Consider the following 141616-nt stretch of genomic DNA (forward strand, 5'->3'; position numbering starts at 1 on the left):
CGGCGTTATGCGGGCTCCCTTCTTAACACAGTGACTAGCACGGTCTGGCAGCAGGTCTGACACCCACGATAATTTCAAAGTACTGATGAGCTTCGATGATATTTTGAGACAATCCGAGAGGCGGTGTGAACACAGCTAATGCTGCTGTGGGTTTGCTGCCTGTGTGAATAAGGAAAGGAAACTCTACAACTCCATTAGGTTAGTAACGAACAAAAGATGTCGGTCTTGCGCATCCCTAGGCACAGATCCCCTCATTTCTGCCCTGGGACGCAGAGCCTCTAGCCCTGCCCAAGCTCCCCCTCCCCCTCAGGGACTCTCTCCGTCCGCGCCTGCGCGGCCGCCTGCAGTCCCGCTCAGCAACGCCAGGTGTCGCCGCATACACGCTCAGCGGGCGGCAGCCTCCGCAAGCCCAGACCTCGCTTCAACCTGGGGCGGGATCTGTGAGGCTGGAGGGAAGGGCACCCAAGAGTCCACCCGCCCGCCTCTGGGGAGTTACCGCTGCGTCTCCACTCCGCGCCTGAGAACTTCCGATGCTTCCCCAAACCTCTCACTTCGGTGCCAGCGGGTTCCCCTCCCTGGAATGCCCGCCCTGCTTCTCCACCCGGGAAACTGGGCAAAACCCACTGGAGGCAGCACGTCCTCCAGGAAGCCTTCTCTGATGCCAGTGTAATAGCCCCTCTAAGAGTCCACAGCCCCCTGCGGCTTCCTTCTCATCGCAGTGACTGTGCAAATGGTCGTACCTGTTTCTATGTCTAACTCCCCAGCAGACTGTGAGCTTCTGGAGTCTGGGTGGGGCAATACAATGAGGTTTTTCTTTTGTTGTGTTTCTAAGAGACCGTTTTTCAGGGTGGTTGTAGGCTCGCGGCAACACTGTGTGTAAAGTGCAGAGCTCCCATGTACCCCTTTCCCTACACATGCACAGTCTCCCCTACCATCAACACCCATCCATGAATCTACGTCAACACATCATCATCTCCCAAGTCCACAGTAGACAGGACCACTCTGTGGTGTACATGCTTTGAAGACATATGATGATATGTGTCACCATTAAAAGTATCATACAGAGTAGTTCCACTGCCCTAAAAACTCTCCGGGCTCCCCTCCTAGGCATCCCTCCCTCACTCCTAATACCTGGTGACCGCTGATCTTTTTACTGTTTCCCTAGTGTTGCCTTTTCCAGAATGTCATATTGTTGGAATCATACACTACGTGGCCTTTTCAGACTGGCTCCTTTCACTTAAATATGTATCTTAGGTTCCTCCGTGTCTTTTGTGGCTGGATTGCTCATTTCCTTTTAGCACTAAATAATTCCATTGTCTGGATGGACCACTGTTTATATACCCATTCACCTACTGAGGGACAGCCTGGCTGCCTCCACGTTGGGGCAAAATTATGAATAAAGCACAACATCCATGTGCAAGTTTCTGTGTGGACATAAGTTTTCAACTCCTTTGGGTAAATACCAAGGAGGGTGAATGCTGAATTACACGGTTAAGAGTATGTTTGGTATGGTTAAGAAATTGCCAAGCTGTCGTCCAAAGTGGCTGCACCACTTTGCAATCCCTCCGACAACGAATGGGAGTTTTCACTGTTGCGCATCCTCACCAGCATTTGGTATTGTCGATGTTCTAGATTTCAGCCATTCTACTACATGTGTAGCGCTATCTCATTTTAATTCACACTTCCCTAATAACATATGATGTTGAGCATCTTTTCTCATACTTGTTTGCCATCTGTAGATCTTTTTTGGTGAGGTGTCTGTTCAGGTCTTTTGCCCGTTTTTAAATCAGTTTATTCATTTTCTTACTGTTGAGTTTTAAGAGCCCTTTGTATTTTCTGGATAACAGTCCTTTATCAGTGATATCTTTAGCAAATATAATCTCCCGGTCTGTCACTTGTCTTCTCGTTCTCCTGAGCCCTGAGCTTTTGCAGTCAGAAATGCCTGGGCCTGAATCTATGCAACCTTAGGCAAGTCACATGCTCTAAGCCTCAGTTTCCACTTCTGTAAAATAGGAACAGAAGCCCTCCCTTCTGGTTGTAGAGGGGTAGAGTGAAATCTTAGCAATGCAGAGCTTCTAAGCACAGAGGCTGAAACCTGGCAGGGGTTGCCGGGTAGATGCTGGTGGAACCGAGGCATGTCCGTTCTCTGGGTGGTGCACTTTGCCCACAGTTCCACCATTACGGCAACTGGCCATCAATAGTGGCCCCGTCCACGGCAGTCCAGGCCCGGCCAGGTCAATAAGTCCATTTGCCAGGAAAATTCTTATGGGTGGGAATTCTTGGTCCCACAGGTGAGGCAAAAGGGCAGACCCCAGGGCGACCACAGCCTTGGGGCGAGGGACACACCTGCTGTTCAAAGGGAGGGTTGACCACTCTGCCGAAGTCAGGGCGCCATCCAGGCCATGTCCCCTTGAGGACCATTCCTCACTCAGCATCCAAAGCTCTTCCCATCTGGCCTCCCCCAGACCTCGAGCCACTACTCCTGGCATGCCCTTCCCCCCAGCCACATTGGGCCATGGGCAGAGCCTCTAGTGTGTCCCATGTGGTATCATGGTCCTCCTTACCATCAAAAACACCTTTCCCTCATGCCCACTGGTCCCCATCCATCCCTCTCCATTGGAGGTAGAGCGTGGGCTGAGGCCGAAGCCACCAGGGGGCGCCATTGCTCCACAGATATGCCAGAACTCAGCTGAAAACTTTGGAAGGAGCCGCCTTTATCCCACTGGCTGCACAGCAGCAGGGAGGTGAGGACAAGGGACCTAACAAAACCATGGGATCTGGCAAGACAGAACTTCAAGGCTCCATCCTGTGTCCTGACACTCCAGGCCCACCTTGCATGCCTCCTGTGACGGGGCACTTAGTACCTCTAGCCAGGCTGCCTGGCCATCACAGGCTGGCTCTTGTGAGAAAAGCGGACTTTGATCTTTACGGACACCATGAGGTTTTAAGGGACCACAGGGGCTGCCTCATCAAGATATTTTAAGAGAACAGCTTTACCCTGGGAAACTACAAGCTGATGTGAAATACTGGCTCAACCAAGCAATGGAGCACATGGGTCCAGGCTCACCAGACGGGGCCCTGGTTTGTGGTGTGGCTCAGGGACTCGGATAAAGCAGGCCTTGGATGCCCGGTGGGGTGCTCAGACACCCCCACCCCCACAGGGGCCACGGCACTGCTCACCCTGTAGCTTGGCCTGTGTCGGACAGTGAGGTCATCCATGGGGACAGAGGCTGACGTGCTGCCTTTCTGGAAGGCAGCGTGACAAAATGTGGCCAAAATAGGGGTGCAGGCGTCCCGTGACCTGCAGTTCACTCCTGGTTTCCTGTCCTGAGAAGTCCCGAAAGAGGCCCAGAGGCATGAGGACATGGATGTTCACGGTGGCAGAGTCTGGGGCGTCGGTACCCAGGGGCAGCCTGGGTGTTGTCACAGGGTAAACTGTGGGGTGTAGGGGGTGCCCCCGGAGGGCTCTGCAGCAACAGGCCAGACGCACGCAGCAACAACAGTAACAGTTTAAAGCGGGACGAGTGCAAAGCGATTAAGCAACTGAAGCCCATCTGTAACACGAGACCGTCAAAGAATTAAAAATATGCACACAAAAGAAGGCAGCAGGGGAAGAGGGAAAAGGTAACTTTACGTGGGCGAGACCGACAGACACGACCTCAGCCAGGTGGCCAAGGTCAACACCAACAGTGATGTGTCATCTTAACAGCACGCACCCTTGATATGCTGTGACATCCGGAGTCTTCCTCCCCCCAAACCACAGTCCCTGTGGAATCGTAAGGAAAACAGCAGACGAGTTCCGGGGGGCGGCATCTTACAATGGACCTGATCAGCACTCCTCCAATGTCAACGTCATCTCAGACAAGGAAAGTCTGACAAGCCATCAGGGCCAAGAGGAGCCATGACTAATGGTAATGTGGTACCCTGGGTGGCGTCCGGGGACAAAGAAGGGCACTGATTAACAACCCAGGAGATCTGAATGAGAGGCAGACCAGTTCATAAAAGCGTATCAGTGTTGGCTCACTCATTATGACGAATGTGTGGAATAGCGTAAGACGCTAACAATAAAGAAAACTGGGCGGGGAGGTGTGCGGGAACTGTCTGCACTGTCTTTGCACTTTTTCTGTAAATCTAAAACTACTCTAAAATAAAGGGTTTGGGGCGCCTGGGTAGCTCAGTCGGTTGAGCATCTGACCTCGGCTCAGGTCGTGATCTGGCGTTCGTGGGTTAGAGCCCCGGGTCTGGCTCTGGGCTGACAGCTCAGAGCCTGGAGCCTGCTTTGGGTTCTGTGTCTCCCTCTCTCTCTGCCCCTTCCCGCCGGGAAGGGCAGGATGGGGATGCAGACCCAGACCCAAGGGACACGCGTGTGGGCGAGTGCCAGCCCTCCCTCCAAGGTCTGAAAATCAGTGCAACAGAAAGGCCAGTGGCCCCGGCGCTCCCCGCACGGCCCTCTGTGCACAGACACACCGGCCATCCCTCATGGGTCCCAGGAGGGAGGTAAGTATTGTGACGGCACATCAGCACAGACACCCCTCCCAACCCCACCGTGTGGGTGCCTCTGTCTCTAGTTGGCTCTGCCCAGAGAGGGCAGGCAGGTTGAGCACAGCTGGGCCCCAGAGGCACCAGGAAGCCTCAGAAGGGAGGTCAGGGGGCAGGCGGGGGGCCTGCTGGAAGGTGTGTGTGTGTGTGTGTGTGTTTGCAGGGTGGCTGGCCTCCACCTGACACACCTCCGTGAACTGCCTATCCCCAGGGTCTGGGGGGGGGGGGGGGGGCAAAGTGCATGCAGAAGAGCAGAAAACAAAAACAGAAGCTTGAATGTCACCAGTTTTGGCTAAGATAGTTCCAGCAGGCTTGTCTAGTGTGGTGAGTGAGTCACTGGCTTGTCCCGGAGGTAAGGAAGACAGGGGCCTGGGCTTGAGATAAGGCTGGAGTGATAAAACCAGGTCCAGAGGCCTTAACCCACCAAGGTGCTTATCTCCCCAGAGGGATCGACCCCTCTAAGGACCTGCCTTCAGCCCTGTAATCCATTCTCCAGACTGCAGCCAAGGGGATGTTTGTACAACACAAATCTGGCCCTGTCCCCGCCCACAGGGGCTCCACAGCACCCCATGCCACCTGGATGAGATCAGAGCCCTAGCCGAGGCCTCCCTGTCCAGCCTTCGGTCACTCCCCGCACTCCTCACCCAGTCTCCAGGTGTGTCAGCCTTTGTGCCCATCTCGGGAGTTTGCATGTGCTGTTCCCCTCACCTGGCACACCCTTCGCCACTTTTTACAGCATCCCGTTGGATTTTCCTGTTGCATTTGACAGACGACTCAACCAAACTAGTTTATTCAGAAAAGAAAGTAATGACAGGAAAATTTAAAGGCCATTGGGACCGCAGGGCTGGTGGGGCTCGGGGCTCAGGTGCTGCCGTGGGGACTGTTGGTGGCCTTTAGCAGGGCTGGCTCCTGCCTCAGCATTCACCTGCAGCAACATTGGGGGCAGCAGCTCCAGGCCTGATGGCCCCTCAGGTTCAAGGTCAGCCTGGTATTCCCAGGAAAGGTCTCACGGCTCCTCCCTGCCTCTCGGACTGCATCAGGGGCCCACCCTGGAACCAATCACCGTAGCAGGAACACGGGTGCTAATCGGTCGAGGCCAAGCACAGACGGACTCCAAGTTCGGGCAGGAAGTCCCAAACAGAAAGTGAGGCACTGGGCTCAGAGCCGGGGGCTGGCAAACGCAGATGCCCTGAAAAGCCCACCCCTTTGGCCTCCCAGCTTTATACACACTTTCCTCCCTCTGCAAACTCCCAAACATGCTCACACATCAATCGAAAGCATCAAAGCCAAGCATCACTGAGCCCAAGCCTCGGCTCTTTGGTGGCCGTGAAATGTGGGTATAACTCCTCATGCCGTAAGTCACTCTCCATACCTAATGTCCACGGTAGAAAGAGGCAGAGAACAGCCACAATAATCCCCATCGCATTCGTACCCTTGGGTGCTTTCTGATGAGATCAACTTCAGGTTCAGCTTGTCTCTTGCTGTGGGATCGCAAGGACAGCAGAAAGAGGTGCCCGCTGCTGTCCGAACTCCTTATTTTTCCTTCTAAGACCTTGGATGATATGGCAGGCGGACCGTCCAGCGTCTTCACCACCACCAGACGGCAAGAAGTACCATCTCTGGGCCACGGCAGGGGCACCCCCACCTCTCCCCATCACTCAGCCAGCTCCACATTCGGGGCTTCCCCTTTCTAACACCACACTCCCGGCCCCGGTTTCTGCACAGGCCATTAAGTGGTGAGTGAGAGAAACCCCAACCTAAACCAGTTTATGCAGAAAGGGGTTCACAGACTCACATAACCCAAAAACCCCAGCGTAAGCCTAGTGCCTCTCTCCCCTGGTCCCTTGAACCTTTTGGCTAGGATCGGTTTGCGACAGAGATGACATCACAGAGTAACTATCGCCTCTTCAGCGGCATCCATCCGTGTGTGTGCACGAATTCAGCTCTAAAATCAATGCCTAGACAGGATTAAACGTGCCAGGACTTCGTTAGGGGAAGTGCCTGGGATAGAGAATGGGGAGAGGTCTGGGCAAGAACCCGGGGGCAGGAGAGGGAGAGGGAAGTGCTGAGTGGAAGCATCCCTGACGCCATCAGTCTGAGGAAGCTGAGCAGCACTGTTGGGGACCCTCTGTCCGGTCGGCCATCCATCAGAGGACATCAGGAAGGCGCCTGCCTCAGTATCCCTGCAAAGCCCAGCCCCTACTGGGAGCATCCTTTGGGAAGTGTGTGTTCTTGTAACATGGCAACGGCTTGCAAAGCTTGGCAGCTCCGGGTAGGGGTGGGGCGCCTGGGTGGCTCTGTCCGTTGAGCATCCGACTTCGGCTCAGGTCACGATCTCGCGGTTCGTGGGTTCGAGCCCCACATCAGGCTCTGCGCTGACGGCTTGGAGCCTGGAGCCTGCTTCGGATTCTGTGTCTCCCTCTCTCTCTGCCCCTCCCCCACTTGTGTTCACTCTCTCTCTCTCAAAAATAATTAAAAACTACATTTTTTAAAAAGCTTGGCAGCTGGGGTCTTGGGTCACTTACACACCCATACTTGGAGGTCTGCAAGGCGTATCCTCGTGGCGCCCTCCCTCTCCACACAGAGGGTCTGGTGAACCCATCTGTGTGGCAGGAAAACTCAGAAAAGGGAGGTAAAGAGGGTGACCACAGCTCCTGTCACTGGGGCTGGCCCACAGGTGACCGCCGATACTCGTCCCCTCCTCCCTCTGCCATCAGAAAGTCCCCTCACACCTTTTTCAGGAGTTGGGGGCTCAGCTGGTGGTTTGACCCAAACCACATCCCGAGATAGCTTTTGCTATTTCGCACCTTGACCGTCATGCCTGTCACTGTCTGGGGTTGCTGCGTGCGTCTGTTCACAGGCGCAGGGGCGCAAGGGCTCCTGAGGCAGTCGGGGCTCCTCACATACCCTCCCCGCCCCGCTGTGTCAAAGCGGCCCTGCCCCCTCTGCTAACCAGGGTCAACAACACCATCAGGGTGGAGGCCCCACTCATCACCTACTCGTCCTGGGCAAATGAGGAGACCAACGCACCTGGACAGCGGCTGTCACGGGTAGGCCGATGGGACCTTTGCCGTTCCCCCTGGGAAAAGTGTGCTCCCCTTTAGGGACCAGGACCTCCAACCCTGGGGGCCCCGAGTCGCAAGGACAGGAAGACAAAACCACTCAGTGGCAGGCAAGGCCTCTTCTGCTGCCTCGGATCCCAGACGGCTTACCCTTCCTTGGGGACACAGCATCATAGGGGGTCTCGGATTTAACGGGGTGCCCCCGCCCCCGTCGTGTTAGCCTGCTTCCCTCCAGCTGGCACTCCGCTTGCACCTTCAGAAAGCCGTTCCCACACTCTGTGAGGCTGGCGGCCTCCGGGTCCATGACCCGTGGGTCCCCTGGTCCTGGGCCGGTGTCTCAGCTCTTCCCCTGCACCATGTGCCGGAGGGCCACATACTCTGTAAGCCTCCAGACGATGCTTCTTGCTGAGTCGCCATCTATCCCAGAATGGAGGGGGGACGACAGAGTCACCTCACTACCAAGTGGTCCGTCGGTCTCCTCGCGGAAGAGAGACGAACGGGGGCTCCGTGTTCACGCTTGCTGCACTCAGAGGCACATGACCTCAAAATTCGTGTGCTCATGTGGGGTGGCCAGTCGTGAAGACCGGCTAACGCCGCCCGGATGAACCATTTTGTTCTCCTGGCCGGCCGTCATCCTTCCCCGGCGGACGCGCACTCGTCGGCATTAACGTGTCATGCAGAAATCCTCACGCTTGTGCCCGCTCCCACCTCTCTACCCACAGGCCTCCACCCAGAACCCCTGTCTCCAGTCATCCCGCCCTTTCGTGTCTAGACCTCTGGCCAGATGGCCCGTCAACGGCCACCACCCACACTGCCTCACCTCAGGTCACTTCTCCTTCCACACAAAGTGGCTGGCTGGGACGCTGCCCACAGCACCACCCACTGGGAAGATGCTCCCTGTCCGCTGTCTTCCCAGGTCACTTCTGCATGCGGCTGTTAGGCAGGTGCATCCATTTCCAATTCGCACCTGTACTGAGCTGACCGTTCCTTTAACCAAGCTCTGGCATTTTCTTCCTCTTCCAGCTGGTTGTAGAGAAACTTCCACAAGGCAAAGGGGAGAGGCTTGGAACACGGGTGACATGGGGGTCTGAACCGCCTGCTCATGGAGCCCGCTCACGCCTCTGGTCCTGCTCAGGCTTACCCGTGGATATGTTTCCACCTGACGGCGGACTGTGATGGGCTCATCCAACTTTACGACTTGGTGGGTCTGACAGACCCAGCATGGAGTGAGTGGCTCCAGACGCACAGCCACGTGGTGCCTGTGGTCGATTGTGTGGCCTCCACTAGGGCCCAGATGAACACACATCTGGCCCAAGTGGGAAGGCCGCCTGCATGTCTATCTGGACCCACTGCAGACCCCTTTCCCGCTGCAGCCCCGCCCAAAGCTGGCAGCTTCTGCCACGGCTCGGAATCAGCCATCAGTTTAGTCCAGGCCACGAAGAGACACTCTGGCAGTGAGTATGCCCTATCCCCCGGGTTCCTTGCCCAGGTGTCCCACAAAAGTGCCCCGAGCTCAGTGAAGTCCTGCTTATCCAGCCTCTCATTCTGGCTCTGCTGGTCAAGCGCCCTCAAAATCCATCTCAGGATGGCTCTTCTCAGCACCTGCTGGAGTTTTTACAATTCCTGGGTGTGCAGTCTCTTTCCTTCTTTATCAAGTCCAGCACATCTCCTGCCAGGTTATGCTGGGATTTAACCCGAGTTATTGGCCCGGCAGCCAGGAGAGGTGAGGGTGGCTCCCAAGGGGGCACGGGCTGCCTCGCAGGGTAGCGGCAACCCCCCCCCCCCCCGCATCTCCAGAGGGTCAAACGCCCAGATGTTTCCCTCCATTTTCAAGGCCTTGGGTTTCTCACCCTGGGGCCCGTGGGTTCCCATGACTGATCTTGGCTGAGCAGCAAATGTCCCTGGAGCTCCGTGACTCCCACAATCAACCAGGTCTGCAGCCTGCCACTCAGGGGTGTCTGTCCTTCCCCTGCAGCAGGCAGGTGCCTCTTCGTAAACTGCCTTTGAAGGGCTCTGCCTCACCATCAGCCATTACCTGTTAACAGCCCCAGATTTCTCCTTGTCCCTCTGCAGGCCAATACAATCTAGCAGTAACCGGCCAGTTCTGCTGTCTCTATGAGCATGGCTCCCTCATGTTTTTCAAATGCGTGCATCATCGCACCTGCTGCAGCATCCCCTCCGCTGGGACCACACGCTCCGGGTGACGTCATTAGCAATGGTGCTGCCACCTTGTGCCGGGGACTTTGCACGCCCCAACCACCCATCAGCCCCAATACAAACTCCGGACTCCAAAGGTTCCTGTGAGCGTCCCTGTTGGGTGATGGTCTGTGGGGACTATCACACATTGAGCCCAGGAGGAGGTAATGCCATCCGGGAGGCCACAGTGACAGTGTAACCAGAAACCCCATACTCCAAGGCTCCTGGATTCTGCCTTGTGCGTCTCTTCCATTGGCTCACTTTGATTTGTATCCTTTTGCTGCATTAAAGCTGTGAAGATAAGCAAGACACTTTCTTGAGTTCTCTGAGTCATTCCAGAGAGTTACCGAAACTGAGGGTGGTCACAGGACCTCTGAGTTTGCAGCCGGCTGATCTGAAGTGTGCCCGCAGCGGAGACCAGCACGGTGGCCGAACCCGCCGTCCCTTCCAAAGGTGGAAGAAGTGGCATACACACGGAGAGAAAGGGCGTTGTAGCTGAGGGGGAAGAAAGGAATGGGTTATGCGGTGAGGGAACCCTAGCATTCCACTTATCCAGCGTTACGTTAATATCTCAGGAGAGGCTTGGAGGGAGTGGTATGGTCTCTTAGCTTGATTATACCCGATGGGCAAAGCCAAGCCCTCTCCTGCCTCTGGAACCTGCCAAGGTGGAACGGAAGCTGCCAACCCGAGTGGGCCAACCTGGGAGACGTTTAGTCCTGCAACACACAATGGGCTGGGCAAGGTGTCAGTGACAGCGTGGGACCCAGCCTTATCAGCCGGGCCTCACCCACCCGCTGGACACGCTGTAGCACCCGCACCGTGGGTGGGTTTCCACGTGGCATCGACGGCCCTGCGGGTGGCAATGCTGAGTTACAGCCTCCTCGGGATGGAGGAAAACAGCCGGGCTGAGCAACAGCTGAATCTGGCTAACCGCTAGCTCATTTCTGTGCTTCACAGCTCTGCACAAGCGTATCTTGAGGTACAAACGGCGGCAGATCAGGGGGTGAGAGAAGTAAGTCTACACGCAGATGCCCAAACATGACTGCTCCGGGGGCTAGAATTCGGCTTACCTAAGGGCAGAGCCCTCAGCGCCTGGGAAGTGAGCTCTAGGCCCCTGGAATGTCCTGACAGGACTGGCTTGGCCTGGGGACGTGGGGCACTGGACAGTCTAACAATGTGACTCATAATGGGAGCTTTGGGGCAGGCCAGATGGCTCTGACCTCCAGGAAGGACTGGACACCAAAGGTCAGCCGTGCTGTCAGTATGACCAAGCTCCAAAAAAGTGCTGGACGCCAATGGCTTCCTGGTTGGGAACACCTTGTGTGCGAACTGTCACCCATCACACCAGGAGAGGCACCCCTCCTGGGGATACGGACCCCTCCTACCCTATGCATCATTCCCCTTGGATGATTCTACCTCGTTCCCCTTTTTCATAACAAGGCTATCATCCTGGACTTGGCACTTCCCTGAGTTGTTCAGGTGAATTAACGAACCTGAGGGTGGTCACGGGAACCCCCAAGTCTGTGTCTGACATCCTAAGCGAGAGCAGTCTTGTAGAGACAGTCCCTCCAACTACGGCTTGCTCCTCGCACTTGCTCCTTAAACTCCTCGCAGACGTGGAATTCTAGAATCGCTGAACCTTAAAACCTCTAAAGTCAGAAGGAAATCTTGCTCTCCGAGACCCTCCAGGGGAGCCAGGCACCAAGTCAGATCCTGTGGGCGGGTCGCACAGCAGCCCCACGAGGGAAAAAGTGCGGCACTCCCGTCCACTGATGACGCAACTGCAGCCCAGAGGGGTGATGTCACTTCGAGGGTGCACAGGGAGTCTCCCTTGAGCTGGGGGAAGAAGACATAACCGTGTAGGACAGGGCCAGCAGCCACCAGCCAGATGCTGCCCTAGCCCCTGCTGGTGTCCCTGACCTGCCTGTTGAGTGGGGGCCTGGCACCTGCTGGTCCCCACCTGCTAAGTGACTATGCCTGACACGGCCACTAGCCCTGGTTTCCCTTGAGGACGGAGCCAGTGAGGGGGGCAGGGAGGGGAGGAAAGGCCATGAGACAATGAGGCCTCCCTGGCAGGCTTACAGCAACAAGCTTTGAGGCCGGCTCATGCCACTGTTGAAAACGTTTAAATAATCACCACATCCTACATTGGAAGATTTTACATCAAAATGTGGTCTGGGAGCTTGTCTTGAAGAATGAGGACATCTGGCCGTGCGGTGGGGGTTCCCAGGTGGCAGCATGGCTGGAGCCGTGTGGCACACGTGTTCGCACGCACACACACACACACACACACACGTGCACTGCTGTTCCGTGGCACAAGCCTTCCTTCCACTGCCAGGCACAGAGCACTGTGATTCTGTCTCTGCTGTTTCAATGCCGGCTGCCACCCACCTGCCACCCACCACATCTCGTTCAAGGCCCCTGGAGTCACACACTGCCTCCATGTGAAATCCGCTGGCTTAGAGAAAGAGCCAAGGGGGGCAGCAAAGGTGCATGTGGGGGACTCAGACCTAGGCCCAGACGCCCGGGTGGCCTTGGGCCTGTCTCTTCCCTTCTCAGCCCTCCTCCTCTGCCCCAGCCTCAAGGCCCCAGAAACCTACATGGGAGAAAAAAGATGAATTCTCATCTTGGGGTTCCTGTCCACATCCTCTGTCTGACCTGATGCTTTCAGGCCCCCGTGACCAGGACCAGTCCTGGAGTCTCTAGACGATATCCTGAGTGACAAACCAGCAGAGGTCCACATTTGGGGAAGGAGGAGGAAGAAAAGGAAGAGTAGAAAAATAAGAAGGATCCCAAAGCTGGCATGCATTTATACTGCGATCCCTTCATCCCCAAGGGAGCTCCTGGTTCGGGGCAAACCCCCTGAGTGAGGCCTCGAGGAAGGTCCTGATCAACAGACGCATGGGTCAGGCTGGGGAACCCTGAGACACGCAGATACAGTCGTCAAACGCAAACACTTTACAAAATAAGTAAACGTTTTTCTTTTTTCACTTTATAACCCTTTGTTACTATTTGAATATATTTTTTTTGCAATGTGCACGTACTACAATTCAACAAAACACTTAACATGGTTTTTTTTTTTTTTTTTAAAGTAAAGAGCAAATCACAGTGGAATATGAAATGGAATATCAACTTTGGGGACAGGTCACCCAGCGAAGTCCAAACACCCCGTCGTGGCCACTGTGTTTCCTCTTCAGTCACTGTTCGGCCTTTGGCCCTCTGACTCCACCCACAGAGCACCTACAGTGACCCTGAACTGCCCTCAAAGCTTCCTCTCTCGGGTTGGGGCACGGGAGAGGCCCAGGAATCCAGTAGGAATCGAGTCAGCAAAATTAAGTTAATTTACAGAGTTATAGTAAAAACACCACCGTCACCCCGGCCCCGCGCAGGCGGTGTTCAGCAACCACGGAAAGGTGTGCACCAGCAGGGGGCGCACGGGTTGGTGCAGGGACACAGCAGGAGGATCCTGGGGTTCCGTGGCCCCCGCGGGGCGCTCAGGCGGGCACAGGCGGGCAGGCGTCTCACAGGGCAAAGGTGGTAAAGAAGATGTGCATCTTGGCCAGGAAGGTGGTGACGGAGCCCTGACGCCAGAGCTTCATCTCCACGTCCAGGGCGAAGTCCCGGGGCTCACGCACCAAGCGCTGCAGGTAGACCACGCCCGTGAAAGCGTTGAGCGGGCGCGTGCCAAAGTAGCCCTCCTCGTTGCCCTTGGTGATGGTCAGGGAGATGGTGTCGCCCGCGAAGACGGGCACCGGGCTGATGCGGAAGATGTGTGCCGGCACGAGCAGGCCCGTCTGGAAGTTGAGCTGGTAGTACGTGATGCGTGCCGGCGAGTTCTGGCACTCCAGGAAGTCACGGCATGTGGTGCGCTCGCACTTCCTGTGGGATGCACGGGGGCTCGGTCAGTGGGCCCGGGGGCTCGTGTGTGTCCGCGCCTTCCCGCCCCTGACGTCCGACCGTCCGCGACACGGCGTAGGCCTCAGACGCAGGCTTGAGGGCCGGCCAGCCCCCGGCGTACCGAGTCACCTTACCTCTCTGGGCCTCAGTTTCCTCATCTGTAAGACGGGCTACTAGCCCGTGGTCTTGCCAGCTGGCTGGGCTGAGTTAATAAACGCGCAGGGCTTCGCGATCAGCCTGGCACCGTGTGTTAGCAGCCCTCGGTCATGCGTGTGTCCCCCACTCGCCTTCTTCCTCCCTCCCTTCATTCTTACCCACCTTCGTCCGCCTTGTTTGCACTCGCACGCTTGCCATTTGCACAGATTCCCCGGGCACAGCGTTTTGATGGTTTTAATCATTTTCCAAATTCCTTTTCTTCTGTAACTGACTCTCTGTTGGAGCCATTTCCTCTCCTCACTCGGAACGGCCTGCCCTTTTCCAGGGGAAGCCTCTCAGCAGACCGGGGCCAACGGCCCTCGTGGGGCTCCACCTCACCCCCGCCTGAGGAAGCCTGGAGGCTCGGCCAAGCCACGAAACAGTGACAATGGGGGGGTGAGCCTCCACCAAAGCCACCAGGGGCCTCGATTTCTGAGCACAGCACCCCTCTGTCCCTTCCTGACTCTCGGAGCCACTAAATCACTGTCTACAAGCTCACTGCTTCCAAAACGGACACTGCTCAGGCGCCAGGCCCCAGCAAGCAGCTGTACAGGATCCTTTGAGCAGAGGTCCCCAACCGGTGAAGTGCGACAGGCACCACGACAACCACCACGTCACCAGCCACAAGTGACTGAGGCTGCAACTCACCGCTGTCTTTCCTCATCTCATACGCGTGCCTGCCCCCAGGTGGCGCTGCTCTCATCCCCACGTTGCAGACGGGGCCACCAAGACCCACAGAAGGGAGGCTACCTGTCCAGGCCGCCCCAGCCACACTCTCCTAAATGTCCCAGCGCGCATGCACGTGGATGCTACGGTGTATGTGGTGCTGAAAAACGGCAAACTGCCAGCAGGGCAGCCAGGAATCATGAACGCATCCATACTGCTCGTGGCGTGCCACACGCACAGACGTGAGACAGCTAAGAGGGAGAAACTTGTGCCAGGCTAAGAGGGAAGGTGGACACGCTCAGCAGCCATGAGATTTGGCTGCAAGGCGGGGGGGAGGGGCAAGAACTTTGGCCTTGCCCACTTGTTGTTGACCTACTTTTTTTAAATGTGTATTCATTTTTGAGAGAGCAAGCACAAACAGAGAAGGCGCGGGGGGGGGGGGGGCAGGGAGAGAGGATCTGAAGTGGACTCTGAGCCTGTCAACATGGGGCTTGAACCCACAGACTGTGAGATCATGACCTGAGCCGAAGTTGGACACTCAACCAACTGAGCCACCCAGGCACCCCTGTTGTTAAGATAGTTTTAAAAGCGGATGTCACATTTGCAATTCTAAAAATGTACATCTGGAAAATACCTTACAAAGTAAAATAAAGTGGGAAACAACTGAATTTTAGGAAAAACAAAAGCACTGTATGAGAACGTATGTTTAGTAAAGAAAGGACAAGAAAGGGGAGCCTGGGTGGCTCAGGCGGTTAAGCATCCAACTTCAGCTCAGGTCATGATCTCGCAGTTTATGAGTTCGAGCCCCATGTCAGGCTCTGTACTGACAGCTCAGAGCCTGAAGCTGCTTCAGATCTATGTCTCCCTCACTCTCTGCCCCTTCCCTGCTCATACACACTCTCTCTCTCTCTCAAATATAAGTAAAACGTTAAAATTTAAAAAAAAAAAAGGGGGGGGACAGGAAGTATGGCAAAATGCCAAGAAGTTATCAACAAGAAGTGTGGTCACTGGTCCGTAAGATGGTCCCGGGTGTCCCGCCTCCTGATGGTCATGCCTTGCGTGGTCCCTCCTCAGGGTACCCCACCTCTCGCAGTGGCGAGCTGTGTGGCCAGCGGCAGAAGGGATGGTATGTCACTTCTAACATTAGATTAGGTTACAAAGGGCTGTCACCTGCTCTCCTGATGACCCGTGCCAAGGGAGGCCACATCACAAGCAGCCTCATGGAGAGGCCCACGCAGGGAGGAGCTGAGGCTGCTGCCCACAGCCATGTGAGTGAGCAGCAGGGTCCTGCAGCCCCAGTCAAGCCTTCAGATGACGCGGCTCCACGAGACTTTGAGCTGCAACCACCCAGCTAAGCTGCTGCCGGCTTCCTGACCCTAACAGCCATTTGTCTGTAAAGAGGCTGAGTGTTGGGATAATGCATTACACAATAGCAACTCGTGTGTGTGTGTGTGTGTGTGTGTGTGTGTGTGTGTGTGTGCGCGCGCGCGCGCGCACGCACGCAGGAGCAGAGATTTTCCGTGAGTTTTCTTCCCTTTGCTCTCCACACCCTGAGCAAGGTGCTTCTAACTTGTACCACGTGTGGTCAGTTAGACCACAGACCCCAGTGGCCGGGGCCTGTGAGGAGCAGGAGGGGTGGAGGCAGGCACCACGGCCTCTCCCCCGGACAGCACGAGACGGGTGCGGGGGTCCCGGGCCTGGGGCCGGGGGAGGGGGTGCACTCACGTTTCGGAGACACGGACGTAGTTCGGAGGGCACTCGAAGCGCAGGCAGCGGAAGCCGCCCCGGATGTTATAGCAGGTCTCGGCCTCAGAGCAGTTGTGGGTGCCCAGCGCACACTCGTCCAGGTCTGGGGGGTGGGGGAGAGGAGGGTGAAGAGTGGGGTCCCCCGGCCGGGGGCAGGAGTCCACACCACCCTGGCCCACGCTGCAGGCCCGGGTCTCAGGGCAGCTCGTCCCAACGGTAAGCACACAGCTCCCAGACCACCCTATGCCACACGTACCCGCCCAGGGGCCGAGGACCCTGCTCTAAAAACAATCATTTGTGTCTCCTGAGGGCTTCCCATACTCCCAGAATAAGAACCTAGTCCCTTCATGGACACCACAGGCCCCTCTGGCCCTTCTGCGTCAGAGCTTCTCTCCTTCTCCTTAGGCTGCAGCCCTATGGGACTAGTCTGGGCCGCTCCAACACCCTGACCCCTATCCCACCGCAGGGGCTTTGCATATGCCGTTCCCACTACTGGAACTTTCCCCACATCTTCCCATGGCTGGCTCCTTCTCATCTCTTGGGTCTCAGCTCAGGGCCACCCCCTGCAGGATACCCTCCCCGTCCACCCTATAGTGGTCCCCTCCCATTTCATTCTCCTTCTACTTCCTGTCCTGCTCTGAAACACACTACTTAGTATGTCCTGTGTCCAGCCTTCCCCTCCTCAGTGTGAGCTCCAGAAGGCCAGGGGTGTGTGTCCCTCTTGGTCCTGTGGTGTCCCCAGCATCCAGCAGGGTGCCTGGCACACAGCAGGTGCTCCACACACACGGCCAGATGGAAGTGAGGGACCCATCCCTTGTAAATACAGACTCAAAGATGCACGGTGACGAATGCCCCCCGCACACCGCACAGACGTGCTCACACTCCCTGCGTGCACACACACAAACAGGCAGATGGCTGAGCACACCCATATGCTCACGCATACCCACACAGATACACAGAATCACAGCCACAGGCATACGAGGAGGGCCCTTTCTGGATGCTGAAATACACACACGCACACACACACGCACACACGTATGGATACGTATCTGACAAACGCTCAGAGAAGCACCCATGGGTGTGTGTGTGCACGCATGTTGCACAGGCAACCTGTAAGTCAAGTAGGATAAAATAAATGGGTTCCAGAGACCCCGTCCGTGAAGACCAGCTGCTCAGCTCAGACAGCGTGGCCCCCGGGGGCCCCACAAGGGCTGCCCCTGGGGTGAGGGGAGCAGAGTTCCTGTCAGGAGCTTCCCTGGGAAGCTTCTGGTTTCTTTCTCCAATCCTCCACACTGATCCAGTTTAGGGGTTTCTCCTCACTCAATCCTCATGCCAGGCCTGTGGGGTGAGGGTCGTGGGCCTCCCCAGACACAGGAGGGGCACAGCCTTGCTCAAGGTCGCACAGCAGTCAGCAGGCAGCTGGGGCTGGAAGCCAGGGGTCCAATTGCGATGCCACGCGGTGGCAGTTGCAACAGCAGCCAAGCTGCATCCTGAGTCTGCCGCCTGGCATCCATCCGATGCGTGAGGCCCTGCTGCACTCACTCACTTGTCCCCACAACCCCACGAGGCAGGAACGGTGTCACTTCCCACCCTCACGTGTGCTCAGGGTTCAGGGCTCAAACCCCCAACCTGTCTGTGGGCCACCACCCCCTGTGGCGACAGATCAGGTGACATTCATTCACCTCTCCAAGCCTCCCTCCCTTTCCTCCTATGCAAACTGGGTCACGATCCCCATTTCCCAGGGTGGCGCAAAGGCGAGTGGGAGAAAACAGGGCCGGAGTCAGTGGGACCAGGATGGGCGCGGTTGTCGTCCTGATGGTTCATTAACTGAATCCACATGAAAGGAGGGCCTTCTGCTCTTCCCCCTTTGGCCCCAGCTATGCTTGGGCGGCCCACAATGGGAGCAGGAAGTCCTGACCCGAGCTTGGGCAGGGGTGTGGCGGGGAAGCAGGAGGGAGCTGCTTCTTGCTGTCTGCCCACCCAGTGCTGATGGAGATGCCTAGAAGTGAGCAGGAGGAGCGCCAAGGGTCAGCACCACTGCAGCCTGGCCTCACCACGCTCACAGGAAGCTACCAAGGACTTCCCTGTGAGCCTGGGGTCGCCACCCCTCAGTGCTTCCAGGCCCCTCGTATCTGCGGGGCCCTTGACCCTGGAGCCTCTCTCGGAGAGGTCAGGCCAAAGGGAGAGCTGGACAAGGCCATATACCCAGGGGGTGTATGTACACACACACACACACACACACACGTATCTATACTGGCATAACGAGACTGGAAAAAATGCATCTAAGTATCAGGAGTAGTTGCCTCTCCATTCAGGTGAGTGGTTGAACGTTCAGTAAACACCTACTGTGTGCCGGGCACTGCCCTACATGCCAATGAACGAGTCACGGCCCTTCCTTCACGGAGCACGTTTCTAAAACACGCTGCCAAGTCTCAATTCCTTCACATTTTTCTGTCCTTTTTTTTTTTTTTTTTTTGACCACTGAAGAGAGGCAGGATTTACTGTGACATATTAACCAGCAGGTTCTGTTCTCCGCTGGCTGTGCTCCCATCCTCCCGCTGGAGCCGTGAGACCTCGGTGGTTGGCCTGAGACACAACAGGACCAGGGAGCACAAAGAGGGTCACCCCTTAGATCTGAAGGTCAGCGGGCTATAGACGTGGATACCACTGGTGATTCAGGAAGTGGGACATAACCAGGCAGAACCACCAACCCATGCTCTGTCCCTGTCCAGACTGTGACAGCACGGAGACTTTTCCAGCAAGAGAATCTGGAGGGGAAGCAAAGGCTATCACATGTGCAGCGGGGCCCCCGTCTCACCTGACCTCCTGATGGAGGCTACAGATGTAGCAGGGACAGAAGAGAGGTGACCCGTGCCCTCCACCTTGCCCAGGTGGCTTGCCAGGCCTAGCTTTGGTGGCTTCAGGAAGTCCCAATGGAACCGAACTTATAATCGTGACTTCCCAACTTAGAAGGAAGATTAGAGGTCACAGAACCTGGTCCCCATCCACGGAAGTAGCTGCAAACTGCAAAAGCAGGTGACTGCCCACCTAGCCTGTACATCCCCAGTGACGGGAAGTCCCCCCCCTCCCCAGTTCCGTGTGGCCCTACCCAGCTCTGCATAGCTCCGGCTGGGACAGTGTCTTTCTGCATGCAAGCTTAGTAGACGCAGCTGCCTGCGGATGGACATTACAACCCCTGAGCTACAACCCTGAGGCTCTCTCCAGGTTCCTCACCCGCCTTTTAGGACCACCACTCAGGATGCCTGTCCCTGCCCCAGGAGAGGGCCCAGAGCTCAGCCCAAGCCTGGAAGACTAGCCCGAGCTGAGTCGAACAGAAGAAGACTGTCTCCTTCCTCATCCCGGGCACAGACCTCAGTTAACGTGGCCACCAGCGGCATTGGCCATTCCCGTTTATGCACTAGGTGTCGTAGCTCCAATTGCACAGCAAGCTGTGTAAGGCTTTCTGGGCCTGCTCAGAGCCTGCCCGAGGCACTGGTGGGGCAGGGACCCCTTGCTTACCCTTGCAGGACCTCCCATTGGCCGTCATGGCGTAGCCGTGCTCCGGGCATGCGCACTGGTAGCTCCCTGGCACGTTGATACAGCGGAAGGTACAGAGGATGCCGGCTCCCTGAGCACACTCGTCAATGTCTGTCAGAGAGAGGGTCAGCCCCTCGTGAAGCCCCTGTACCCCGCAGGGCCCAGCCACTGACAGTCATTCTGGTCCTGCCACAGCCCCGGAGCCCAGGGGCCCATTTTACCAATGAGGACAACAGGGCACAGAGAGGGGAAAGAGTTGCCAAAACCCACACCGCAAAACGGGACTCCCATTCCAGTGCTCACTCCCTGGGGCTGCCCCGTTGTTGCTGCTATCGGCGCAGGGCCGAGAAGTTACGAGGCACAGGCCTGGACAAGGTCTGTTAGCGCAGCCTCCGTCTCGCCGAGGCCAGGACCCGTCGCCGCCACTTTACGGCGAAGAAGCCCGAGGTCAGGGCTGGGGAGCTCCCGCCCCAGGTCACGCAGCCGAGCAGATGGCAGGGCTCAGAGTCCAGCTCTGATGTGACACTAAAAGCCTGTGTATGTCCCGCGTGTCCCTGCCCGACACGGAGCCTCTGGGGGCCGCAGGAGGGAAGGTGTGCCAGTGGGTCAGGGCACCCCCGGGCAGGGGAGGGGTACCTGTGCAGGTGTGCCCATCCTCGGCCAGCTGGTAGCCTTGACGACAATAGCACTGGTAGGAGCCATAGGTGTTGGTGCACTCCTGGCTGCAGCGCCGGGTCTCACACTCGTTCACGTCTGCAGGGGAGACCGGCCTGTGGTCGAGGCACAGTCCTCCCGCCCAGCAGTGCGGGCCAGGGCCCCAGCTGACCTGGAGCCTTAGCTTGGGAAGCCACTCGTTCCAGCCCCTCTCAGGGGCCAGTGGGGAACCAGAGACCCCGGAAAGGGCAAGGAGCCCACCAAGGGAATGCAGCCGAGGCAGGGGCGGGGCCGGGGCTTGCTGGCAGAGTCTCAGCCTGCTGCCTGGAGGAGGCAGCTACAGAAAGATGGGGCTCAGGTCTCCCGGGCGGGGAGTTAGATGCCGCCCTATGGAGAGCCCGTAGCGCCTGGGAGAGACGGCTCTGGGAAGTATCATCTACGCGCCAACCCCTAGAGGGCTGGGGCCTCGCCTGCCTGCCCTGATCCCCAGGCCTGCCCCTGCATGGGGCTGGGGGGAAGGGTAAGAGCTGCACGTATGGGCGTATGGGCCAAACGACGTGGCAGCCGACGAACGAGAGGTCAATTCGTGGCTCCGCTTGAACATCTGCACCCTGAGCTCCTTGAGGGCAGGGACGCGGCTTTCCCTCATCCAACCAGGAACTGCTGAGCTCCTACAACATCCCGGGTCTGTGCTGAACTTGGGGACTTAGCCGGGAACAAGATGGACAAAACCTCCACTTTGCGGAGCTCATGCTCACACATGTGCTGGTAAAGAAAGGGGAGGGGTCAACTAAATGAGTAAAATAACCAGTATGTCAGGAGAGGCAAATGCTGCGGGGAAAGAGCAGAGAAAGGGACAGGGAGTGTGTCTGGGAGGGCTGAAGCTCTGCAGGCGTGTGGGCATCTGGGGGAAGGTGTTCCAGGTAGAAGGCACAGTAAGAGCAAAGACCCGGGGGTGAGCGTTCTGCCTGGTGCCCTCAAGGGACAGCAGCAAGGAAGCCAGCGTGGTCAGAGCAGAGTGAGCCAAGGGAGGGGAGCAGGAGAAGTCAGTCATGTGGAGCCTGGTCACACTTCCCTGCCCCTGGGTTGGCCCTGTCCCCACGGGAGGGCCAGCCCAGGGGTCTCAAAAGGCTCTCCTGCCCAGGAGGGAGGTAAGAGCCCCTAAAATGGGAAGGGCTGGGGAAGACGGTGCCAGTTAACCATGGATGGAGACCCACATCCCCTTCCCTCGCCGACCCCCTCACCCCTCCACTGAGCCACCTCGGGACTTCCCTCCGTCCCAGTCCTGCCAGGCCTGGTCCGACCATGCCGCAAACACACACTGGGAACAGCCTGACAGTCCACACATGTAAGAACTTGGCCCTCAGATACCAGCCCATGGGCAGGGTCCAGCCCGTTCACATGCTGGCTTAACTCACAGTGTGTCTTTTGGAAGTTTAAATCCGGGGCGGCCTGGCTGGCTGAGTCGGTTAAGTGTCTGACTTCAGCTCAGGTCATGATCTCATAGCTTGTGGGTTTGAGTCCCACATCGGGCTCTGTGCTGACAGCTCAGAGCCTGGAGCCTGCTTCAGATTCTATGTCTCCCCCTCTCTCTGCCCCTCCCCTGCTCGTTCTCTCTCTTTCTCAAAAATAAACATTAAAAAAATAATAATAAATTTAAAAAATAAGTTTAAATCCATTGTAACATGTAAAAACCCAGCAGATTTTACACAGATACCTAAATGTCTAGCATCTGGAAAACCAGGAAGATTGGGTCGCCCTGGACTGGTGCTGCTGGGTGGCACTGTCCACAGGTGCTGTGCGGCTGCTGCTATTTGGCGGCCGCTGGGCTCTCCGGGTGGCCAGGAACCCTACCTCATGTTTCACTCACTTCTGTTCCTTGCCTGGACCCCCAGGCTGTGCGGTCACGACCAGGATCAGAACCCACGAAGGGGCAGAGGCTGGGCTGCCACCCGGGTCTGAAAGGAGCTGCCGTCCGGGGGTACGGATGCCTCAGAAACCCACCCCTCTGGTCCAAGATGGCCGGGCCCTGGGCCCTCCAGGAGGGCCCATGGCAGGAAAGAGCCGGACCAGCTGAGGCCAGGGTGCGTTTGCAGAAGTAGGGAAGTGGCATGAGGTAGGGACGGGGTCTGTGAAGCTATGAGGCCAGGGCCCGGGCAAGATGGCTTTCCATGGTGGCTGTACATCTGTGCGGGGTCGGAGGTCGGGGCCAGTGGTACCTTCACAGCGCTTGCCATCGGCAGCCAGCAGGAAACCGGAGGCGCAGGAACAGCGGTAGGAGCCCAGGGTGTTCTCACACGTGTGCTGGCACAGGCGGCCGGGTGAGGTCCAGCACTCATTCACGTCTGCAAGCGAGCGGCGGGCAGGGGGTGGGTGCCCCGTGGCGACGGCAGGGGTGGCCCGGAGCCCGCTCCCCCCACCCCCAGGTAGAAGAGGGGGCTGGGTGAGGACAGGGACACAGACACCCAGGAGGGACAGGGAGGAACCAGGACAGGGAACGGGAGAAGCAAAAAGACCGGGGCAGACGAGAAAGGCAGCAAGGGTGTCGGAAGGAGGCTGCAGGCAGAGACAGGGATGGAGACGGACACAGCAAGGGGCGAGAAAGGAGGGTGGCAGCGACCAAGACCGAGAGAAGCAGGGAGGACAGCAGCAAGGAGGCACCGCCGGGCAGGATGGCAGCAGGCGGTCCAGCCGAGGCCGCCCAGTGTGCCGGCAGAGCAGGGAGGAGGGAGGAGAAGGCCTGAGGGCCGGGCGGGGGCAGCCGGACCCCACGCGGGGGCTCCCGGCCACCAGCGCCCACCTACCGACGCAGGCCCGGCCAAAGGCGTCCCGCTGGAAGCCAACTTTGCAGTCACAGCGGTAGGAGCCGGGGAGGTTGTGACACACCTGCCCCTCGCTGCACTGGTGCACGCCGGTCTCACACTCGTTCACGTCTGCCAGGGGAGGCGAGCAGGGCACCCTGAGGCCTCGGCTCTCCCTCTGCGAGGGCCTCCCACAGGCAGAGGAGCCCGGGAAGGCCCAGGCCGGATGGGAGGCAGGGAGGGAGGAGGTTGGCCTCACCCACACACTTGGTCCCGTCCTGGCTGGCGTGGTAGCCTCGCCCACAGAGCAGCGGGTTCCTCTGGCACGTGTAGGAGCCCACAGTGTTGACGCAGCTAAAGCCTGGCCGACAGGGCTCGGACAGCGACGTACATTCGTTGATGTCTGCAGAAGCGGTGCGGGTGACGGGGGGCCTGGCACAGCTGAGTCCAGGGTCACACCGGGAGGTGGCCGGTGTGGGGCTCCAGACCAGCCCTGGATAGGGCTGCAGGGTCACACCGTCCCAGTCCCGTGTCCTATGACCCCAGGGCCTTTTCCTCCAAGAACCTCGCCCGCTGGGCGCTTCCTACATTCTCACAGTTGCCCTGGTGAAGCAGCTGAAGGCAGAGGTCCGCCTATGACTTCGAGCTGAGTCCTAGGCTACCTACAGTAAGTTGTGCCCCTGCTCTGCATTTTCCCACCAAACCATCAAGTTCATTGTCCATCTCTCCCTCACACTCTGCCCTAGCCTCACTGTTTCCTCATCATCCCATGATGCCCCGGCCCACCACAGGGCCTTGGCACATGCTGTCCCCCCTCCCCCCCCCCCCCCCCCCCCCCACTCTCTGGCCAACACTGCCCTCAGATATTTTCAGGGCTGGCTTCCTCTCTTCCTCAGGTCCCTACCCCAATGCCACCTCCAACCATTCTAGGTAGATGAGCCCGCCCCCCTTTTTAAGACTGTTTTCTCTACTTGCTTTATTATTTATCAAAGCACCTTTGAATAACTGCCACTTCTATAAATATGTTTGCCTATTCAGTCCCTCCTTCTCCAAAATGTCTCATTAAAGTGCCAGAACTCCCTGGGGCACCTGGGCAGCCCAGTCAGTTAAGTGTCTGACTCTTGATTTCGGCTCATGATCTTGCAGTTGTGGGATCGAACCCTGCGTTGGGCTCCGTGCTGAGCGTGGAGCTTGCTTGGGATTCTCTTTCTCTCTCTCTCCACACCCCCAACCCCTCTCCTGCTCATTCTCTCTCTCTCTCAAAATAAAATAAACTTAAAAGGAGTGCCAGAACTCCCTGACATCTAGAACCAGGCACATTTTCAGTGCTCCAAAAATGTTGTCAACAAACGAATCAGTGAAGAACTGTTGGCCATCGGGCAGACGCCTCGTATCCCAGGGCAGATCGCAGGGACCTTCTTGTGCCCACGACCCTGCAGTGACCCCGTGACATTGCTAGGGTCACACAGTGAGGAGCTGTAAAGGCGGTGCCCCAGAAAGGCGTGTGACAGAGCCACACTCTCACACACCCCCGGTTTCTGTCCACACCCAGTGGCCGGCCTTGCACACCTGCCCGCCTTCCCACCTCTCTGTCTGCATCTTTCACCCCGCCCCACCCCCCACAGGGTTGAGCACAGCCTTGGCCATGCCCGCACCAGACGCCGTCAGTCCCGCGGGGGCTCTGGCGCCCTGCCTCTGGGCCAGACGTGCTCAGGAGCCCTGGGGGAGGCGAGGCTGCCGGCCAGCAGCTGTGCGGACGGAGTCGGAGAGTGTGAGATCTCAGACCCACGCAAGGACAACCAGGCCACCATATGCAGGCCTTAACCCAGGAGTGCGGCACGAAATCAACCCGTCCTTTCGCCTCATCCGCCTCACTAGCATTCTCTACAAATAGAAACTGTAGCGAGTATCACATATAGCAGAGAGATTAACATTTTGTGGCATCTGTGTTCCGGCCGCATGTAAATGTGTCTTTACCAAGTCAAGACATAAAAATATTCCCTGCGGCTAGCTAGGCTAAAAGAATCAGAGACGCACTCATGCCCACAGATGGGTAAGCAGAGGCCACAAGAGAAGGAGCTTAGCCAAGGTCAGACAGCTCGGGATAGTAAACGTTCCGATTCCCAAGTGCCTCCTGGGGCACGGACATGTCTATTCACGGGTAGGGACTAGGAACGCTGAGGCTGGGAGAGGGGACCAGCAGCCAGCAGGGAGGCCCCAACACCCCCCTCCCAGAGACCGCCCTCCCCCCCGCCCCGCCCCTGGGCCCTGCTCACCCACGCAGTTGCCCTCGGGGTCCTGAAGGAAGCCATCCATGCAGCGCGGCCGTGCCTGGCAGTAGAAGGAGCCCTTGGTGTTCTGGCACGTGAAGCCCGCCTGGCAATTGTGTTTGCCCAGCTCACACTCGTCCACATCTGCCACGCAGAGGCGGGGTGTCAGGGCTCGGCGGGGCGGGGGCAGGGGGGGGCTGGCAGGCCCCTGCCCGTACTCCCCACCATGACCTTGACGACGACATCGCCACACTGACCGAGCTCCTCTGCAGTACCAGGCACTGTCCCAAGTACTCCGAGATGGATTTATTTACGCGACGCTCGCGACAAGCCTAGGAAGCAGGTGCTGTGACAAACCCCATCCTCGACAGGGGGGACTGAGGCACACACACGGTTGGAGCGCTCGGCAGCACTGGGCTGGGCCCTGCTGCACACTTCCCGGGGGCCGCAGAAAGGAGCGTGAGCGCTCATGCTCAAGGGCCTGCGTCCAGGCCTCTCAGGAGGCAGTGCGGCCGATTGAGCCACACCCGGACAGCTCCGAGCGGGTCACCGAGGGCTCCTCACCTCTGCACGGCACTCCACTGTTTACAAAGTGCTGGCACTGCCCTTTCCCTCACGCTCCCTGCAGCAGTCACACCAGGCCTCCTTCACAGACAAGGAAACGGAGACGGGACGCGGGAGGGCCACACACATGCTCAGCCGCGGGGCGGACCCTCGCTCAGGTTTGCCGCTGACTGCCAGACCAGTGCCTGCATATGTGTCTGTCTGTGCTCCTGCCACCTGTCCGTCCTTGCCTCCATCCACCCCCTGTCTGGTTTCCAAGGCCTCCGCCACCTTGTCACAGCAGCCCAGTCTCTGGGAGGCCCTGCATGGGGTTCCAGGCACCCGGATGTGAACCAGGCACGGCCGCCTTTCAGGGACCACCACATGCCTGCAGAGGCAGCCCCTCCACAGACCAGAGTGGCTAAGAAGGAGGTGGCCAGCACCCCGAGGCGACAGAGCGGCAGCGGGCGTGGGACACGTCCAGGGGGGCGGTGCCCCTTGCCAGGCGTCGGCGTTCTCGGGTTGGGGGTGCTGGCCCTGGATCCATGTGTGCACACATGTGTGCCGAGGGGACAGGGCTCATCTCTCATCCCCCCTCCCAGCTGCCCCCACCCCCAGCTCAGGGCCGGACATGGAGCTTGCTAAGCCCCCCCTCCCCCGCCCCCCCCCCCTCCCGAGCTCACGCCCGACTCTGGGCCACTCCTCGTCCACAGTTTCCAGGGTTTGCAACAATTACGTACCTCTGTAGGTCTTACCTCTTTGGTGACATCCTCCTGGACATTTTTAGTTAGAAAAAAAACCATGCTTCCCATCACCTGTGAAACAGGCTCTCAACCCCCTCCCTAATGGGGCCTGCCAACCCCACCCCCAGCCTTCCACACTCCCAGCCTGCCTGTAACCCCGAGACTTTCCGTTCTTTGACCATGCCAAGATCTCCCCTGTCCCCAAAGGCCTCACACTCGCTGTTCCCTCTGCCTGGAGCCCCATGACTCCACGTCTGGGTTCCTTGGACATCACCTCCGTGGGAGGCCTCTCTGGACCCCCACCGAAGGGAGCACCCAGCCCACAGACACTCCTGCCCCCCCATTTGCTTGTGCAGCCTCTGTCTCCCTCATCAGGGGGTGACAGAGAAGGACACCGTGCCCCAGCAGCTCAGGATGTATCTGTTCAAATGGTTCAAGGAAAATTCTCCCTCTTCTTAGGAGACTAGAATTTTCCAGTGGAAGGCACACAAGTGAGCCTTCTGTGGAGCTCTACCCCAACGTACAAACAGGGGAACAACTCCACACCAAGACACCAGCAAAGGTCACAAGCCCAGAAGCACACTCTGGCTCCCCACTACCAGCCTCAGATGCCCCCACCCTGCCCCAAACACTGGTCATCTGTGGGGGCTTCCCACAGGCAAGAAACCCAAGTGCTTGGGGCCTGCCAGAGGGAGAAGGCTCTGGGCAGGGTGAGGGTGGGGCCAGGGGCAGGGCACGGCAGGGGTGGGGTGTCCAGCCTGCCCTCCTCACCTGCGCACCTCGCCGTCCTGGAAGGCGTAGCCGGGCTCACAGGTGAGAGCCTTGTAGCAGTGGAAGGAGCCCACGGTGTTCACGCAGTGCTCTCCCCGGCTGCACGTGTGCAGGTCTGCCACACACTCGTTGATGTCTGCGGGGGGAGGGGCCGTCAGGGGCCATGGGGTGGTGGCAGGACCTTGCCCTGGCTCGGCCAGCCCTGCCCTCGAGGCCTCAAGGTGCTCACCACCCAGAGACTCACATGTGGTTGGTGTCCACCTGTCTGTGCATCTGTTCATTCAACAAAGATTTATCAAGCATCTGCTGTGCCAACAAGCATTGTTCCTGGCACCAGATCACATCCATCAGTGACTAAGACAGACACAGCCCTGGCGGAGGCCCAACAGATAAATACACAAAGTAGGGAGGGGGGTGGTCACAAGTGCTGTGGAAAAGACAGAGCAGGGCCAAGGAAATAAGGAGTGCGTAGGGGCAGCAGGGAGGTCAAGGAGGGATCGTCCGACAAGAGGGCCTTGGAGCAAGCGTCTGAAGGGGTGACAGAATGAGCCAAGCAGACATTCCTGGCAGAGAGGACAATGGACGCCAGGGCCCCGAGGAGGGAGCCTGCCAGGCAGATTGAAGGACCGGCCAGGAGGGGGTGTGGCTGCAGGGGAAAGAAAAGAAGAGAGTGTTCAGAAATGGCAGAGCAAAGTGGGAGCCATGGAGGGTTCCGGCAGAGGACTGAAATGGCCTCGCTCATTTGTAACAGGGTCCCCTGGCTGGGTGGGAATGCTCCGGGGGGCGGGGGGGGGGGGAGTGTGGAGGCTGTTAGGACAGAAGATGGATGCTGGGGTTCAGACCACCACCCACGGAGGTGAGGAGAAGCCAGCCGTTTCTGGAAATGCAGTGAAGGTAGAACCAACTGGATCCACTGATGGATGAGACGGAGGTGAGCAAGAAAGAGGAGCTGAGAGGTGTGCAGAGCTTTCTGGCTGAGCAGCCAGACAGGCAGGGGTGCCAGGCCTGGGGATGGGGACAGCTTTGAGAACCAGGCTGGCAGGGAAGGTCAGAGCCTGTGGACACATTGCATTCGAGTGTCAAGAGGCAGCCAGGCACACACGTGAGTTCACTGAAGGGGTCTGAGCGGAGACACTAACCGGGGAGTGGTCAGTCGCTGAGGTCACCCAGGGCACAGGACACAGAAGAGGCCAAGAACCCACTTGGGATGAGCAAGTGGGAAGGGGAGAAGCCGGTGACGGTGTGCAAAGGGAGGGCAGGACACTGGAGAGTCAGCCAGAAACTGCCCCAGGCCTGGCGCTCTGGATGACGGCCGGCCGGCCCAGTGCCTGCTGCCTCCACTCTCCAGCAGGCAGGGAGGTGCCCCAGTCATTCACTGATGTGTTCCTCCCTTCACACACAGTAACCAGCACCTATCCTGTGCCAGGTGGCCAAGCGGGGGCGTTGGCCACAGCGCCTGCCCTCAAGGGAACTGCCAGCCTGCCGTGGGGACGGGACAGGGAGGAGAGATGCTGGGGAGAAAAGCCATAGGCTCGGAGCCCTGGCCTGTCAGAGTCACTTCTCGGGGGCAGCGACAGGTGAGCTAATTCCACGAGGATGCTGGAGACCAGGTGGAAGGGGGCAGAGCAGGGCAGTGAGGGAAGAGACTCCCCCAGCCTCGCAGGTGAGCCAAATGGCACATGGGCCAGGCTGACCGTGAGACTTCAGTGGGGGTGGGGAGGTGGGAAAGGGAGAGTTTGGGGCCAGCAGTTTCCAAGGAAGGCTTGGCTGGGCAAGATGAAGACTTCCGATTCACAGGATGGATGGACAGGGGAGGTATGTTCCCACGACCCCAGAAACGCCAGAGCCCCAACAGCCTGGGAGGAATCATGGTAACAAATAAAAGCAGCCGGCACTCAGTGAGGTTCACCAGGGGCCTGGCGGTTTACAGATGCAGCTTCACAAACGAGGAAATAGGTCTCCCAGAGGGGCTGTGACCGGACCAAAGTCACACAGCCTGCACATGGGAGCAGCAAAAAGGGAACCCAGAGCACCCGGCCTAGAGCTGCGCCCTTTCCACGCTGCTGTGGGAGAGGCCCCAGAACCCTCCCATCATCTAGCAGCACAGCCCATCTGGGACACTTTTCCCAGGGGCCAAGATGGTCCTCAAAGGGCTGGGCACAAAAGGCAAACAGCAGAAATTGCACGTCCATCAGGAGTCTTCTGAACCTGGCCCCACCCAATCCCACTGTGGCTTCCATACCTCCGGTGATGGGGGGCTCACTACCTATGCAGGCTGCCTCGGCGTGACACATTTGTTGAATCATAACAATGACGTCGAATACCAGGACATTCTTCACACAGACTAACTCAATCTCTACAGTGACTAAGGTGGATGTTATCATTATCTCATTTCACGGATGAAGAAACAGGCTCAGAGAGCTGAACTGATTTGTCTGAGGTCTTACAACAGGAAAGCTCAGAGCCAGGATTTGAACCCACACAGTCTGGCCGCAGAGGCCATACTCTTCATCCGCGTGTGAATCTCCCACGTCACCAGCCAGGGTTCATGAGCATGCGTGGAGCGAACAGATGACCGGCAGAAGACATCGGTACCCATTTGTGCATGAATAAATGATGGAAAGACCAAGTGCTAACAGATGGTAAGACGAGCAGGTCAGTGGAACGAGAGGAAGGACAGGAGACGCCCATGTGTCTGTGCAGAATGAGCAAGGAGGGAGACACGAAAGAATGAGAATGTGAGCTCATAAATTTTGCTGAATGAAATACACCTTTGCTCTTCTAGTCCCAGAACCTGTTTTCTGGCTACCTGGTGACCCCTTTTACTGCAAGATCTTCTGTCCAGGCCACCAGGGGAGCCCGCACACCCAGGCACGGCACGGGCATCCTGGGAGGGGTGCTTGCAGGCCTGGGCAGGATCCGCCTTCCCAGACATACACACACAGACACGACCCAGACAGGAAGAGCCGCCCAGCCACTGACAAGCAGGTTCGGGAGGGCTCATGTTGTGCCGACGGCTGGGGGGCCAAGGGCAAACATGTCTGCAGCCGCCCCTCAGCCCAGCGCCGTGGGCCCATCTGCCCAGCGGCGGAGGGTGACGAAGAAGAGGACATGTCCAGGCTGGACATGGTCCCCAAGCACAAAGAAGACAGACGGGGCTCTGATCACGTGCCCTGGACGCGCTCTGCACTGCTCCTACCTGCACACTTGTGTTCAAGCTGTTCCTCCCACCCTGCACGCCCTTCCCGATTTCCAAGTCCCATCCATCCGTGGAGACCACTGCAAATGCCACCTTCTCCGGAAAGTGTGCCCAGATGCCAACAGGTGGAGTGACCTCTCCCTTTGCCTGTGCCTCTGCTAGAGCATTTCCAAGAGTCTGTCCTGAGTCCCTGCTACCTTGGGTCTATCTCTCTGTACAGGACCATCACGTTTCCTCCATGAAAATATCAGAACCCCACACTTGGTGCCCTCCTCACTCCCTGTGGGGCACACCTGAAGCCCTAGCCACTGGCCCACATGTGCACCAAGAGGCAGGAGGGGAGGGCTGTTACAGAGCACCAGCCCCACCCATGCTTGGGCCAGGAGCTGGGTACCACTCGGTACCACCCCCTGCCCAGTCCTCTGGCCCCAAGGTTAGAGGCAAGGAACCAGGCTCAGAGAGGGAGCTCCACTGTTCAGCGTCACACAGCAAATGAACACTGAGTGGGGGTGCAATGCTAGGTCTGCCAGACCCCAGCTCCATCCTTCCGCCTCTGGAGGGGATTCTAGTTGTACCTAAGGACAACCTCAGCAGCTGACATCACGTGCTCACGATGCCCCAGGTCTGGGCTCCGGCATGCATATGTCATATAATCTCCAAAGGAGCGTCAATGTCTCCTCTTTTCACAGATGATGAAACTGAGGCTTGGAGAAGGGAAGACATTTGTTCAAGGCCACAGAGCTACTAGGGGCTCCTGCTTCAAACCCAGGCCTCCCTGCCTCCAGACCCCACGGACCCCCATCCTGCTGCCTGGACGTGCAACCTCCTCATCGCAACGCCCCAGCCAAGTCACATATCAACTACCTTTCTGACTCGCAGGCACGTACATCCCTGAGGAAAGCAGCTTTCCAGTGGTGTCAGTAGAGAAGCGGGACAGGACACCAGGACAGACAGGGCATGGCACGGAGCAGGGGGGTGCCGGCCGTGCTGAGAGCTCATATGCAAAGGGCAGGCCCTTTAGCATGTGGCCACGGCATGGCCGCTTGGCGTGGAGCAGAGCAGAGAGCCGTGACAGTGGCGGCAGGCAGGGGCTCTCGCTTACCCACACACTTCCTGTGCATGTTGAGAATAAAACCCTCAGCACAGAGCACCGTGTGGCTGACACAGTAGAAGGATCCCAAGGTGTTGACACAGAACTGTCGCAGGCTACAATCATGAGTGCCCATCAGGCACTCGTCTTGGTCTAGGACAGCCGCAGGAGGGAAAACAGAAGGGCCATTAGAGAGGCGTGGAGCATTCAGTGACAGAGAGGGAAACTGAGTCCCAGGGAGGGGCAGGGACCTGCCCAGGGCCTCCCAGCGCATCAGTCGTACCTCTGGGCTTCGGGCCCAAGTCTGCGTTTGTACAGTCACGTGATATCAGAGCCAGAACCCCAGTAAGGACAGATGGCAAGGTGAGGCTCAGAGAGGATGGCAGGGTGGGACCAGAGGCCGTCTCCCACCCAGCTCCGGAAATATTCCACCTCCAGAGGCAACCAAAGGAGCCACACAATGGCAGGTGTTGCAAACTCAAGTGCCTAAGGGACCAGGCTGGCAACATATACAGGAGAAGGGGCCAAGAGGGAGGCTCTATGGGGCACTTTGGGGTCTGTGCTCTGTTCCACTGGGGGACCAGGACTGTGAACCCCTTGTGGGCAGAAGTTTGAAGAGAAACCTGAAATCTTGGTTGTTTTTTTTTTTTTTTTTTTTTTAAAGTTCTTGAGTTTTCACGGTTGGTAACTTGCTTGCTTATTTTAAACGGAGCAGAGCCCAGCAGGACTCCCCTGCAGGGCTGGCTGCACCACTCCAAATGCCACCTGTAACCTCTGGCCTGGACCCCACAGCCATCACCACCAGGGGTCCTGCAGAGGCCTGGAGACACACAGACACTGGCCTGAGGCCTGACTGGGACCCGGAAGAGTCCCGACATAGGAGAGACACATTCCTCACATTTTCAGGGCCCTGAGAGATGGGGAGCAGGGCCCAGAGGGCACTTGAGATCTGCTCCTACTGCCTGGCCATGGGGTGGTTTTCGTCCACAGCAGAACACAGTCTTGGGATGACCTGGGTGGCTCAGTTGGTTGAGCGTCCAACTTCAGCTCAGGTCATGATCTCACAGTTGATAAGTTTGAGCCCCACGGACATCAGGCTTGCTGCTATCAGCACAGAACCTACTTGGGATCCTCTGTTCCCATCTCTCTCGGCCCTTCCCCCACTCATGTGTGTTCTCTCTCTCTCAAAAATAAACATTCAAAACACAAGTAAAATAAAATAAAACAAAACAAAAAAAGTAAAGTAAAATAAAATAGGAACACAGTCTCAGCCAAGGGGCTGGATGTGGGGTCCCAGGATGTGGCAGGGATACGGGTATTTTCTCAGATAGACTTAACCCTTTTGACAAATATCATACGACGTCACTCATATGTGGAATTTAAGACACAAAACTGATGAACATAAGGGAAGGAAAGCAAAAATAATACAAAAACAAGGAGGGGGAAAAACCATAAGAGACTTAAATACAGAGAGCAAACTGAGGTTGCTAGAGGGTTGTGGGGAGGGGGATGGGCTAAATGGGCAAGGGGCACTAAGGAGGACACTTGTTGGGATGAGCACTGGGCGTTGTATGTAGCGATGAGTCACTAAATTCTACTCCTGAAATCATTATTACACTCTATGTTAGCTGACTTAGATGTAAATTTTTAAAAATAAATAAATAAAATTAAAATAAAAAACAAAAGACTGAAATTAACCCTTTTACCCTTGGACACCCATCAAGGTCACATCTCCAGAACCTGAACCTGAACTAAAGCATTTCCTAGCCCGTCCCACGCTCCAGGCCTGTCCTGCCACCAGATACGAGGAGGTGTAGTCTAGAGGTCTCTCAGGCATCATTCACTGTGGGAACCACCCCAGCAGGTGTCGGATCCAAATGCCCCCAAGTCTTGGTCCCCCGACGTCCCACAGAGACAAGACCCCATCCTGATGGGGTCGCAGGTGTGAAAGCCACACGCTTTTCGACCTTCTTTGGCCCTTTTGTGAATGGCAGAGTTACCAACATCTACTGCCCCTTCTTTGGATTTAGTAACAGAACTGAGCGCATGCCATTCAACTGGGGCTCCTACTCCCCAGCCCCGCTCCCCATCAGAGGCAAGTGGGAGGGATAAACGTCACTTCCAGGTCCCGCCTTCACAGCGGGGCATGGACATCCCCCTTTCTCTTTCTCCACACATGACCGCAACAAGGACAAGGTGGTCACAAACCAACCTCAGCCTCGCAGACAGGGCGAGTCGGGAGTGTGGTCCAGGGATCTTGTCAGAAATACAAACCCTCGGGCCCCACCCTGGACCCAGGCCGCCTCGTTCTGCCTGCCCCGTCTCCCTTCCGGGGCCCCCACCACAGGCCAGCTCAGGTTGGCACAGGTACAAGAGCAGCCCCCGTGGATCTCACCTTCACAGGACACACCATCCGCCATGATGGCATAGCCAGGGAAGCAGGAGCACATGGCTGTGTCCCCAATGACGCTGCACACCTGCTTGCAGGGCCCGTTGTCTGGGAAGAAACCACACAGAGATCAGGGACCACTGGGCTCATTACCCCCGGCTCCGCCCTCCAGGCAGAAGGCACCCCACACTCCTGGTCCTTTTCACGAGGTCCCCCAGTAAACCAGCTCGCACAACTGGTTGGTATCTGGGACAATCGCCACCAACACTCGGATACCAAACCCCTCCCGGGAGTCACAGTGCTGCCAGAAGGGAAGGGGACAGAGAGGACAGAGAAGGAGGGAGAGCAAGGATGCAGAGACAGAAGGAACAAGAAAGAGGAAGAGAGGAAGAACAAAGAGAACTTTCTACGTAGTACTGCAAGCAGTCTCCAAGACAGTTCTCAAGCAAGGATTTTATTCTCTCAGTACTCTAGGAGCTGAGACAAAAGCAGCTAACTGACTTGCTTGGGGTCACACCCTGGCCCTCAGCTCCCCCCATCCACAACCTCACCTCCTACCAGCTACACTCTCAACTCCTGACCTCAGACAGGCGAGACCAACCAAATCCCCAAAGCAGAAGCACCCCTTTGGCAGGAGGCCAGCTTGCACATGCCCAGCACTGGGGAGCTCACCCCCTGAAGGCAGCCCAGACCCACCCCATGGCCCCAGGTTACCTTTGCAGGTGTTGGGTTGTGGCTGCGGTAGCAGGATGGTGTTGGAGGCCACTTGGGAGGACTCTGGTTTCAACGCGGACTCCTCTGGGGCCTCCGGCTGTGGAGGGTCACTGTCTGTCATGGGGAAAGCAGACAGGAGGGGAAGAATGCATGCCTTCAGCCTGGCCTCAAACTCAACTCACACCCTGGGCACCATGCCAGGCATGTGTCAGAGACTGCCTCATTTAATCCTCTCCTCCTACCCATTTCACAGGAGAGAAAACTGAGGCTCAGAAAGCAACATACTACATTACAGCTCTTTGGGGCAGAGGAAGAGAGGAAGCAGGGGAGTGAGTATCTATCCCTGGAAAAGCAGCAGGCAGAAAGCACCCCCAGAGCAGGGTCTAAGGCAGCCTTGTAGGCTGCCTGTCAGAGCCTGACCTCCTTGGGCCCAGTGCTGGGGACACAGCTTGAGTTGGGTTGGTGGGAGCCTCTGCAGCCTGGGTCCTGGCCCTGCACTGGGGTCTAGGGTGGGATGCTGGGGCTGCCCGTGCAGACGAAGCTTCAGATGGAGCAGATGGAGTTTCAACCTGCCTGCCTGGCCTTACAAATCCCATTGCTAGAGGCTTCCGATTCCCAGAGATTCCAGCATGTAGGATGACAGGAGGGCAAGGAGCCCATTGTGGCCATCACAGGACCACCATGCTCCACTGGCAAGATCAGCCCCTGCCCCAGCCATCTGGGCCCTTACCTGGCCGGCAGGTACGGCCATCGTCCTGCAGTGAGAAGCCAGGAAAACAGGCACAGCGGTAGGAGCCCACGGTATTGATGCAGAGATGCTGGCACAGCTCCCCTGGGAGGAGCAGGCACTCATCCTGGTCATCGCCAGGCAGGCTGTTGGGCAGCTCAGTCTCCGTGCCCAGTGACAGGGCCTCCCGGCTCGCCAACTCTGCCTCTGAAACTGGAGCGGGGGTCAGTGCTCATGATGGGACATGAGTTCACCCAGCGGGTGGCTGACACTACAAGCCCCCATGGAAATCAGTGTACGTCCTCATCAGAACCTCTGTGTGCCCAGCTAAGATAGCATGGATGGACAAAGGATGGATGCATCGATGCATGGATGCATGGGTGAATGCGTGGATGCATGGATGGATGGATGGAAGGATGATAGATGATGAATGTAGGGAAGGATAGATGGATGGATGGATGGATGGATGGATGGATGGATGGATGATAGATGAACTCAGGGATGGATGAATGGATGGATGGATGGATGGATGGATGATAGATGATGACTCCAGGGAAGGATGGATGGATGGATGGATGATGGATGCATGGATGGATGGATGGAAGGATGATGATGAATGTGGGAAGGATGGATAGATGGATGGATGTAAGGATGGAAGGATGATAGATGAACTCAGGGATGGATAAATGGATGGATGGATGGATGGATGGATGGATGATGGATGCATGGATGGATGGATGGATGGAAGGATGATAGATGATGAATGCAGGGAAGGATGGATGGATGGATGGAGGGATGGATGGATGGATGGAAGGATGAAGGAACAGACCTCCAGCAACAAGAATGGACCCATCAGAGCCAGGTCCAAGTCTTTGTGCCCTGCAACATGACAGGGCCAGGCCCACAACAGTCCTCAAGAAGCTTTGGCTAAAGTGTTGAACTGGATCCAGACCCCTAGTCTCAGTGACATCTGGGAGGACCACCTCTAGCAACAGAAAGACCCCAAACATGTGTTCTGTCAAACAGAGATCTGAACTCTTACTCAGGCCTCCCTTAGCTATGTCACTTGAGCAGTACTGGGTCTCTCCATTCCTCCCCAGGCTACAGTGGGGAGCAGGTGAGAGTGGCAAGGAAGGCTCCCGGGGTTGAGCTGCACTGGAAGCTCTTCATGTAACAGTAATAGGATGGGGAAGGGAGGGGGGCCCGCAGCCCTCCACATTCCTAGTCGGCATAGGGCTTCAGCCTTGCTCACTAGCCCCAGACAGCTCAGCCCCACAAGAGACCAACTGCATGAGGTCACATCTGATAAACATGTTTCGTACTGAGGATGCTTACACTGTGCTCCAGCCCGGTCAGTCCTGGCCTGGCGCATGTAGGTGGGGCCGTGATGGCTGGTGGTCCAGCCCGGAGTACTGGCACTATGGGTGGGCAGCAGACAGACCTGGGCCCAGGGCCCCAATAAGCATGCCACACCCTGGGCAGCATTTCTAGGATTCATGTTCAGCCCACACTCATCAGCATGCTCTTCAAACAATCCTCCTGGCAGGGGGGAAACTGAGGCTCAGAGGAGTAAAATGATTTGCCCAAGGTCACCTGAGCAGGAATGGAACCCAGGTCAACTTGATCCTGCCATCTACGTCCCCTAAGGCCCAGGTTATCCACCAGTTCCCCACTAGAGGACAGGAACGTGTACCTCTGCATCTGGACCCTGACTAGCCCTGTCCCCGTCTTGTGACTCTTGAAGCCTAACTTCCTCCCAAACTTCACCTTGAACCAAACACTTCTGGGTACTCACCAGGCCTTCACACTGCTACACCAGGCCCCTACAGCCAACCCCAGAGAGTGGTATTTCCTTGGACTGGACACAGATCAGTGTCCACACTAGCCTGGTAAGGCTAGCCACTCCCTCTTAGTGGAGTCTCTGTGGGTTCACTGGGACACTGCATCAGGCTCCTGCTGGCCCACAGGCACAGTGGAGGCTAACGGTCATGAGTCCAGAAGACATCCCTGGCTAGGGTGACAGAAGCTGGACATGGCACCTAGAACAGTGACCACAGCACGTGGAGGTCAGAAGAAGGAGGAGACCCCGGAGACACTGAGGGCTCAGGCAGCAGCAAACAGCTCCAAGCTCTGCACTGGCACCAGAGTTCTCATACCCATAACCTATGGCTGTTTGGGAACAGGGACACAGAGGAAGAGGGCGCAGGGCTGGTCAGCCCTCAAAGGGCTTGTGGTGGTGAAGGGAAGGCCACCAAACAAACCCATAATCCATTCAGTTATTGGCGAGTGACTCTTAGGGGCCGAGCACTGAGAATATAGGGAGAAAAGACAGGGCTGGTCTGAAGGGGCTGATCAGGTGGGCAGGGCAACATTTATGAATGCATTCTCTATACCGGTTATATCCTGTACCCTGAAGACACAGAATGGCACAGTGAGAGGGACAGAGAACACATGGATAAAGGAAGGGTAAATGAATGAATGGATGAGTAAAAGGTTTCCTGGCTGGGCTGGTAGGTGAATACATGAGCAGAAGGCAGATAGATGATGGATGGATGGATGATGGATGGATGATGGATGGATGGATGATGGATGGATGATGGATGGATGGATGATGGATGGATGATGGATGGATGATGGCTGGATGGATGGATGGATGGACAGGCAGAAGGTAAGTGGATGGGCTGCTGGGTAAGTAGATGGGTGAGTAAACAAATTGATGCAAAGATTGATGTGTGAGTGGATAGATAAGGGACAGAGGAATGGATGGTGTACTGGAAGGATGAATGGATGGAGGAATGGACCAGGGGCCAGGAGAATGTGCAGGGGATGGTGAGATGGATGGACAAATAAAAAAGCGGATGGGAAGGAAGACATGGATGTGTGGATGAACAAAGACACAGGAGGGTGGGTGAGTGGAGAGTGGAAAGGTGGTAGGGGGTTGGTGGTTTGGTGGCTGGAGTACATGCATAGCTGTATTCAATTACCATCTCAGAAATAATAGGGCAGAGTCACCATTGGAGGCTACAGAAGAACTCTACCTAGGAGCCGAACTTGTGCCTCAAGCCACAGGTGACAGTACACACAAGGTTCCTGCAGGAGGCAACAGGGCATCCGACCTTGGCTAGAAGCCCCCAAAGCTCTCTCTGCCTCTCACTCAACTGGCCTACACACCGTGGCCCAGTGGGCAGCACTCACCTCTCCGCGGTACGGCTTCGGGTTCCAGAGGCCGGCGGACCTCGGGCACAATGAGGGGGTCTTCACCCTCACAGCAGGAGAGCATGACGTGGTTGCAGGGGTAGCCCAGGTTGGGGTTCGACTCGCACGAGTGGCCCTCAGCCCGCACACGGAGTCCCAGCCCACAGCAGTCACAGCATTGCTGGAGGGAGAGGGGCCATCACTGCCCACACTCTGGCCCCTCAGAGCCCATCTGCCTTCCTCACAGACCGTCAGCTGATGGGACTCACTCAGGGCCCCCAGGGCACAGCCTGGGTCCAGGCTCAGGGACTGGGATGAATTCATCCTTGTCTTGTTTCTTCCGGCCCCGTATGTGCTCCCTGAGACCAGTGCTCCCTGTCTCCACTTCCCATGTCTGGCTCAAAGCAGGGCCAATATACGCTTTTTGCAATAATTAACAATTGGCCACCTATGAAAAGAACCACAAACTAACCCCAGACATATCCATGAACACCCACCCCCACCCCCACACACCAATATTGACTAGCGGAACCCAGTTCTACTCAGGCTCCCTAAAAGACAGAATTTCCCTTGAAGTTAGAGACAGGAGTGATATGATGCTTTCAGGAGAGCTTTAAACTAGGGCTGACTCAGCTTGGAAGTATATCTCTTTTGCTCTTCTCTTTCCTTGATTTTGGTTGGTGTGACGGCTGGAACCCCAGCAGCTATCCAGGGTCATGAAGTAACCCGGAAGATGGAAGCTACAAGCTGAAGATGACTGTGCAGAGAAGCAGAAGCCTGGGTACCTGAAGGTATCACGTAGATCCACCCCATCCCAAACTGTCTACCTCCAAAAACAAAATATTTAATCTGTTGAAACTCCTGTGGTAGATGGATTACAACAACAGCCCCGTTCGTTCACTCTTCACTGTTCTGCTGTCTTTGCAATGTGATAGCTCAGTTTCTCCTTCAAAGGAGAGAATCTATGTCCCAACAGCTTGATTGGGCCTCAAAAGGCCTTGTACATTTCTACGCCCGGTGTTGGAACCCAGCCACTAACGGAATAAGCCCAGGTTAGGCTGCTGGAGGTTGAGAGACCACATGCAGCAAAGAAAAGCTGGCACAGCCATCATCATCCCAGAGCGGTGCCAGGAGAGCCATCGGCTTGTGGCAGACGGGTAAGCGAGCCCAGCCAGATCAGCTGAGCATGGCCTAGGTCAGCAACTCATGAGTTAACTCATGAGTTAAGTGAGGCATAAGCCACTAAGCTTTGGGCTGGTGTGTTATGTAGCAATAGCTCATGGATTCTCCAGACCTGCACTTCCCAATGGTGAGCACAGCCACCATGTCCTTAATAGTTTGCATTATCTCTGACCCTCACAGCCACCCCAGAAGACGTGGATTATTAGCCCCACTTTACAGATGGAGACGCTGAGGCCTAGAAAAGAGGACTGGTCCAGGGTCGAACACACACAGTGGAATGCCAAACTTGCCTGACACCAAAGTCCTTTCCCTAATATCAGTTTTTAGGAAATTGACCCCAACATGACAAAAATCAAAGTCCAAATCCTCTCCCAAATGGTGCCCTCCTTGTCACAGTCATCGGGGCTCGTGACACAGGCTTCTTTCCACTCCTTCCCTTCCTCTCTCTCCCAGTCTCCCGCAAACACCTCCTTCCATGGATTGTTCCTGAGACTGTTCTACGGTCTTAGGTTTGCTCTCGGCCCCTGCTGCAGACAGTCAGCTGTCCACCCCCACGGTCTGTTTCCCCTTCCTCCTGACGTTCAATGGACACACGACCTCCCCAGAATACAGACTGAGTTCCCCAGCCTCCCTTGATGCTAGGTGTGGCCGCCAGGCTAAGTTCTAGCCAATGCAGTGGAAATGGAAATGCCTTCTGTCCTCAAGGAAGGCTCTTCTTACCCCCACGTTCACAGCAGCATTATTCACAAAGGGTACCAGGCAGCTGTCAGTGCCCACTGACAGAAGACTGAATGAACTGTGTTACTTCTGTACACCGAAGTGTTATTTCACCTTGAGAAGGAAAGACAGTCTAACACATGCTACGACGTGGGTGACTGTGGGGACAAGACGCTAAGTGAAATGAGCTGGACACACAAAGTAAAAAAAAAGAAACAGAAAGCCCTCCGGGGGCAGGAATTTTCACATGTTACTCATTTCTGCATCCTTAATGCCTAAGACAGCCCGGCACATGCTGGTGTTGAATAAATATTTCCTGAATTAATTGGCCGCTATAATAACCGATGATGTTTTCTGTACAGATGAAGGGGCCCCCCACCCCAACCCCAGGCAAGAGTGTCACTCCCTATGGGGGAGTCCCCCAGGGACCCCGACGCCCCAGCCCTCAAGGACCTCGGGCCCAGGCTACGAATGCCGCAGGTCGGGCTTGCCTTGTACAAGGAGACGCCACAGGTGTCGTTGTCCTCGGCCCCGCAGGCCTCACCCTCCTTGGCCCCCATGACACCAGCCATGCAGCTCTTTTCCTTCAAGTAGGACACGCAGCAGTGCTTCTGGGCTGTCCTGCAACAGAGGTGTGCATCAGCCGCACCCGAGCGCCTGCCCCCATCCAGGAGGGATAACAGGTCCCATTTCACAGAGGAGGAAACTGAGGCTCAGAGAAGGAAGCCCCTCCCAAGACCCACTGCAAGCAAGACCAACGCTGGTGGCAGGGGCATCAGCAAAGCTAGCCCATCCCCCGCCCAAGAACACGCGTTCTATTTCTGAGCTTAACCAGGAACACTCGGGGCCTGGAGCCCACCAGACTCCATGCTGTCTATTCCTGACCAATGTGGGAGGGGGTCAGCATCCTGAGGTCCCCACAGGGCTGAGAAAGACAGGGGGACTCAACCCCAGGAAACAGAGGGCAGCTCAGCCCGGAAGAGAGTAGCCTCCAGGCTCCCTGGCCATGCCTCCCAGGGTCTGTAGGGCTACCCCGGGCAGAGGTAGCTGATGAGCCAGCACACTAATAGGGGGGCTCACAGGGAGGTGGGGTTCAGCCTCACTTGGGAAAGGGCATGTCGCAGTGGGAGCTGTTCAGTGATGGGACTGTCTATCTATGAAGGAGTGAGTTTCCCATCCCAAGACAACACAAGCACACTCTCAGGGCCCCTAAGCTCAAAACTCCTGAATGATAACATTCTCTAACTCCTAAGTAGCTCCTGAACTGGTGCAATGACAGAAGGGAAAGGAAAGAGACAAGGCTAGAACTTAAATGTTTCCAAAGGGCGGACAGTGGTCCAGACATTAGGTGACAGGGGGTCTAACCCTGGCCGTGCTCCTGGGGAGCCGTGTGGCTTTGGGTAAGTCATACCACCTCTCTGAACCTTGCCCTCGTTGTCTAGAAAAACAGTAGGTTGGAAAAGAAGGCATCCTTGGGGAAAAGGAGGTGAATGGCCGGCCGAGACATCTTCGGGGCCTGGCACCGAAGGGGCAGGGGTATAAATTCTTCCTTTGCAGACAATACGAGTCAGAAGAAAATATCAACACAGGCAGCAGAGGACAGTGAGAGGCCAGCGTTTTGGAGACCCCAGGGTAGCAGAGTGGGGAAAGAAAGAGGGCTGAAGGCTCCCAGCTCAAAGCCAAGGACGAAAAGCCCGTGCGGGCCAAGCACTGCCCCAGCAGCAAGGGCAACATACAGCGAGTGAGGCACCCAACCGTTCCTGGATGATAGTGGTTCTTTAACACTTGCTCCAAATTGTAGGATCTTTTTACTCTGCTCATCAGTCCAGCTACAAAAGTACGTGGTTAGCTTAGTCCTGCAGCCAGGCTTGGGCTCTCCACACCTGGAGAAAGCCGGCCAGCAGGCTCACAGCAGCTACAACCCAACTGCCCCTGTACACCTGGAGACAGGTGAGACTCGTGCTCACCTTGCACTGCCAGGGCCCCGGGGCCAAAGCAGGCAGGGATCTGGAAAAGGCGAATGGGCAGCTCTTCCTGCTCCAGTGTGCCCACCCCTACCTGCAGGCGTCACCCTCAGCGCCACTCTCGGGGATTTCCAGGCACTCGTCGTTGTCGATGGCCCACTGCTGTCCGGCTGCACAGCACGTCTCGATCAGATCCTTCGTGGAGACTGTGGGTGGCAACATAGGCAGAGTCACTACCGTGGAGGAGGCATCTGGTTCCAAGGTCTCCCAGGGCCAGCAAGCACAGTAGATGTTGTTGGTGCTGTCCAGACCCCCGTTACTGGGCCAGAGACTCACTCGCCCCCAGCCCACAAGGACGACCTTCTTCGGAGAGCTGCCTGCGAGGTTAAGTCCACCCCACGGGGGAGGAGGCTGGGGAAGTACGGCCAATACAGGACGAGTGGGGGTACAAAAGCCCAGCCCTGCCTCTAAGGGGACAGCCCTGTGGAGCTTCCTGTGGGATGGAGAACACTGGCCAGCTCCTTCCCTGCCCCCTCCCCAGGCGGCTTCTCCAAATGAACCACCACACGCACAAAACCCTCAAGTCAGGCTCTGCTTCTAAGGAACTTGACCTACGACACCAAGACAAGACAAGGCATAAGAAGCAACAGCAGCAGTGAGGGAAGTTTAAAACTCGTCCGGGAAAGTTTGTGGGGGAAATATTTGTGCCTGGGGACAGAAGGAGGAGGCAGAGGTAGGGGAATGTGTTAAAACTGAAAGGCACAGACCACAGCTTAAAAAAACAGATGGATTTGCCTACCCCCAAATTCAAACTGTATAAAAAAGAACCCCATAGACAAATAGAAGAGACTGCTGACAGGTTAGGAGGCATTTCTGGAATGTCTAAAACTGGCAGGACGTCGGGGTGGCTCAGCTGACTAAGTGTCTAACTCTTGATTTCAGCTCAGGTCACAATCTCATGGTTCATGAGATCAAGCCCCACATCAGGCTCTGCACTGACAGTGCAAAGCCTGCTTGCGATTTTCTCTCGCTCCCTCTTTCTCTGCCCTTCCCCTGCTCATGTGCGTGCGTGCTCTCTCTCTCTCTTTCAAAATAAATAAACTTTAAAAAAAACTGGCAAAGAATTGCCAGTGAGAAAATATAATAATCTCCTGAAAATTAATATTAAAACAAAGTAAAATACCTATTAAACTAGAAATATTTTAAAAAGCAATGCATGCCAGGCACAGGTGGGAACCCTCCTGCCCTGGGGGCGGAAGGGGTCACCGGCACAGCCAGTCTGGAAGGAGATGAGGTACTGCTGACACAATTAAGTATATACCTCGTCCTGACCCCAGTGGTCCTGCTCCTGGCTGTGCATGCCAGGAAAGTCCTCCCCCAGGCTCACTACAAGGATGCAATGCTTTGGCACCATTTGTGGAAAGGGGTTGGAGGCAGCCTAGGTGTTCATCAGTGGAGGAGTGGATGAATAGAATTTGGGGACATGCTCCATGGAGGACTCCATGGCTGTCAGAAATAATAGAATAGACGTACACCCAACAACATGAAGCTGGACACACACACAGCAATGTGGAAGCGCACAAAACAGAGCACGGGGGGGGGGGGGGGGGGGAGCGGGAGGGGGAGGAAGAAACCAAATGAGATCTATTACACAAATTAAAAATATTGCACACAAAATTATAATATGTTTTTGCACATAAATTAAAAACACACACATGCAAATTAAACAGAAGAGAACAGTTACCTCGGGTGGGGCAGAAGCTGGCGATGGGGACAAGGGCCAAAAGGGAATATATACATAAATAAAACAAGAGAGAGTCTTACAGAGACAATAACATGTAAGGTGCCAGAGATGAGTACAATTCACCCAACCATTTGGCTCTGAGATCTAAAAATAAATGACATGCAAAGATAAATCACATCTAAGCCAAAAGACACATGAAAAGGTGCTCAACATCACTAATCATAAGGCAAATGCAAATCATAACCACAATATTAAAAAAACACAAGAAATAACAACCACTGGTGAGGATGTGGAGAAAAGGGAACCCAAAGGGGTTCCCAAAAGGGAATGCAAAGTGGTACAGCCGCTGTGGAAAATAATATGGAGGTTCCTTAAAAAATTAAAAATAGAAATAGCCTATGGTCCAGTAATTCCACTACTGGGTATCTACCTAAAGAAAACAAAACACTAATTTGAAACACCCCTCTGTTTATTGCAGCATTATTTATAGTAGCCAAGACATGGAAGCAACCTATATGTACATCTATATATAATGGAATATTACTCAGCCCTAAAAAAACAATGAGATCTTGCCATTGCAATAATATGGATGGATCTAAAGGGCATTATGCTAAGTGAAATAAGTCAGAACAAGAAAGACAAATACCATATCATTTCACTTACATGTGGAATGTAACACACACACACACACACACACACACACACACACACACAACAAATGAACAAACAAAAAACCCCAAAGAAAACAGACTCTTAAATACAGAGAATGAGCTGGTGGCTGCCAGAGGGGAGATAGGTGGGGTGGGTGGGATAATGAAGAGAATTGCAAGTCACAAATTTCCAGCTACGAAATAAACAGAGATGAAAAGTACAACATAGGGAATACGGTGGATAATGTTGTAATAACATAGTATGGTGACTACATTTATGGTGCTCTGAACAATGCACAGTATTGTTGAATAGATATTTTGTACACCTAAAACTAACATAACACGGTATGCTATTATACGTGAACAATAATTTTAAAAAACAAAGGCAAAGCTCGTCTAGAATACCTACATGCATGCTGGGGGGCAGCAGGGTGTCACAGAATAACTTTGAGCCTGGGTCCACCTCTTTGTGCTACCATGTGTAGGCACTTCTTCTCTCTAAAGACTCCATGTCCTTCTCTGCTATGAAAACCCTTAGCTGCACAACCACTGAAACCTACGAAGACTCTCTAAATGTCTTTGAGCAGGTCATATAACCCAGCAGAGCTGAGGGATAAATGTACCAAGGGATGTCAGCAGCCTGCAAGGTTCCAGGAAAAGAGTGACAGCTCACTAAGAATCATCAGTTTCATCCCGTAAGTGGGCATTTCAAGTTACTGAACTCTTCTAAGTTTCAAGTCCCGTTCCTTAAAAGAGGGAAAATAAATTTCAGTAACAACCTGAGGGCTGTACCAGGAGGAATGAAAACAATTCTTAATAACAACCATCTACCAGAAACAAACTCAACATTAGATGCCTGCCTCACTGAAGTGACAGATATGAAAAAATGCCTACAACACTCTATTTGGTATTGTCTTAGAGACAGATACTAGCAGATACAATAAAGCAAGAGAAAAAAAAGAGGCAGTAGAAATAGAAACAAAGAGATGATGGGCAGCTCAATCCAACTTTGGCTCAGGTCATGATCTCGCGGTTCGTGAGTTCAATCCCTACATCAGGCTCTGTGCTGACAGCTCAGCACAGACTCGGATTCTGTGCCTCCTTCTTTCTCTGCCCCTCTCCCACCTGTGCTCTGTCTCTCTCTCTCTTTCTCTCAAAAATAAACAAATAGCAAAAAAAATTTTACAGAGAGATGATGGTCATTATTTGTAGATGTTATGGTTTCATCTTTCTAGAAAATCCAAAGGAATCAAAACTCACACAGTACTAAAATGAATACTAATTAATAATAATTATTATTATGTGGTAGCCAAAATCAAAACCAACGTACTCCGTTTAGTGGCTTTCCTATACAAGAGCAACAATTAAATAGGAAAGTAGTAGAAAAAATTCCATTCAAAACAGAAACAAACCTAGAAATAAATCCATCATAAACATGCTAAATCCACATGAAGAAAAAAATTTAATTGTCTAAAAGATATAAGATAATATCTTATAAGAATAAGAATATAAGAATATCTTATAAGAATAAGATAATAATAAAATATAAGATATTTTATTAAAAATATATATCATGAGGCTGGACAGGAAGGTGGGAAGATTCAATACCTTAAAAGATGTCAATTCTCCTCCATTTAATCTACAAATTCAATGCAACCCAAAATCCCAACACAATTTATCATGAAACTTGTCAGGCTAAGATTCTAAGATTCATCCAAAACAAGAAATGTCTAAGAATACCCAGGAAAAATTCTGAAAAGAAAAGAAGAGCATACTTTAAAGTTCCAATAACTAAAGATACGAGGAGATCAATGAAATAACAGAATTTAGAAACAGAACGATATACATTTGGGAATTTAGTATGTGATAATGGTGGCATTCAAACTCAGTGTGGAAAGGACTGAATATACAATGTTGGGACCTACTTCACACTACACACAAAAATTAAGTCCAAATCCAAAGGCAGGATTAGAAGAAACCTAAGAAAATAATTTTAGGATAAAGAGAGCCTTCTTCATAAGTAAAATCCACAGAAGAATGAAATTGGACCCTACCTCACACCATATACAAAAATCAACTTAGGGCGCTTGGGTGGTTCATTGGGTTGAGCCTCTGATTCTTGATTTCAGCTCAGGTCGTGACTTTGTGGTGGCAGGATCAAGGCCCATGTCAGGCTCCACACTAATCATGGAGCCTACTTAAGATTTTCTCTCTCTCCATCAGCCTCCCCATCCCTGCCCACACTCTGTCTCTCTCGATCTCTTTCTCTAAAATAAATTTTTAAAAAAATATGTTTTCCTCTAAAAAAATCAACTCAAAATGGATTAAACGTTTAAACGTAAGACCTGAAATTGTACAAGTCCTAGGAGAAAACACAGGGGCAAAGATTCTTGACATTAGTCTTGGCAATGAGTTTTTGGTAATGACATGAACACACAAGCAACAAAAGCAAAAAATCAACAAGTAGGATGCCATCAAACTAAAAAGCTCCTACAGCAACAGAAACAATCCATAAAATGAAAAGGCAAGTTACAGAATGGGAGAAAATATCTACAAACCACATATCTGATAAGGGGCTAATACCCAAAATACAGAAGGAACTCATATGATAGCCAAAAAAAAAAAAAAAAAATTATTTTATTTTAAAATGGGCAAGGGACCAAAATAGACATATAGTCAACAGGTATGTGAAAAGGGGCTCAACATCACTCATCACCGGAGAAATACAAATCAAAACTACAATGAGATGTCACCGCACACCTGTTAGGGTTGCTAATGTCAAAAGGCAAAAGATAACAAGTGTTGGTGAGGATGTGGAGAAAAGAGAACCTTCCTGCACTGTGGGTAGGAATGTAAAGTGGTGCAGCCACTATGGAAAACAGTATGGAGGTTCCTCAAAAACAAAACCAACAAGCAAAAAACTATGGTCTAGCAACTCCATATACAAAATCTTCCAGGTATACATCTGAAGGAGATTAAAGCACAATCTCAAAAAGATATCTGCACCCCCATGTTCATTGCAGCATTATTTACAATAGTCAAGACATGGAAGCAACCTAAGTGTCCACTGATGGATGAATGGAGAAAGATGTGCTCTGTGTGCGTGTGTGTGTGCGTGTGTGTGTGTGTGTGTGTGTAATGGAATGTTATTCAGCCATAAAAAAAAAAAAAAGAAGGCAATCCTACCATTCTCAGGAACATGTTTGGACTCTGAAGGTATTATGCTAAGTGAAATAAATTAGAGAAAGATAAATGCTGTATGATCTCACTTATATGTGATATCAAAAGAAGCCAAACTCAAAGGAACAGAGTAGTTTGGGTGGGTCAGGGGGGTACTCTGGGGAGATGGGGAGATGTCGGGCAAAGGGCACAAACTTCTAGTTATAAGATGACTGAGTTCTGGTGATCTAATGCCCAGGACAGTGTTTGTACACTTGAAAGTTGCTACGAGAGTAGATCTTAAAATGTTCTCACCGTAAACAACAACAAAAAATGGCAACTATGTGCGGTGATGGATGTTAGTGTTATTGTTGTAATCACCTCACAGGGCATATTTAGAGCAAATCATCACACTGTATACTTAAACTTACACAATACTGTATGTCACCTACGTTTCAATAAAGCTGGCGGGGTGGGGGGGAATAAAATTCACAAGTACAAAGGAAAACCTGAATACAATGAAGTGTGAAATACCTGTATGGCCAAAGACAGCATATCCAATCAGCCCCAGCTACTCTCTTACCCCGTGACTCCTTTTCAAGGCTCCTTGAGTAGCATTCATCACTATGTGAAATCTTGTTTACTTATGAGCTTACTTTTCCGCTTGCCTGTTTCCTTCTCTACAACGGCACTGGGGTCTCTGTGGCCACGGAAAGTGATGCCACCATTCCGTGCTTAATCCTTTCGCATTACACTCCGGGCACGTGGGAGTCACGCCTAGCTCAAATACTTCTGGTGATGGGGAGCTCCCTCCACCCAGGCAGCCTGTCCCTTTTCTTCACAGCTCAAGTTCACAGCTTTCTTTTGCTGGACCGAACTCTTACTGCCCCAGGCCTTCTCTAAGACTGCCTTACTGACATTAGGAGATTACAGTGGATCCCTGGGTCTTAGCCAGCTGATATGAGATGGGTGCCCTATTGAAGTAACAGTAGCAGCTAAAATGAAGTGGGAGCTGGGCTCGGGTCCAAGCACTTTCATCCTCACAGTTTCGATGAGTACTCTCGTTTGCCTTATTTACAGCTCAGGTGGCGAGCCAGAACTCCCAAGCCTCAATTTCCTAACTTCTCTTCCCCTCTCCAGGCCTCAGCTTCCCCACATCTGTGGCACAGGCTGCTTGATGTAGCTGATCCTGAAGGCGCTGTCTGAGAATCTAACCAGAACCAGCCTGAGAGGGGGTGCTGCTTTCCTGTGGATCGACTGGAGTTCTCTTCCTGCCCCCTCCTTGATCAGAAGCCAGGTTCCAGCCTGTGCTTGGCAGACTTCCCACCATTCTCCCCTGGCCTTTCCCACTCCAGCTTCCCCCTGTTTCAGACAAAGGAACTCAGAGGCCGTGAACCCTTATGCTGGGAGGGCCACCCACTTGGAGCAGGAGGGGGAATCCGTATAGGGGCCAAGCCTGGTGCTGCTCGGCACTGTCCAAGATGTGGGAGGCAGAGCCGGGCAAAGCCCAACAAGATGTGTACCCCTGTATCCTTGTCCAAAAGACACACCCGCCTCCCCTACCCCAGGGCTTCGAGGCTCGGCCCAGAGGCCCTCTCCTCCTTGACCTCTCCTCTCCTTCCTTGACCAACCCCTCTGAGCTCCCCAGACTCTGTCTTTCCCTCTGGTTCTGTTTAAGTTCCCAGGCACCAATCATTCAAATTTCCAGTTCTAGGGTTTACTTCTTCCCTTCTCCGTCTCCACCCCAGCCCTGGCTGATCTCATCCAGTCTCCGAGCTTCAAGTGCCTTCTCCAACACGATGCCCTCCCCCCCACATCTGTCTCCAGCTGTAGTTTTTTGCACACACATGCAGCTGGCTAAGGAACCACCACCGATGCTCCCTGGTGTTCCCACTGCCAGAATCTGTTCGGCAACTGATTTCCCCGGGTCTTCCCTGTGTCAATGAGGGGCCCCTGGAAACCTCAGGACCCTCCCGGGCCAATTCCTCGTTGCTCACCTCCCTCCATCACTCATGGGACCACCTCGGAAGTGATCCCAGTCCAGCCACCTGGCCCCTCACCCTGCCACCACCACTTGGCTCAACAGGGCCCCTGCTCTCACGGGTATCCTCCTCCAGGCCATTTTCCAGAGGGTGTCAGAACGAGTTCACAAATACAAATCAGATTGTGTCTCTCCTGGACCCACAGGCCCCCAACTGTTATCCCTTCTTTACAAAGCCCTGCTGACTGCCTCACCTCATCTCCTTTCTCTGACCCTCTTTCTCACTCACTCCGTCCACTCCTTGAACTCCCTGGGCTCATTCCTGCCCCAGGGCTTTTGCGTGTTCTGTACTTTCTGCCTGGAATCCTCTGCCCTTTTCCTGTGCCCTGCCCCAACCCCACTGTCTACAGGGCTGCCTTCCTTTTCTCCTTCAGGGCTCTCACCTCCTCAGAGAGGATCTCCCTGACTCCTGTATCTAAACTAACCTCTATGCCAACCCTTTTCACACCACCTACTCTGTCTTTTAACCCTGGCCTTCCCCAGTCCAGAGTCAGCTCAGGGAACCTGTGGTCCACAGACCCCACTGGATGGCCACTGACATATGGGATGAAGCACCCCTCCCTGGTGTGGCAACCACAGCCCAGAGTCATGTCCCAGCTCTCACCCTGTACCCTAGCTACACATGCTTCCCCTTACCACTTTGTCTTTGTACATGCTGGTCCATGTTAGGAATGCCCTTCTCTGTGCTGTCCAACTATCCACCCCTAACCAGCCAATTCATATATGACTCCCTCTGAGCCCCCACTGGCACCCACCTCCATCCCGGGGGGACCAGCAGCCCCCTCCTCTGGCTTCATTCACGTCAGCACTCGGTACATGCTTTCACCGTAATGTCACTCTCAGATGACATGCTTGTCTCAGCCACCAGATGGAGAGGGTCTCGGGAGCCAAGACTGGGTCTGAGTCCTCTCAGGGCTCCCAGGGCCTGGTGCTGAATGAAGTATCCCAGGCCCTTGGTGTATATCATGTCAGGGAAAGCTTACATCAACAACATGAAGTCAGATGATTATCTTGATCTTCCAGATGTGTAAATAGAATTTAAGATACACAGCCCACGGCACAAGCTTAGGAAAATGAGGAAGGAGAAAGAAGGCACACCATGGCCCGTCCACCTTGCCCGCACCGCCTCTATGTGGCAGTTTCCACCGGGGGTCCCAGTGGGCCCAGACACGTCCGTACCATCACTGTGAACATGGGCTGGGGGACATCGGCAGGCCACTCATCCTCTGAGCCTCCATTTCCTCGCCTGTAAGATGGGCGAATAACCTCTCCCTGCCATACTTCACAAAGTGGGGAGGTGAGAAGATTCAGTGTCTGGCAAACAACAGATGCTCAGTAATCGGTTCCTCCCCACCCCTGGCACACAGCAGGTGTTTGGGGACTACTCCCCAATTAACTAATTAATTAAAACACGAAGGAACTGGGGTGCCCAGTTAGCTCAGTCAGTTAAGCCTCTGACTTGGGCTCAGGTCGTGATCTCACAGTTCGTGAGTTCAAGCCCTGCGTCAGGCTCTGGGCCGACAGCTCGGAGCCAGGAGCCTGCTTCGGATTCTGTGTCTCCCTCTCTCTGCCCCTCCCATGATCACGCTCTGTCTGTCTCTGTCTCTCTCTCTCTCAAAAATAAATAAACATTAAAAATTTTTTTTTTAAGCGCAAGGAATAGACTAATAAAGGGGCAGATAGGACAATAACCCCTTTAGCACAGGTAGCCGATGGGGCTTTCAGCAACCTCTCCCTGCCTTTTTTGCTCTCCTCTGGGCTTTCATGGACTCCCTCATTTCTGGCCACTTTGCCACCTTGCCTGAGCTCTTGGCCAAGAGGCCGTGCGGTGTCCCTCGCCTGCTGGTTATTTGCAAGCACTATGGACAGGACGGGAGGGGCATCTCCCACTGTGACAGCTACAGCCTGGCCCTCTCTCTGGCCTCCAGTGACATGGGCCAGCATCACATCATCCTGGCTTCCGAACACTCCACCACCATCTGCCTCACGGACTCTGGCAGGGAGCCTGCCTCTGACATCTCCTAGTAGCAGAGGGGGAACAAACCCACTCCGGGAAACAATCACCTTCATCTACTAAAGCGGAAGATACCCAAAGCCAATGATGCAGTGATCTCATGTTCAGGTATACGCCCAGGAGAAACAGGTTCCCACGGGCTCCACCTGGAGACCCACAAACAGAAGCCCCGAACTGGAAACAAGCCAGGTGCCCCTCCACAGGAGAAAGGGTGAATAAGCCGTGACAGGACCACGTGATGTGAGCACATGCATTACAACCACACACAACAACGTGGATGGATCTCAGACAGGACCTTGGGGGGAAGAAGCAAGTCACAGAAGAATACGGCATTCTGCCTTTTACATGAAGTTCAAGAAAGGGAAACAGCGGGGTGCTTGGGTGGCTCAGTCGGTTAAGTGTCCAACTCTTGATTTTGGCTCAGGTCATGATCTCTTGGTTCGTGGATTCGAGCCCCACATTGGACTCGAGGCTGACAGCACAGAGCCTGCTTGGGATTCTCTCTCTCCCTCTCTTTGCCCCTCCCCTGCTTGTGGTCTCTCTCTCTCTCAAAAATAAACATTTAAAAAAAATTTGTTTTAAGTAGTATGATTACAAAAGTCTAAGACTCAGACTAAAGTCTAAGAGTCTTTAAAAAAATAAATAAATAAAATAAAGTCTAAGAGTCTTTTAAATTGTGACCTAAACAATGACATTAGCCAGACATAAAAGGACAAATATTATACGATTCTACTTACATAGGGACCTAGGATAGGCAAATTCAGAAAGACAGGAAGTAGAATAGAGGTTACCAGAGCTGGGGGAGGAGGGATGGGGAGTCTGTTGGATGGGCACAGGACGTCAGTGTAGGAAGACGAAAATGTTCTGGAGACGGATGATGTACCATGTGAATGTACACGTGTCACTGATTTGCACACTTAAAGCTGGTTCAGGGTGCATGGGTGGCTCGCATCTGAGTTTGGCTCAGGCCATGATCTCAGGGTTCATGAGTGTAAGCCCCACTTGGGGTGAGCTCAAGCCCTGCTTCATTCAGGTGAGCCCTGGTTCTCTCTCTCCCTCTCTCTCTCTCTCTCTCTCTCTCTCTCTCTCTCCCTCTCTCTCTCTCTCTCTCTCTCTCTCTCTCTCTCTCCCTCTCTCTGCCCCTTGCGGAATTCTCTCTCTCTCTCTCTCTCTCTCTCTCTGCCCCTCCCTCACTTGTACCCTCTCTCTCTCAAAAACCAAACTAAACCAAACCAAAACAAAACATTTCAAACGGCCACTGTTATGTGTATCTTACTGCAATGAAAAAAAAAAAAAAATGCATTGCAGTGTAAAAAAAAAAAAAAAAGTGACCCAGCACTTCCCCATCCAGAAATCTAAACTGACAGACTCCCCTTCCCCACGGGCTCAAACATGCAGGACTGGGATGCTTGTCACAACTGAATTTGTGACAGCAAAGATCCAGAAACAACCCAAATCTCACCAAGAGGGCAGTGATTAAATAACTGATGTTCTATCCGTCCACTCTTACGCAGATGTTAAAAAGAATTAGACAGAACTTCATTACACTTCTATGGTACAATTTCTGAATGTACTATGAAGCATTAAGAAGAAAAGGCTCAGCGCTGTAAAGATGTCACCATCTATCACTTTAAAGGGACGCGCGGACGTACGTGGAGTATTTCTAGAAGGACATTCGGAGACACCGATGACATTGGTTGGCTTGGGGAAGGACCCGACCGTGGGAGGGAGGAAGCAAACTGACATTTCACTGCCTGCCCCTTTTGTATTGTTTATCTGTTTCCCGTCGTGTGCAGGTACTGCCCATTCAAGAGGCATTCTGTGATAAAAAGGTCCTGAATTCTGGAGATTATACCCTCCTTTGATCACAGGACAATGGGTGCTCTGAACAAGCCAGCCCAGAGGTCGCGACCCCTCTAGACAGTCCCCCACCTCCCAGACATTAAAGCCCTAAAGAACTGTGCTTGGGAAATGCCCCCGAAAAATGTGTGCACCTGGCAGGAGGGTGATGAGCGGGCCATCTCCGCCAGCGCCCTGTTTGGACAGGATGTTTGAGGGGCCTGAGCAAACAGCCCAGTGCTGCAGCTCTGATGCTCCCTGCAGCCTGGTATTCTTAGGGGCGGGTACCTGCAGGCCCTGGGAGTGCCTGGAATCCTCTTATAGTGACTGCAAACTGGACAAACAAGAAAGATTCCTGAGTTCCGTGTCCCTGCACCAGGATCACAGACACAATGGCCACACACAACCGGAGCTCCTGGGCTGAGCCCACCCACCAGGGCCCACCCAACTCAGCCCCTCCGAGATGTCTTCCTCCACCACCCGCCACCCAGCACCCGGGAAGGGCAGTCCCCAGCCTCTGGTGCCCTTTCCAGCACCTCCCATCATCCTGCTTCCTTGTGTGGGGGTGTTTACTGCCTGCCCACATCTGCCCAAGTCACAGGCGCTGGGCTGGCTGCTCTTGCTGATGGGCTGGAGGCTGGGTCTCTGCTCTGGCTGAGCCGCCTGCAGGGGCGGATGGGGGGGTGGTGGGGTGGGGGCCCTGCTGGCACTCACTGCATCTTCCCTTCAGCTCCAGAAAGGGGCTCCTATGCGCACCCCCATTTTACAGAGGAGCAGTCTTCTGCCCAAAGAGGAGGTCCCACTCGCCCCAGACCACATAAGCAGCCAGGAGCAGCCACAGGATCCTAGGGACGCGGTGCCTCCAGACTGCGGGCCACTGAGCATAGTGCGGAAGCCAGCAAAGGAGAGGGTGAGGAAGGAGGCAGGCAGGGGGAGTCCAAGATCCTCCGTAGCAGCTGCTCCAAGGGAAGCAGCCCCCCCTCAACTCCTCAGGCTCCTTCCCCATTGTCACCATGGGCAGAAAAGAGACCTACTTGTATACAGCCCCTCTCGATTTCTGACAAGGCCAACAAGGACAGTCTTTTCAACACCTGGTGCTGGATGAGCTGAATATGCATTTGAAAAAAAGAATGAAGGGGCACCTGGGTGGACTTCAGGCCCAGGTCATGACCAATGGGCTGTGAGCTCGAGCCCCGCATCAGGCTCTGTGCTGACAGGTCAGAGCCTGGAGCCTGCTTCGGATTCTGTGTCTTCCTCTCTCTCTGCCCCTCCCCTGCTCAGACTCTGTCTCTGTCTCAAAAATAAAATTTTTTTACAAAAAGAAAAAAGAATGAATTTTGATTCCTACTCACCACCCCCCTGCGAAGAAACACATCTAAATATGATCTAATGTGCAAGGTGAATCAAGTTAAAATGTCCAGAACATAACATAGGAAAATATCTTCACAATTCTGCGGCAAAGATTTCTGTAAAGAGACACAAAATACATTAACGTGAAAGTAAAGATCAGTAACTTGCCTTTCATTAAAATTAGGGATCTGGGTTCCTCAGAAGACAGCATTTGCAATGTACTCATCAGATACCATCATTAAGAGAGTGGAAAGAGGGGGGCACCTGGGTGGCTCAGTCGGTTAAGTGTCCAACTACGGCTCAGGTCATGATCTCACGGTTCCTGAATTCAGGCTCTGCGTCCAGCTCTGTGCTGACAGCTCGGAGCCTGGAGCCTGCTCTAGATTCTGTGTCTCCCTCTCTCTCTGCCCCTCTCCCGCTAATGCTCTGTCTCTCTGTGTGTGTGTCTCAAAAATGAATAAACATTAAAAAAATTTTTTTTGTAAAGAAAGTGGAAAGAGGGGCACCTGGGTGGCTCAGTTGGTTGAGCGTCCAACTCTTGGTTTTGGTTCAGGTCATGAGATAGAACCCCACCTCTGGCTCCTCGCCGGGCATGGAGTCTGCTTAAGATTCTCTCTGTCTCTCTCTCTGTCTCTCTCTCTCTCTCTCTCTCTCCCCCTCTCTCTCTCTGCCCTGCTCCCACGGACCCTCTTTCTCTCTCTTAAAAAAAAGGAAGAAAGTGGAAAGAAAAGTCACAGAACAAAATACGGTAACATGTGATCCAAAAAAAGACACACAGAATAAAGAACTCCCACGAATCAGCAAGACAAAGAAGGCCAATTTCAAAACAAGCAAACGACAACACAATGGCCAACAGTGATATGAAAATGCGCTCAACATCATGAGTTATGAGAAAATGCAAACTAAAACCATAACGAGATATCATTACATAGCCACCAGATTGGCTGCAATGAAAAAGAATGACAACATCCAGCGTTGGCAAAGATGGAGAGCAACTGCCCGTGGGGAGGCAAACCGGTGATATACTTTGGAAAAAGGGCAGTGTTGGCTAACGCTGACCAAATCCCTTATCGTAGTAATCTGATTCCTAGGTATCTATCCACCATGAATGCCTCTGTTGTCCAAAGACTCTTGATAAAAACGTTCACAGCAACTGTATTCATCACAGCCCAAAACTGATAGTGGCCCAAATGGACCTCCATGCAAGAATAGAAAAATAAACCATGACTTGTTTCCACAATGGAACAACAAAGAGCCATCTTGCTAAACAAACCACTGCCATATGCAACATGGTGAGTCTCCAGCTATCTTGAGTGGAAGAAGTTAAATGCAAAACACCACACGGTTCCCATTATACAAAATAAATTCAAGGACAGGCAAGATGGCGATAAAAGTCAGCATCGTGGTTCCCACGGAGGAGGGAGAGTAGGAATGGCTGAGAAGGGGCACCAGGAAAACGCTCAAGTGCTTCAAGTGTTTTATATCTTGATTTGGGGTGGGGGGCCGCCCTGGTGTATTCGTATGTGAAAATCCACTGAGCTCTTCTGTTAAGATCTGTGTGCTTCACATATGCTGCACTTGACAAAGAGCATAATAAATACAATAAAAATACGAAAATAAAAAGTTGTAAAGGGAGTACTGTTATATTAATCGAGACTTAAAAACACTCAAGAGTATCCATGGCATAATTTAGCACAAACTTCTAGAAAGAAGGAAACTCAGAAGATGTAACAACTACATACGAACCAAATAATGTCTAAATCACCCTTGATTAGATATTACTTTACAAAACTAGGCAAACATACACTTTGGGGACAAGGTGAGGAATAAGAATATGGTCTGAGAATCGGATGGCACTAGGGAATTAGTAACTGAGTTAAGAGTAGGATCATGGTACGCAGTAGTATTGGAGAGAAGCGTCTTTATTTTTTAGAGTTACGCCATATACACGGCGCCAAGACTGAAATGCTTCCATCACACGTATACACACGTACGTGTGCACACACACTCCGTCTCAAAGGGGGCAGAGGAGGAAGACCTACATAATTAGGGGGCTGAGACTTCCCTGAGCCCTTAGAGCAGCCCCACTGAGGGTCCATCCCAGCTGCCTGGCGTGGGCCGGGTTCCAAGTGGAATCCGGGGATGCTGGTATGTTGTGGCTGGTAGAGCCACAGATACGAAGGGGACTCTCTGGTGGGCTTTGCCGAGGTGGAGGGCCTGTGAGGCCCCACAGCACGTGGCCACAGCATGATCTTTGGGAAGCTTTGGGAGGTGGTATCTGAGCAGCAGGATGACCCATGGACAGGCCCTACCCTCCACGGCTTTCCAGGGAGCAGATGGTGGGATGGGGTGTGTGCCTGCCTTCTGCATTTTAACTGGCCATTTTCGCTGAGGTATTTACAGTTGATGAAAAGTCAACTCTGTGCAAAAAAAGAAAAGTAGCTTGCACAGAAGAACAGGATTTCCTGATCAAGAACAGTGCAAAAACGTTTGACAAGCTTAGTTCTGTTCAAAGGGAGTATGCAGGGGCATCTGGGTGGCTAGGTCGGTTGAGCCGCCAACTCTTAATTTCGGCTCAGGTCATGGTCCCACGGTCTGTGAGTTCGAGCCCTACATCAGGCTCTGCGCTGACAGCATGGAGCCTGCTTGGATTCTCTCTCTCTCTCTCTCTTTCTCTCTCTCTCCCTCCCTCACTCTCTCTGCCCCTCCCTCAAAATAAATAAAATTAAAACAAACAAACAAACAAAGGGAGTATAAGGAAGTGGCATCATTTTTAGAGGATGCCACCCTAGAAAGAGTCACCAGACATAGAGAACCTTGAGGCAAACTCTGAAAAGCTGAATGGGACCAGCCCCATCTTCTGAGAAAATAACTTTCCCAGAACAGGGACAGGACAAAGGTCCATATGCTGGGACACAGGAGTGGGCAGCTCACATTCTAAGAATGAACCAGTCATTGGAAGATCACTCCAGAATTAGAACATGGCAAAGAGCCTTCCGAAACAGTACACATGTCCAAGGGCGGATGCCCATTACGGTCCTTCACCAACTGCTGGCCTTCATCTAAAACACGAGACGAGCTATCCCTCCTTCCGCTCAGGATCACCCCAGGCTACTGGCCATGTCCATGGCCTGCTGAAGCTCACAGAGGCATCAGATCTAAGGGCAAGACCCCTCGCTCGCTGTGCTCCTGGAGGAGGCCTCTCCCAGCCCCCACCCAAGTGCAGCCTTCCAGTATCACTCCAACCTCAGAGCAAGTGTGTGGACCTTCCAGAACTTCAAGACACCCGGGACGTGTTCTGTTCCTCCTCAAAAAGCACAGTGAATTACATCCCCTTCGTTATGAGTTTAAGAACCTTGCTGCTACCTAAGACACTCTATGGACTTCTGCTCACGGAGGAGTCTGATGAAACTCTGGTTCTCGGGACGGCGTTTTGTTCTATACCTGAATCTGACAAATGACTGAATTCTATTTCACTGGTCTTTCTGGATAGTTCGATTTAATTACCCTTCCATACATACCACACATATGTACAGTTTAGTAAGAGAGGTTTAACTATAAGGCAATTTTGGTTTCCCCAGGCCAGTTTTTTTTCCGTAAGAGCAAGGTAAACATTTATTTTTACCTTAATAAATAGTGATGGGTTGAAAAATCACAAAAATTAAAATATCGCATAAAAAATTGGGTCAGTTTTTTTTTTTTTCTCCTCTTAGAGGCAAACAGGAAGCAGGGCGTCACCAAGGTTTCCTGCAAAGCCCCAGGTGGCGGTGCTGTCGTGGAAATCTTGCCTGGAGAAGAGGCAGTGGGTGCCCCAGGCTCAGTCACCAGAAGAGGCAGAGGGGCTGCGAACCTGTGATCTCAGGCTCCCAGCATTCCCAGGGGGGATACCACAGGGCCAGGCTGGGGCCCTTCCAGAACCAAATTCCCAGTGACTCTGCCCAGCAACTTTACATTTCTCGTAACTGACATATTTGGGACTACAGCCCCACCAAGCCCTCACTCCACCTAGATCTTTACCGGATCTCTCCCCCATCCCCCACATACCTCCATTTTCTGTCCCCTGCAGCCTGCAAGGGATTGGCGACTCAGTACTCAGCAGAGCAATGAGCCCATCCCAGGAGCCCAGGAGAGGTGGGCTGACAACCCCACAGTCTACACTGAGGGCCACATCTGGGTGTAAGTGGGAGCAGAGAGCTAGGACACCAGAGAAGCCACCCAGAGCCCCGTTCTGCCCTCCACTGACTGAGCACCCTCAGGCAAGACCCTTGGCCTCTCTGTTCCTGCATCCAGGTTTCAGGGGCCATGGGTGACAGACAGGGAATCAAGGGTCCTTCTTTGGGTGCTTACCCACCACCCACGCACTGCCTACCTGCCAAGTGGGGCAAACTTGATGGGGAAGAGACAGAAACCCAGCCATTCTCTAGCCAGGTTCCCACCTCTGGCCCAGATCTCGGCCTGGCACTCCAGACTCACACACCCACTGTCAAGGCAATGTCTCTACCGGAGTGTCAGCAACTGTGTCCAACGCCTCCAGAAGGAGACCGTGAGTAGCCCTTGCCCGCAGATTTGGGGTCACTCCTCTCAGGAAGCACATCCCCCAAACCATACCTGGGAGGTGTGGCATCTTGGAGAGATCCTGACCCCTCCCCAGCCACACCTATATATCCATCCTCCACCAAACCTGCTGCCTGTCCCCATCTGTCCTGGATCTGCCCCTGGCCCCGCTCTTCGAGGACAGAGGCTGGCCTGGAGGGGCTGCAGCAGGGGTCCCCAGGCAGGCGTGGCCACCTCTACGGAAGACCACAGCTCCTTTAGGACCTCAGCTCTTGCTAGGTTCCCCTTCAGGCCTGGGTGTGAGAGATGCCAATGCTTGCACGGGCCCTGCTGGTCCCCTAACCCCACCCTCACTGTGCATGTGGCCTCTTCACTCTCTCCAGTGGCCCTTCGAGTGTGTCACTGGTTTCCTGGGCTTTGACTCTGCCGGGCAGGGAGGCCTGGGAGGAAAGCACGCTGGGCTGGGAGTCAGGATTTCGGGACCCATCCCCTGAACTCACGGAGAGTCTTTGGCCACCCCTCATCCACCTCCGGCCTCTGTGTCCTAGCTGTGTAATTAGGGGTGGGAAGGGGTAGGGAAGGTGGTGCTCTGTGGGTCTAAATTGTGGCAAAGCGGACCACTGCATGCTTCACCGGGGCTTTAATGTATGTGAATTCGTTGGCAACATTTACAAACTGGGAGCCTTCATATAAAATTCCAGGTCCCTGGCTTCTTTTGGACAACCCAAACTTAGGGGCCATGCTGGACCTCCCCTGCCCCAGGGCAACAATCGGAGCTGGAGAGCAGCTGCATTCCAGGTGCCTTCCTGGTCCCACGGTCCCCACGGCCCCCACAGCCCCCACAGGACCCCATCAGCTGGCGGCTCTTGCCTTCCAGCTGCCTCACCTCAAGCATCTGGCTTTGCTTCCCCATCCTGTGCCTCCAAAGGTCTGCTCATTATAGCAGGTACATGCACCCCAGGGTGGGGCTGAGGGGGTGTTCTCCTTTTCAGTTCCCACCGGATCCCTGGCTCAGAGCGCATGGCCCATAAACATGCTGAGTGAGTGAGTGGGACAGACGACAGGGTGGAGGCTGCGGGCCCCACAAGACAGGTTCTCTCACTCTCCCCCACCCCACCCCACCCCTCTCAGGGGCTGGGTGCTCTCTGTACCCAGGCAGGTGGCTCCCTGCAGCCAGACTGTGTTCCTCAGCCTCTTCCACCCTCCCCGACATGGATCCCAGAAGACCCCGGAATCCCAAACTCTATCCCAGGAAGGGTTCCAAGGGCCAAGGGCACACACACCGCTTGGACCCTGTGTGCCCCTTGTGGGCCTGCGACACAGGGCAGTCCCGGAGCCCCGGTCTGCCGATGAGAACTACATACTCGTGCCGAGCAACTAGGCAAACCCGAGGAGGCGGTCAGGGCAAAGGGCTGAGAGTCCATGGTGGCAAACGTCTGCTTCATTGCCCTCAGTGGCCGTGGACAACCGCCTAACCTCTCTACACCTCAGTTACCCCACCTCTCGTGACAGGGGTGTCACGAGGCTTAGCACCCCAGTACACATCCCGTGACCAGCACGGCAGCAGCCGTGGAATGAAGGCTCCCACACACAGGCCAACCTGTGATAATGGAGACTCACGGAGAGCAGCCCCTCCCCATCTCTGGGCTGTCAGCCTCACCGTCAGGCTGCGCCACTGAAGCAAAGACCTCAGGGACGGGGCGTTCGCTGACTCAGTTGGCAGGTGCTCAAACAGAAGTGCAGGGTGGGGAGGGAACAGCCGGGGAGGAGCCCTGCACATCTGGAGGCAGCTGGAGTGACAGCGCAGGGGTGGGGAGCAGGGAGTGAACGCCCCCCACCCAACCCCACTAGGCCTGGCTTCGTTGCTTTTTCACCAGCGGGAACAACGGCCGGCCACCAGAAAAGACACACACATCTGTTCACGTAAACAAAAACTCAAGTCCGCACCCGCACGCCCACCCCCAGAGAGCAGGGGCCCTCTGACCCGGGAAAGACGGCAACTCAGTCCTAAGCAACTGCCCCGTGGGGGCTGACATCCCCTCTCCTACTCCTCTCAGTAATCCTGGGCCAGTAAGATGGCTCCCCCATCTTGCGGATGCAGAAACTGAGGCCCAGAGAGGGAGAGTCAACTGCCTGAGGTCACACAGCCACAGTGGCAGAGGCAGGATTCACACCCAAAGATTCACCCTCTGAGGACCAAGCTGGCTCATCTCTGATACGACGGGCCCCAAGCCCATTTTCCCAGTATGGAGACTCCCGGAGTGGACAAGGAGGGCCCAGGAGAACTCCAGCCCACACGATGCTGACCTTAGTCTGCAGAGGCCTCCCCCTCAAAGCCCCAGATGCTGCAGGACAAAGGACCCAGAGGCCACAAAAAATCCTAGCGGGGGCTTGGAGGAGATGCTGGCAGGCAGAAGATACTGACACCGCCCTCGGGGAAGCCCTGAACACAGACTCCTCAGCTCCAGTTCAGCAAGGCACCCAGGATTCTGGGAGGCTCAGGGTACAGGAGGCCAAAGGGCTTGGTTCAGCCTCAGGACAGCCGCATCTGCTGTCTCAGGTTCAGTAGATAAACAGGAAGCAGCCCAGAGCACAAAAGCTGTTGTCCTCCTGACAGAGACCCTGGGGCTGGAATCAGCACGCAGGACACCAGCTGTGAATAGAGCCCTCCTATGCAACAGACCCCAGCCCAACACCAGCCTTCTGCCAGCTGAGAACACAGCTGTAGGAGGCAGCCCTCAGGAAAGCCCATTTTACAGATGAGAAAACCGAGGCCCGAGCAATAACGCAATTTGCCTAAGGTTGCACAGTCTAGGGAGGGGCAGAGCCAGCTCAAACCCGGGGAGCTTTGTACCAGGCCTACCTAAGGAGGCAAGCAGGAAATCCAGACATGCCTTAAGCATTGACGAACCCGGGTTCAGACCTGGGTCCGCCACTTGCTGCTGGGCCACAGGTCACACAAACGTTTCCCCCGTTGTGGGAAGGGACTCACTGTAAAGTCGTTTGGGACTAAGTGAAATGAGGTACATGGGGCACCCAGGGCAGCGCCCGGGGTAGATTCACTGCACTGAAAGCCCCAATTCTCCTCCCTTCCTTTATGCACACCCTGCGCAACGTGACCTCACAGCCCTTGAACCTGGGCTGGCCTCATGACCGGCTGGCAACAAAATGTGGCAAACGAAACAGGTCTGCTAGTTCTGAACCTAGGCCCAAGAATCCTTGCCTGCTTCTGGTCTTTCTCCTGGAGCCCTGTTTCCGGGGTGAGAACAAGCCAGGGCTAACCCACTTGAAGGGGACAGAGTGCAGAGAGCGGAGACGGGACACCCTGGCGGAGGCCGTCCCAGACCAGCCAGTCCCCACGGAGCTGCCAGCCGACCACAGACACTCACAAGCGTGAGCCCAGCTGACATCAGCCACTCCTGGCGGCCCCGTGGACTTGGGAGCAAAAATGAACGTTGATTGTGCGGTTGGTTGCCCCTCACACTACTATGGCGATACATCATTCATACCGCGACCAAGGTGTGTCCCCAGAAGGAAGGGCTGGCGCTGGTGTGCTGAGAGGGGCAGAAAGAGCAGCTGGCACCCCCACACAGGGTTGGCCAGACTTGCCAAGGAGCCCTAGGCCAAGGCGGGAGGGGTGGGGGAGCACAAAACCCACATGTACACTAAATCCACCCCACCCCACATGCCATCTTCCACCTCCCAGGCTGGCCAAGTTGAGAACATTTTAGAGCACCTGCTTCATTTTCTCCTTAGCGCCTTGCACCATCTAACACAGATCTTCCATACTCCTGTGACTGACTGTGTGTCCCCCTCCAAGCCCACCATGGAGTGGGAGCTCCGTGAGGGGGATGGGAGGTCCACCCATATTCTGATCACTGTGCTGTGTCCCCAGCACCCGAAGCCATGCAGGAGGCACTCGGTAACTATTTGTGGAATAAAGAAACGGGAAAACGCATTCTCCTGTATTACAGGTATGAGCAAAACGTGGCACCCTTTTCAAAGGAGGTTGAGCCGACATCTACCAAGGTTGTTAAGTACACATCCTGTGTTTTCTAAAGAGGAGCACACAGGAGCCAGCACCTCCCAAAAGGGGTGTGTGCGAGCAGTCATGAAAAGACTGGCTCGAGCAGTTACACGGCAATACTCTTCCTAATGGTCAGACTTAAACAGCCCCAACACCCCTTGACAGGACAATGAACAACGGGACTGGGGTCCACACATACAGCGGAGCACCCCTCAGCAATCAGAAGGACCAGCTAGAGCACAGGTAACCTGGGGAACCCCGGAAAGGCTGTGCTGAGCCAACAGAAGCCAGACACAACAGAGAACAGACTATATGGTCCCATTTATAAAAGTCTGAGAGCAGAAAATTCACGTCTGCTATTAGAAGTCAGGGCGGTGGGTTCCCGGGACGTGCACTGAGGGGGTGACCTGGCTTGTCGCATGATGCTTTATGATCTGAGTGCCTGTCACATGGGTGTGTTCATTTGTGAAGACGTATTAATGCGCTGTATGCTTCTGATAGGTTCTATTGATTATACTTCAATAATGTTACAAAAAATAGCTAAAATATGTAAAGAAATGCACAATGACCCAGTGCTCCACACCATGGCATAGCATAAAGATATTCACTAGAGCATTGCCTTTTTTTTTTTTTTTTTTTGACAGAGAGAGAGAGAGAGAGAGAGAGAGAGGGAGAGAGAGAGAATCCCAAGCAGGCTCCACACCGTCAGCACAGAGCCCGACTTGGGGTTCCATCTCATGAACCGTGAGATCATGACCTGAGCCAAAATCAAGAGTCAGATACCTAAGCGACAGAGCCATCCGGGGAACTGCTAGAGCGTTGCTTTTCAATGGCAAAAGGCTGGAAACAAGCTGAACATCCGTCAGGAGGGACTGGAAAGTAAAGCTGGAACACTGGCTGGTAAGGGAACTCTCCACATACTGACAAGGAAGAACTCCAAGATGTATTGTTAATGGCAAAAAAGCACAGGGCAGAACGGTGTGCATGCTATGTTAGTGTTTGCATACTGACCAGTGGTTCTCAAGTGTGGTCCCAGGCCCTGGACGGTTCCCAAGGCCTTCCCAGGGATCCCTGAGGCAGCATTATTTTCATAACAACACTACATCACTTGCCTTCTTCATGCTCTTTGTCCCACGAGTATATGGCAGAGCTTTCCAGAGACAACATGACATTGTGATGACGCCATCGCTTCAGTGGCTAGTGGAATGTGTGCTGTGTGTTCTGTGTTTCCTAGAATTTTCTAAAGTGAGCTCATGAAAAGATGGTCAACATCATCAGGCATCAGAAACACTGCAAATCCAAACTGCAGGTACCACTTCCCAGCCGGTGGGACGACTGTGCTCAAAAGGACAGACAATAACAAGTGTTGGCAAGGATGTGGAGAAGTTGGAACCCTCACGCATTGTTGGCGGGAATGTAAAATGATGGGGCTGCCGTGGAGAGCGGTCTGGCAGTTCATTCGATGAGTAAACATGCAGTCACCACATGACCCAGCAATTCTACCGAGAGAACCAGAAGCAGCTGTCCGCACAAAAGTACGTACGTGGGCATCAATAGCAGCAGTGTGCCCCTAATAGCTGAGAGGTGGAAACACAATGTCTGTCAGGGGATGAATGGATGAAAAACACACTAATCCACACCACGGAATGTTATTCAGTCACAAAAAGGAACAAAGTACAACGCTTGCTGCAATACGGATGAACCTTGAAAGAATTATGCTAAGTGACAGAAGACAGTCCCCCGAAGACCACATATTGTATGATTCTGCGTCCAGGAATGTCCAGAATATGCGAATCCACAGACAGAAAGTAGCTTGGTGGTTGCGGGGGGCTGAGAGAAGGAGGAAACGAGAAGTGGCTGCTACTGGGCATGGGGTTTCTTTTGGGAGTGATGAAAATGTTCTAAAAGTGGAGTCTGATGATGTCTGCACAACTCTGATAAAAGCTACTGAATTGTACACTCTTAAAGAGGGGACTTTATGGTGCATGATTATATCTCAATAAAGCTGTTCTGAAAGAAAGAAAGAAAGAAAGAAAGAAAGAAAGAAAGAAAGAAAGAAAGATGGAAGGAAGGAAGGAATAAAGAAAAAGGAAAGGAGAAAGGGAGGGAGGGAGGGAGGGAGGAAGGAAGGAAGGAAGGAAAGGAAAGGAAAGGAAAGGAGAGAGGGATGGAGGGAGGGAGGGAGGAAGGAATGAAGGAAGGGAGGGAGGGAGGGAGGGAAGGAACATAGTTTTAAAAATTAAAATAAAGAAACCCACTACAGGCCTAGCTATAGGGGAGTGGCCTATGAAATGCACCCATTTCCTCCAAGTGCTATATGCTGTGGGACAGGCAAATACAGGGAGGGCCCAGCTAAGGCCACTCAGACTCACTGTGTCTCCAGGTACCCCGTGGGAGCCAGGAACCCACCCCCCCCCACACACACACTGGGAGACTGCAGCCCCCTGCCCAGCTCTACCGACACCTCCCATCCCCTCAGGATGCCAGTTTCTCTTCCATGAAACAGAATGGTCACACAGACCACAGGAAGAAAGTCTCTGCTCTCACAGGTGCCCCCAGCACAGGACCTGACCCCACTGCTAACCAGGGCCAGGCCGGGGGTGGAACCGGGCAGCGCTGGTCCAGCCAAGCACAGAGCGCGCACCCAGTCTGCAGGGCGGGCAGCCCCCTCCCAGCTCCCCCGACAGCCCGCCTGGGGCACACAGGCCTGGCGTGCCCACAGCTGCCAATGTTCAAGGAAAGCCTGAGAGCTAAAATTTACATGAAACCTTCCCATTTCAACCTATTCCCAACAAAATTCCACTGCTTACACAAGTGCTCTGCAGAAAGAAGGTAACGGGCGGACCGAGGGGAGGGGTGTGCGCCATTTTGACAGCATAGCAGGGAGACGCGTGGGCAACACCGGCCCATGTCCTCACTCCACGCAGGCCTTGCTCCTAACGCCTTTGTCCTCACCACAGCCTCGGGCCCGTGCAACCGTGCCATTCTGTCAACAAGGAAAGTGGGGCTCAGAGGGGGTGACGTCCCAGATGTCCCAGGCCCCAGATCACACAACAAGTCAGTAGTGGGCTTCAGACTGAGGACTGACGGCGGACGTGCAGGGTCTGGGGGCGGGGGGGGGCCGGGACCCTTGTCTGCCCATCCTGTCGCTCACAGTATAGGCCCCACACGGCCCTAGCAGTCAGATACCCCATTTCAAGGCCCTGTGGTTTGGAGTGAGGACAGGAAGGGCTGGCCGGGCCCTCTTGTGAGCTCTTCCGGCCGGGCTCTGCTGCTGAGTAGGGTCACAGCCCCCACAGGGTGACTCCATCCCCGGCCTGCTCCAGGAGCCTGGAGCTCTTGCAGGAGGTAATTCTGTTGCATGCGACCTGGGCTCAGGGGTCCAGAATCCCAACCAGGTTCCCTCAGGCCCCACACAAATTTAAATCTCCCGCAGGCCAAGACGAGAAGAGAGGGGAGGGTCTGTGAGGATCCTCTGGGGAACAGAAAGAGCCTAGGCAAGTCCCTTTTCTAGAGTCACGGCCTGGTGATTCTGAGCAGGGGGTAGGAGGGGGCGACTGGAAACCCACAGACATAGGGAAGGCCCAGTGATTGTCCTGTGTCCCTCCTTCCAGCACCCAGAGGGAGTGCTGCACTACACAAATAAGATCATACCACCTCCTGCCTTATACCTTCAATGGCTCCCCACTGCTCTTGGGACAAAGACCCAAATCTTCATCCTGAGGATCAACACCATCACGGTCCCCTACCCCTCCCCAGCTTCATCCCAGCCACACAGCCTCCTTTCCATCGATTTCACTCCCTCCAGCTACAGGGCCTTTGCACGTGCTGCGCCCTCGGCTTGAAGCACTCTCTTCTCTCTGCTTGCCACCTACTGGCCACTCAACAAGCCCTCGTGCTCAAATATTACTTCCCCCAGGAAGCCTTCCCTGATCCCCAGGAGAAGTCAGATCCCCGAGACAGACTCACAGAGCACGCCCACCTCCTTCCTCGGCCCTAGTCATGGCTCAGAATGTCACTGGGTTACCTCCCCCACTAACCCGTAAGCTCCCCAGGAGCAAGGATGGTGCTGGGTTTTGTTCTACACTGTCCATTCAGCATCTGCCACAGCCCATGGACACACGAGGCACTCAGAAATGACAGGGATGAAGACAAGAAGAAACGCAAGGGAACCCTGGATCCACCATTCCCTGCATGTGTGTCCGCAGACGAACTGCCTGATTCCTCTGCTGTGACCTAAGGGGGCGGCAGTGAATATTAAAGGGGTTAATTATCACAGAGTTCTCACGACGGTGCTGGCACAAGTCACAAACACTACAAGGGGTGTGCAATTAATACAGTTATTTGAGTTTACAGTTTCTCTGTTAACCGGAATGTCAAAGCATCCAAGGACGCCTGCCCTGCAGAATCTGGTTACATGAGGGTCCTGAGTAAGGGGCCCCTTTCCTGCCACGTGGTCTGGGGGCCCACAGGGGTTTGGCTGCAGCCTTTTCCCAGGAGGGGGAAACTCCAACTTCCTGAGGGCCACCCTGCCCCTTGGGGCCCAGAAGGGCAGTGGGGAGAAGTCCCTGGCTCCCTCCATCATGCCAGCCCAGTGGCAGAAGGGGAAGGCACTCTCACAAAGCCCCCTGAGTGACAACAGACATCAGACCCCTTCTCCCTGGCCCAGAGAGCCGGGCATGTGGCTTCCATTAGACCACATCTGGACATGCTCAGAGGCAGCCGGGATCCCTGGCACGGCTCCGCCTCAAAGACGAGACCCCCACCCCAGCAGGGCCTGGGGCAATGGCTGGAAACCTCCTTCTCCTGGCCCCAGGGCTGCCATGGCAACATGGCTGGGGGTCATTTCCGGCCCCATGGCCCGCCTCTCAGCCAGCCCCACTGGTGAGCAGGGCAAAGCTACCTCCCCAGCTTCTCCCCACTGAAGGCCCCTCCGTCACTTGGGATGCCCCAGTCCTCTCTCCCCACAGCAGCAGCCAGGGGCCTCTAACGTCCCCACTTCCCAAAGGATGCTCAGTCGGGCACCTGACCCCCACCCATGAGCTGTGTGTCCTCAGTTGCGACCACGAAGAAATCTGTGTGTGTGCTTATCCATTTAATACCCATCTCCGCCATCAGACCTCGGAAGGGAAGAGGCTGTGCCAGCCTTGTTCGCTGGCACACCCCTGGCACAGACAGCGTGCTCCAAAAACATCTGTAGATTGGAGAAGAGAGGGGGGGAAGAACCATGGCTAACAGTTTTAACTACTCAGCAAGCGCTAAGCTCCATGCTGAGCACTGGGCACGCATCAGCTCCCTGAAACCTCAAGACATCCCCATGAAGCAGGGACTTTCCTGCTTACAGATGGAGAAAACGAGACCGGAAACGGCGAGCCGCCTGCCTAAGTTGTACAGGTAGTGGAGCAGAGTGCATGGATTGGTGGGTGACGGTGAGAACACTGGGTGAGACGAGGAGGAAAGACGGACGGGGTGGTGGGAGGCAGGCCGGTCCTTGTTTATCTGGCCAGGGCCAAGCTCCCCCAGCTCCCAGCGTCCCACACCTTCCTTTTCTTGCACACCAAAAAGTGCAGCCGCCTGTCCATGCCCTGATGACTATCCCTGGGCTTTCCATGTGCTGGGCCCTCTGCCAGGACAGCCCTCAGATGGGATAAGGGACACCCAATCAGGGGCCCCTGCCCCCAAGCAGCCCTCCTCAAACGCCACACCCCAAAATCCATCTGAGAAAGCTCAGGGCAGAGAAAAAAAAAAAAAAAAACTAGGGCTCCTCAGAACAAAGAAAGTCTCCAAGATTCCAAAGGCCCAGAACCACAGAGAGGCCTCTGGAGCAAGAGGCAGGGGTGGGGGCGGAGGCTACAACCCAAACACACTGCATGTACCATGCTCCAGCCAGGCCTGCAAGCTCTCCCCGGCTACACATGTACTTCATTACAGCCCCCACCCCACCCCACCCCACCCCACACAGGCTCCCCACATCCTGCAGGCTCAGGGCTGGGTGAGGAGGAGCCCCCCTGAAGCCCACTGCCCTGGGTCCGGCCCACCAACTCCCCCTGTGGGACCTGGAGCCACTCCTCTCTGACCCGCACGTGCTTGGTGCTCAAGAAGAGCCCACCTCCCCGGCGTGTGGGAAGGATCCAACCACGGCAACGGGGCCTGGCACCCGGGGGGTGCTCGGCAAGGGTAAGTTCTGCACCCCACTCGCTATGACCGGGCTGGAAGGAGAGCCATCTGGCTGGGGAGACTGACTGCAGGTCAGGGGAAGCCTGCAGTGTCACCCCCTCGCCGCAGAGGCACAAGCTGTGCACAGTCTATGTCCGACCAGAGCCGCAGTACTTGAGAGCTGTGGGCAGCAGGGTGGGCGTCTGGGAATGCTGCAGAAATCCCAGATCCCTCTCCTCTCTCTCTCTCCCTCTCCCTCTTGCTCGAGAGGAAGAGAGACAGGGGGAGAGCGAGAGGGAGGCCCCCTCGGGCCCCCCGCTCCAAGAAACCTTCCCAGACACCACCCAGGCATCCCTCCCTCACAGCCCCCAGCCTACGGACATGGGCCATAGCGGTCCATTTCTGCCTCCCCAGGGCCCACCAGGGCCTGTTCACAGTGGATGCCTCAAGAAGGCTTATAAGGAACATTTACACAGAACACAATAGGGATTGAACGAGATGCAGACTCTCAGCTATGGGGAGGGATCTCTAGACCATCAGATACCTGCCTAGGGTACCCTCAGAGGTGAGCCAGGGAGCCAGGGAGGGGTGGTGGTGAGGGGATCAGACAAGGCATAAAGATTCAGGGAAAAGCTTCCTGGAGGAGGTGCTGCCTGAGCTGGCTGGGAACAGTGTGAGCAAATGGGTGGAAGAGAGGGAATGTGTCAGTATAAGGTGCTTGTTGGATGGAAGGGGAGCTAGGGTGAGAGAGGGTGACAGGGGGTGGCCAGAAAGCCCCCACCCATTCCCTTTTATTCACCTTATGTTCACAGAGCACCAACAGTGTTGCAGGCCCTGCTGGAGGCCCTCAGGCATAGCAGAGGAGATGACAGATGCGGTCCCTTCACTCGTGGTACTAACATTCCACTAGGGGAGACAACATTAAAGAAACTATATACTATAATGCCAGGTATTTCTAGGAGAAATTCAAGCAGGGTAAGAGAAAGGTGGGGTGCTCTTTTAACTGGTCAAAGAAGGCCTCTCCAGGGAGGTGACCTTGAAAAGAGAGCTTACAAGAAGGAAGGAATGGGAGAACATTTCAAGAGGGGGGAGCAAGTGCAAAGGCCCTGGGGCTAGAAGTTACCTGACAGGGGGTAGGAAGCCAGTGCAGAGTGGGTGAGGGGGAGAGACCCATAGGGACTGAGTGTTTAAGCCCCAGCCACAAATTCATATGTTAAAACCCTAATGGGGATGGTATATGGAGACAGATCCCTGGGGACATAATTAGGCCATGAGGGTAGAGCCCTCAGGATGGGATTAGTGCCTTTCTAAGAGATGCAAGAAAACGCGCCCCTTCTCTAGTGTATCTCAGGTGAGATATACCCTCATCGGCCAGGCAAGGACATAACGAGCAGACAGCCAGCTGCAAACCGGGAAGCAGGCTCTCACCAGACACCAGATCTGCCGGCACCTTGATCTCGGCCTTCCCAGCCTCCAGAACCATGAGAAACAAATACTTGTTGTTTAAGCCCCCTCGTCTGTAGCATTTTTGTTAAGAGCAGCCAGAAGAGACTAAGACAAGGGTGACGGAGAGGTGGTCCAGGAGGTTACACTCCAGACTGGTTACACAGACACTGCCGAGCCTGTGGCCCGAGAGCAAGTGGTGGCTTCTACTCTGAGTAGGTGGGAGCTAGAGCAGAGTGCTGAGCGGAGCAGGGACGAGAATGACAGGTGTGTAGACAGGACCCCTGGCCGAAAGGGGTGGCGACCTGGTACCGGGTTCTCACAAGGGGCCCCAAGAGGCCACATCCCTTCTGCTGCCACCGCGGGACGGAGAACACAGCCCTGCCCAGAGGCTACTGTCAGGGAGGATGTGAGCAATTAGCTGTGTCTGCAAAACTCCCCACTTCCTGCCAGGGCACCTGTGGACCCCACTGGGCCCCGCCTGTCCCTGAGCTAGAACCCTCCTCAGGGACCCTCCAGCCCTGATAAGGTATGCCTAAGAAGCCCTCAACCACAGCCCTAGCAGGCAGCCCAGCGCCTAAGGCAATGGGGACCTCACCCCTACCCACCCACCCCATCCCCAGGAGCAAAGCCAGGGAAGAAAGCTCCATCATGTTAGAGTCCCCGGCCCCGTAGTGTGGGGGCTGGGCTGGCTGCCTCTAGCCTGGCCCCACAGACTCAGCTTCCCCTGCCCCAGGCAAATGTGCAGGGACCTGGGGCACTGAAGGGGCCCTAAGGCTGCCCATCCCTGGGCTGAGTGCTCCTGGAGGAACTAGAAGAGAGTCTTACCTTCAGGGTTACCTCTGGGGACAGAATGGACAGAGTTGGGATCCGTGTCCTCCTCTGGCCGAGAATGGAGCAGGACCGGCGGCTGCCTGGGCGCTTCCTGGGTAGGTGGGACCCAGGCTGCCTCACGAGGAGATGTCGTCAGGATGGTGTGGGTACTGGGCTTCGTCGTGCCCTCAGGAGAGCTCGGTGTGGACTGCGTCGGGGGGACGCTGGCCGCGCTTGACATCAGAATGGGCCCGGCTCCCTCTTGCCCGGCACCGCGGGGAGTGACCTGGGCTTCCGGGATGAGGTTCTCTTCAGGCCCTGCCCTAGCCTCTGCCTTGTCCTCCTGGGCAGGGAGACCAGGCCCAGCTGGGCCTTCAGTGGGCTGGCCATCCAGCTCCCCGGGGCCACCTGCTGCTGGCTGCTCCCTGAAGGTCAGCTCCTCTGTCTGCCCCTGCCCTGCCCCGTGGCTGTCCTCCGTCACTCTCCTGGCTTTGGCTTGCACGGGGGCCGGAGGACCCAGGGCAGCAGCCGCCGTGGGCCTAGGGAGGGCGGCCGGCCAGGGGGTGGCCTGGATGGCGGAGGACGGCTGACTGCCACCTCCCAGAGCGGCTGGGCCCCCTGGGCCCGCCTGGAGCTCTCCCGCCAGGGCTGCTGCAGCTTCCGCCTCGGCCACCTCCTGGTCATAGCTGTAGGGGTCCTCGTAGTGCCTCTCGGGGTCACCCTCCTCAGCATCCGAGAAGTTCCCGGTGGCAGCGGCACCTCCATGGCAACCGGGGAGCTGGTAGCAGATGAGCTCACCCCCGCTGTCGGGACAGTGGCAGGCCCGGCAGGGCGGGAGGTGGACCGTGTGGCCAGCAGCATACTTGCGACCGCCGTGGATGCAGCCCACCTGGCCGCACTGCGGGCAACTGTCGGCCACCAGCACGGCCTCGATGCAGTTGGGGGGCAGCTCCGGGCACAGCATGAACTGGCAGCTGATCTTGCCACCACCAGGCGGACAGGTACACTCGGTGCTGCCGAAGTCCACGAAGTAGGACTGGCCGGCAGGCACCCGGCCACGCACAAAGCCCCCCTGCAGGCAGTCGTAGTACTGGTAGCCTTCACAGGCACAGCCCCGCTGCACACAGGTAGCACAGCAGGCGCCCGGCTCCAGGGCCTCCTCGATGCAGTTCTCCAGCGGCGGGCACTCGACACCCGTGCAGTCCTGCCTCGGGGCCGCCGTGCCGGCACTCGGGCCCAGGGCCAAGGCCACGGCCAGGGCCAGCCAAGCTCCTGCGGGCTCCCAGAGCAGCGCCATGGTCCCACGGCCAGTCCAGATGCCGCCTCAGGATGAACTGCGTCCTCTCCTGCGAGGCCCTGGGGGGAGCAGAAGGAACACCCGTCAGCACACAGGTGGACGGAGCCTCGGCCACCTTCACGCAGGCGTGTGTGCCCCTGGAACACGGCACACCCACGCACACGCTCCCGGTCGCGACTGCTCAGACGCACAGATGGGGGCATCCACAGTCACTCAGGTGCCACAGGTGCTGACGTCCCGTCGCCAACACGGCCCCAACTCAGGGCCGCTGACCCCCCCGCCCTCACCTGCCTTCTGACATATGCCTCCTGAGAGGGAGCCTCCTGCCCACAGTCACACACACACACACACACACACACACACACACACGACCACCCAAAAGATTTCTGTTCTGCAGCCATCCACCCAGCGGCTCGGGCTGCCAGCCAGAGGATGTGGTCAGACAGACGCTGAGCAGCAACAAGCCCCCCCCCAACCAGCCAGCCGAGCCACCCCACCCCGACTGCAGCCCTCAGACCCCAGGGCTCAGGAACACCCCCCAACAGACCTCCTTGGACTACAAGCTTAGCCACAGGAGAGGTTCCTGCCAATGTCCTCAGCTGCCTCAGCAAATGTCACCACCATTCCCAGAATTATCCCCAAAAATTCTGTCCTTCACACCACCCACCCCCACAAGACCTGTCCACTCGCCCCCAGAACAGCTCTCTACCCTCTGCCCTCTTCTCCTCATTTCCCTAGACCTCCCCCACCTCCAGCCTCACCTCCCATCTGCCCTAGGATATGCCCGTCACTCTCCCCGCCCTCCCCAACTCCACTCAGCCCTTTCTCTGCGAAGCCGTGTGACCTGAGAGCAGCTGACCCCAACACGCTGTGGCCCCAAGCCCTGTCGACGCTTCCCTGCTCCGGCAAGGGCAGATCTGCCATCCGGGTGGGAACCGCCCTGACCTTGCCCTCACTCCCAGACATGGGCTCCTTCTCCACCCACCACAGCGACCTAAGCTATTGTTTGCAGTCACTTTGCTAAAACCGGCTGGCTTTCTAAAAACAGGAAGGGGAAGAAATACACAATAAAGTGACATCTCTAGTATTTTAAGTGTTTGTCATTGCAAACCTAAAAATATATAATAATAACTTCTTAGAAGTTTCTGATGGGAGGAGAGAGGAAGCAGAGAGCAGAGCCACCACTGTTTCTAGAAGACGCAGCCTCGTGCTGCCCGCCTCCTGGCTGCGCCCAGGCAGAGCGGGCGGGCAGGGCTGGAGTTCAAGGGTCAGGGGGACAGTGACAGCAACTCAGCAGCACCCAGCACGGCGGAACAAGAAGGTCTGCCTCTGCTGATCAGTCAACCAGAACTGGTGCTGGGTTATGGCTTCATAAGACGGCTTCATGGCCGTTCTGCCCGTGCAGACACTCTGGTGTGGGGAGGCAGGTAATAAACCCACAGCAATTTGGCAGATTACTGAATGCCTGGCAGTAAGAAGCACAATGGAGAAATAAATGACAGAAAGCAAGGAAATGTGACAGGAAGTCACTGGGCTGTGGGAAAGCCTATTTTAACAGGGGTGGTCAGGCAAGGCTTTTCCAAGGAAGTGCCATTTCAGCTGAGGCATGAATCAAAGGAGATGGCCATGTGAATATCTCTGGTGGTAAAGGCATATCTGTTTGTCAGCTGGCCAAATAGCAAGCGCAAAGGGCCCGAGGCAGGACCAGCAGGGGGGAGATGAGGAACAGCAGAGGGCCACCATAGCTCGGCAAATGAGCAAGGATGAGTGTGGGAACAACAGTCAGATCAAGCAGTGCTTCTGGAAGCCTTGGATTGGAGTCTGGAACCATGTGATGGGACTCTTTACTTAAAGGAATTCACCTGGCTGCTGTGTTGAGAACAGGGGAGCTAGACAGGAGCAGGGAGACCAGGGAGAGGGCATGAGATAGCCAGGGTGGTAAGGGAGGGGAAGCAGGAGAGGATGATGGAAAGGGGAATTACTGAGAAGGTAGAACTGACAAGATTTGCTGATGGACTGGATGGGGTGTGACAGGAGAGGAGTCTGGGATGAGCCAAGGTTTTGGTCTGAGCCCCTGGAAGGATGGAGCTGTGGCTTCCTGAGGCAGAGAAAGCTGTCAAAGGAGGGCCTGGTGGGGGGGGATGCAGCCCAGTTTGAGCCATGCCAAGTTTGAGAAGCCCAAGGAAAGCCCAAAAGATGGCAAAGACACCGACAGACATCCCCACCCCGACCCGAGCTGAGAAGCCATCTCAGAAGGCGGGTGGCTCCGTAACGTGCGACTAGGAATGGGCCATGGGAAGACCCGGGGCCTGTGATCCCCACTGACCAGGGGCATGGCCCTCTACCTGGAGATGGTGGGGCACAAAGGCCCCAAAGCAGCCCTTGAGTCCACTGTCAACAGTGTCATTTAAGGAAGGAAATCTTCGCAGACCAAGACTAAAACCCTCTTCCCACCTCTACCCCAATCACACAAACAACACATCCCCCAGGGGCAAACATTCCCACCACCGGCTGGCAGCCTTCTCCCAGACCTTCTCCCAGAGGAACTTTGGTCCCAGCCAGCCCTGCCACACTCCACCCACCCCACCTCACTTTCTCCCACGAGCTGGTCCCCTAGTTCCTCTCGGCCCCCTGGGTGCCCTGGCCCTTGATCCCCCCAAGCATTACATTCTGCCCACACCTAGGTGATTCCAGATCTTGGGTTCACCCATCACTCCCACCCCAGGCCCAGGGGAACCATAAAGAACATCAGGCCCTGACTTTGTGTTCTCATTTGCTGTGCAACCCTGAGCAAGGCCCTCGCCCTCTCTGAGCCATTTGTATATAGTGAAGAGGCTCCATCACACCTTAGGTCACAGCAGGGGGCCCACAGGTGCTGGTTAGCCGAAAGTGTGTTTTGTTTGTCCCACACAGTGGGTTTTCGGTTTTAAATTAGTTACTAGCATTTACAAATTAGAAATGTTCATGTGAAAATTCAGGTGGGAAGGGAAGGGAAGGGGCGGGGAGGGAAGGGACGGGGGGGGGGGGGGGGGGGGAAGGAAATCCAGGTTTCTGACTCTTCCTGAAAACCACCAAGCCCTGGCCACCCTCAGATGTCACACAGGGTATGAGCTCCTATAGTCTCCGTGGCCTCATCACTCACATACATGTGGTTGGGTGTGCTTGAATTCAAGGTCCCCCAAGGTCTGCCCCTAAACTGGAAACCTCACGGTCATTCTATGATCTCCAGCTGAGAGAATGGAAGCCTGGGGCCCTCTACACACTGCTCAGAGCCTCCTGGTGCCGTCTGAAGGTTGCGTGCCCACCTTTGAGAAGGGTCCACAGGTGAAAAGCTTTTCTCCGTTCAAGGATGGACCAAGCTGCTAGGGGAAGGGGTGAGCCCCCTGTCCCTGGAGATAGGCAAGCAGGGCTGGAAACACACAGGTGAGAAGTAGGAGGCCACAATCTCCACACTGCTGGTTCTCACATTCAAACATGTCTCTCCTGGAGACTCCAGCTGCTGTTTTCCCACGGCCCCCACAGCAAGTGGCCCCCTTAATGTCTGGCTTCTGCCGACACCCCCTCCCTCCAATCTAAAAAGAAGAGCCACGAGAGGAGGGGCTGAGAAAGGGAGCCTGACCTCCCTGCAGGGGGGAGCCCCAGCAGCCAGACTGTGGTCACAAACAAAGAGCCTAGAGCCAGGCTGCCCAGTGCCTGCAGGCTGGGTCACACACTCCCAAGGTGGGAACTTATTAAGGGCCAGGGAAATGCAAAGCAAAACTCACAGATCAGACTGGCAAAGCTGGCAAGTGTTTGCACATTAGTAACAAGAAAATCGTTATTATTATAATGCTAGTTGGCCTAAGTGACCACTGGAGCAGACACCCTGGAGAGTGACCTACATGCCATCAGGCCCACGTGGGCACGCACTGCGGTCTTGCAGTGTTCTGCCGCCAGCAAACCATCTAAAGAAATCTGCAGCAGGTCCACAGGCCCACGGTCGTCACCGGGTATTCATCCCGTGGTTGGTGGGGATACCACAGCAGGTGCAGGCCACTGTGCCAGTTACCTGTCCCTAGATCCACTCCCCTACCCTTATCCACCCTGCTCTGCACCTGGGAGGCTGACCTCTTCAGACTGGAGGTTCCTGCATCCTTCAACAGCAGCCAGAGGGAAGGAGAGAGAGAGCAGGGAATCTATTCCCCATCTCCATCCCTTCTTCCCTCCAGGGCAGGGGTTTGGTCACAACTCCAGTTGGGTGACCCTGCTGGGTTCTGAGAGCTGCCTCTCCCCTACCCCTGCAGGCCCTGGGGCTCCAAGGACTCCCCACCCACAGCCATGACTCCAAGAACTGCCCCAACCCTGCCCACACCTCTGTTCTAGGTCTCCTCATTAACCACTCCTCTGGTAAACCGTGTGAGCCCCACCCCCACCCCGTTTCCGGCTAGGACCCTGACAGACACACACCCACAAAGACCCTACAGAACTCTAAGTCAATGATTTGGTGTGCATAGAGCAACAAGGATGGACCTTAAAAACAGAACACTAAATGGAAAAGGTAAGAAAAAGCACAAGCCAGCCCGACACCGTTCATGCGGAGTAAAAATACACCCGCCCAAGGTAAAATACACCATTTGCAAAACGCAGGCAAACAGAAACGCACTGAGCAGAACTGGATGTCTGCCATAGTGGGGAAATGGAATGGCGTGGGGAGCAAAGATAATGGGAATAAACCAACCAATAAAATAAAAGCGGGACCCTGCAGAGACCAAGATAATAGTGTGTTATTATTGAGGAGTATAATTAACTTAACTATTAGTGCCTGAGGTCTAGCTGAATAAACAAAAAGAATCCCACGTCCTAACTGGGCCCGCTCTACAAGCAGGAACCCCACCAGCCTCAGGGAGGGTTCAGTGGGGGGGTCCTTCCTGCACCCAGCTCCAGGGTGGGGCACAGTCCCATGACCACACTCAGCCAAATCCACAAAGCTTATCCCCTCTCCACTGTGACTGGTTGAGGGATGGGCCTGGGAACACCAGTGAGACTCAGAACCCCAACTCCTCCCATAGGGGAATGGCAGTGGGGATGCAGGGCCGCCTGGATGAGGCCCGGCGGCTTCCACCTGGGTCTCTGAGGGCACTGGGCCACCAGGGAAGAGGTGTGACCACCCTGCCAGCGAGACCACATGAGCCCAAGATCCATCCCCCCTGGTCACAGCACTGGGCGTGTGAGTCCACTCTGGATGCTCCCCATCAGCCCAGAGGCCAGGTGAACACCACTAATGTCCCCAACTGATGCCATGTGGAGCTGAATAAAGGGCCAAGGCAGCCTGAATTCCTGAGCAAATTCCATGCTGCTGTTGTTGTTGCTTTCCTCTGCCAAGGGTCGGGGTCGCTGGTGATGCAGGGACAGGTAACCAGAACGACTGGGATCTAAGCAATGAGCAGCAGATGATCCAGAGGGGGGACACCCCACGGGACAAATGCCCCCTGCCTGTTCGGCACATAGGAAAAGCAGAGAGAGGAAACAGACCTGAGATAGAGCAGTCCAATTTGTGTGGGGTCCTGATCGGCCCCAGGTGTGAACTAACCACATGAGAAAGACATTCAGCTACTTGAGGGGTTGCAAGGACAGAGTAAGGAGCAGCCCATCATTCTGTGAGGTGTGATGGCTGGCACACGCTGGCATTTTTTAAAGATGAATACTTCACCTTTTTTATTAATACTTAATTTGGTCATTGTGTCTGTAATGTGCCCTAATATATTTCAGCATGAACAAAGGTCAAAAGCAAAATGGCAAAATGTTCACAACCGTGAGATCTAGGTGATGGGTGTCTGGTGTCCTTTCGGGTCTCTTCTGTTTCCGTTTGCCACTCTCTACAACGAAGAGCCACAGTGGATGTGTAGGGGGGACTGAAGGCCAGGAAGCCACCGACACTCACATCCGGGAGTGTGTCCCGCTCAGGGGGGGTGACTCTTTGACTCCCTGAACTGGAGATCCCAGAGCGGCCTCCAGGCAGGACCAGCGGGGGGTGGGGGGGGTCGCAGTCACGGTCTGGGCTGCCACAGCTTCCGTCTTTGTTGATCAGACACCTGCTGTGGGTGGGGCCAGTGGGCATTCTGCTGTAGCCTGGGTCAGGTTCTCATGGGTGGGGGTGGGTGCACACTCAGGAAGGATCCCTTCCCAGGGAGCATCCCCCAAGATAGGTGGCTAAGCGCACTGTGTGGAGACATGCCTGCTCTCTCACCACCCCTCGCAGGGTTCCAGGGGCTGGCAGCATCAGGAAGGGAAGTCCCTGGCACAGCGGAGTCAGAGGTGCCCTGGGTGCTCGTCAAACCTCAGCTACCCTCCCTCGCTCTGTCTGCAAGCTCCTCTCTCTGCTGCCCTCACTGCTGCTGCTCCCAAACTCAAACACACATCTCTGCAGCACCTCCTACAGCTCCCATCCACAGCAGGCCCAGATGAGAATGGTCTGGGCCGGCCAGGCCACCCTGGTGTCCCCCAGATGGCCCTGGGAGACACCGATTCATCGCCAGGGCCGTTATCAAAAGCGGGGTCTGGCTCTATACAGCGTCAAATCACAAGATAAGGAAATGCTTCCTTTCGCCCGTTCTCTGATCCTTCTGGTCTCGACAAGAGCAGGCTTGCCAAAGCCAGCAAATAAAAGCATGAGACATGCAGTCACAGTGGAACTTCAGATAAGCAACGCGTAATTGTTTAGCACAAGTATGTCTTGTCTATCTTATTCATCGTCTATCTGAAATTCCAATTTAACTGGGCATCCCACATTTTTACCAGGAACCCCAGACAGAAAGAAAAGCCCAGGTTGGTGCTGGTATGGCTTCAAAACTTTTTAAATATTTACAGGGGGTTCTCTCTTTTTACACAAGAGACAGCTATATGAAAACAATGGGACTTTCAAGCACCTGGGGATGACAGAAGGGAAATAAACACACAAGACACTTGTAGACTCACCAGTTACAAACATGAGTCATCAGGACCACCTGGCCCTGCTCCTTCCAGAAGCCCGGCCCACACAGCTGCCCCCTGCGCCCCCCCCCCCCCGCCCCCCACAAGTCCAGCCAGAGAGGGTCACAAACCAGCCGTCTGCTCACCGTCCACGTTCGGGGGCCCGTGTGTGCTTTTGAAATTAGTTGCTGATGTTATAACATTTCAGTGTCATTAATGTATAATGAACTTAATGATAACATTTAAAACCAGAACACTTTGGGGGAACCTGGGTGGCTCGGTTGGTTGAGCGTCTGACTCTTGGTTTCAGCTCAGGTCACGATCTCACAGTTGCAAGATTGAGCCCCACGTCAGGCTCTACACTGAGCGTGGAGCCTGCTTGGGATTCTCTGTCTGTCTGTCTGTCTCTCTCAAAATAAATAGATAAACATTTAAAAAAAAAAAAATAAGACTTTGCACTGAAACTAGACCCCCAACTTTTCCAAGAAAACCAGAAGGTAGGACCTGACAGCAGGGTGTCTCTGGTCCACGGCAGGTCCACAGTCATTCCCCGTTGGCATCAGTGGATTCCCTGGTTCCTCTCTATCCCCTCGGACCCTCCTGGGCCTCGGGCTTCTCTTGTCCACACCCAAAGGATGGAGGCCCAGAGGAGGTGGGAATTCCTGCTCCCTCCTGCCCGGGGTCACCTCCTGAAAGTCCTGGTCTCCTGGGTTAGGACCCACCTCTTCTCTAAGTGGCAGACAGTGGGGATTTTGCCCCTTGCAAGGATCCCCCTACTGTCCAGATGGCGTAGTAGGCCACAGTATGTCAATCCTAGCAGATTCCGACAGCATCTCAGTCGTACAAGATATACAACCACAGCGGGGAATGTGGGAGTTACAAGCTGTCTTTCACGGAGACCCCCAGAAGCAGAGCCTGACATGGGTTCTCATGCATGTGACTGAGTGGGGGACAACTCTTGGAAGAAAGGGAAGGGACAGAGGGGACAACACTGGGCAAAGATGTGCTACTGCTAGAGTCAGGCACCAGCCTGGTCCCTGGGGAGCCTTGTAGTGCGACTGGCTCCCCAGGGCTCATCCCACTCAGGGACCTCAGTCAGTCACTGGCCAAGGGCCACAGTAGGTCGAAGGGGGAAGGATAACTTGCCGGGCATGCAGTGGGAGGCAAGACCTGTGGGCCAAGGATGAGGATCTGGAGAAGGATGCAGGTGGGAGCCACTAGCAGCCAATACCTGGGGCAGCTGGGGGATGAGTGTGCCCCCAGGTGACAGGGACCAGACAGGGCACCAGCAATGGCCACAGCGTCTCACACACACACACACACGCACACACACACACACACACACACACACACACATGCACACACACCAGGCAGAGGCAGATAAAATAGTACAGTCCTACAAAGTGTCCCAACACCTACTTTTAATTTAGAATTCAGTCTGAGATCACCCCAAGCTCAGAAAGGTGAGAAATAATGTACTGAAACATCATTTGCATACCCACGTTCATTGCAGAATTATTCACAACAGCCGAACGGGAGAAGCAGGCCAGGTGTCCATCAACCGATGAGTGGATAAATAAAATATAGTCTCTATATACAATGGAATACTACTTGGCCTTAAAAAGGAAGTTTTGACACAAGTCACAACACGGATGAACATTGCACTAAGTGAAATAAGCAGGCACGACGGGATAAATACTGTATGATCCCACTTATATGAGGTCCCTGGTGTCATCAAGCTCACAGAGACTTAAAGTAGAATGGTGGCTGTCAGGAGCTGGGGATGGGGGAGGTGGGGAACTGTCCAACGGGGACAGAGTTTCAGTTTGAGAGACACAAGTCCAGGAGATGTGATGTTTGCACAGCAGCGTGGATGTACTTAATGCCACCAAACTGCACAGTTAAAAATGGCTAAGATGGTCCATTTTATGGTATGTGTATTTTACTACAGTAAGAAGCAAAAACGCACGCACTGTGGGGCCAGAAGTGAGTTATTAGAGAGCACAGAAAGGCAAAGAAAGAAGGATTGCACTGAAGGCCCAACAGGAAACCAGGGCTGTTCCTGAGACCTCCCCTTGATAGTAAGCTTCCTGGAAGCCAAGGCCAGAAGGGAAATCAAAGGATGATCCAATGCTCCTTGTCTGATCAGAGGAAGTCATCTAGTTCATCGAGAAAAATAAACTTGTTCTTGGCACAAAATATTAGCGGGGATTTTAGCTGCTGGCTAGGTTCATATTCAACGATCACTTCCTCAGTGCCAACACAATGCCAAACCCTGGCCCCAGAGTTTCCAGGGAAGGTCAGATCACCAGTAAAAGGTGGCATGGGGGTTTGAAGCCAGGTCTGCCCAGCTAAGGGAATACAGCCAGAGTCCTTTAGCTTGTAGATATTTATCACACACTTGCTACCTCCCAGCTCCTATTATAGGTACTGGGATGTGGCAGAAAACAAAACCAGCAAATGGGGCCAATGTCCTGGTGGAGGGAAAAGACAAGGAACAAATAAATAAGAAGATAATACGGGCATTGTTTAGAACAGGGACCGGGACCCTTCTTTGGCAAGAGTGGTCAGAGTAACCACATGTAAGAGGCGACATCTCAGCTGAGACTTGCCTGGCAAAAATGTGGTGGCCATGCAAAGATCTGGGAAATGGCATCTCAGCAGAGGTAACAGTATGTGCAAAGGCCTTGAGGCAGGAACCAGCCTGACACACTGTGGCTGATATGCAAGGAACAAAGAAGAGAGCAGGATATGGCGAGGTGAGCAGCAAGAGGAGAAAAGGTGGAGGAAGCGATGTGAAACTGAAAAAAGAGAGAAGCTCTGAAGAGGAGGTCCACCAGTCCCCCAGGTGCAGTGCCCCCCAGAGAACTCAGCGAAGCATCTAGTGCATTTAGCAGACACTGTTCCAACAGGGTGGTGGGGACCAGCACTGCGTCCAGCACACTGAGAATTCAAGAGGGAACTGCAGACATCCTTTTCAAGGAGCCTGAGGAAGATTCCAGTCTATAAGGTCCAAAACCAGGTAAAATCTGAACAACATCATACAGGGAATGCAAATATAGGAGGCGGAACTGAAAAGCCAAGCTAGAATGGTCACCATAAAAGTCTGGTGGGGGGGGTACCTGGTCAGGGGAGGGAGACAGGGAAGGGCTAGAGGAGCTCCTGGGGGTGGGCGGGGGTCATCTCGATTCACCCAGGTAGTGGTTACACGAGGGTTTGTTCAAAGGTATGCTGACTTTTATGTACTTTCTTTGTATGTGTGCTTTTTTACAATAAAAGAGTTTTTTTAAAGAAAAGAAAAAAGGGCCAATTATAGTAGCCCAGGAAAAGAAAACAAGAGTGAGAGAGGGTGTTGGCAGAGACATGGGAAGGAGGGGAGGGGGGGGGTGTGAAAAACAGTCACAAATTACCAAAAGAAAAGTGATCACGTTTGGCTTCCGTCTTTGCAGTCTTATTTTCCTTCATTTCCTTGTGGGCAAAAGTCTTTATAATTGCTGGCGTCCTTTGCAAGAAGACAGGGCTGGCCGTGAGGAGAAGGGTTACAGGGCCAAGGGTTTGTCCGGGAGGTGGGGGTCTGGGAGAGCCTCAGCGGGAGTGTGCCAGCGGACAGCCAGGCAAGGCTGAAGGCACAGGTCAGTGGCCTGAAATCCCCAAGGAGGTGGGAGGAGCTGGGGACAGCGTGCAGGGGGACACCGCATCTCTGAGCTGGGTGCAGAGTGCTGAGGAACATCAGGGCCCCGGGGGGGCCATAGAGAGGGGCAGGGAGCCTTGTGTCCTCACATGCTCACTGGCCCTTGGGGATGGCCAAAGGGGTGAGCTCATGAAAACACTGTGAAAAATCATCCTTCAAATAGAACAGCCAGGGTAGTTTCCCCTCCCTACCCTCTCCTCCCTTTAAAAAAAAGAAAAAAAAGAAAAAAAAAGGAAATGAATAAAAAGCTCCTTACAGGCTGAGCGAGAGCTGACTCTGTGTATATAATCACTAATCTCATTACCAACATAAGCAGGTGAAAAATTACAAAGATGAATGTCCGTGACTTATAATCAACCTTTGAGGAAAGAAAATGTTGCTTTTGGCACCGGGAGGGAGCTGCTATTTTCCTTCCCCACAAGTCACAACTCTGGAAAGAGGAAATGCTCCCAGAGAGGAGCGATGAGAAATGGGCCTGCCCACAGCCATGCTGAGCTCACTGCTCTCCCCACCTGGCGTCCAACGCCCTCCACCCGGCCCCAGACGGATGGGCAGTGTCACACCCTTGACCTCTCCCTCTCTCCGGGAGATCCAGGCATCTTCCACCCAGCCCGCCCTGTCCCACCCTCAGGAGGCTTTTCGTCAGATCTCACACCCCTGCTCAACATCCTGAATGGTTCCCTTGGAGAACCCAGGAAAAGCTATGCATAATACACCACCCTCCACCAATGAAAGGGAAAATGTGAGCAAAGCTTGGTAGTGGACAGGGGGTGGTTTCTGACCATCCCATTGTATATTTACCTGCCTTCCAAGAGCAGCCTGGGGGCTTCATTCTGGCATCCATACCCCCCCCCCGCCCCCGTCCCCAACTATCAGGGTTTCCTATTCCTGTCACGACATGCGGAATTCAGACCCGGACACCAGGCCAGCACGAGCCCAAGAGACCCAATACAGGTGAGATTTGGGGCAAGTGGTCTCTCTCTTTCCCACTGGACTGGACATGAAGTGATTTAATGTCCAGGATCCCTGAAGCCATCTCATCCTCAGGTGGAGGATGGCACCAACACCCAAACAAGAAAAACGCAAGAGGTGGGGAAAACAGAAACAGTGATAGCTGTCGAGAACCTGGACCCAGCCACGCCTAATTGAAAAACTGACAGGAACCCAGCGTGTTAAACTAACCGGGACCAGGTTTTCTGTCACTTGCAATTGAGAGTCTTAACAGAAAAACGGGAAAATACCAAAAACTGCTGTGTATCATTTTAGGCATCTCACAGACCCCTGGTTGAAGACCCCTGGCCCAGGAATAAAGTGAAAACCCCTAAGGGTGGCATTCAAAGTCCATCACCATCTAGCTCCACCTATCTTCCAAGCCCATTTCCCTCTGCTGTCTTCCATTCACGCAATTCTTGATAAACTGGAAACTCTGGTTCCCAACCCCTCATCTTTGCTTATATCGCTGCCCCAGACCAGGGTGCCCTCTGTTATGAATCTCTGAAGACTAAAATCCCAGCTCCTACTTTAAGGCTAAGCCTTGTACATAGATGGACAAGTGGATGGCTGGGTGGGTGGGTGGGTAGGTGGATGGGTGGATGGATGGATGGATGGATGGATGGATGGATGGATGGGTGGATGGGTGGATGGGTGGGTGGATGGATGGATGGGTGGGTGGATGGATGGATGGATGGGTGGATGGATGGATGGATGGGTGGATGGATGGATGGATGGGTAGGTGGGTGGATGGATGGGTGGGTGGGTGGATGGATGGGTGGGTGGATGGATGGATGGATGGGTGGGTGGGAGGGTGGCTGGGTGGGTGGATGGATGGATGGATGGGTGGGTGGGTGGGAGGGTGGCTGGGTGGGTGGCTGATGAGTGGGTAGCAGGTGGAAGATGGATGGATAAGAAGGTGGATTAGTGGGTGGGTAAGTGAAATGGTATGTAGATAGAGAGTTGATGAAGAGATGGGTGGGTGAACAGACCGATAGTGGACAGATCATAGATACATGGGTGGGTGAATGGATGGCACACAGAGGACAGACGGAGGGGAAGGTGGGTTAATGGGTGGGTGTATCAGCATGGGAATGAATGGCTGAGGCACGACTCGATGACCAGGCAGGCAATGGATCAGTGGACAAGTGGAGGCATGAATGGTAGGTGGGTACACAGGTGGTGGGGCAGCAGACAGGTAAGTTCTCCCGATGCTCAATCAGTGCTCTTCCCAGACCCCCCAGAAAACCCTAGAACAAGGCCAAAGGCTCTCCTATAGGCCAGCATCTCAGACAATTCTTGGCCACGGTGAATAGCTCAGAAGCATAGGCCTCAGCGTCGCATTGGCCTACATTCACAGCCTAGCTGAGCAGATTCCCACTGTGTGACCACAGACCAGAAGCTGAGCCTCATTTTCCCCATCTGTTAAATGAGAAGCATCATGCTCTCCCTATAGGGTGCTGTGTGCTAAAATAAAGAATTATGTGCAGAGTCTAGCCCTAGGCATGGCATAGTCAGAGCTGACAATAATTTCCATCCTATTAAAATAAAATTGTTCCAGGGCCTAGAAAAAGAAAAGGGGTGGCCTTCTCTCATTTTGTAAGACTAGGAAAATTCTGATACCAAAACCAGACGTGGATACTATAAGAAGAGAAAAGTATAGGCCAGTTTCACTTATGAATCTAGCTGCCAAGTCCTAAATAAAATACCAGAAAATTGAATCCAGCAGCATATTATGGGGATAATAATATATTGTGCCCAAACAGCGTTACCTCAGGAATGCAAGGGTAGTTCAATATTAAAAAATCAATGCAGTTCAATAAAAGAAAAATCCTAAAGGATCATCTCACTAGATGCTGGGGAAAAAAATTCAATAAAATTTGACATTTTGCAATTAAAAGCTCTGAGACTAGTCAGCTCCTTCTGGTAAAAAGGACCACCTGCCAGGCTCCTATGGAAATGGATTCACCCATCCCCCACTCCCAGAAAATAAACTGGCCTTGGGGGAATGTAATGCTTTTCCCAAAGGAACACAGAGGTGGGATTTTAGGCACTGTGGCAGGCCAGTAGGAGAGAATACACGAGGATGTGTGCATGTATACGTATGTACGCACGCACACACACACACACACACACACACACACCCCACATGTGCTGGGCCATCCTTCCCTTCTCCAGCCCCAGGTAGTGGGTCACTGCTCCCCAAGGCTCCTGACCATTCCCTTCTCCTTACCTTTGCCCCTTCCCCTTGGCCCAGACCATGCTGTCTCTTCAACACCCCAGGGACTTGCTTCCTGCTCCCTGCCACATCCCTGGCCCCCCACCTTGTTCAGAGCTCCAACAGAGCCCATCCGGTCCTACATCACTTCTCTAGCCCCAGTGTAGACAGCCCTGCTGACATCACCACACGCTGTCCTGGACAGGCTCATTCTGCCATCAACCGCATTTCAGAGATCCTATCCCCCACCTAACCAGATGGAATGCCAAGACTGGAAGGTTTCTTACCCATAGTTAGGAGCTGACATCTTACACTGATGTGTCCACCTGCTGGTCTCCCCAACTGGACTGTGATTCTGAGGCAGGAATCCTGCCCTCCTGCTCAGCCTTGACCCAGGGTCTAGGCCACAGCAGGTGCTCAAAAGGCTTTGGCTGGGTGGGTAGATTAATTAGTGTGTATGGCCCCAGAAAAGGACTGACAGAAGACACAGGATGACTTATAAACGAGTGTTCCCAACACTCATCCCAGAAGGGTCTTTTTTTTTTTTTTAGTGTTTATTTATTTTAGAGAGAGAGAGAGAGGGAGAGAAGGAGTGGATGAATCAGGGAGGGGCAGAGAGAGAGAGGGAGACACAGAATATGAAGCAGGCTGCAGGCTCTGAGCTGTCAGCACAGAGCCTGACAGGGGGCTCGAACTCACCATCCGTGAGATCATGACCTGAGCCGAAGTCGGACACTCAACTCACTAAGCCACCCAGGCGCTCCCCCTCAAGAAGGGTTTTTGAAATTGGCAAAAACTTGCCTGAGGTCACCTGGAGAGTCACAGCCCAAGCTGGGAGCCCCACACCATAACCGCAGGTGTGCACCCACCCTTTATACAGAAGGGTGTATAATGTGTGCTCTTTGAGCCTCATGACTCCATGAAAGGCAGGGGTGGAGTGTAAAGGGACAGGCAGAAAGAGACGAGACAGAAAGGCAGACAGAGAACAGCAAAGACCAAAAGCCAAGCAGACACACAGACAAGACACAGACAGACAGGAGGAGGAGATGATGGAGACAAGCAGGCAGGGCCGGCCCACAGCAGCCCCAGGCTCCCTTGGCTGCCGCGGCATCTGGAAGGAGGCACCAGCCGGCGAAACTCTGTGACTCCCTCCGGCCTTTGCTGTGCCCAGCGCCCCTATTTATTCGCACGGCCCCAAAATTCAGGAATTTCTCAGGGCTGCCAGTGGGGCGGCAGTGTGCAGCAAATGGTGGGTTCTGGCCCAGGCTGTGGCATAACCGTTGGCCCCCTGGTGCCATCAGCCACCCCGCCACAGCACAGACAGACAGCAAGCAGGACTGAGCTCTGGACTCGCCCAGGCTGCTGGGCTACTCCAGTGTGTGACCCTCTGAGAAGCCATCTGCACATGGGCCCAATCAAAGCAGCCTCTCAGCAACACGGGCAGTGGGGGATGGGGGTAGGGAAGGGACTCAAGGAGATGATGTAGAGACCCTAGCACTGTGCCTGGCAAACAACAGGCACTCAATACATGCTCAATATTTTTAAAAATTACTGTTCCCAGCTACTCTAAATCTGTCACACCTCCTCAAATCTGCCCGTTTCCTCGGTTCCCTCTGCCAGGCACATCCTTCTTCCTCTTAGCAAACTCCTATTCATCTCATCCCCTCACCATCCCCTCCTCTGAGAAAGCTTTCCTCAGAGTTCACAGATGCTTCTTTTGACCCCCCCTGCACTCTGTACGTGGAGTGCCTGAATCTTCACAGGGTTCACGGACAAGAAGGATGTGAACAAGAGGGTTAGACCAAACCCTCGGAGAGTAACGGACTCTGCCCACATCCTCACCACGGGGTGAGTGTGGTTGGGTTGGAGGCCAAGACCCCACAGCCCCAACCCCCTCTCTCAACTCCCTATTTAATGAAGGTCTAGCCCACATGGGCCCCTCAAGTAAGATAGGAATGGGGAAAGAAAGTATAGGCCATTTATACAGAGCAATCCAGTGATGCTGTGGGGATTCCCGCCCTTTTCTCCTGGCAAGAGAACCCCAATTTCCCTCTGGGGAGCCGTCCTCTCTCGGGCTACATGGACCACATGATCCCAGAGCTGCCAGGCCACCTGACTGCCACATGGCTGAGCCTGCCTGAGAATAACACAGCATGGAGGATGGAGACACAGTCCTAAGGGCATCTTTAGAGCCCCTGGATACAGCCAAGCCTGAAACTACACCCTGTACTTTTCATTCCATGACTTTTCTTTTTTAAGTTTATTTATTTTGGGAGACAGCAAGCATAATAAGCGTGGGAGAGGCAGAGAGAGAGAGAAAGAGAGAAAATCAGAAGCAGGCCCCACACTGTCAGCATGGAACCCAACCTGGAGCTCAATCTCATAAACTGTGAGATCACGACCTGAGCTGAAATCAAGAATCAGACGCTTAACTGACTGAGCCACCCAGGTGTCCCCATTCCATGACTTTTTTGTTTATGTGATACTTTCTCTCACCTACGATCAAAATAATCCTGACACTTATGATGAGAAAGTCAGACTAGCAACCGTGTTGTCTGCTGCTGACATGACTCCAAGAATGTTTGTTTCTGGAATTAGTAAACTTGGTCCCTGCCATAGGCCCCTCTGGCACTGGCAGTCTGCTCCACTCAGGGCCCGTTCTCAGGGACCGTCTGGAGACAGCCCAGAGAGCCATGTCAATATCACGACCCCACCGCTGGCCACAGCCCATTGGCCAGGGGTGGAAGTTTCGCCCAAGCTAGGCCAATCAGGGCTCTTCCCCGGGACTCTGAACTGGAACTAAAGGAACATACGGACCATCCGGTGGAAGAGACTGTGAGCCAGGAGGCCTCCAAGCTGAGGGCAGGCACGTTTCAGTCAACTGGAGAGAATCAACCAGGTGCACAGAGAAAAGCAGAGACAAAACGAAGTTGGGGTGTCAGGCAGGCTTGGTGGCATCGGAGTCCCTAGCTACAGCCTTCTGGGGCCAGTAGGTCCCTAGTCTTTCCTGACGATGCAGCGGAGCCTTCTGCTCCTCCTGAGAGGCCTCAAGCAAACTCCACATGGAGGAGAAATCCCTCACCCCACAACACATAGGCCCCCTCGGAAGCCGGGAACAGGGGAAACCATCCTGAGGGACAGAGCCCAGGGCGTGGCGGGGCCACCGTGCCTTACGCTCAGGCCCTACCATCCCCGTGAGACCCCCAAGGTCTGGAACCGAGGGAGGGTCACTGCTCCCAGCCCATGCACAAGAAGCCAGAGCCATTCCAAGGGAGCACACCTGGGTCAGGCATGTCTTGCCTTGGGGTCACAGTGGGACATTTCAGGCACAGGCAACTGACGTCACCATATCCTCTCCACGGCCAGCACTCCAGTAAACTAGTCTCCCTCGTCAGGGGGTAAGGTCAGCCACTCCGTTCAAGAAAACAAGTTGCAGGGGTGAGGGGAGTAGGGCAGGACTTTCCCTCACGCCAGGGCACGTGGCTAACTAAGGGCTCACCGGCCATTACTGTGCGTGTTACTGGCATTACCCATGAGAAGGAACGTTAATGGCATCTGCTCACTGCACTTCACAGCCTGCGAGGCACTTTGCTGCCTAGGCAGGCCTAAATTCCCCATGTCACCCAAAGACTGGGCCCAGCCTCACCTCACCAGGTACCATCAACCTCTTTCCTCAGCGCTGGAGCCCTGGCCCTAAGGCCCCAGCCCCTTACCCCCTTGGCATGGACCCTGGGCCACCCGACGCCTCAGGGAAGGCTCCCCGCCCCCCTCCCCCCCCCCACCCCCCCACCCCCCGGCCTGAGAACCAGGGACTTGGTCTCAGAGAAGACATCCCTCCTGGAGGGACTGCAGCCTCCTCTCACAGCCCTGCTCAGCAGGAAACATGCCAACAAGCGCCCAGAAAGTGGGAGGGGGGTCCCCAGCAGACAGGAGGTGCGGCATGACCAGCTAGAGGGGTCTGTCCAAGTGGGGCTACAGAAGACCGTGCAGGGTGAGGTCAGATCTCAGGCACAAAGCAGGGGTCACGGAGGCCTGGGGACAGTAATTATCCCCCTCCTCATTCTCTTTCACAGGGAACATCTCCCTGACACTTGCCAACCTTCCTCTGTACCAAGAAAGGGCGGGTCCCACAGCCGCAGGCTGAGGCAGGGAACAGAAGCAGCTATAGGACCCAAAGTCCTGCTCGGAGGCTGTTACCTGCATTTTCATGGGTATTGCTGATTTAGGGCAAGTCTGATTTTTTTGTCTACTGTTGTGACAAAAGATCTCCTTTTAAATAAATTTAACAGGGGAAGGATTTTTAAAAAGATACTATGGGGCACCTGGGTGGCTCAGTTAGTTAAGCGTCTGACTTCAGCTCAGGCCATGATCTCACAGTTGATGGGCTTGAGCCCCTTCATCAGGCTCTGTGCTGACAGCTCAGAGCCTGGGGCCTGCTTCGGATTCTGTGTTTCCCTCTCTCTCTGCCCCTCCCCTGCTCACACTCTGTCTGTCTCTCTCTCTCAAAAATAAACATTTTTTTAAAAAATTAAAAATAAATAAAGAATAAAAATATACTATGTATAACATCAAGGCACAGGAGGTTGGGAGATACGGCAGAACATGTGCTAGTATTATGCTAATTATCCCTTTATCAGAAGAGGGAAGCCGATACCCACTGGCTTTTTCCCCAAGAAAGGACACAAGGCCCCCTACGGGGCCTGCCTTCATCAGCCCCTGTAATCAGACAACAGCAGCCAGAGACCCTGGGGTGCCGATGGTCAGACAACACTTGAAGGAATCCGCTCTGAGGACATGCCAGGGGAGCAGATAAGGGACACTGAGATGCTCAGCCAGCACCAAACCACCACGAGGACAGCTAATCTCTCAGCTCCCGAGGACCAGGAAGGCTGATGCGGAAACCACAGTGAAGAGCTGTGGCCGTGTGTGTGTGTGTGTGTGCACGTGTGTATGCGCACATGCCTGCAGGGGGGTCAAGGAAGGTACAGTGTGTCTGTGCCTTTGAGGAGTTGGCACAGGTCAAGCTCACCCATGCCTTGACCCCTTGTGCTGCCCTGGTCCTCCGAGATCCTGTCCCACTGTGCCTGTCCCATGCATTCCCAGCCGGCTGTGCTCTCCTGCTCAGACTCCTTCCCTGGTCCCTAGGACTCAGGCTACAGACTCTTTGGGGGCTGGGGAGGTGTTCTCAGGGGTCCTAAGAGTTCTCTACCACAGTATTTTTAATGTTGTATTTTCATTATGAGGAGACAGGAGAAGAACAGAATTTTCTGGGTCACCTAGAACTCACTTAGGGACCGAAGACACAGCTGGGAATTCAGGGCCAGGATGGGAGACCCAGGCTGAGGAAAGAGCTCTGGGAGACTCATCAAGGCCTGGTGTGTCCTGGGGGCACCTGAGTGGCTCAGTCGGTTAAGTGTCTGACTCTTAAAATTTTTTTTAGTGTTTATTTATTTTTGAGAGAGAGAGAGCCACAGAGTGAGACTGGGGGAGGGACAGAGAGAGTGGGAGACACGGAATCCGAAGCAGGTTCCAGGCCCTGAGCTGTCAGCACAGAGCCTGACGCGGGGCTTGAACTCACAGACCTCGAGATCATGACCTGAGCCGAAGTTGGATGCTTAACCGACTGAGCCACCCAGGCGCCCCAAAGTGTCTGACTCTTGATTTCGGCTCAGGTCATGATCTCATGGTTCATGAGTTCAAACCCTGTGTTGGGCTCTGTGCTGAAAGCATGGAGCCTGCTTGGGATTCTCTCCCTCCCTCTCTCTCTCTCTCTGAAAAATAAATAAACATTAAAAAATAATAATAATAACTGATGTGTCCTGACCACAAGGCCAAGGGCTGGCCCCTACGCAGACCATGGCATCTCAGTGATCAGAATATAGAGACACAAGACAGGAGAATGGGGTCATGGCACTCAAAGAGCCTAGCTAGCATGCATCAGAGAAGCACTGTGTACCTACCAAGAGCCGTGCTTGGGGCTTTCCACATGTCTGCAGTCTGCACACTCAGGCTACTAGGCAGGCCACGACCACCAGGCCCACTTCACAGATGGAGAAGCTGAGGCTGGGAGACACGGCCCTCATTATCCAGGGTCATGGGACCTGTGCCAGCACCCTCCTTGCTTCCCTGGCCTGGCAAAGCCCTCACCCCACCATCACTCCACACGTCAGGCCCTCTTCCCACATTTCAGGCCACTCCTGGGCATCAAACAGCAGAGCAGGGATGAGGAAACTAAAACCCTAGGAGGTGAGATTAAAGGCCCAGGAGGCCAGGGTCTGCCTGAAGGCAAGAAGCCTCCGGTGGCTGTGGCCACAGGCAGCCGTCCCACTCCCCAGGAGCAAGGGTGTGCACTGCCCCTGCCCCCCACCCTCTGGGCCCGGCCAAGTCTCCCAGCCCCGGGCGGGCAGGCGGCCCACTTCCTCACGAGCACTGTGACCCGGGTGGGGTCACTCTGGCCTACAACGCAGCATCCCCCCGACCAGAAAAGCTAGGCTCCCCACCCTCAAGGAAGGAAATAACCTTTCCCCAAACCAGCACTTTCTTTGCAACAATCTCCATATATGAGAAGACAGAGGCATTTTTGCAGTGTTTCCAAATTCCAGTAACCGTGAGGACAATGGTGCAAAATGACGCATGACCTGACCTGAGAGGGGCCCCGGGAAGGGACCCGACCGGAGCAGGAGAATGAGCAGTGTGTGCCAGCCGTGCCTGTAATGAAAGGGCAGCCCATCCGGAGCAGGACCCAGAGGCGGACAGACCTGGCTCCCGCTCAGTTCCTCCTCCCCACTTGCCGTGTGACTACAGGCAGGCATGCCCCTCTCTGAGCCTCAGTTTCCCTGCCCTGTCACTCTCACAGGACTTCCACCCACCATTTTACCCCCTCCGGTCCCACCCTCGTGCTTGGGCTGCCAGAGGGACCGTCTAATGCTTTGGCCACGTCCGTCCTCTTCTAAGAAATGCCCCCAGGCTGCCCAGCTCCAGTTCACAGACCAGGATGTGAGGTGCTCCATTGTCGGAGTCTAGTCCACCAGTACACCCTTACTTCCCACCTGCCCTTCTCCAAGACACGCTGGGTTTTCTCCCGTCCTTGTCTCTCTCTCTCACCCTTTTACCTTCACATCACAGTGCCTGTATCACCTCCTCCAGGAAGCCCTCCCTGACCACTGCCAGACTCAGCTAGGTGCCTCTCTGGCTCTCATGACCTCTAGGCTGTCCTTCGGGACAGCCCTGACTGAAGCATGTCAGAACTGCCTGTGTGCATCCCTGGGGCCCTCGGGTTAGCATGGGAGGGACACCAAGCCACCCCACACCAGAGGCTACTGCAAGCACCCCAAAACCTTGGGCACACATCCTTGGCGTGATGTCCAGGGAGCCACTGACCAGTAACCTTGACTTCACAAGCCTCTCCCTGGCTGTTCAAAGCAATGCTCAGCCATGGTTCCTAACCCTCCCAGAGAACGACCACAATTCCACTACTCGCCATTGCCCCATAAGGCCCAGCTCTAGGCCCCAGTGGTCTTCCCCCAACAGCCCAGGGGTGCGGAACTTTAAAATCTCAATATGGGTAACCTGGGTGGCTCAGTCGGTTAAGCGTATGACTTCAGCTCAGGTCATGATCTCACTACTCGTGAGTTCGAGCCCCGTGTCATGCTCTGTGCCGACAGCTCAGAGCCTGGAGCCCGCTTCAGATTCTGTGTCTCCCTCTCTCTCTGCCCCTGCCCCATGCTCTCTCTCTCAAAAACAAATAAACGTTAAAAAAATAATAATAATAATAAAAAGTTTTAAATCTCATTCAGAGCTCACCCCTCCCTGAATTGAATGTGTCACACCAAGAATAAAAATGAAAGCCCTCCTGTGGCCCCCAGACCTGGCCTACCAGTGGCTCTCCTTGAGCATGGGGGTCCTGATCTCCACCTGCTCCAGGTCATTTGTACCTGCTGTGACTACTCCACCCAAAGTGTCTGCTCCACTGCTTCCTCCGATGCTCTACCCCACCTCCCAGTCCTGGACCAGCTTTGCCATTTCTCCATTGCATGCACGGCCAGCACAGGACATCACAGTGAGCACCCGTAAGTCTCCTGTGTGTGTTTCCTGCCAGAACGTGCTCTGTGGGGGCAGAGGATGTTGTCTTGGGCACTTATTCCCAGCACTTAAACCAGAACCCAGTACCCAGTGGATGCCCAAGAAATATCTGCTGAATGAAGGAATGAGTGATCTCATTTTCTCCTTCTGTTAACCCTAACAGAGAGAGATATGACACCCATTTTACAGAGGAGGAAACTGAGGCTCAGTGGGGTAAGTCAGTGGCCTGATGGGAGCACAGCCTGTGAGTGTCAGGACTGCGAATCTGAACCCTACAGGATGCCAAAGCAGGGGATTTCCTGCACCTGACTGCCCCCGGTTCCGGACCTGTAGCCAGCCCGGGGTGGGGGGGCTGACTATGGAAACAGTCTCAGGACTGAACAGTCAATGCCATGGTGCCCACGCCAGGAAGAGCCAGCAGTCAAATCACCAGAAGGAAACACACCCACAGGAAAAGGGGGTAAGAAACAAGGAGAGAGAAAAAGGGTGGGATTTTTCTTTTGTCCATTGGCCAAACTTTGCAAAAAGTGACTCTGTTACCATCTAATTTGATCACAGTGGAAACTTTTGCATGCCATGCCAGGAAGAAGTCCGTCTGCTCAACAACAAGGTCAGTAAAGCAGGGAATTTAAAAACCATCCTCAAACACTCCCACTTAAAATTCACAAACCAACAGTCACCCACCAACTGCCCAACTGCTTTTTAATTTGATGTTTTGAGCAGGCAATCCAGTCACATGGTTCAAAAAGCAGAAAATATAAACAAGGCACAGCGTGGGAGGTGTCACCTAACCCTTGCACCCTAGGCCCCCACCTGCCCACTCCAACCCACCCCCACCCCCAGGTAACCACACCAGTGAACCTTGTTCTTTACGCACATATAAGCCAATGTGCATTTGTATTTCTTTCTTCTTATTTTTTTTTTTTAGTTTATTCGTTTATTGGGGGGGGGGGGGGGGAGGGGCAGAAAGAGCAAGGAGAAATGGAGGATCCCAAGCAGGCTTGGCTCCACACTGTCAGCACAGAGCCTGATATGGGGCTCGAACTCACAATCCTCAAGATCATGACCTGAGCCAAAATGAAGAGTCAGATGCTGACCCGACTGAGCCACCCAAGTGTCCCATGAATTTGTTTTTCTTATTTGACATAAGAGTAGCATGTTTTAGGGGCACCTGGGTGGCTCAGCTGGTCAAGCGTCTAACTTCGGCTCAGGTCATGATCTCACAGTTCGTAGGTTTGAACCCCACGTCAGGCTCTGTGCTGACACCTCAGAGCCTAGAGCCTGCTTCAGATTCTGTCTCTCTCTCTCTCTCTCTCTCTCTCTCTCTCAGCCCCTCCCCCACTTGCGCTCTCTCTCTATATATATATACCAAAAATAAATAAACATTAAAAAACTTGTTTAAAAATTAAAAAATAAAAATTTTTAATAAACAATTTTTTTAAATAGTATGCTTTACATGCCATTCAGCACCTTGTTTTCCTCTCTTAACAGATCTTGAAAGAACTTTCTTTTCACAGAGAGCATCCTCATTTTTTGTAGCTGCATAATATTCCATGGCGAGGCTGTGCCAACATCTACTTAACCAGCATCCGTCACCCTGGATCACAAACGTCTGCCCACAGACCTGTCTCCCCCACCCGCCCATAGCTTCTCAAGGGTGAGAACTGCACCCCAACACGGGGCCTGGCACAAGCCTCTTGATCTTATGGCTCGAGGGTGTGTTTTAAAACAGAAATCAGGGGCGTCTGGGTGTCTTGGTCGGTTGAGCGTCTCACTTCGGCTCAGGTCATGATCTCACGGCCCGTGAGTTCGAGCCCCGCGTCGGGCTCTGTGCTGACCGCTCAGAGCCTGCAGCCTGTTTCAGATTCTGTGTCTCCCTCTCTCTCTGCCCCTCCCCTGTTCATGCTGTCTCTCTCTGTCTCAAAAATAAATAAATGTTAAAAAAATAAATAAAATAAAACAGAAATCAGATCTCACTGCTCCTTCCCTCAAAACTTTTCAGTAGCTTTCAAACTCCCTGCCCTGCCCCTTCTTTACTTCCTCAGTCCCCTCCCTTACCCACTCCCACCTCCTTCTTTTCCATCCCTCACACACACCAAGCAGGGTCCCACCTCAGGGCCTTTGCACTAGCTGTGCCCCTTGCCTGGCATTCTCCCTCACCACTCTGGTCTCAGCTCAGAAATCCTCTCTTCAAAGGACCCTCCCTGCCCACCTAGATTTGGTTGTCCTGCGGACTTAAACTTCTCTACAGCATCTGAAATCAACCTAATTCATTTGTCACCTGACTCACCCCACCTCACCCCTCCAACTAGAAAATAAACTGCATGGGAGCAAAGACAATGTCTGCACTGTCCACCGTGAGTCCCTACCTGGACGGTGCCTCACCTAGGATGTGACTCCCGCACTTGGCCCAGGGGAGCCAAGCTCCTGCAACAGCTCCCGCCTGACAGAATTATTCCTGCTAGCCCTCACAGAGATCATGAGACCATGGGAGCACAGCGGCCAGAATCCTGTTGCAAGCTATAACGGAACTGCATCCCGGGGCCAGGCCTTCGTCCGGGGGAGGCCCTTCGGAGTTCAGGAAGCCTGGGAGGCGGGCTACACCCAAATGCCTCCTGGAGAGCAGAACCCAGGATTCCATCCTCCCCTCCCCACTTCAGGACCATGAGCACCGGGAAGCCATCAGAGGATATCCACTTTACAGAAGGTAAGACTGAGGCCCAGAGAAGGGAGGGACGGGCCCTCTGCACTACCTTGTACAGCCCAGCAGGAAAGAAAACCTTCAGCAAGTATGAGGAAGAGGCCAGGGCTGCCCATCACCCCCAGTCACTCTGGAAGGGAGGGTCCTCATTCAGTCAGGCCAGCAAACATCCAGGAGGTGGCACATCACTAGGGCACTTCACTTACGTGAATTTAGCCACGTACATGTGCTCACAAGAGACAGCATGGGAACTAGGTCTTAAAATAACACAGCAACTGCCCCACCCATGCCACCCATGGAGAGGCCACCCAAGGAATGGGAGCCGGGAGCTGGAGCCTGTTCCCCACCTGAGTCCCTCCTTGCAAGGCATCTTGGGCACCAAGGCCGACCTGGGCTTACTGAGGAAAATGCTCACACCCACGGCCCCCAGATGTAAGGCCAACGTGAAACCTGACGTCCAACACAGCACACGATGATGCTCCTGAGGCCATACAGACTTGAGACTCAGGAATCTTCACCCTGGTGGTCACGGGGTCACAGAGACTATGACCATAAAGACTAAAGCAGAGGGGCGCCTGGGTGGCTCAGGCGGTTGAGCATCCGACTCTCGATTTTGGCTCAGGTCATGATCTCACAGGCATGGGATCAAGCTCCTGAGCATGGAGCCGGTTTGGGATTCTACCTCGGTCTCTCTCTCCCTCTGCCCTTGCCCCTCTCCCTGCCTCACTCTCTCTATATAAAATAAAAAAATAATAGTACAATTTAAAAAGCACAGAAAACTGCTGAGCTTTCAGGCTGATAAAAGGAACCTGGGTGGTCGGTCAGTTTGCATGAAATCTTCTTCACTTTAGGCCCTGAATTTAGCTCTACCCTGACCCCTGAAGAGAAAGCAGCTACACTTCCCTCGGTCATTCCACAAGCAGTTATTAAGCATCTACCGTGTGCCAGGCGTGGACCTGACTCGGGGAATTCGCCCAGGGTGGATGAGACCGAGTCCCTCCTCTAGTGGATTCCTTGGGGGGAGGGAGAGAGGGGGGACAAAGAGCTTGGCTGTAGGGTCAGGAAAATCTGGGTTGAGATCCCAGCTCTACCATGTGTCTGCTGGAAAACTCCAAGCCTCAGTTTCCCCATCTGTCAAACAGGGTAAGAATGTGACCTTGCAGAATCAATGACAAGATCTAGGAAGAAATGTGATGGTCAAGGTCTGGCTCTGAGATCACTGCCTCCCTTCCATGGGGCTCCCAGGACACTGTCCCCCACAGCCCAGCAGAAAGTGCCTGCCATCACCACAAAGATGCCTTGTGGTCCAGGCCCTAGCATGCCTTTCAATGCACTGAAGAAGTATGAGGCTCACTCAAGGCTTCCCCAGCCATGGGTGAGTGGACTAGCCTAGACCCCTTCAGGGTGGGCAAGGCAGCAAAAACAGCCTAGTTTATACAGCAGGCACAGCCAACACAGAGGCCTGTGCAAGGCAGGTAGGAGCTGAGAACGTACAAGCAGGCCTGGTGGAGACTTTGGCCAAATGGTGCTCCCTCCCACCCTCAGGGGCAGAAGGCAGGCAGCCCTAGCCAATGGGTACCGCAGGGGGACGTGGACCCTGAGCTGCCAGGCGCTGCGATTTTTCAAGTGAAGATGGAAATCCGGACTTTTATGTGAAACCTGCCAATTTGCAAACGCTGGCAGCTAATTAAATATTTAAAAATAATAACAACATGGTAAGAGCCAAACAAAACACACAGAGCCAGTCAAAGCTAAGGCTGGCAGGTTTGCACAGCCGGAGTAAGATTCTTTGATTTCACCCATTCCCTGCCCACTTCCCCCATCTCCCAGCTCTGGATGCAGGAGGGGAGGGTGAAAGTGGAGGGAGCAACACTTACAGGTCCCTCCCTCCTCCTGGCGGGGGTCTTCACCCTCATCTGCATGTGGGGAAGGTGAGGCAGGCTCAGGGCCCCAATCTTTCAGCTGCAAGCCCACGCCGGGACCACTGTGGGGGCTTGCTCTGCCAGGGACCTAGACCAGTCCCTATTCGAGGGGCTCTGGGTGATGCCCCGCACCCAAATCTTTTTTTGGTTTGGCTTGCCATGGTAACACCTGCTGGCTCACACCAGCTTTGGACCAGTCCAAGTGCAATCACCTGGTAACAGTAAAGACAGAAAAGGGCAACCCTGCTTGGGAGAGCAGGGTGGGGGAAGGGGAGAGGATGCAGGGGCTGATAAGGAGTGAGCAGGCCGGTGGAGTCTGGCCCATCCCCGAAGGCCCCTCCCTAGGCTCTCAGTGCTCCCACAGCCTCCCAGGCCCCAGGGCAAGACAGCCTCAGCCAAGAGACATCTCCCCCAGCCCTACTCTGGCTCCCAGCAAACTCAGGAGAGCAGTGCCCGTTAGAGTCGGGAGTGTCAGGGCACAGGGGGACCATGAAGTTGTCAGCGTCTGTGACTCTGTGCAAGACTCAGTGCGTGCGGGGATGTTTGTTACTCCAGCTACGCGCGAGACACGTGTGTGACACATGTGAGATAGATATGCCTGTGTGACAGACACACGTGTGGCAGACACGCATGCGTGTTAGGGGAGGCACACGCGTGGAACGGAGACACAACTGTGTGAGAGAGGCGTGCGTGTCTGGGAGACACCCGAGCGAGAGGCACGTGTGTATGAGGCATGGGTGTGCAAGAGCGACGTGTGTGGGAGATGAGTGTGAGGACCCGGATCATGTGTGTGAGAGATGGGAGGGGGGGCAGCCCTGAGCACGGGACTTTATGACTGGGGGGATGGGGTGAGGGATGGTGGGTGCGCCCAGGCAGAGGGTGCAGGAACTTCTGGATACTGGTGTGGGTGCCTGTGTGGCAGTGAGCGTGACGGGCGGGGGGGAACTGACGATGTGAGCGTTGACGGTGGGGGTGGTGCCCGATGACGGAGGGACCTGAGGGGCAGGGGGAGAGGGGGAGGGGGCTTAGGGAAGGAGTGGAGCCATGCTGGGGCTGGGGGGCGGTGACCGGCTGGGTGCAGCGGAGGGAAGGGGCGGCAGCACAGGGGGCAGGGAGGGGGGGTGGCTGGGGGGACCCTGCCCGCGGACCCCGAGACCCCCCGCACCCCCCTCCCGGCGCTGGCCTCAGTGCCCGCATCCGTCCAATGGGACCGGGACCGGGATGGCGAGCCCGCGGCGGGGCGGGTGTGGACACCCCGTGGCTCCGGGCGCCCTTCCGCGGGGCGGCCGAACCGTCGGGGCGTCCGGGGGCCCCCAAGCCCACCGTGGCGAGCGGCGCGCTGGCGGGGGCGCGGCGCGGGAGAGGAGGTGGGGACCCCGCGCGGCAGGGGCTCGGCGCGCACTCACCGCGGGGCGCTCCGCACGTCTGGCCGCCGGTCCGTCAGTCCGCCCGGCCGTCGGCGCGTCGAGAGCCGCGAGCCACGGCTGTGCGCGGCGCGGGGCGGGGCGGAGGCGCGGAGGGGCGGCCCCAGTCGGCCCCGGGCCCCCTCCCCTGCCTCCGCCTCCGGGGCGGGGTCTCGCCGCGGGCCGGGGAGGGGGCCGAGCCCGTGCCTCTGGCGGCGAGGCGAGCGGAGCCATGCGAACCGACGCCCAGAGACTGCCCCCCCCCCCGCCCCCGGCGCGTCCGCGGCGGAGCCCTGAGTACCCGACCCACCCGGCACCCCTCTTGCCCCGCCCGGTCTAAACTCCGAGTTCCTCAGCCAGCCTGGGCCTCAGTGTTCCCACCTGGGAGATGGGCTCAGCAACCGGGGCACGCTGGGAGGGCCTGAGGGTGTGGGTACCACACTGCCAAGGGGCAGGCGGTGTGATAGGGGCAGAAGGCAGGCTTCTCCGTCCCCCTTGCTGCCCACCCTGGGAGCTCCCGCGCTCCGCCTGACCTGCATGCACCCCCACACTGCTACCACAGGTCCTTGGGCAGATGGTTCCCAGCCCCGGCTTCGGGGCAGTCCAGGTTTGTCCTTTTCCTCGGCGCATCCAGCTAGCTGCCTGTGACCCCAGTGTGACCTCAGCCTCCTCATCTCTTGAATGGGTTAACCCGGACTGGTGATGGGTAGCCCAGGAGAACCGGGTGTCATACCCACACCACAGGCCCCAACAGATAGTGAACACACTGCAAAAGGGAAACTAAAATGTCAGTTACTGTGGCTGTCATGCCCCGAGTTGAGGCAGAGTGGGGCATCCCCCGGTCTGACTAGGAGCGGACCAGGAGCCTGTGCCTGGCAGGAGGCCCCGTGGGGAGCAGGCAGTTGGCCCTGAGCTAGCCTCCCCCCACTTCCTCCCTGCCAAGGGCTCGAAACCTCATCCCCAAAACACACAAGCAAAATCTGGTGCTGCCAGTCCCACATTTAGCCCCAGAACAGCCCAGGTGGAACAGAACTGACCCTCAAACCTTTGGGCCCTGCAGGCCTGGACTCTGGCACAAGGACCCCAAGCCCCCAGTCCCTTCCCACTCTCTAGCGTCCCAAAGGCCAGTCAGCCCCGAAGAGAGTCAGGATCCAGGAATTCTGTCCTTCCATCCCTCTCTGTCCCTCTCTTTGCCATCTTCTGTCTCCCGATTTCTCTTTTTATTGTGGCAAAAGTCACAACAGCATAAAATTCGCCATTTTAACCATTTTAAAGTGTCCAATTCAGGGGCATTTAGAACATTCACAACTTTCTCTGTGGTCCTCTCTTGGCCACGTCATCTTTACCTGTCTGTCCGTCTGTCTCTGTCTCTCTCTCTGTTGCTGTGAATCAACTTCTATCTGCATGAATCTTGGCCGGGTCTCTCTCTCTCAGGTCTCTCACTCTTCCCCCACTTTGTCTCTCCTTTCCATGTCTCTGTCCGTGCCTCTGTCTCTGTTTTCATACCACTCTGTCTCTCCATCTGACTCTCTCTTCCTTGGTCTCTTCATTTCCCTATGACTCTATCTCTTGGTCTCCTTGTGTTTCTCAGTCCCGGGGCCACACCTCTAGGACCCAAAGCCCAGACCAGGACCTCCAGGACCGTCTTCCACCTGCCCGGAGACAGGTAGCCCAACAGTTGCCACCTCCCATCTGGGCAGCAGCCGTGTCCCCCCACCCCCACCCAGAGTCCTCGCTGTAGCCCGGGACAAGGATAAGGCCGCCAAGAGCAAAGGCAGAGAGAAGGGAAGCCACTTGTTCAAGGTCACGTGGCCGGTAGGAGACGAAGCCAGGAAGTGCCCAGGGGCGAAGACGGGGCTGACCACAGAAAAGCCAGGAGGGGATGGAGGGCCAAAGCCTGAACTGAGAACATCGGTCCAGCCTGCCCCAGCTTTCTGTCTAACCCTGGGCTCTCTGGGCCCTTTTGCCAGCTGGAGCTTGCTTTTCCCCAAGGGCCTTTGCACATACCCGCATCCTCATGACTGGCTCATCCACGTCACTACCCTAAGACCCCGGCAGAGGTGGAAACTACCACTCTCTCACTGTCTACCCTCTCTACTCTCCAGAGTACTTGTCACTAGCTGACTTTTTTTTTCTTCATTTAAAAGCGACTGTAGGCAGCATAGCCTGCGGTTAAGAACTCCACCACTCACCAGCTGTGTGACTTTGAGCCCGTTGCTGCACCTCTCTGGGCCTTGAATTCCTCAACTGTAAAATGAGCAGAAGGACGACAGGGCCTATCTCAAGGGGCTATTGGAAGGATTAAGTGAATCAAAAATAAAAGTACTGTGAAGAGGGCTTAGCCCAAGGGAGTGTTTAGCAAATAGCTAATGAGTGAGTGATAGATTGAATCCTTCATTCTGTCAGCAGGGGAGGAGTCCTGGGGCATAGAAGGCACTGGGCCTTGCCTCCCTTGCACCGAAACTCACCTAACTCACCGCCCCCTGGCGAGGCTCCCTTCCCCCCCTTCCCCCACCCCCACCCCCCACAGGTCCCAGGCCTGGAGGAGAGGCAGTGAGCCAAGATTTGGCCTCACCTTGCAGCGGAGGCGGAACCAAGGCCTGGCCAGCTTTCACAAGATAAAGTGGAGACACGTTGCCCGTCCTCTGTTATCTGAGCTGCAGATGTGGCCAAGGCAGCTGACTCCTCGGAGTCCTGCCAGGGCTGTTATCACACACAGAGTGCGCATCACCCACCAGGAATTTGGGGCCCGGGGCCTGGCCGAGACGCCAGGGTTGGAGGAAGTTCCAGGCCGATAAGGCGCAGATAGTGCTCACAGTGGGCAGCGGAGTTTTTCACATCAGCGACAATGTGACCAGCCCCCCGGGCACCGAGGCGCCGCAGCTCGCAGGCCCGGAGCACACCTGTACCCCCTGGCCAGCGGGGCTGGGGAGGAGAAGGCTCGGCTCAGGCTCAGGCTCACTGGGCTTCATGAGACGGAGTCCTCGCTCGGGTGGCCTCCGGGAGGTCACCACACCTCTCCCGTTTCTCTGAGAAACGGGAATAACGATAACACCCCCATACAACAATAGCCTAGGGTCTAGGAGCAGTGAATTTGCAGCCAAATGGCCTTGATTTGAAGCCACATCCCCATATGACGTTGAGCAAGTGGCTTCAACCCTCTGGCCTCAGCGCCCTCATCTATAAAATACTTGCTGCTTCATAGGATAGTTTTGAAGTCAAGATGCGGAGAGCAGAGTTTGGCGTGTGATAAGCCCTCAATTAAATGTTGTTGTTGGAGCACCTGGGTGGCTCAATCGGTTAAGCGACCGACTTCAGCTCGGGTCACGATCTCACCACTCATGGGTTCGGAGCCTGACACTGGGCTCTCTGCTGTCTGCGCAGAGCCCACTTTGGATCCTCTGTCCCCTGCCCCTCCCCCTTTCATTCTCTCTCTCTCTCTCTCTCTCTCTCTCTTTCTCTCTCTCTCACTGTTTCAAAAATAAATAAACCTAAATTTATTTTTAAGATTTGTTGGTGTTAATTGCACACAGCCGAAACCAACGTGAGCCCGCAACCCACCTGCGTGCAGACAGCACGGGGCTGCCCACTCCTTGAATGATGGGCCTGGGACTCCACACCAGAACTTCCCCAGCCGCCACTTCTGAGAGCTGATGGGAGGGGATGGGAGACCCCTTCCTCTGCGCTGGGTTCACTTAGTCGTAGCTCCTGCCGTCCCTCCAACATCTGTTGTGGCCACAGTGACTGGACAGTATGAGGCAGCTGTGTGTCCCTGGCCACAAAGAAAGCTAGGAGAGAGGGTGTTTGGGCTCAGCCAGACCGCCAAAAGGGAGAATCCCACAAATACGGGAACGATATTCAAGGATGATGGTGGTGATTTGCAGACAGAGGCTCTCCTCACCCAGGGAGGAGGCATTGCCTGCCATCCTGCTGTCCAACTGAGACCCAGGGCGGCATCTACACTCAAGCTCTGGAACAAGGCAGTCCTGGAGAATCACCCAGACCCCTTTTTCTTTTTTTTTTCAAATACCAATGTCTGCATTCTACTCCAGAACAATTAAATCTATGTCTCCGTGGGTGCGGCGAGGCCTCGGTATTTTTTCTAACCCCCAGCCGACTGTAAGGAACAGCCAAGAATGGAAAACACTGCTTCAAGGACTTCCCTCTGGCTTTCATCTTCCGGCTGTGCCCCTCCCCAAGGAGAGACCAAGGAACTGTGCCCACCTGGGGCCCATGACGACTCACACCAGTCCTTGAATTCCCTCCCGAGTGGCCCTGAGCCCCAGGGTTTGTGCTGGCTTCTTCCACTCATCCCTCCCTCTCCCCAGGAGTGAGCCATAGCACCAGTGGACACATCCCAGGCCCGAAGGGTGGCTGCGGGCAGCTGCCGGCAGGTGACGTGAATGACGTTCCCAATCCGTGGGCACACAATCGGTCCTTGGAACCCAGGCCCGGACCTCACCCGGTCCTCCGGCCTCTGCCCCCACGCACACCCCTGTCTCTACTCTTCAACCCAGTGAAGAGCTGATTATACACCAGGAACTGATTCTACACCCCACTTCCCTGCCTTTCCATCCACCTGAAAGCTGTTCCATCTGGAACAGTCACGCCCCACTCTTCATGTTAGAAACCTAACTGTAGACGTTTTACGCAGACCCCTGGCCTCCTAGCTAAAGACACATCCCCAGCCCCCCTGGCGGCCAGGTAGGAGGTGTGGCACCACTGAACGGAAGCAGAAGTGATGTGGCCTTCCCCTTCCCTCCCCCCTTCCTGCTGGCTGAGTGAGGACCTGGTGGTGGATAGAGAGCAGGAGAAGCCAGCCTGTAGAGCGGGCAGAAGTTGCGCTTGGGTGAAAGGAACCCCTGAGCATCGCGGAGCCACCGTACCCGGCCTGGATCATCCCCTGAAAGAGAAATAAGCTTTCAAATGCACAAGCCAGTGTCTTAGGGTCTCTTGGATAGAGCAGCCTAACCTGTACCTAACTAATAACCCCCATCCCACTTCAACCGCTGGCCCCAGTGCTCCATGAACAAGTCACAGACGTGTCGTATGCACTGTTCTTCCACAGGCGCTGTGCTCATGGTTCCGAGGCCTCCGTGAACACCTGTGCAATCTACATCGGCCGTGGCCACCAGCCTCCTGAGTGTCCTGCACAGAACCCTCTTCTCTCCATTCCGAGTCCACGGGTTTTGTTCGGATGGAACCGATCCTCCCTTCCGGGGAGGAGTGTGGGGCACCTGCTAAAGTAATCCATCCAGATGAAGGGAGGAGCCCCTTTATTTCAAGCGGACTTCCCATGTCGGAGCCCGGGACGGAGGCGCTCCTCGTGCCGCATTGCCCAGAGGCGGGTATGAGCCTGTGGCATGGGAGCCACTGCGTAGGGAAGCCTGCTAAGAAGGAAACATCAGCTCAGAGGAAAGCCGGGCAGAGAGGAGAGAGAGATGGCTTTCGGATGGCCTAGCATTTAAGCACCTGATTATAGCTTGGCCTGGCCAAGCCACCTCTGGATGTTTCAGTCACAAAGGCCAATACATCCCCTTTGGGGCTTCAGCCCATTTCAGTTGGGGCTCTATCACTTGCACCCAAGAGTCATGACCAACAGAATTGGTCTCATCGAGGCAACGTTACCAACCACGTCTGGCGCCTGCACTCCCCAGGCTTGCTTCCGACACCGGGGCTAGTTAGCAATTAGGGATCAGATTTTATGATGTCCAGACTCTCCCCAAAGGTGCTTTGTCCTGAATGAAGGAGACAATGACTGGAATGAAAAATAAACTCCTATCTGTTAATCATACACTGCGTGCCAAGCATCGATTTGAATAGGCACCTTCTATTGATTCATTCATTTCATCCTCCAAACGATCCTAGAGATGCTGGATATTATTACCCCCATTTTACAAAGAGTCGGGCTTAGCGGCATAGCCAGGGCCCCTGCCCGGAGCTGTCTGACTCAGAGTCTGGACCCTTCGCCCTGCCCTTGCAGAGGGAGGAATGGAGCACGCTGCAGTGAGGCCGTGGGCTCCCCTTCCTCGGGTACGTGAGCAGGGACTGGGTGACCCCTTGCCATAGTGGTCGGAGGGGCTGAAGCACACAGAGCGGGGTGTGCGGAGAGAAGAGGTGGGGAAAACGTTACAATTTTCCTTCTGCTCTGGGGCTTCTCTGCACTTTCCCAAGCTGTCTGCTTCTTACAGGAAAGCTGGCCAGCCCGACGCCTCCCATCTGGGAATGGTCAGCCCCTACCTCCTCGAAGCCCGGCTCGCTCGGCTCATTCGTGACTCACTCCCACCCGTCTCTCCGCCTGGTGTGATGAAATTTCTGGCACTTCTGAAAAGTTCTGGTCACCCCAGACAAGACTTGGTTCAGCCTTGGCGTTTAAGCCAGCTCTCCTGGCAGTGGGCAAGACCCACTGAGCGCTGAGCTCAGAGGCTGAGATCTACCCAGTGGGCTGCAGGGTCTCAGAGCCCCTTCCCTACTGGAGCAGCCCGGAGAGGGAAGGGATTTGCTTAAGGCCACACAGTGAAGCCCAAAGGGGCCGAAAGGGGCCCTCGAGACAGCGAAAGCAGCCCAGAGACAGGAGGCCTGGTCCCAGCAAGCGTCTTGTCCGCTCTGAGCCTCAGTTTTCCCACTTGTGAAATGGGAGAGGCTGGCTCTGATTTTAATAAATAAGTTGGAGAAAACATACAATAGAACAGTTAACATCAGGAGATCTACCTTCGCAAGAGAACGCCTTCCAGCCGCTTTTGTTCTATACGTATGTGTGTATATATAGGAAAGTGTGCATATGCATGGACGTATTTACACACAGATGTGTGCAAATTCTAACGGACATTTTTTTTTCTGCTCCATTTTCCTCTCCATATATCGTAGCCATTTTTCTATGTCAATAATGTATCTACACAATCACTGTCAACAGCTGCAGAGAATTCCACTGTCTGCTTTCACCACAGTTTACTTATTTGACCCTCCACTGATCATTCCTAGTTTTCTTTATTATAAAAACTGATTTGGGGCGCCTGGGTGGCTCGGTTGGTTAAGCGTCCGACTCTTGGTTTCGGCTCAGATCATGATCTCACGGTTCGTGAGTTCCAGCCCCACGTCAGGCTCCACAGCTGGCAGTGTGGAGCCTACTTGGGATTCTCTCTCTCTCTCTCTCTCTCTCTCTCTCTCTCTCCCTATCTCTCTCTCCCCCCCTTGCACTGTCTCTGTCTGTCTCAAAATAAATAAATAAACTTAAAAAAAATTAAAAGCTGATTGGGAAAACAACCCTCAATCTGTGTATTTGGACACTTGTCCCCTTCCAAGAAGTTGCAAGGGCAAAAGGCGTGTACATTTTTAACTACTTTTGAGATATACTGCCAAGGACCCTCCCCGGAAGTTGTACAAATTTCCTCCCACCAATAATGGTGAGAATACCACCCCTGGGTGTTCTCAGTCTTGCTGATGTTTAGTCCATCTCTTCGGTGAAGGTAGTTTTCTGTTATTTGAAGTTGACCATCTTTTTAAACAGTTACCAACCACCTGTGTTTCTTCTAGAAGTTCCGTACATATTCGTCATTCATTTCCACTAGTGAAGTGTTCAACTTTAGCTCGACCATTTTTAACCATTCTTTATATAGTAGGAGAGCTGGCCCTTCATCTCCCACGCACACGCAGCAAACACCCCTGTTTTAACTTTGGTGCTGTACTTTTTTTTACATACAGAACCTGTAAAATGTGATGTAGAAAAACCTACCGCTATTTTCCTTTGTGCCTGGAAAGGCTTTCCCCATTCTAAGGTAGACATAGTAAGCTGCCTATATTCTCTTACGGTACCTTTTCACCCATCCATCCATCTTTCATTCATTGTTGCCCTTGCATCTAACCCCAAGGCCTCTGGCCACCCCACCCCGCACAGCTGGCGGCTGGGTCGACCCCTCCAACACACTGCCTTGCTGTGGGGCAGAAATTTCCAGTAATCCCTGGAAGCTTCCCCTTCTAGGAATGTGTGGAGGGAAGGCATCTCTGCTTAAATAACAAATCTTGGCCTCTGAGACTCAAAACAATCTCTGGTTACCTGACAGGGCTTGCCCAAGCAGTCCTCGGATATCAAAAAGGTTAGAATGCGGATAATTATGGCCACCAGGAAGGCGCATCACAGACCTCCTGCTTCAGGCGGCACAGGTGGCTGCCCATCCCTGTAGAGCCACCACTGCATTTCTGCTGAGACCACAGTGAGCTGGTCCCCACCCCACCCCTCCCCGTGACTACTAATGCAGGATCATTCCAGCAAGACCCGGGCTTCCCCCAGCAGGAAACTGGCTGAGGGCTCCCCCTCATCCGGCCTGAAGCTTTCAGGAATTGCGCCACATTCCGAGATGCTTCCTCCCCGTCCTTCTCCCTTCCCCGTCTCTTGTAGCAAGTGTCTGAGCTGCACTGGCCTGAGTGTCTCCTGCCTTCTCCTGCTCCCTCTCCCAGTAATGTCCTCTCGCATCTATCCTGTCTTGGCAAAATTAGTTTTGGCTTCTTGACCTAAACTAATGAGATGATAAAGGTAGTAACTAAAGTCGTCACTGTTACATGCTTATAAAGCTCGGCTACAGCCATCTCTCTTGTATCCCTCTCTCACACGCTGGAGGTTAAATGCTGTTCCCACTTTACAGATGAGAAGACTGAGGCTCAGAGACAGGATCTCTGTCTTTGGTCAAAATCCAGGCTCTCTCCTTCCCACCAGGAATCTGGGGAGAGCCCCGTGGCCCCCGGGAGTACCAAGGTCTTCAGTCTGGGCATCCGGGTCCGTAGCATTTCCCCTGGGGCCACAGCCCAGAAGGCTCTGTGTTTGCTCCTCCAACTCTGAGACCCTTGGGCCCCTCTAAGCCATAGGAATGTCAGGCAGACAGTGCCCAGAACCCCCTTCCCTGGGTGCAAGGAGCCCAGGTCCCCCTGCCCCAACCGAAATCAGAGGAAGGAGCCAGAAACTCAGCTATGGGATGGGAAGGCAGCATGTCCATTCTTAGGCAACTTTAGGTGTTGAGCGAAAATCACACACAGAGTGGTGATTGCCTTCTTCAATTCCAGTCGTGCCCTCTGTTGCTCCAGACTTTCCTTCTCTTCTTCAGTCAGAGCCCCAAGGCTGCTATTGTCCACGCCAAGCCACCCCAGCAACTCCAGTACCCCGCGGAGAGCTCGTCCTGTCCCCCTCCCAGGGCTGGGCCAAGCTGAGCACAGGACCCGGGGGCAGTCTGCACAGCCCAGAGAGCATTCACCTTCCACATTCCAACCTTTAGACTTCAGGTAATGTGATCCAAGGTAGAGGCAGTTATTTCATGCCAACACACACTGACTCCAGGATCTCTCAACTTCCCAGCTGAGCACACAGAGCTCCTTGGCTCTGCGCTAACCCAACTGGGCTCCGGAACCTGTGAGCCGGCCAGGCCATCTGTCCTGGGCATCTGCACTGAGCTGCCCTCTGGTCCCTTTCCAACCCACGCAGTTCTCCCTGAAGCCTGCCGGGCCTCGTCTTCCTTCCACCCTCCTCACTGAGGCCCTGATAAGGCAGCCGGCAGGGGACTCACACCCTCTGCAGCACGTCAGCCAGCTGGCTCCGACCCCAGGGGGCAAAGGAGGTCCCCAGTGAGGTATATCTTAATCCCGCATCACTATCTGTCCAGCCCTGGCCTCCTGACACGCTCGGGACGTGGGCCCAGTCTTGGCTTCACACACCTGATCTCCACTCACCCTGAACCCCCCCCCCCCCCAACGGAATCCTTCCTCAGTGTTCGTCCATCCATCTGTTCACCCACGCACAGGTTCTGGAGCGACGCTGCTTGGGTTCGAGCCCAAGCTCTGCCACTGACTAGCTATGTGACCTGGGAACATTCCCTATGTCTCAGGGTTCGTAGCTGGAAAGTAACCTCCAACAGCAGCATGCTCTTGTGAGGACTGAGGGGGCTAATACATGGGAAATGCTTAGGAGGCGGCTTCCACACGGCAAGTGCTCAGTGAGTCCTGGCTATTCACTCAACAGGTCTTTCCTGAGCACCCACTCTCAGCACTCTCACCCACTCTCAAGCATGGGGCCCAGCAGGCGGGCAGACTCCCCCTTGCCGTCACGGAGCCTGCAACGGATATAAATTCAGCAGCCTCACCAACAAACAGTAAGAAGCACCCTGAAGAGGCCGTGCAGGAGAGGCGGCGTGGGGCAGTGGTCAGCCCACAGGTGCTGGCGCCTCAGTGTCTGGGTCCTAGCTGCATGATGACCGGGGGAGGCTCCCAACCTCTCTGGACCTCATTTCCTCCTCTATACATGGGGACAATGGCGCCTAACTCCTCAGGTTTCCTGAGGGTTACATGCGCTCACAGGTGGGCAGGACCTTTACAGGGCCAGGCACATGGTAAATGCTTAAGGAAAGTGCTCCCTGGGGGTGCTGTGGAAACTGGGGCACTTTTTGAAGGAAGGGCTGTGGGACAGAGGATGTGGCAGGCAAGGGGCCACAGGAAGAATTAGGCACTTCTTCTCAGAGCAAGGGGAGTCCTTGGAGGATTTCAATGGAGCCCCCAACGAGGCGGGTGGTAGACTCCAGGTGGGAGATGATAGGGTTCAGACGGGGGTAGTGGCACCGGGAGGTGACAGGATCGGAGAGATACTGAGAAGAGAGACTGAGCACTCACGTGGGCGTCTCACCAATGCAAACAGGAACGTTTACAGTAAGTCTGCTTACATCAGTTCCAAAAACAGCCCGAACTAAATAACAATACGAGAAGGTATTAACTTGGTGAGACCTTGCAGCTGGGGAGGGGCTCAGGAGAGGATGTGATGTTGGGAGCCAGGAAAGGGAGAGGCAGGGATGACTCCCCAGCTTCTGGTTCAGGAGGTGCCCCTGATTAGCTGGGGAGGGGTGCTGGTGTGCAAATCACAGTGCACTTGACTCAAACAGGCTTAAGCCCAAAGAAGGGAGATGGTAAATTCCATGAAAGAGCAGAGGGATGGACTTCAAGCATAGCTGGATCCAGGTCTGCAAATGTCTCCAGGAACAAGTTTCTCTCCCCTTGTCCCTCAGCTCTCCTCCCCTCTCCTCCATTTACCACCAAAAGCACCTCTCCTGGTGACCAAATTTCCCAGCAGCTCCCGCCTCCAACCCTTTCCATCCAGACAAAATGAAACACTAGTCCCCTCATCTTAAAGTTCTCTCTGATTGGAGGGTCTTAAGTCAGGTGCCCAGGCCTAAACCAATCACTGCAGCCAGAAGAATGGGCTGTGCTGATTGGCTCAGCCCAGGTCCTATGCTCTCCCCTAAAAGCCTGAAACAGGGGTGAGATGAACTTCTAAATGGAAACTGGGGGCGGCTGCCAGATGCTGGAGAGGAATCCATGAATGGCCCCGGCAGGGTGGGTGACTTGCAGCCTTGGACCTGAAGCTGATTTTTGTCGACATTAGATTCAGACAGTGTCAGATAATAGCACATATTTTTAAAACATGTTCTCTGTAAAATCCCCAACAGTCACAAGGGGACTTCATCAAGTTTGTCAGTGATTGGCTGTCAGCCAAGGGAGCCCCTGGCTAGTCCAGCCAATGAGAGCCCAGAGATTCCTGGATCTCACACGTCATTGACTCACACTAGGCTGGGTACCAGGGGCCAGGCGCAGCGCAAAATGCCAAAATGCGTCTGATAGGAAAGTCCTCGCCTGTGGTTGGTGACTAATAATAAAACAAGCAGGTTACGCCCATTGCAAAACTGTTAAGCCGGCAGGAGGGAATGTGATACGAGCCCAGTGTCTGATTCCAGTTATGTGGAAATACCAGAATGGGGGACTCTGAGAGACAGAGACTACCAGACCTAGAAATCCTCTCCTGCGCCCCTCCTTAGCTGCAAGCCCTCTCCAGTTTATGCATCCTCAAATTGTTATTGAGTTTGGGCTGGTTGTGAACTTGACGTAAGCAGACACACTGTAAATGTTCCTATTTGCATCGATGAGAGCCCCCTATCAGTGCCTGTAGCCGTTCCTTCCTTTCTTTTTAGTGCTGTATAGTATTCCTCCGACTGGCTAACACAGAGCGATTCTCTCGTCTACAGCTGTTTAGGTTGTTTTCTGGGTTTTCTTTCCTCTTAACAAATAGTGCTGCTGTAATGATCCTTGTACCGGTCTTCCCGTGACATTTGTTTTAGTGCTCTAGGGCCAGCAGCCAGGAGAGGGAGCGCTGAGTCATGGGGTGTGCACATGTTCAAGTTCACCGGCTCATGCCAGACTGTTGTTTCAGAGTGTTCGTACCCATCCCGCCAGCTGCTGCTGAGGGCTGCACCTCCTCGAAAACCCTTGTCAACATTTGCCCACGCAGTAGGTGTGAGATGGTATCTCAGTGCGGTTTTCATTTCCGTGTCCCTTGTCACTAACGAGGATGAGCATCTTGACATGTGTTTTTCAGCCATCTGCGTTGCCTCTTTTATGAAATTTCTGCGTATGTCTTTTGCCCCTAAAAAACATTGTATTCTTCTTGGAAATCACTGATTTCTAAAGCACAGTCCGGCCATGTGACTCCCCGCCTTTAAGCCCTTCTGTGACTCCCAGGGGGCCTCAGAGTAAAGCTCACGCCCAGTGGCCTGGCCAACAAGGCCCTACAGTGGTTTGGCTCCCATCTGTGTCTCCATTCTTGATAGGAGCTGTTTCCTGACACTCTCTTCTCACATTCTCCCCTCCCCTCTTCCACTTGCTTGCCTACACCCTGCTTCTGCAACCTTCCAGCTCCTGCTTGCTCTGGGTCACTGCCAGAAAATGCCTCCCTCTCCCTACGGACCCCACATCCTTGCCTGGTTACTTCTTTCTCAGCCTTCGAGTCTCAGCTAAAACATCACCTCCTCCAGGGAACCCTCCTGGCTTCTCCCCACCCCCACTCAGACTGTAGGGCCACAGCGCCTGCTCACTCTGTCTCAGGGCCACCACCCCGGTGCCAGAAACTGGACGGCAAACTCCCTGAGGGCCAAGACAGTGACTGCTCTGCAGGCTTATATTCCTGGTAACTGGAAATGTGGCCGCAGTCGGCCAGCTCTCTAAGAATCTGTGGAAGAGGGAGAAGGAGGGAGGGATGGCAGGGGCAGCACGGGACTGTTAAAGACAAGCGCTTTCATCAACGCAGACCCTGGGAGGGACCCAGGGGCCACTAGGATCCAACACTAAGGTGGAGGAGGGGAACTGGGTCCTGCCTCCCCTGCTGACGGATGGAGCTTTCTAGACAAGCCTGATATCTTCTCTGTCTCAGTTTCCCCATCTCAAAGAAGGGATCCCCAGCCTTCTTCCCATCAGAGATGTGCCCCTGGATGGCCGGCCTGAGGTCTGACCTACAATTTCAGGCCCAGTGAGCTGGCAGACCCCGGGCCAGACAAAGGGGCCTTGTTCCCAGCCTCTTTCACGGAAACTCCCCCCCAACAGCTTGGCCCCAGCTGAACAAAACCACATGCCAACACGTGGGAGGAGGGGGTGGGTGTGCAGGCAGCATCCCAGCACCCCTCTCAACTCCAGGCCCTGCCCAGAGTGCCAGAGGCCACAGACGCTGGGGAGAGCTCCCCTTCTGCTGCCCCCCACACCCCCAGCCACTCTCGTCTGAGTCTCCTGTGGGGCGGGGGGAGCCAGCCAGAGCATGTGCCCTCTTCTCCTGTCAAGCGAGGCTCACATCAACCCTCCAGGCAGACCTTGCCACCAGGCCCACTTAGCAGATGAGAAATGCGGGAGGCTTAGAGGTCATGGTCACAAGCCCCGGGCTCAGCCAGGAGAGGCAGAGGGCAGACCACACGTGGGCAGCCTGACTCCACTGCTCTGCTGCCCTGAGGGGTCCTGCCTGGGACCACACCCCAGAGCACTCTCTGCCATCAAGGTGGGCTGCAGGGGGCGTCCTCTTCCACCAGACCTCACCCTGGCCTCCCTGCAAGAACACGCGGGCCGTGCCGCTTCCCCTCAGAGAGTCCGAGAATGGAAAGGGACAGGGTGTCAGTGCCGGCCTGCTCGACAGCTTCCAGGGGAGGAGGGGGAGGCCCCAGCCCCACTTGCCACTTCACATCTGGAAATCTGAGTATCCACCCTGCCTGCCTGCCAGCCCTCAGAAGGTCTCCTGCAAAGAACTCAAGTTCCCAGCCTGCCACCCACAAGCTGTGTGATGCGGGGCAAGGGCCTCCCCTCTCTGAGCCTCCATTTTCTCACCCTCGAAATGTGAGTGAGGGCTGGGGGGGGTGGGGGAGTGGGGGGTGGTGGGGACAGCACAACACAGAGAGTGTGCCAAAGCCAAGGCCACTCGACCCCCCGGAGTGGCAGAGGGAAAATAATGGAAGGATCAAGTGTGGGCAAGAAAGTGAAGCAACTGGAATTCTTGTCCGCCGCTGGTGGGAGTCTCACATGGTACAATCATTTTAGGAAACTATTTGGTGGGATTGACTAAAGCTGAGCACATGCACAGCCTATGACCCAGAAATTCCACTCTTGAGTGTCGACTCCAGAGGAGGACAGCATGTGTCCTCCAGAAGTGAGGACAAGACCTTGGTCCCCAGCAGCCCTGTTCGTGATTCCCCAGCCCAGACACCCACGCAAAACGTCCAACAGCAGCGGGATGGAGACGCAGGTCGCGGCGCGTTCGCACAGCCGAGGGTACCGCAGCGCGGCGAAAGCAAAGAGTTCACGGCCACGCGCACCAACACGGATGTAGCTCACTAATACAGCTCCGAGCTCAAGTCGGGCTCAACAGATTACACACGTATGAGTCCGTTGTTTACCAAGTTCGACAACGGGCAGAACGAATCCCTTGCCATTAGGAGCTGGGAGCGGGTCCGCTGTGTGCGGTGGTGACCGGAAGGGGGCACGGGGGCGACTCTCAAGGGGCCGGCTGGGTTCTGCTTCTTGATCTGAGTGCCAGTTTCATGACTGGGTTTGATTTGTGAAAATCCAGCATGCACACACTTAGGACGGAGGCCTAAGGAGTTAATAAAGGACAGGGCTGTGGGGTAGGCCGCGATGTCCCTCACTGGTCTGCTTCTTCTTTTATTAAGACTCTAAAGGGATGGCTAGAGAGTGGCCCAGTGGCAGACAACATCCATGCCCTGCCCGTCACCTGTCAGCCCACGAGGGACGTCACTGTGGCCTCCGTGGTCCCCGCTGCACACACCAATGTCTTCTGTTGACAAGAGAGCACCTGGCCTGCAGGACAGCCCCAGGTGCCATGCGGTTCGTGCCTCCGGGAACAGCCTCAGCCAATAAGGGGCACTGGTGGGCGCACATCCCAGCTTCCTCGGCTCATGCCGGGCAATTCTGAGGTTTGCTCTGCACAGTCCCCTCAGGGTCCCCAGCTGGCTTGCGCCCCAATTGCCTCCAATGGTGACTCTTTGGCAAACGCAGCTTTTGTTGGCTTTCTTCCTTCCCCTGCCTCACATCGTCACTGTGGTTTCTGGAATTATATCCCAAATACACTACCTGCACTCAAATCCTTGGCCCACATCATCTTTTGTAACCCTAAATGTCAGGACAAGAGAGAATGACGGAGGGAGGGTCCCCATCAGGGGAGGGAAGCCAGTCCCAGATCTGACGAGAAGACCCCATGTGGCCATGGGCAAGTTACCTGCTTATCTGAGCCTGTCAGTAGCACAGGGTGCTGAGATTCTCACTTTAGCAGGAACTAGTGGCCAGGACCCAGAGCTAAGGACAAAGAAGTCCCCGAAGCCCACATTTTAAAGAAAGCCAGACGAGGTGCCTGGGTGGCTCAGTCAGTTGAGCATCCAACTTCAGCTCAGGTCATGATCTCACAGTTCATGAGTTCGAGCCCCGCATCGGGCTCTGCGCTGACAGCTCAGAGCCTGGAGCCTGCTTCAGATTCTGTGTCTCCCTCTCCCTCTCTCTCTGCCCCTCTCCCGCTCACACTCTGTCTCTCTTTCTCTCTCTCAAAAATAAATAAACATTAAAAAAAAGTAAAAAGAAAGAAAGAAAGAAAGAAAGAAAGAAAGAAAGAAAGAAAGCCAGAAGCCAATGAGGGACAGAAGCAGCCTGCAGCTCCAGCCATCATCCCAGGAACCCTCTGCCCCACCCCATCAGTCTGCATATACAGACCACCAGGAGGAGGGGCATAAACTATTGCTTATGGGGGCAGGAGCCAAGCTTCCTTTCCCCCCCCAAAAAATAAAGCTCCCTCAAAAGCCACATTGCTAAGGGATTGGGTAGATCTGCAAGGAGGGGGGGTGGGCACCCCACTCTCAGTTTGGATGTCATCTCTTGGAATGGACCAGGACCCCTGGGTCCTGGGCCTGTGTGCGCAGGGGAGAAGAGAGTGGGAAAGATGGGGCAGGGCAGGCAGAAGGCACAGGGACTGCCTGTCAGGGCCCACGGATGGTCACTACAATAGGGAGCCAGGTGTGGACTGCCTTGCCAGTTCCTTGCCCTATGGGGATGCCTGGCTATGGGGGGACGACAGCAGCAGGGGACCTTGCTGGGAGCAGGAAATGAGCAGGTAGGAAGGAATCCAGCGGCATCTAGGGGCTTTTTGCAGAGGGGGCTTCTCCCAATAGGGCTTCGGGAAGAATTACATGTGCCCAGGAATGTGCTGGTGGGGATGGAGGCCACACTAAGGATACCGTCGGCATTGATAACCTGTCAGTGCCCCCTAGGAGGCTACAGAGATGGGCAGAGAGAGGCTGGCCTTCCTCCCCGCAACCTCCTGCCTCCCCGCGCTGGATTGCAGAAGAGGGTGGAGAGAGCAGGGGAAGACAGGCCACGCCCTCCCCACCCTGTCCAGGGCCACAGGCAGAATCCAAATCTGAAGGACAAAGGAGGGGTGGGGGAGGGAGGAGATTTTAAGTCCCCAGTGACCTGAACCTGACTCTTCCTGTCAGAGGACTCTAGGTTTTGTCCCCAAACCCTGTCCGCATCTGCCACACCAGACCCCTACCCACTGTGCAGACTAGGGGAGTCGGCGGGGGGGGGGGGGGGGGGGTGTCTCTACTCCCTCAGTGACTTTGCCAGGAGCCACCAACTTCACACATCATGAACCCTCCCCCCAGAGCCCTCCAGGCTGCACAGATGGGCTCATGCCCACCCAAGGCCCCACCCAGGGCCCTCCGTCTTGGGGCCCTGTCCAGCTTTGCTGACTGAGCTCATGAGCATGGCCGGGGTGTGGATGTGCTGAGAAATAGAAGCTTTCCGCCCAACCCTGCAAGTATGGGAAGGTAAAGCACAAGCCAGACTCATCCCTAGACACAGAGGCAAAAATCCTAAACGAACAGGGACGAACCAAATCCAGCCATCTCTAAAAAGGTAATGCAGCACGTGCAAGTATGATTTATCCAGCGGCACGAGTCCGGCTTAACTCTGGAAGAGCAAATCATTTCGTTCATCACGTACGTAAGCGAAAGGAGAACAACCATACGGGCGTCCCCATAGGTGTGGGGAGAAAAATGTCTTTCCTCAGGGCAGCATCTCCTCGCCAGCCAGGAACAGAAGGGAGCTTCCTTCATCTGATAAAGTAGATGCACACCCGTAAACTTGTATACGCAATATGCAAACTCAACTTCTACCGAAAATTGCAGGTAGAGCCTGAGCTGAACGCGCCCGTCTCACTTCCATACCAGTTCCCTCCTCCCGTCAACAAGCGTCCCTCTGCTGGGTGCAGAGGTCACAGCAAGGCCCAGGGCGTCTGTGGAACCAAGCACGCTCATCGGCTGTGCAGAGCCCTCATCCCGTTGCAGAGGGATTAGATGCCTTAGAGGTTTGGGAACAGACAGGACCCACCCCAGTGCCACCACATTAGCCTCCCAGCCTGCCTTCGCCTTCCCTCCCCCCCAACATGAATGTCATTGCCACTTTTTTTTTTTAATGTTTATTTATTATTGAGAGACACAGAGAGACAGAGCACGAGCAGGGGAGGGGCACAGAGAGAGGGAGACACAGAATCTGAAGCAGACTCCAGGCTCTGAGCTGACAGCACAGAGCCCGATGCGGGGCTCGAACCCACGAGCCGTGATGTGACCTGAGCTGACCCAGGCCTGAGAGACCCAGGCCTCTCGGGCTGCATAACAGACACCGAATGAAAGCCGGACGGTGTGAGTGGTGGCTGGATGCTCAAAGAGAAACGTGCTGATTCAGCCGCACACCCCACCTCCAGCCCACTTTGCTCTTGGGTCCCTACCGCCATCTGCCCAGCCCCACAACCAGTCCTCCGCCAGCAGGATGAGTGTGGCCCTTTCGCCTGTGTCCCCATTCTTCTGCTCTGCCACCTCTCCGCTGGTTCACGCAGACCCCTGTGCCCACCTCACTGTGTCTTGCTGCTCCCTGGCTCCCCTCTGATCTGCCCAGAACGCGGCCGTAAGGAGGCGCTTTTGGAAACGCACCTTGTCCGCAGAACTCCTCTCCCTAGACACCTGCCTCGGCCCCAGTGCCTTGAGGATGGAGTCTGACCGCATCACCCTGGCCTTCAAGGCCCATGTGAGCGGGCTCAGCCCTCCCCTACTCCCTGTCTCGTGTCCCACACATCTGCCCCCCCTTGCACACCACACCGTTTGTACCCCCGTGCCTTTGCAGATACTGTTTCCTCACCTTTTTCCCTGGTAAACTCCCACTTGCCCTCCAGAACCCGGCTCAGGCATTGGTCCCCCGCCCCTGTGTGTCTGCCTTACAGCTCTGATCACCCTCACACCTGAGTCATGACTGACCCCCCGCGGCCAGCTGAAGGCCTGGAACAAAATGGGGCCAAATGGATAAATAAGTGGATGGAGGGGTGGATGGGGGCAGAGATGGGTAGAGAGGGGACTAGGCGGAGGGATGGAGGGATGGACAGAGGCTGGATGGAGGGAGGAAAAGACAGGGAAGGGGGCTGGAGCAAGGGAGAGGTGACTGGAGGGACAGACGGAGGGAGGGAAGGGACAGGGTGGGACGTGACAGCTCTCCTTACTCCGCTGCTGGTGAGGCCCTTGGGAAGGGGACGGCATCTTTATCTGCCCTGTGGATCTCCCACAGAGCCTGACCCAGGGGTGAGTGTGCAGCAGGAACTCAGTAAGCTGACAATGAGCCCAGCACGGATGTGCAGGAAGTGGTGACCAGGGTGAGGAATGGGGCCCGGCGGGTGGGGTGGAGGGAGCAGTCAGGAGGCTGGGGGCTGGAGAGGTGAGACACTGATCAGCTACGACAGAGGCAGAACCAGCTGGGCTTGGTGACTGGGGACATCGAGGAGGAGGAGAGGGGGGCACGGGGTATGGAGCCAGCTCAGGGAGCAGGGGTGAGCCTGGGATGGACGTGCTGAGTATGACTGTCCATCGGGGCTCCGCCCAGAAGCAGGATTGGAGTTCAGGGGAGTGCTCTGGGCCAAACCAGGTTTGGGGTTTCTAAAAGAGAGAGGCTAAAGGAACATGTGGGATTGAGGGAAATTTCCAGAAGATCTGGGTGGGAAAAGCCAGGGAATGGAGGCAGAACCTTGGGGTGGGGTGAAGAGGGGGGTGAAGCCAGTCAAGAGGAAACCAGAGAGAAAGGCTTGGGGAGGAGCCAGGTGGGAAGCCCCAGCGAGGCACAGTCCACAGAGGGTGGCAGAGAGGGTGCACAAGGGGCATTCCGTCAGGGCATGCTCCCTGCCCTGAGGCCCCCTCTCCCGTGCTGTCCTGCCCTTGGTGTCAGACAAATGAGTGCAGAGAAAGAATGAAGGAGTTAGGGCTTGGCAGAACAGTCATCATTTGCTGCAGAGTGGTGGGGCTGTCCACCAAACAGAGGCAGCCAAAGGTCATGTTAACAGAGATACAATGTGCAGAAAGTGGGAGTGGTGGTTCTGGTAAACTCGTCCCAGTCACAGCTGCCCCCAGCCCTCTCTGGGCTCCATCTGGAACCTGGCCATCCACAGCCTCAGTTTGGGACCTCTTACCTCCTCCTACTTCAGCTGTGCCTTCAGCAACCCCCTCCCCGGCCCAGCCTTGCCTTCTACTCCGACTTGGGATTTAGAGCCACCTTCTGTAGGACTTAGTTTCTCAGACCCAGTTCAGCTCTTTCTGTGGTTGCTTTGACCCAGTGGCCGACCTAACATGTTGGACACTCAGGATCACTGTTCACAAGCCCTTTTCTCTATATGCCAAACTTTTTGCTTGTAATAATCACAAAATGGAAATATTTTATGTGTGAACAAACATGTGCACTTACCCAGCAAAAGTGTTTCATTCCAAGTTTGCATTTCTTTTCACTGTACGAAATTTTAAGCTTAAATAGAAACTCTGTGTGGTCACACAGAAAGGACCTAAGTCAAATACTGCTCCTTCCATCGTTATCATCACTGTGCAATTAGTGATTGTTTCAAGTCCACTGCCTCACATGAGAGTAGATGGTGCCACAGGCGGGTGGTGACGCCAAGTTGCCCAAATGTGGGTGCCTGGGTGGCTCAGTCGGTTAAGCATCCAACTCTCAATCTCGGATCGGGTCTTGATCTTGGGGTGTGAGTTCAAGCCCCACCTTGGGCTCTGCACTGGGCATGAAGCCTACTTAAAAATGAACAAACAAATGAATGAATGAATGAATGAATGAATGAAATTGCCTGAAGGCTTCCAAACTGTCACAAACTTGCCCTCCAAACATATGCTCGTTGTTAAGTCCCCACGTGTCTGCGTGCCTGTGTAGGGTGAGTTTATACATTAGCAAAACATGCGAATCTGCGGCACGCATCTATATTATTAAAACTTAACAGTATCTACTGTAATTGTTTACAACAGGGAGGAATATTTTTATCACTGATCCTTTTTTAGAATTCCCAGAGCATGGTGATAATAAAAAGCAGACCGCCTTTTGGTGGGGTTTGTTACTGATCCAAATCAAATCATGTACAGTCCACACACCCCCTGTGGGCTGTGCCAGGAGAAACTGGTCCCACCGCCTGCCCTTGGTCCGTCGTGATCCTCGAGTGGCACCAGCTGTGAAAGAGGCTTTCTTCTACTGCCTGGGCCTAGCATTGTGACCACCACACAGGGCTGTGGCTGGAGCCTTTGTCTTTTTCTCTCGGCCCACCTGGTAGGCCGGTTATCAATCGGGTCGCCACCCCGACGGCATCCTGGCCAGGGCAACCACCAGGCCCCTGACGTGAGTGGCAGGACAAGCCCCCGGGGGGGGGGGGGCGTCTCTGAGAATGAGGACCCTTCTGGCTCTGCCCTATTATTCCAGAAAGACACTTGTCAGGGTCCCTTCCTCACTCTCCCAGCCCGGATGGTCATGAGCCCACTGCCATGGAAATGCAACCTAGTGGCCAAGCCCCCCTCCAGCAGGAATCCCAGGCTCGGCATGCGGCCTGGATTAACCCGTGTCTGCTCTGCCAAGACTGATGACCCTCATCCCACGTGCGGACGGGGCCAGCCTGAAATCTCCGTCTCACAAACGGCCTTTGTTCTTCTGCCCCTTGCCCCCGGCCCCCATCGCGGCCTTCCCCACAGCCCGGGAGAAAGGAGGCTTCCTGCCCTGTGTCTACCACCAGCAGGCTCTGTGTTGGCCTGCCCTTGTCCTGCAGCTGGGAAAGTTGCTAGAGAGGCCAAGCGTGGGCTTTGGTGTCCCCCCCAGGGGGGTTTGCTCCCGATGGCCACACACGAGATACACAAATACGGACCCGTTCCTGAGTTGCCCTGTGCCCCACTTCCTGGATCTAGAGATGTTCGGCCTCCCAGAACATATCTGAGGCCGACGGGGGATCACGTCCCCCTCCCTCCTTGCCACGATTCCAACACCCAAGCCTGGACCAGGCCCCTGGTAGTCACAGAGACTCCTGTGTGAGCTCCCTCCCCTTCACGGTCCACCCAATGTCACTGTGTCCCCAACCACACTGAACTGGTGGTCTCCCTCAATCTCTGGATTATTACCCAGAATAACGCTTGTACATCATACCAGCGGTCCTCAGATATTCGGCTCTCACGATCTTCGGATAGGGCTGCCAGGTTTAGTACATAAAAACACAGAATGCCCAGTTCAGTTTGAATTTCAGATAATTACCAAATAACCTCTGTAATATGAGCGTGTCCCAAAGACCGCGTAGGACAAACTCACATTTTATCTGGCGACCCTACTCTTTACGCTCTTAAATAGCATTGAGAACTTCAAACAATTTTAGTTTCTGCGAGTTGTAAATATCACCATTGGATATTTGGAAACCAGAATGGAAAACTTGTTTGAATATACATCTATTTTCTTAAATAATAAATAACATATTTGTGTGAAAAATAGCTACTCTTTCAAAACGAAAAGCGAATGAGCTTGCATTTTTGCAAAGCTCTTTCTTTAATGGGTGGGAAGGGATGCTTGGAGGGCAGGGGCCTCACAGATGTGGGACAGAGCTCTGCCCCCACCTGGGCAGCTGGCCACTCAGCCTTTCCCGCTGCAGGCCTCGGAATCCAATGAGAAGTCCCCAGGAACAGTGTGGAAAGAGCCAGAGTTGAGAAAACAGAGGCCCAGAAGAGCAGGGGACTCTCCACATCTCTGCAAAGCTCAAACTACAAAGGGCTGGGTGCCCCTCAGAGACCTCCCCAGCCTGGGGGAGGAGGAAGGAAAGAGGGGGGCAGGCCAGGGCCAGGGGCGCAGGCGGTGGGGGGGGGGGGGCATCTCTGCCGTGCCGGGAAGCAAGGAGGGAGGGAGGCAGGAGAGCACAGGGTGAAGGTGCAGCCCATGAGCCCACGGCTATCGACGGGGCAGCCGGTCATTCACAGTGAGCTCCATGGTCTCCCACTGGTGATGCTCCACTCTCACTTCCCTCTTGTCCTAAGTCATCACAAGTTTCTGTAAACAGTCTAACCCTGGTGCTGCAGGGCCCCAGGGCAGGACCTCCAGCATGCTGGGGCCAGGGTGTCTGAGAGAGAAAGGTCACCTGACCCCCACCGCAAGGCCTGAAGTTGCTGGGGAGGGAGGGAGGATGTGGGTCAGAGTCAGCGGGGGCACTGTGATCCAGGCCCGCCCCCCGTCCCCCCTGCCCAGCCCCTGACTAAGGAGGCTGCCGTTTCAGGATCAGCCTGGGAAGCCATCAGCTCTGAGGATGCCCAGGGCTGCCATGTCTAGTGACATGGGCACTTGGTGGAGCATGCCAGCTGTGTCTGCCGAGGGGGCACTTTCTTCTAACATGCACGGGGGCATGCTGAGGTCTAGCACTGGGGCCTGCTGCGTCTTGCCAGCCCTCCCGGAGAGGGAGCTGTAGCCCCTGGAGCTTCGGCCCCAGGCCAGGACGCCTGGTCCCAGTCCCCGGCCCTGCGGTCTGTCAACCCCGGCTGGACACCCTCTCCTCACTGTCGGCAGGTGCTGCCTCCCTCCCCCCACCCAGCATTCCATGTGTCCAGCCACCATAGGGAGCTCCCTGAGTGAGCTTTGTTCCAGCATCCTTTGGGAAAATATTTACTCACCGCCTGCAGGCTTCTCCAGGCTCCTGTTTCCAGCTCTCAGTGGGGAGCACCACAGTTTGCACTGGACCCTGGCCACCAGCCCCTGGCGCTGGGCTCAGCAGGCAGGGCCCACTCTCCATCCTGTGACCAGGAGACCTTGGCAGAGCCCCGGTCAAGCCTGCACCTTGCCCTCTCTTTCCCACCATCCGGCCCACGTTCCTGGGATGGGCCCAAGTTCCCATGGGCAGAGAACGTGTCCCTGGGCTGGCATCGTCTGGGAGAGGCAGCTGAGGCCTGGCCTAGAGGTTGCCAGGGACTTGGGAACTGATGCCAGCACGAGCATCACCCGTGCCTGCTTCCTCGGGCACCCTAGACAGGGAAGTGAAGGTGGAGGAGGACAGAGGCACGGAGCACCGACTACACCCTGGGCCTTTCGTGCACACTGTGTCCAAAGTTCACACATCGAGGGCATGACTCTCCTGTTTGTAGAAGAGGACGTGGGGACTCAGAGAGGAGAAGGGCCTTGCCCAAGGTCACGCAGCTAAGAAGTGACATGGGTGGGATTTGAACCCAGGACCCAGTCTCCAATGCCCCTCAAGGCAGCCTCTCCCTGTTTGGGGCTGGGCCTGACCTGACCAGTGATGGAGCGGGCCACAGCCTCCTTTCCGCCAGCAGGTAGGGTTTGGAGTCAGTGGCCTGGAGCCCCGGGTTCACAGTGACCCTGGGGCCCGCGTGTCCACACAGGAGCCATGTTCCTCAGGCCTGTGAGGGGGCTCCTGTCTCAGTTTCCCCTGCTGCCGAGAAGGCTGGGCTCTGCTGCCGAGAAGGCTGGGCTCTGCTGCCTCTCCCGGTTCCGGCGCACAGGAATGAGACTGGGGTCCTCCTCCCCCAGATCTGCCCGCCCGGGACCCAGGATGCGCTCCCCCAGCCCCTCCCCTTCCCGAGGGCCCCCGCGGCTCGCTCTGCAACCCTGCGCGGTTCTGGGGAATGTGGTCCATCCGCGCGGCCCAGGGGCCGCTCTGCCCAGCCCAGACCCACGCTGGGTCCGGGCAGGGGTTAGGTGGTGGACGAGGTGGGATGGCTGAGGCTGTGGTAGGGGAGACGCCCCGCCCGCCGGACGTGCACACTCCACTCATAAAAGGGCAGTGCCTGTGTCTGCCTCCCAGATGCCATCAGGGGTGTGGAGTCCCGAGTGGCTCCTAGTGCCCAGCGGGCACTCGCCAAGTGTCGGCCCTTTGCGCCACGCCTCCTGTCCTCTTTCCCCACGGTCTTGGGGGGGAGGGGCACTCAGAGAACAGCAGCTCCGTGCACTGGTGTTCAGGTGGAGGCGAAGGACCAAGGTCCTGGGGGCAGCAGGGCTACCCGGGGTCACCTAGCATGACCTCCACCGGTAGGGGCTGCGCAGGCCAAGGAGACAGGGAAGCCAAGGGGCGGGCGGGGCTGCGGCTGACAACTGCTCTCTCTTCCAAACAACAGCAGGGGACGGCAGCCAGAGAGTCAGGACAGCCTGTTCCCATAGCTGGGCCCAGGGGAACCTGGCTGACCACACCTAGCTCTGCTGGACCTAACATCTGCTCAGCAGCCAGCCCTGTCCCTCTCAGGCCTCCATTTTTAATCCCATGCAAAGGGAGGTGGGACGTGAAATACGCCGGGGCCCACGGGTCCACTTTTTCTGTGGCTGATGGAGCTGGCAGACTCTCCCAGGGGGCAGGTGGCCCACGCCCTGCCTCAGGGGCAGTTCCCAGGCTAAAGGAAGAAGGAATGGAGGAAGGGTGGGGGGGAGGGGAGGGAGGAAGGCAACTTTCACCTACACTCCGCCTCCTTCGCACAGCCTCGGGGCACTCACAGCCTCCCACACGCTGGGCACACTGAGGTTCGGAGATGGGGAATGACAGCCCTGCGCCACTAGAAGCCCGCCAGGAACGACTTACGGTCATAATAATCGTGACAACTCATTTCTGGAGCATTCAGTACATGCCAGGCATTGTTGTAAGTGCTTGGCCTGGGCCCACTAATCCATCCCTCACAGCCTGGCTAAGACCCACCCCCGGTACCGAGATTATCCCATTTTACAGATAAAGAAACTGAGACCAGGGAGGTTAAGTCATTCACCCAAGGTCAAAGGAAAGTGGACCCCAACCAATGCTGTCCAGCGGATCCCAGAGTTCCCTCTTGGGCGGAGAGGGAGAATTTGGTTCCTCCCACGCCCACTGGCGTCTCACCCGGAGCCCCCCAGGCTGGCTGCCAGCAGCAAACCAGAAGCCTCAGGCAGAAAAACCATTGTGTTGGCCCAGGGCTCCTGGAGGGGCCTGGGAGCTCCCCTTCTCTATGTCCCACTGCCAAGAGGTGCTGACTGGGAGAGGAGGGAAGGGCCCGGAGGGGCGTAGGGAATGGGGAGTGCTTGCTCAGGAGTGGGGTGGGGGCCCCATGGATCCAGAGGGGACACGGGGGCCCCCTGCCCCCAGAAGTGTCAGGGAGAAGTGGATCTCTAGCCTGACCGGGGAAAGACAGTTCCTGGCCTGTTCCCCCGCAGCCTGGAGGGCAGGGACAGCCCCGACAGGCACAAGCCAATTTCCCTCACAACTGGAACAGTGACAGGGTGTTTATGGAGCACCTACCAGGTGGCAACGGGCCCTGCTGTGAGTGCAGGCTGGCAGGGCAGACCAATCCCCGCCCCCTCACGGCCTGGCCGCGGGGGGGCGGACAGTGGGATGAGTGACGAAGGCTGTTCACTGAGCATCAACTACAGGCTGGTGGTTCCCACACCCACCTGACCCTCCCAACGACCCCGCAGGTGGGTGTCAGCATTCCCATTTTTGATAAGTGGCGACTGAGGCTCCAGATGAGGGGGTGGGGGGTACTTGTCTGGTGTCACCCAGCTAGAAAAAAAAGGCAGTGCCAGGACGCCGTCCCAGATCATCTGACGCCTGGGCCCACAGCCTCCCCTAAACCTTTCCTGGAAACTCCTGGCATTTAGGGTCGTGGGAGTGAGCTATCATGCACAGGGCAGAGCCGGGTCAGGGCCCCGGCTGGTGGGGAAGCCTCCCCTGGTGCTGGGAATGGCAGGGGGGCTGGACCTCACTGGACACCATCCTTTCTTTTACGATGATACTTTGTTTATCCAGCTTAAGCCACACATATGTGAACTCTCCAGATAATGTTGTTAAGGAACAACATAGTTATAATTTAACCAAAGTCTATACAATGTCTGCTCTGTGTCCCTAGAAAAATTACTATTGCAAACCATTTTTAGGCCACAGCACCATAGGGTAAGAACCGAGGTGCTTATTGAGATAAGAAAATGACTTGTATCTACACAAATGGCCTCAAACCGATGCTGTTGTTGTTGTTGTTGTTGTTGTTGTTATGTCTATTTGTTTTGTTCTGGTTTGTTTTTAGGTAGGCTTCATGCCCAGTGTGGAGCCCAGCACGAGGCTCAAACTCATGACCGTGAGATCAAGACCTGAGCCAAGATGAAGAGTCAGATGCCTAACTGACTGAGCCCCCCAGGCACCCCCGTTAGGTCTGCTTTTAATGGTTGTTCTGTGTCCTCTCTTGTTGTTGGACTGTATCTCTTTTCTTTTTTTAAGTTTATTTACTTATTATGTGAGAGAGAGAGAGAGGGATAGAGAATCCCAAGCAGGCCCTGCGCTGTTCAGTGTAGAGCTCGACACGGGGCTTGATCTCACGAACCTGTGGGCCAAAACCAAGAGCTGGACACTTAACCGATTAAGCCACCTGGGCACCCCTGGACTCTATTTCTAAAAGCACTTCAGGGCGCCTGGGTGGCTCAGTCGGTTAAGCGTCCGACTTCGGCTCAGGTCATGATCTCACAGTCCGTGAGTTCAAGCCCCGCATCGGGCTCTGTGCTGACAGCTCAGAGCCTGGAGCCTGCTTCGGATTCTGTGTCTCCCTCTCTCTCTGACCCTCCCCCGTTCATGCTCTGTCTCTGTCTCAAAAATAAATAAATATTAAAAAAAAAATTAAAAAAAAAATAAAAGCACTTCAAGGTCTGCTCTGGAAAGTGAAAAACAAGCTTGATGCATCTTGTTGGTGACTGGAGTGTCAATGATTCTGTTGTGAGCACGGCTCAACAACAAAGGCAATTTATCAAAAGAATAAATTCTACTGAGCTTAAGCTCAGGAAGCTCTGGGCACTTAATGACTGAAATTGGGGACTTGACACAGCATGGTTTTTAGCCTGTATAGCAAATTCGTGCCAAATAGAGAAAAGTTCCACTTCCTTAAGACACTTTACTGCCACCTGCTGGGAAATTGTCCTGATAAATACACAAATACATTGTGATAGCAATGCACATAGCCCTATTTAGAATTGTGTAGTGCACAACTTGTACAGCTGTTCATGGCAGTTCTGTTTTGATGTCACCAGAATTTTTATCACATCTTATCACATTTTATCTTTTTCTGCCTCCATTTTACTCTTTCATACCTTAGATGGGCTTTATCTTTGTGGTCAAAATATGACTGCTCTATAACTCAAGAAACAAGGTCCCTTCCCTTCTCACCCCAAAATAAAAAAAAGTCTAGGTAAGGACTCTGGTCCAGGTTGAATAACATTGCATCGCTAAACCACCTCTGTGATCATGGAAAGGGGACGTGTGTCAGTCAGAACAGGCGAGGTTATGCTGTGTAAGAAGCCACCCAAGACCTCAGTGGCTTAAATGACAAAGGGTTATTTCTCACTCATACTGAATATCCACCCCTGTTTGAGTGGGGACTCTGCTCACCTTGGGCTTTCAGGGACCCAGACTATCAGATGCTATGGCTCAAAATGTGCTCCTACCATCACCATGACAAAGGGGACAGGAGGACCCAGAAAATCACCCACTGGCTCGGAAAGCTTCCACCCAGGAGGTGCACAAGCCCCTGAGCTCACAGTCCATAAAGAAAGTTCACGGCTACATCCAACTTCAGAGGACAGTGGGGTGGGGAGCGGGGTACAGCCCTGCCCTGGCCTGGAAGGAGGGGTCTGCATGAGGACGCTCTGAACTTGAGTCACGTGGTTACCTTTGGGGCAGGGCAGCTAGGCTGGGAGTAGGCAGCGGACTGTGATTGTTACAGTCTGGGACTGGGGAGTAGGAGTTCCTCAGGAAGCAGGGAGGGTACCGGCTGCCCCAACAACTGCCCAGGGTAGCAGCCAGGAGCCAGCCAGCGCAGGGTGGGAGGGCCGTGTGTCAGCCAGACAGCGCAGAGCAGCCACACCCAGCCCCCCGGACACTGTAGCCAGCAGGAGCCCCGAGGGCCCCACAGGGACCAGAACTCCAGGGAAGAAACACACAGACTCCAGCACAGGGAGAAGCGCCCAGGTGGCCCTGCCTGGATTCCTCAGAGCTGTTTTAGATGCAGCACCTCTACCTGTGCAGTTCTTGGGGCGGCCGCGAGTGGGTGGACAGGTGCCAGGTGAAAAAAGAAAGCTTGCCGACACCCCTTAGAGCTGTGGAGCCCATTTTACAGAAGCTACCAGTGCTTAGATGGGTCAAGGAACTTTCTCAAATTCATGGCGCTAATTGGGAAACCCGCATTTACTAAGCAACCACCACATGCCGCTTCTCGGGGGTTCCTGTCTCTGCTGCACGGCCAAGAAAGCACGGAGGTCGGGGGCATATCGCAAAGCTGAGCAGGCCCACCTCTAAAGCCTCAGCCCTCCCCGTGGTGCCCTCAGGATTCGAAGGGGTTGTTTGAGGCGGGGGGAGCCGAGGGGAAGGAGCGGTGGGCATTTAAAAGGATGATGGGTCTGACACATGATCAAGGAACTCGGGGAACCAAATGGGCGGCTGCGGGCTGCGTTTAAGGCACATTCCTGAGCTCCGAAAGGAGAAATAAAAAGTGTTCCCTTGTCTGTGAGTTGAAGAGACAGCAATATTGTGGTGTAACTAGGACCAGATGGGCTCCAGGAATTTCCAAAGGCCTTTTAGCATATTAGACAAAATAGCCTCCCAGCCACACACCATAACTTTGTCTGGCCGCCTGGGTATCGGTTACCGAGACGACCAGCAGGCTGCGCGCTCTGGCTCCAGGGTCCCAGAAGGGAGTGGGCCTCTGGCCCAGCAGGAACCCCTCCCCCTTTGCGTGTGACACATTCCCCTGAGCTCCAAGGCCATTGCACACTCAGAGCAGGAAAAGGGGTGGGAAGTCCCAGAAGCGGCCTAGCCAGAGGGCCCCCTGATGTGAAATCCTTCCCCCCACCACTCCACCTTCCAGAAGGAGGAGGTCAACCCCCCCCCCCCCCCGGGACACCCAAAGGTGGAGCATACACAGTGGCTCGGCACCAGGCTCTGGGGCGAGCCGCGGAGCATACCCCGGCTGGGACACAGACCCTCCCCGCACCCCCTTTCCTCGTCTGCGAACACGGCTGCGTGAGGATGAAGCCGGGCGGTGCACGGCTGGTGCTTGAACCGTGCCGCGAACCCAGAAGCGCCACGCTGTGTCGGCCGCCATCCTGATGATCTTTGGAAAGCTCTGACTGTGAGAGCAAGCGTCCTGCCTCATTCCCGTCCGAAGAGCATCATTAGCTGATATTGATTGAGCACTTGCCTATGCCGGCACGTCTTTTGGGGGAAAAGATGCGGGCTCGGGGCAGGGATTTGTCTCACCGAAGGGCGCACAGCTAGGGAGTGGCCCCGCGGGGAAGCTCATCCCGGCTCTAGCCACTGTGTTTACACTGCCTCCCAGGGGCCCAGCGTCTCCAGGCCTTGGGTGCACTGCCTGTGCAACAAGGGGCTGGACAGGGAGGCAGGAGGGTCCCTCCCACCCTCACTCTCTGGATCCGAATTCTGTCCTCGAATGACCCAGGGACCATACGACAGCCCCTCCTCCGTCATCTCACTCGGTCCTTGTCGAGGGAGAAGTGGGTCTCAGATGCTACCTGAGGGATGCTACCTGCCCAGTGTCACTCTGCAGGCCGGTCGTGGAGGCAGGTTCGAGCCCAAGGCTGGCCAATTCCAAAGCCTGTGCCCCTTCTCTGGAGACCTCCTCGGCAGAGCTCATGGCTCCTACTCATGCTGTCACCTGCGTCTTAACCCTAATAGTGACAAGGGAATGCAGAAGAAAGCACGTGGTGGGGGTGGGGGGTTGTAGAGCCCATTCTCCTCCACTACTTGGCTGGGTGTGGCTTTGGGCAAGTGCCGTGTGCCTCTCTGAGGCTTGGTTTCCCAGCCTGTAAAACCAGGCTCCAGGTCCCTTCCCAGGGAGGCCACTGTGAGCATGAACACAGGGAGGTCAGAGGTCGTGTGGCTCACGGTGGGAGGGCTTCCTCAGGTCCTCTTCCGGACACTACTTTCTGCACACGCTCGACATGGCCCCTCTGTCCCTCCCTCCTGCCATCCCCTAGAAGAACACTGAGGGAGGAAAGCCAGGATTGGGCTCTGGTTCATTTGCTTGCCGGGACGTCAGGCTCCTTAACACCCTTCCGTGGGCCTCACATTTCCTAGAGACAAAGTGACGGTGGTGACTGCCAGCACCGAGCCAGGATCTGAGCAGGCCCTCGGACAAGGGCAGCCTTCCTTCCCTCTCCTCCAGCCCAGCACGCCCCAGCCAGCTGCGGTGGCACAAGGCTGGGCCTCCGTGTGCTGTCTGCCCAATGAGCAGGTGGGACAGGTTGTCCGGGGACCCTCGGCTCTGACTGTGCACACGCCAGTTCACAAAGCACTTCTCAGCTGCCTGCCCTGTTTTATTTTTAAAAATTAACTTTCTGCTTGCAAAATTCGAGCTGCAGAAAGCCCAATGTGCATCCTCCGGCCAAAGAGCATCTCAAGGGCAGGACAGGGAAGCCGTTCATCTCTCCAGGCCCCAGCTCAAAAGCAGACAGACAGCCACCTACCCACGTGCTGCCACAGTGCCCTCGGCCTGGCCCTGCCCCACTGTCCAGGGGCCACGGAGGCTGTCTTTCCCCTCCAGGTTCCTTGTCTCATCTGGACTCTGGGGTGCTGACATGTGCCTCTCCCAGGATTGCTAGTAAGGGTGTGAGCCACAGAGGGGCTGACAGGTCCAGGTGGGCTACAGGACACGAGCTCCCCCACATATTCTCATTCCAAACCCCTGCCGACAGGTCTGGTTATAGGAAAAGGGCACTAGTTTGGGGGTCACATGGACACGGGTCCATTCCCTGGCTTTTCCATCACCTGACTTGTGATCTTTACTTCTCTGAGTCTCTAATGTCCCCATTTTTTAAATGGTGATCATGATGATGGCTAACCTATATAGAGGACTTACTCTGAAAATTAATAAAGGAAAAGCTTCGCTAAAATGGAGCCAGGAGGCCAGAAGGGGGAGCTCTCACACCACACCACTGGCAGCCAATTACAGGAAGAAGGGTCAGTTAGGTCCCAAGGGAAGAATCCCCAACAGCAAAGAATCCTCAGTTATAGCTCCCAAAAGGAAAAGATGCACATCACATCTCCTACGAGAAACTGACTGCCCCAGCAACTCAGCCAATGAGAAACTGTCTGAACTCATGCTTCTCTCCAACTGGGCCTTCCTTCAAAACAACCCCTCCCAACTTCCTCTCCTTCTCCATAAAATAATGTTCCCTCTCCTTGGTCAGATTACTCTATGGTTTTTGCCATAGCTTGCTCGTCCCAAGTTGAAATTTTCTGCCGTTCCCAAATAAACCCAGTTTTGTTGGCAAAATAACGGGTTTCTTTTTAAGATCAACTCCATGCCAGACACTGCTTTAAGCACCTTACAAACTCATTTCATCCTCATGACAACCCTGTGAGGTAGGTACTATCAGCCCCATTCTACAGAGACATAAACTAACGCACAGAGAGGAAGTATCACCCAGCTAGCAAGGGGAGGAGGCAGGACTCCAAGCCAGGCTGGTGAAGGATGGGAAGCTCCTACTTTAATCCCCTGCAGCCTCTGGGGTGCCTGGGTGGCTCAGTGGTTGAGCAACCCACTTCAGCTCAGGTCATGATCTCACTGTTTGTGAGTTTGAGTCCTGCATTGGGCTCCATGCAGAACCTGCTTGGGATTCTCTCTCTCTCTCCCTCTCTGTTCCCCTCCCCAACTTGTGCTCTCTTGCTCTCTAAATCAATAAATCAATAAATCAAAATACCTGCAGCCTCAAAAACCATCACGGGATCGTATCGCTCCCAGGACAGGGCACTGAGCCTCCCCATACTGGCCCTGGGCCCAGAGCAGGATGTCCCCAGCCAGTGCTGGCTGACCTAAATGAAACCAACTCAAGAACACGCTGCTTGCAGGAGGTCTTGGCCCTAAACGCTAAGCATTTGGCTGAGGATCCAGGGAGGGTCCTAAAAGTCTCCTTCAGATCTGCCTGGGAGTCCTGCTAGGCAGGGAAGGGCCCTGGGCCAGCACCCACCTTTGTTTATGCCCAAGGCAGTGGGCTGGTGCATTCATTTCCGGCCTCTGCCCCCCACCAGGGCTGTATTAGCCTAGCCTCGGGCATTCCGCGGGTGGCTTAGTCATAGCTGGGCGCTGCCGTTCCAACGCCTGTCTGAGTGCCCCCCAACCGGCCCCAATGGAGAACAGAGCTGTAACTTAGGCAGATGAAATCCCTTCTCCCTAGGCCTCAGCCAGCCCACCAGCCAGACGTGGCACCAGGGTCTACAGGAGGAACAGGGAGGGGGCTCTAACAGGCTAAGCCACTTGTCCAAGGCCCCACATTCAGGCCCAGGTAGAGCATGGCTCCCACGTGGGCTTGGGTTCCAAGGTCTGCCCGCTCCCCTGTGTGCTGGGGGGGAGGGACTGCCCTGCCTCCCATACCAGATGTTCATGCTCCACATCTCCAGGAGGCTCTGGATGGAGTCTCCTGCAGAAATCTCACGCCTCCTGGGCATCAGGGCTGCTCCCAGCGGGCTCCACCAGAGAGTGCTTTCCCAAGCTTTCTTGCCCCCCAAGTTCTCCCTATAGCACATGTCCGACCCCGGACTTCCCCCAGCCTGTCCCCCCTCTGACCCTGGGCTGCAGGACCCGCCCCCCCCCCCCCCCCGCCCCATCCTGGTCAGCAAGGTGCTTGGCTAGAGACTCAGCACTTCACAAAGTTGGCACGTTCCCTTGGGTTTTTATAACTTGGAGTATCACTTACCAAAAGCAGACAACTCAGGTCTTAAGAACAGATACTAGGGGCGCCTGGGTGGCTCAGTTGGTTAAGCGTCCGACTTTGGCTCAGGTCATGATCTCACGGTCCGTGAGTTCGAGCCCCGCATTGCCTGCTTTGGATTCCGTCTCTCTCTCTCTCTCTCTCTCTCTCTCTCTCTCTCTCTCTCTCTGCCCCTCCCCCCGTTCGCACTCTTTCTCTCTGAGAGAGGAGAGAGGCCATGTCCGGCCTCGTTCGATGTGGATTTTAAATCTTTACTTCCTCTAATCCTTAGGAGGTAAGGATGCTCCATCTCAAGAACACACAGCAGCCAGTCCGATCAAGAGCCTTTATGGTTCTCTACAAACAGAAGCTCAACGGTGATGAAGCCAGCCCACTGCCTGCCCCCACGTGTCACAGGCCCCAGGTGGAAATGAGGGGATGTTAGGTACCTTGAGTCAGATGCAGAGAAACCAACGGCAAGGGCAGGGGGCGGGTGAGGGGATCCAAGGGCGTGGTTAGTGCCTCGAGGTCTAGTCCAGGAGGTCAGCCGTTTTGACAGTTCACGATTTTCAAGCCCTTCCTCCCGTCCCCCAGCAGAGGGAGCACCAAGGGAGTGTAAGGGAGAAAGTGGGGAAATGCAGGAGCACCCCCAGATGGTAATGAACGGGAGTCCCCCAGGTGCAGTTGACTGGGGACCGGGATGTGCCTCCGCTGGCCCATTTTTTCTCCCCACCCCACCTTTGATCGCTAAGAACACACTCAGGTAATGAAGGGTGGATGCTCTCCCCACCCAGCTCTCTGCGGGGGGCCCAGGGTGTCCCCTTCAGATTAGAGCTGAGAACAAGGTCAGGGTCTGGGGTTTTTCAAAGACCAGAAGTCAGGGCCCACTTGGGACCTTGGACACTGGAAGCAATAGCCCCACCTAAGGCCCTGCCCCAGGTCCTACCTGTTACAACCCACGGGCCAGGATGGATACGTCTGCCCTCCCTCCCAGAACTCCAGCCTGACCACCGGCACCTCCGTCCTCATCTGGGGCCTCAGGTCCTGTAGGACCCGGCTTGGCCACCTGTCCCCATCCCCAGTGTCCCTTTCTGGGCCTCACCCTCCTCTGTCCCCTCCTCAGTGGGGTTGGCAGCCCCCTCAAGCCCCCAGTGCTGAGGCCCATCTCTGACAGGCAGGACCATGACTAAAGCACAGATTTGGAGCTCCTCAGGCCTCTCCTCTCCTTATCAGCACCGAGGAGCCCTAGGAAAGCAGGTCCAGCCCTTGCTTTATTGAAGGGGAACACCAGAGGGGAGACGCCACTCGAGCCCCGTTCCCCACCACCCCTTACATCCAGGACACCCAGGACCAGGTGTCCTGCCTGCTGGCTGGGAATCCAGAGTCCCCCTCCAGAGGCCTCGCTGCAGCACCCAGCTTTCAGGCCCCCCCACACGGACACGGGCACCCATGGCTCCCCATGCCCTGCCCGAGGTGAGGGCAAAAGGGTGGGGCAAATCACATGACTCCTGCCCCAAAGCCTCACCTGCCCTTCTCCCTCCTCGGGAAACTGCCTGCCTCTGCAGGGCCTGGTCAGACCTGGGGCCCCACGGGAGGTCTTCTGGGACTCAGGCCCTGCCTTCTGCCCCCGCCCACAGAGGGGCCTGGAGACCCTCTGACACCCAATGGGGAGAGCGGAGGGGCTGCCCCTAAGGCCAGCCCGGTCGGGGACGGGCCCCTGCCCCTCGGCACCTCCTGGCAGCTGCCCCCACCACCCCGTGGTTAGAAAAGGAGAAGCGCTGAGGGGCGGGCCGGGCTGAGGCAGGCAGGGAACCGCGCAGAAGAGCAGAAGGGTGGCGTGGTCAGGGCACCTCGGGAGGCAGCAGAGGGGTGTCCGAGTTCTGTGCGGAGACGCTGGGGGACTCAGACCCAATGAGCCCGAGGCTGTACAAATTAAGGATGGAGTCGGCAATGATGCGGGCCGTGCGCTTCTGGTATCCGCCCGAGGTCACCATGAGGATGGGCACCTGGCGGCCGCGGACCAGCCGAAACACCAGTTCGTCCCGCTTCACGATGCCCTGTGGGAGGAAGCGGGAGGCTGACTCGGGTGGGCGGCTGGGGCTCCGCGGCTTCCGGAAGTCCCGCTGTGATCGCCGCTGCTTCCACCCACCTTCCCTGCTGCACCCCCGCCCCCCTGGCACCCCCCTCAGGGCGGGGACGCACCTGGGGGCTGATGGACAGCCCCCCAAGGCGGTCGCCCTCAAGGATGTCGGTGCCTGCGTTGTACACGACCACGTCCGGCAGGTGCTCCTGGAGGGCTTTCTGGAGGTTCCTCTCCACTTTATCCAGGTACTCGTCGTCCTCCGTGCCCCACTCCAGCTCCACCTTCCGCCTGATGGCCTCTGAGGGAGAGACAGGAGTAGCCCCGTAGGCAAAGAAAGGCCAACAAGCTCAGGAGGGCCCAGTCAGTGCCCCAGCAGGATCGGACGCAGTCTGACTCCAGCACTGCTCCCCCTCATTCATTCCGCCCCAAATGAAACTAAAGAGTGCCAAGAACCGCAAAGGAGGCGCGGCCAAGGGAGAGAACGGAGTGCAGAAGAAACACTTTGCCTTGGGGATTTCCAGACCCCTGTCGATGACATCTGCAGCCTCTGCCCAGAAATGAGAACCCTGCTGTGCCCTCAGGCCCAAATCCAGCACCTTAATCAGAAACCAGGCCCCTGGGCCACACCTGGGGCTGAATGACCCTGAGCAGATGCCCTTCCTGCACTTGTGTCCCCTATTTGCAAAGCGGGTGGGGCCCTGTGTCTTCAAAGTTCATCTGAGAGTCTCCGCCTTTTGGCTGGTAAGTTTAACCCCCCTGCATTTATTTTCACAACTGTTACATTTGACATCTGAGAATGCATTTTGTGTTTTTGACTTCTATTTTGTATTTTCGACTTCTCATATTTTTCCTCTCATTTCTTTTTTGTCATTCCCTATTTGCCACCAGACAAATACATACCCAGGAGGGGTCTATTTTTATTCTCCTGGTGGGTACCCTGATGTAAGGACCCGCACATGTGTTTGTCGGACAGGTTTATGTGATCTCAGGTGGGTCAAGTGACTTCTTTAGGTCTCAGTTTGCTCACCTATAAAATGGGAACACACCCCCACCTCCAGGGCTGCTGAGGACAAATGAAGTGACTTCTGCAGAGGCCAGCATGTAGGGAATACTCAGGAGAGAGCTCCATATGAGCACGACCGCACTTAAGATGAGGGATGAGGGGGCAGCTTACGCTTGGCGAAGCGGTCCCCGGGGTAGATATGGCGGTTATACACATCCATGATGTACACGCGCTTGTCACCCATGAAGTCCCGTTCATGCCCATTGCCCTGTGGAGAGGACACAAAAGCTGCTTGCACACAGGGGCCCTCAGCAAGGCCAGGAAGCCTGCACACGCCCACCCCAGGAAATGCCCCATGAGCCTGTGGAGCTCAGCTGGTCCCTGGAGGCAAAGGGTCTCATGGCTATTAAGTAGCAGAGGTGGAATTCAACCTCAAAACGCAGCCCCATGACCTTCTAGCATGACCTTGAGCAGGGCCCAGCCCTCTGAGTTTCCTCTCCATGGAATGAGAAAGGAGTTCTAACCCTGCCACCCTCTGGAGTCTGTGGTGGGATCGGCTGGGATCAGGGACGTGAAAGGGAACCTGTAAAGGGCTGTGCAGGTATGGCTCAGTTCCGGAGCTCAGTGTCATAGGACTCCACCACGGGGTGCCCAGCGGCACACAGGCACAACAGCAGTGGGGTGGGGGGGGGGGGGGAGGTGTCCTCAAGAGCCCAGATGACACCCTGCCCAGTCTGACTGGAGGAGCCAGCCCCATATCTGGAGCCCTGAGGAAGAAGTAACCTGGAACCTGAGCAAGCCTGAAATCATGCGTGTGAGCATCTGTCTGAGGTGGAGCCCCACAGTAGTCCTCAGCTCCGTGCAGGGGTGGCACCCCAAACTGACTAGGAAGCACTGGGGAGCCACATCAGGCTTCAGGGCGTGAGAGTGGTGTTGCCACCCTGGGCTTTAGGAAGAGCCACCAGCCAGGTGTGTTGGGCAGTCAGAAGGGAGGAAGGATCCTTTGGTTTGACCGAAGCAATGAGGCGGACCCTGTGCCCTGGCTGGGCTGAGTGGTGCAGATGGACAAAGACCGACCCTCCACTTTTGGCCTGAGGCACAGAGGATGAGCAGCGAGGGGAGAGGCAGATCAGGGTGGGGGGAGCAGAGGCCCAGCTTGGGGCTTGGCAATGTTCCCAGGGGGAAGGGAGCCCCCCACAGTAGGGGGCTGTGGGACAGAGCTGATGGGCACCAGCTGGGGGGGCGGGGCCATGAGACTGCAGCCCCCACAGGGTACTCACCTGATGGGCATCGAGATCAACAATAGTGGCTCTGGAGATGCCCTCCACTCGCTCAAACAGAAACTGCCAGGGGAGGAGAAGGGGAGGTGAGGACTCAGACAAGCCAGAAGACATAGCCCCTTGGGGATTCCCAGTTGGCAAGGGGTCAGGTGGGAGGCCTGACAGGCTTGTGGGCAATCAGACCACCGGGCAAAGACCTCACATACTCAGAACTGTGTGGCTCAAGAGAAGCACGTGTGCGTGGTCAAGGAAGGCTCCCTGGAGGAGGTAGCATGTGCTGTGCCCTGAAGGGCTGGAGATTAGGAGTGGGGCAGTTGGGCTAGCTCTTAGAGAAAGCCCGGGATTCCTAGAGGAATATATGCGGGTTAAGAAGGTGAAACCTCTCCCCAAGGCTGTGCCCTCTGCCTTATCCCACAAGGCCAAGTTCTCATGCCTCCTCTGGGAAGCCCTCCTTCCCCTCCCTACCCCCAGGAAGGTCTCCTGTGTGTCACCCTCTCTGAATGGCCAGGGTCTGTTGACCTGCTTACTCCCACCACTAGTCTGTGTGCCCTGGGAGAACAGGGGCCATGTCAGTCCATTCCTGATGCCCGGAACAAGGCCAGGCACAGGGTGGTTAAGGGGGGCTCTGCAATCCAGCAGAGGTGTCGGCCAATGCCAGCTCTGCACCTTTCTGCCGTGTGAAAGGCCTGGGTTTCCTCATCTCTCCAGGCCTGGGTTTCCTCCCCAGGCCTGGGTTTCCTCATCTGCACACATGAGGATTAAACGAGGGAAACCTGGGTGGCTCAGTCGATTAAGCATCGGACTCTTGATCTCATGGTTAGTGGGATCGAGCACGGAGCCTGTTTGGACTTCTCTCTCTCCTCTCTCTGCTCCTCTCCTGCTCCCTCCCTCCCTCCCACTGTCTCTCCCTCCATCTCTCTCTCTCCCCCACCCCGGAAAAAAAAAAAAAAAGGCACAGAAAGTGTCAGATCTGCATTGGAGTCCCTGCCAGCTTCCTCCCCTTCTGAGACTCAGTTCCCTTCTCTGTAATGTGGAGGAGAACCCCAAGTTGGGGGTGGGGGGGATTCGAGGGAGGGCTCCTGGAGGCGAGCCCCCACGCATGCTCGGGCGCACCTTGATGGCCAGTGTGATGTCCGCGTAGGCACAGAAGCCTCCGCCCCGGTCACTGGAGCAGTGGTGGAAGCCTCCACCTGCGGAAGGGCAGACACAGCGTGGTCAGGGCCAGGCACTGCCCTGCCCCTACATCCTCCCCGCATCCCATCCCTGCTCAGCTCCCAGGGACAGGCTCCCGGGACTCCAGGTCGGCAAGTTGAACTGAGCACCCAGGCGCGTCACCATCCCTGGGTCAGGAGGTAGCTTTGCCATCACAGCCATCCCTACCCGGAGCAAGAAACCTCGCAGGCTGTCCCAACAAGTGAGTCCACAGTGCCTGTCACAACCCCCAAGGGCTAGGAGCTTATCTTTCCCCAAACTGTCCCTTGCCTCTGCAGAGCCAGGCCGGCCTCCAAGTGACTTCCCATGCCAGGGAGGGGTGGTGGGGCTATGGGGGACCCATTTACCCTGGGACCACCCAGATTCTGCAGGTGGTAGAAAGGGATGGTCAGGAAGGGCACCTTCTGATGGTCTTGGCCACCCATGGCCATGGGGAAGGCCTTAGACACCAGGGTCCGGCCACAACCTCCCCCCTGAGAGCCCATTGCCCTGCAACCTGAGTTTCGGGGGCCTCTGAAATTGAGCCCAACAACTGCCCCACCCAGCAGTTAGGGTCCAGGGCTCACAGCTACAAAGGATTTGCCTATTCTCATGCCAAGAGGCTGTCAACGGATCTTAACAAGATAATAGCCAATAATGAACTCCTAACCAGGCACAGAGCTCACTGAAACCTCCCTATAGCCCCCAGTGGGGGCACTATTGCCATTACCTCCATTCTACAGATGAAGAAACTGAGGCACACAGAAAATCAAGCAACCTGCCTGGGATCACACAGCTCACTAACAGCAGAACCGAGATTCAAACCCAGGCTGGATCAAGAC

At 55.1% G+C, this 141616-nt stretch overlaps 2 protein-coding genes and 2 long non-coding RNA genes across 4 annotated transcripts in view; 2 read left to right on the forward strand and 2 right to left on the reverse strand.

Annotated features, from left to right (window-relative positions):
• Positions 1-12767: 12767 nt before the first annotated feature.
• FBLN2 (fibulin 2) lies at positions 12768-101971 on the reverse strand. The gene is made up of 19 exons (XM_053898596.1): positions 101843-101971; positions 72603-73943; positions 42892-43003; positions 41325-41454; positions 38935-39115; positions 35743-35952; positions 35013-35126; positions 34305-34406; positions 31922-32062; positions 27629-27756; positions 27482-27488; positions 25570-25707; positions 23553-23696; positions 23297-23425; positions 22712-22837; positions 20475-20591; positions 19821-19949; positions 16281-16404; positions 12768-13676 (listed from the first exon to the last, which is right to left on the reverse strand). The coding sequence occupies exons 2-19, from the start codon at positions 73882-73884 to the stop codon at positions 13319-13321; spliced, it is 3672 nt and encodes a 1223-aa protein (XP_053754571.1). The 5' UTR covers positions 73885-73943; positions 101843-101971; the 3' UTR covers positions 12768-13318.
• LOC128775712 (uncharacterized) lies at positions 96157-98269 on the forward strand. The gene is made up of 3 exons (XR_008420694.1): positions 96157-96423; positions 97305-97470; positions 98010-98269. It is a non-coding gene; the product is annotated as an uncharacterized LOC128775712 (long non-coding RNA).
• A 13405-nt stretch (positions 101972-115376) lies between the features above and the next one.
• Positions 115377-117276, forward strand: LOC109257467 (uncharacterized). The gene is made up of 2 exons (XR_002075993.2): positions 115377-116014; positions 116845-117276. It is a non-coding gene; the product is annotated as an uncharacterized LOC109257467 (long non-coding RNA).
• An 18273-nt stretch (positions 117277-135549) lies between these two features.
• HDAC11 (histone deacetylase 11) overlaps positions 135550-141616 on the reverse strand; it is a 22329-nt gene continuing 16262 nt past the window's right edge. Inside the window, exons 6-10 of the mRNA XM_019433638.2 lie at positions 140697-140773; positions 139584-139646; positions 138475-138571; positions 137420-137598; positions 135550-137274 (exon numbers count right to left, since the gene is read on the reverse strand). Of these exons, the coding sequence (XP_019289183.1) occupies positions 137059-137274; positions 137420-137598; positions 138475-138571; positions 139584-139646; positions 140697-140773 (632 nt within the window). The 3' untranslated portion in view covers positions 135550-137058. The remainder of the gene's footprint in view (positions 137275-137419; positions 137599-138474; positions 138572-139583; positions 139647-140696; positions 140774-141616) is intronic.

Source organism: Panthera pardus, unplaced genomic scaffold, assembly GCF_024362965.1.
Source record: "Panthera pardus isolate Hobbes unplaced genomic scaffold, ASM2436296v1 HiC_scaffold_8, whole genome shotgun sequence".
NCBI classification, from domain to species: domain Eukaryota; kingdom Metazoa; phylum Chordata; class Mammalia; order Carnivora; family Felidae; genus Panthera; species Panthera pardus.

Bases quoted from the DNA above. Each gene is read 5' to 3' on its own strand.
- FBLN2 (XM_053898596.1), bottom strand. From the start codon at position 73,884: ATGGCGCTGCTCTGGGAGCCCGCAGGAGCTTGGCTGGCCCTGGCCGTG. The intron at 27,757-31,921 runs GTAAGCGAGAGC...CTCCCCCCGCAG, and splicing joins CATGCACAGGAAGTGTGTGG to ACATCAACGAGTGTGTGGCA. The intron at 13,677-16,280 runs GTGAGTGCACCC...TGCATCCCACAG, and splicing joins TACGTCCGTGTCTCCGAAAC to GAAGTGCGAGCGCACCACAT.